Source organism: Alligator mississippiensis, chromosome 3 (assembly GCF_030867095.1).
Source record: "Alligator mississippiensis isolate rAllMis1 chromosome 3, rAllMis1, whole genome shotgun sequence".
Taxonomy (NCBI): Eukaryota; Metazoa; Chordata; order Crocodylia; family Alligatoridae; genus Alligator; species Alligator mississippiensis.
The window spans coordinates 107,104,879-107,249,057 of record NC_081826.1 but is presented as its reverse complement, the minus strand read 5'-3'; the positions used below and the strand labels follow the sequence as shown (position 1 = coordinate 107,249,057).

The 144,179-nt window shown below is 42.8% G+C and overlaps 2 long non-coding RNA genes across 3 annotated transcripts; both read left to right on the top strand.

The window, feature by feature from the left end:
- The first annotated feature begins 36,286 nt into the window (after positions 1-36,286).
- On the top strand, positions 36,287-92,304 carry LOC109283839 (uncharacterized). 2 transcript variants are annotated; one of them, XR_009460491.1, is made up of 6 exons: positions 36,287-36,489; positions 36,577-36,641; positions 63,077-63,143; positions 70,741-70,838; positions 90,800-90,881; positions 91,298-92,304. It is a non-coding gene; the product is annotated as an uncharacterized LOC109283839 (long non-coding RNA). The 2 variants fall into 2 exon arrangements; XR_002091105.2 differs by lacking the exons at positions 36,287-36,489; positions 36,577-36,641 and adding an exon at positions 40,317-40,426.
- Positions 92,305-99,540: 7,236 nt separating this feature from the next.
- LOC132249093 (uncharacterized) lies at positions 99,541-122,363 on the top strand. The gene is made up of 3 exons (XR_009460490.1): positions 99,541-99,640; positions 115,423-115,536; positions 121,374-122,363. It is a non-coding gene; the product is annotated as an uncharacterized LOC132249093 (long non-coding RNA).
- The last annotated feature ends 21,816 nt before the right edge of the window (positions 122,364-144,179 follow it).

Below are 144,179 nucleotides of genomic sequence, written 5' to 3'. Positions count from 1 at the left end.
ATTAACAGGATGTGGTTTTATATGTTGACCACATGTCTGCACCAGATGCATGTATTCTCCAGTGCAGTTACCATTCTCAAAATCTGGCTGTAGTGGTTTTGCTGTGGTTTGTTCTCTGTCAATTTATGGGACAGCAAAATTAATATCATAATGTTCAAAGTTGAAGGGGTTTTTCACATGCTAAAGGCATCATTATCCATGAACCTAATGATGACAAGTTTCGGCAGCTGTCCCCAAAATAGATTCTCCTAATTACTGACCTAGCTCCCTGTTGGGATGCTAAACACTTCCATGACTACTCAGTCTATTTGTTATTTAACACTGGCCATAAGCAAGGCTTAAACATGGTCTACCCCAACACCCAGGGCTACCCTCACTTTCTTCACAAAAAAGAGGTGGAGGTAATTTGTAGTTTACACTCTCTAGCCCCCAGGGCATCTATCAAACAAGGTTTCTTTACTGTGAGTCAGTTTAACTTTAACATTCATGCCTTTCAACAGAAGTTTTTCTTGAAAAAAAAAACAACAAATAAATGTGGAGATGGCCCAGCAGCTCTGTCTTTCTGTTCTGGAGTGTCAGGTTTGCCTGCCTCCTGAATCCATGATAACCATTATCCAGCATGACTGCTTCATGTTGTCTGGGAGTGTCTTTGCAAAACAGGCCAGCATAAAATCAGACAGTGAGCCTCTCATTGCTGTAGGTGAGCACCAATTCAATGAAGGCTCGGTAAAGGTAACAGTTGTTGCTCTGGTTTATGGGATGATGCCCCAGAGTGACATCCAGCTGGCTGAAACTAAAGGTCAGTGGGTAATTCACCAGGCCACAGTGGCCCCATCTTCAAGATCAATTCTGCCACTGTTACAGGGCTGTAACAGGTATCCGCTCTGGGTCGATCTAAACATGCCCGCACACCTGTTCCTGGGGCAACCTCCCACCTTCTCGCTTGCCATGCCTTGCTTTTAATTGATTAATTGATGTTAATTAGCGGGAGGCTGCCCTTGTACTGCACCACTGCCAGGGGGTGCTATCTGCGGCTCTGTTTCCTCCCCTACACCGCAGCCCACGCCTCGATGATGGAATAGATGTTACGTCCTAACCTTATTACAATCTGGCCCTTTTTGTCCTCTCTGGACCTTCCTTCCTTTGATACATGCCCTCTTCGGTGCTAGGGCTCCCCCCGGCCCTATCTCACTATGTGCCCTTTTCTCTGGGGCCTTCTGAACAATGCTGCCCCCTCTCTGGGGCTCCTCAGTAATGCTGCCCCCTCTCTGGGGCTGGGGTCAATGCACCCCAAATGCTGCACCCTCACTGGCACTGGGATCCCCACACTACTGTGGGACCTCCTATGAGGCCTGCTGCAACCCCTAATAGCCTCACCCAAACCACCAGTTACAAACAGCAACACAAATGTAAACCACTTGGCTATAACATAAATGGAAGCCACCTGGCCATAACAACAGTCCAGCCTACCAGGGAGTACTCCATCCCTCAGCCATGTCAGACGTTCCACCTTCAGTCAGACTGCTCCTCTCTTCCATATGTGTGTGTGAGAGACAGATCCTTCCTCCTTGGCTGTTGGCAGGGAACTGCCTCTGGCCTCAGCCCCTAGGGCTTATAAGGGAGCCAGGCCCTGCCCCTTCTGGTCAGCTGACCTTCTCTGATTGTCCCGGCAACCAACAACTGGGCTCCTTATTCACTGCTAGGGCTCCCTCCCTAGCAGTTTCCCCTTTTTAGGAGCAGGGCACCTCAGTGCTCTGAGACAAGGGCATATCTACATATGCTAGGTCACTGTAGAAACATGCAATGGCGACATGGCGTCTGTAGGCAAAAACTATGATGTTGCACCTATGTCGCCATAGTGAAGCACTCCCTCTGTATAGTGCACTGCTACAGCAATGTAGCAGCTAAAAATAACCATGTGCCTTGCACATGGCACAGTTTAGGCTGGTACAGCACCGTCATTTAGTATTTCCAATGGGAAGTACTAAATGATGGCATAGTAACAATGGCAGCATAGGGGCACATGTAGATGTGTCAACAGTCTTCTAACAAAGGTCCATCAGTGTGATATTCAAATCCATATAATCTACACTATTCCCATTGATTTAAAAGTCAAGGGGGAGGACCCTGTAATAGCTGACAGTGGGGGATTTCAACATACAGACTTTTCTCCATGCTGACCGGTGTAGGGACAATTTGAAACAACTCCAGTTCAGATTTGGTACATTCTTCAGACACACTGAGCCATGTCTACACATGCATTTGATCTGAAACTAGTTTACTCTTGAGTAGACTACTACACATGCAGGGAAGTGGAAGCAAACTGCTCCCACTTCCTGGGGCCCTGGAATGAGCCCCCACTGCCACCACGGGGAGCTCTAGGCTCCCCTTGGCTGCTAGCCCAGGGGCTGGTGGTGAGCAGTGGACCAAGAGACAGCTGTCTCCTGGATGGGGCTGGGACATTACACTCTGCCCCCAGGGGGTGCCTGCTGCCAGGGTGGGGACAATGCCCCCCTGACCCAGCAGCAGGGAGCTCCTGGCCCCGACTCCCTGGTTGGGGGCAGGGGACATGGAAAGAGCTTCAGGGGAGGGGCAGCTCACAGCCCCCTGCCCCGATCCACCAGTGGGAGAGCTAGCAGCTAGCTTGCTATTCAACCCTTGCAGGTTTTTCCAAGTCCTGTACCTCAACCACTTGATCAGGGCACAGGTCTGGGACCTGCCCCTGACCAGGACAGTTCCCAGCCTCCACCCTGCACATGGAGCAGAGGCTGGGGAGCCTGTTCCCTGCTTAGCTGAGTGACCATGAAGTTGGGTGGGGAACAGGATGGGGAGCTTGTTCCCTGATCAGCTCCAAACTCATGGAGCTGTGTGTGAAACAAGCTCCCCAGCCTGTTCCCTGCCCAATTTCATGCTCACAGAGGTGGGAGGGGAACAGGCTTTCTTTCCCTGACCTGCAGGGTGCTCCCAGTGCTGGCCCTACAGTTGCGGAGTTCTCACTGAGAGATAAGGACCTCCCAGGGCTGGCCCCATGACTGGTAAGCTGGTGCTGGAAGATAAGGATCTCGCAACCCCTTTGCTCCCTGATCATGATCTCAATACAGAGGGGCTTGGAGCTCTGTGCTGCTGGGGCAGGGGAACATAGTCCCCACCTGCCTGAGCAGCAGCAGCTCCTGGGGACAGGAAACAATCTCTGGTGGACAGCTGACCAGGAACAGATTTGCTCCTGGTCAGGTATCTACATGAGTGCTACTGCACCATTACTAATCAAAAGTAAATTTGCTATTTGAATTTATAGGCAGCAAATTTAGTCATGATTATTGAGGTTTATTGCGTAGTAAGCTTGTGCACCTGTAGATGCACATACTTAATGTGCAGTAAACTATGCTACTGCACAGTTAAGCATCTTGTGTACATGCACCCACTATGAACAAAAGCCATGGTGATTAAAATGCATCTTTTTTTTTCTCCAGGAGAGCACTGTTTCCTTCTCCCAGGCTGCTGCTTCTTGGTCTTCTGTGTATGGCTAACTCATTGTCTTACCCTCTCTTTTTAAGGAGTTGGGATGCATCTCTCTTTCTTTCAAGTTTCCTTCTTTTAATATACATGAGACCAGACCTTTCATGGTTGCTGACTTGTCCACCTTACCTAGAACAGCTTGGGAGATATAACCAGCCATGTCCTTGGCTATGTTTTGAGCCACATTTTTTATGTGGGGCTTAATAATCTCCAGGCCCCTTTCATAGATTTCATAGACATAAGGGCTGGAAGGGACCTCGGAAGATCATCGAGTCCAGCCCCCTGCCCAAAGGGCAGGAAGTCAGCCGGGTTCATAGGATCCCAGCAAGATGAGCGTCCAGTTTGCTCTTGAAGGTGTTCAATGTGGGCACTTGAACCACCTCCGGTGGCAGGCTGTTCCAGACCTTGGGGGCTCGGACAGTAAAGAAATTCTTCCTTATGTCCAGCCTAAAATGGTCTTGTAGTAGTTTATGACCATTCGACCTAGTCGTCATCCCTTGGGGCGCTTTGGTGAACAAATGTTCCCCCAGATATTGGTGGTCACCCCTGATAAACTTATAAGTGGCCATCAGATCACCCCTGAGCCTGCGCTTTTCCAGGCTAAAGAGCCTCAGTGCTCTCAGCCTGTCATTGTAGGGTCTGCTTCCCTGACCTCTGATTATGCATGTGGCTCTTCTCTGGACTCTCTCAAGCTTCTCCACATCCTTTTTGAATTGTGGAGCCCAAAACTGGATGCAGTACTCCAGCTGTGGCCTCACTAAGGCCGAATACAAGGGGAGAATGACGTCCCGGGATTTGCTTGAGAAGCATCTATGGATGCAAGCCAGCATTTTGGTTGCTTTACTAGCCGCAACATCGCACTGCAGGCTCACGTTCATCTTGTGGTCAATGATGACCCCCAAGTCTCTTTCTTGCATAGTGTTAGCCAACATAGCACTGCCGAGCCTATAAGGATGCTGCGGGTTTTTCTTCCCAAGGTGGAGAACCTTGCATTTATCGGCGTTGAACACCATCAGATTCTCATCCGCCCACTTGCTGAGCCTGTCCAGGTCAGCCTGGATCACCTGCCTGTCTTCTGATGTGGATGCTTTTCCCCAAAGTTTGGTGTCATCAGCGAACTTGGCTGGGGAACTTGGTGTCAGCAGTGAATTTGGCACTTTTTCAAAAGTGGGACAGCTTTCCTAAAGAGACTGCAGAATATGCCCCCCACATGAATCCCATACATTATGGGCACTGCCTGAAAACTGAGGAGACCACACCCTGCCTGGGCTTTATAATAATTTCTGTACAAGGTAGGGTCCCCATAATTTTTATGGTCACCATTTTACTTTTACTTATTTTAAAACCCCAAAGTCATCTGGGCTGCAGATGAAGCTTAACGATCACCCTGCCAAAGCAAAATGAGACGTGTCTGTTCTGATCTGTCTTTATTTCAATGATGTTGGTGTCGATGTGATGCTGACTCATTGGGATATAATGAGGCTTGTCATATGTGATGGTGAAAAACTCATTGTTTCTTCCATGGACAGGAACACAGTGTAATAAGGGAACTGGAATGTCCCCGACAAGCTGATGTTCTACAATGTCCATGTAGAGATAAATTAATTGAATCCTCCAGTAATATCAGCTATGTAGGATTTTTTTTTAATGGTGGAACCTGACAGCAACCCCAAAATATTGGCTAGTTCACCACCAATAGAAGAAGCATAGAGCTATCACTATGTTTAAGTTTCACTTTTCTACTTACATGAGCATAGTTCATAACTAATTTGGGTGGGGTTGGGTGGCTGGCAATAATATTGTTCATTTGATCCAGCAGCTCTGTGATAAATGAATAATATCCTCAATGCAGGATATAAGCCCATTTCTTAGCCCTGGATATGACTGCAAAAGGGGCATCTCCTTTGATACTGTTCCAGCTGAGTGGGTATGATATTTCTGCTAATCCTACCTCACAGCTCCCCATGAGATCCAGAGATTTAACCAGCTCTATAGTAAAGTTCAAGCTGGTGTCCTGGTGCTGGCATTACTGGGCAAAGTGATATAAAAACTGTCATCTCTTATCTTGTCCTTCCAGCAGAAGTAATAATTTTTCTTTTACCCCTAAACATTGCAAACTTGGGAGGCTTCAACCCAGATGTTAAATTTAGCCATACACCCCTACCATTTCACCATCAACAGCTTCTTTCTCTCTCTTTCATTTTGCAGCTAGGACATTTTCAATCGTGTAAACTCCATTTTGTTTGGGGTTCATTTTCTATAGTTCTTCAGGGTAAAGGAAATTGACATTTGATTTATCTTCACAATCTTTTAAGTGGTATACAGGGGTCTGTACCCTTCTATCAACTTATCCATTATGAAAATGTAATTGATGAATGTTTGTTCATAACCTTTTCCAAATCTCCCTTTGGTTCTAGACACCCTCACATAAGAGTGATCTCCCTCACATGCTCTCCTGTCCTGAACAGGGGTGCTGCTTTTTAAATTTTTTAAATAGTTTCCATATACTATACTCTCATCCACATCTGAAATAACAGTTGTGTTTATATTAAAATATTTTCTTGCCAGCTCGTGTAGGGTGTAAGTGTCCTGATCTGAAAGCCAGGTGCTCAGCTGGCTTCTGTTCAGCATCTTATTCTGCCTTTTAGCTGCCTTGTAAAGTGAGTTCATCCCACCAAAACTCCCTGCTTCCCCAGGAGTGTTATAAACTTCCTTTAACATAGCCTCATGTGTAGACATGACTGGTGACCATAGTGCCCCTTATTAACTTGTATGGTTGATTCAAATGCCTGACAACAAATTTAAACCACAGTAAAACAAGGTTTATTAATCAGGTAATGAAATACAATATTTACAGCAATCTGAAAGTTATGAAGACAGCAGGCAAGGAAGTGTAATTTTCAGGCTTGTCTTGAATGCTTCTCTTTCAGAAATTAAAAAAAGAAAGAGACCTTTACTCTCAGAGGTCTACTGGTGTGTAGGTTTTGAAAGCTCTCAATGAAGGTGTCATCCATCTGCAAAGAGTTTGTAATCAGAAGAATCCCACACAATTACAATAGAAAGCTAGCTCCCCACAAAAAATCTAGATTAGTTACCTTAACAGAGCCCCTTTGGGCAGGATTGTCCAATACCTCCATGCTTTCCAACCACAGCTCTGATACCAGCTATTGGGGTTCTGTCATGGCCATTGGACCTCTTTGGGAGTCTGGGAATCTGTCTCAGCCACCCAAATCTCATCCAATGTTTCTGAGAGACCCCAGAACAGGGTCTGGGGTTCCAGTCTAGCTCCCACCTCTGTACCTTCTTCAGTTGGTTCAGTGCTATTCTTGGGGAGGTCCAACACCCCTGAAAACCCTGCTGCTTGGTTGAAGGCAGCAGGGCAAGCTGTTAAAGGGTCATGCCTTTGTCACCTGGTAGGCCATACCTGTGTCTCATGGACTAGGGGAGCAGAACTTTTGGGGCCCTTGGGTTGGGCCATGCACCATGATGTCAGGCCCTCCCAAAGGGTGATGTTTCCCAGGCAAGGGGTGGACTTTCTGATGTCATGGCCCATGAGATGGGAGGCAGGGGATTCTGGAATGAACATGGTGGCCAACACTTTGAACCATGGTTTATCACAGAAACTTAATGGTACATCTACACATTCAGATGCTGCGCCCTGGGCCTCAGTAGTTTGACCTGGGGTGGAGCAGTCCCAGGCTGGCAGTGGGCTTGAGGGGGTCAGTCCTGGGTGCTGGGTGCTGGTGGCAGAGGGGCTGGTTGAGGTACAAGAGTGCTGAAGTGCAGGGCTGGGTGGCTGGGAGCCCCCTGCACTTCTGCATCTTTGTACCCCAGCCAGCCCCAGTCACCATCTATACCCGTGTTTTGGTGCAGTAAGTAACTGCACTGTAAGATAGTACTGTTCCTGACAGTACTATTTTATGGCACAGTTAATTAATCTACTGCACCGTAATATTGGCACATGTGTATGATGATGACACTTTACTTGGCACATATAAACTTGCCCCTATGGCACAGTTGTTACTAAACAACCTTTCGGAAGTACTAAAGAATGGTGCAGTAATAGCCTGTACTGCACATAGCACATAGTGCGGCACATAGTTATTATTACCCGCTACATCACCGTAGTCATGCACTATACTGAGGGAGTGAGTCACTACGATGAGATAGCTGCAGTGTCATGTTTTTTGCCCACAGACACTATATTACCATAGCACATTGCTATGGCAACATAGCGTTATGTGCCCACAGTGGAGCTAGTCAACTCTGCAGTAAAGCACATGTGTAGATGTGCCCTTCTCCTATGTATTTTCCAGGACAAAAAGTATAAGCATTTCAACAAACATTTCAACAAACATACATTTCCATGCTTTTTTTTTTCAGTCCCTCACCCTTTGGCGTGGGAATGTATGCCTTCATAGTTCCTACAGGGAGGCTAAAGGAAAAAAAAAATTGTGGGACTTTTTGCTTACTGGCAACACATCTATGGCCTGAAATGGTGTATAGTAGGCAAAACATACATGGAAGACATTGTTAAAAATTTGAGTCTCCAGAAAAACATTACAGAATAGTTCCCATAAAAATAAATTGAGAATATTGACTGTTTTAACACTCCTATTGAGACTGCCAGCAAGCTCATTAATTTTCTTATGCAACATATGAACATAAATATGAACATAAATATTGTAATATAGTAATAATAATTAATTATTTAGTTCCTTTCTTCATCTAGAAAGATTCCAAAGTAATCTACAGAGCATGAATCCAATTTTAAAATATGAAAATAGTATACCATATTTGTGTAGGGAAGTTGCCATTAAATCATTTAGATTGGACATCAGTGTGCCCGGCTGCTTATCTGAGAACGAAAATGTAGGTGGGTAGAGGGCAGGCAGATTGCTTTACCTTACAATAGAACTTAGAGAACCAAGTGAAGCATTACTTGCATATCTGAAACTACAGTAGGAGTTCAAGTCAACAAAAAGTGATGACTTTTTCACTGCAACTTGGAAAGAAAAAAATAATACACCACTGACTTCGTTTTGAACTTTCACAAATGGTAAAAGCCTTAGTTTACCAACTCATCAGTATTTCTGTAATATGTATCCATAAATGATCTAAGAGAGGCTGCCACTGACTTGTCAATGTTTTCTGTGTTTCTGCTCACTTGTGTTCTCCCATCTCATTACTGATGAAGCCTGGTAACAATTAATTTAAGAGTAGGGCAACCTAAAATCAGGCTCTATATCTGTAGTTACTCTTTAAGCCTATTATAATGGGCAGATATTTTTGGTTTTGAGACAATGGCAGAGCTAATTATGCCATGTAATTTTACAAGTTGATAAGCTATTGCTTAAGACATTTACATTTAGATGCCAAGACTTTGGAAGACCTGCAGTTGTGTAGTTGCTCTCATAAAAAGAAAAAAATAAATTCCACATTTTCTCTAGTTACCTGTACTTACTACATTCATACCATTTTTACTTCCTACTGAACAGATGTTTTGATGTTTTTTCAATTGCTTATCAGTGAAGGAATGTGGTGTCCTTTATCTATGTTGTCTGAAGAGTTTACATACAAATCAGTATGGATAAGCAGGGAGGAGTGGGGATGGAAAAATGAAGACAGTGGTAGAATGTTGAGAAAAGAAATAAAGTTCACAGGCTGAGGGTTTTCTATCTTGTTGTGGTTTAGTTCATTGTTTTGTTTTTTTAGTTTCCCATTGGTTGTGATGCTCAAGATTTATGAGAAAATGAATGGTGCATCTGTACCATACTTTGCGCTGCAGGTAAATTGCACTTTCCATTAAAATTAATGCAGCTATTTACCCCTACACATTGTCAATCTAACATTTAGATTCATTTTCAATCCCCATTGGATAATGTCTGTTTTCCTGAAAAAATATTGCAGCTTATTGGCCCTCACTCTAGTTACAGACACATACACTGGAAATAGTGTAAAAGGGAGAAAACTGTGAATTATTTTTTCAGTTTGTACCACTTAATGATTTAGAATTAAAAGCGAGGCCAGGGGTAGAAACCTTGATAACCTTGACCATAGTGACTGAAGACTTCTTGTCCCAGCTGCCTGAGGAGGGTTCGGGTTTGAGAGTATGGTCGGGGGTAGAAAGGCAAGAAAGATTTATTGACTTAACAAAAACACAACTAAGCATAGTAACAAAACAAACAATGACAGACAAAAGCAACATTAGCAACTTATCAGCAGTCCCCTCTGATGCCTGATACACAGCAAGCTTCTCTTTCCACAAAGTTCAGCAAAGTCAGGCATCCCTGAACAGCACTGTCCAAAGGGTACCGGGAAGGACCCTGGAATGCAGTTCTTGCGCCCCTCGAGGTCCACGGGCCCACTGATCCAGGCAACAGCTAACTATTCCTTTTCACAGAGCTGTATCTTCCTTCTGAATGGTTTCCAGATATTCCAGCCAATTAAAGCTTCTGAATGATACTGATAACGTACAACCACTCAGATTCCTTTTACTTCAACTGCCCTTAGACTGACCAATAGCAGTACAAGCCTTGCAATCCTTTGATAAGGTCATTTTAACTATACCACAGAGCCTTACTACTTTAAGGCTTTGCTAAATTTACTAGGCCTTAGTTTATACAAGGCTTTACTATATCTTAGACTTTAATTAGGCTTTTAGTAACAACATATAGCTTAATATTTAAACAAATACAGAAAAAACACTTGGTCTAATCTTCATAGGGCCTTCAGCAAGCACCTTTATCACACAGGCACACTTTTCAGCTGTCACACTCCACCCCTTGCTTGCTGAAGCACTATGATAGCTACAATTAAAATGCTAAAGCCACATGCGCTACATTAGGGAAATGGGGAGGGATCTATAAATTTAACTTGCTTAGCATGAACAGATTTATGACAACAATGATTAAAACACCATTTAGCTGTTGCCACTAGGGCAATGCAGAATACTAGGATACTTAAGATGGTTAGCCACGTAGTTGAGGTGGCACTTGGTGACACATGAATAGTACAGATTAAATCATACTCTTTACAAGGCTTGGGCATGTTGACAGCTAGACTGATAATTTGCCCACCCTCTTGAGTAAGGAGAGTTAACTGAGTGTCTTGCCGAGCCTTTGCTTCAAGGCTTTGCAGCTTATTTTTTATTTTATTTCAAGTTTTCTAACCATGGCATGTTTACATCTGATACCCATGAAGTAGGTATTGTAAAGATGAGAGGTATAGTCTCAGAGGAAATTTCTGGCCATTTTAGGGCAATAGTATGGTTACTCAATTGCAGTAGAGTAACGTCTCCACTTTTAGCTTCTAAGCAACACAAATTGCACAAAGTTCAGGTGGTGCCATTTTCATGTAGCAAATGACCTGGTCTTTCTCAACAAACACATTGCCCTATTGTTATATATGACACATTAGGTAACTTATATATGCAGGTTATGTTAGGTGGGCTGAGAGGCTAGCCTCTCCATAGGGTTCCTAATCCAATTAAGGTGCTACTAATTTGAACTAAGGGGGATTGTGCTACATACCGAGGGCTATCAGGGGTAACTATTTTTCATATGGCGCGATGCAGATTCCAGTCGTAAAGGCATCTTCCTCCTAGCCCCATGTTTAGCAAATAAGCAGTGGTCTAGTTTCTATCTTTTACTCTCTGCACCAGGAATGAACATTTTCCTTTATCACAGCCTTCTCAAGTGGTAATCTAGGTACTTTGGTAGAGGTATTTCTTCATTTGCGGGACTTAAGTGCACTCGTGGAATGGAAAATGACTGGCCATTCCCATCTAAGTAACCCTTCAGCTACCCGAGCTCCTGCTGAACAGTTTGGAAAAGTAGCTCGGACATACCATTGCTCTGGTCTGAACAATATTCAGGCAGTGAACAATGAAGCATTTAGGAGAGTTGGGATTTTAACTTGTGACCTCCACCAGGGTGTGGAGTTATACACGGGTAGTGTCGGGGCCTCCCATGAGGGAACGGCCAGAGATAGTAGTGAACACCCCATTTTTTCACAGATTACATTTATCCTTCTTACTTTGGGAGCTTGTAACCATGCTTCACCTCCCAGAGAACGAAAGATCTTCCACCATCACTCATGGGGACGATGCTGTATTGGGTTAATGAAACATCACTGCTTTGGCAGAATCATAGCACTAAGTTGCTTTAGGAACCCCACTGGTATAAAAGGATGGGGATATGTGGTGGAGACTTGCGGATACAGCCTCCTTCTGGTTGTATTAAAGTGGGTACCATTCCACCATGCCTCTGTGTAGGTATGATTTACAAACCATGTAATAACTTTGTTCTAACTTGTAATGCACTTTCCCACCTGGTGGGCCTCACACCATCACTGGAGAGTGTTGTCAGCCATGGGGATGGGGTGGGGGGCAGATTCTCCCATAAACGTGCTGGCTCGAGAGGCTGAACAGATGCAGAATGCACTACTGGGGACACAAACTCAGGGATGTTGAGCTCAACGGGGTTCCCCTCAGGAAGTATGTAACAACAAACTCCCAAATGAGCAGAGCTACAACAATCACCTCCCCTCCCACAGTTAGCCATTCCAGCCTTCAGGTAGGGAATGAACCCAAGATAATAACTGGTGCCACAAGTGCATTGACAGTTACCACCTTGCCAGTCAACTGTTCTGTTTCTTCTACTTAGAGACCAGGACTTCACTTGCTCTGGGGTGGCGGGTTTCTTTTAGTATGGGTACAGCAGCTGGACCACGTGAAGGCCATCTGACCGCATTTCTGGGGGATGCTCTTCAGGGTCAGGCCACTCCTTGAGGTCTTCAGGAGCAAGTTCGTTAATATCTGGGTAATAAGAAGGATAGTAGACACGCCCTACCCAGGAAACACAATAAGACATTAATAGAAAAAGTACATTCATAACAGTCCACCACTTCATGGTGCCAGTCAATTTAGACTGGTGACAAATCAGGACTCGTTTTCAGTGGCAGGCTCAATTAGAAATGGTTATGGCTGCACTTGTGGACAGATCCAATCTGTGGGAACAAGACAACAAGGAGCTTGGCTCCCATTAGATAAATCTGACTTGAATACCCACCATGTATTATGCATACTTTTTGCTAATAGTGTCCCCTCCCATCTATCTACTTGGGGATGCTTCACTACTACATGATCTCCTGCCTGGAGCTTTTCCGGGTCACCACCCCTAAGTCGCTCTACTGCTGGCTTGCGGGGACCACCCAATCCAAAGGCCTGTTGCATGGGGCTACCTCCTGGACAGGGTCAGTTATTGGCCCAATTGATAGCTCAATTCAGGTGCAAGTCCCAGTCTTTAAGAGCCAGGCCAGCAGCTATCTGCAAATTGCATTTGAGGATGCCATTGGCTTGCTTTACCAATCTGTTAGACTGCAGATGGTATGGGCTGTGATATGTCCATAACATGCTATGTTTCACATTCCAGTCATACACAAGATGATTGAGGAAGTGAGGGCCATTACCGCTCTGTAGTTTTATAGGTGGTGGATACACAGCTAGCAAAGTTTTCAGTGCTGCACAAGTGTCCTGGGCTGTAGCTCTCGCTGAGGTGCAGGCGAACATTATTCTTGTGGCAACTTCTACAGCTACAAACACATAGCATCGCAACATGTCTTTGATACTAATGGATTCTATCCATGCAGGCTTATAACACTGGATGCTTTCTGTCAAGGCTGGTAGTGATGGGATGGCAGCTGTCAAGGGGTCAGTATTAGCATTCAAAGCTCAAAAGTCAATAGTCAATTGCCACCCTCCCTTTGGCTTGCGCACTGGCCACGCTGGATTGTTATATGGAGAGTGGGTTCAAATAGTAGTCTCATCTTTTAACTGCTGGCTTGTAATTCACTGAATAGGTTGGGTGGCCTTGGGGAGAGTTCAATACTGGTGTCTGTGTACTTTTTTGATGGGAGGCAGGGTTAGTGGGATCATGCTACATCGAGTTACAGCTGTTATAGCCATTTCTTCTGGTTCTCGGTGAGGCACTGCACACCTAAACTGCCAATTTTCTTGTTCAAGGGAAAACCGCTGTCCTCTTAGTACATTAAGTCCCAGTAAGCTTGGTCCCCCTTTAAGTATTACTGCGGCCGCTGTTATCTTAGAGCCATTAGGTAACGCGAAGGTTGCTCGGACTAGATGTCCTGGTTGTCTGGTGCCTCCAACTCCAATTACTTGATAAGGGGTTCCTTTCTCCCCCTTCAATTTGTGGAATCTAAAATGCAAATTTGGGCACTCATGTCTAATAGCATATCAATTGACTTTTCACTTTTACTTAATAGAATCTGTACAGGTATCTGAATTAAGGGGCCAATATTAACTTTAGATACTGGTCCTCGGCCTGCTACTACCCCCATTGTGGCTCCTTTCTTTGGGGGTTGGGTTGGCTGGACTCCCTAGGCCATGTGATCAGGCAGGGTAAAGGCTGGCAGCCCCGCATGTGCCTGAGAAAATGTTGACAGTTTTCCTTTAAGGGCAGAGAATCTCTCCGGTGACACTGTTGGTGGTACAGAAGGCTCTGCTTTTGGTCTTGCCTTTTTGGTACAGTGTTTAGCTCTGATCCCTCTCAAGACACTGGAGGGAAGTCTATTGATTTGCACTTTATTGAAACAGACAGTTAACAAGTTTTTCCTCATTTTCGCTCGTGGAGTCTTGGGCCAGCCTTTTCCGGCTTTTCTCAACAATTAGGGGGATCAGGGGATTTATTTTTCACTGAGACCACTGCCATGGCCTTGGCAGTTTTTGTTGGCTTGGTAAGCCTTGGCTTCTGTAAAATGGGTAGAAGCTGCACTAATTGCTGGATCGCATCTTTTACCGGGTGATTCACTGACTCTGGCTCCAAGGCCAACAAGGCCGAGGTACACTCTGTTGGTGCTTGTTGGCAAAACCTCTTCCACAATGGTGCTGTCACGACTTCTGCATCTGGCGTGCAAGTCCAAACCGCTGTATGAATTATTTCAGTTAGTGATAATAAATACAAGCAGCGGACAGCCGCTTTTAAATTGGCCCATGCCCAAGAAGCAGGGTTAAGCTCTTCTTCTATATTACCATAACTGGCTGCAGTGGCTTGGAGCGCAGCAGAAAACAAAGTAACATTTTCATCACTTCCTGCAAACTGATTTAACTCGAGCTCAGGGCGCAGAACCATTTTTGCAGCTTTGGCTCTACTCACTGAAATTGCAAATGTTTCTTCACTATACATTTGAACTAGCCAGTTTATTACTGGCTCTCCTGGCTTGGACTTTTGCTGCCTTTGAATATTTTTAATCTCTGCACAGGTAAAAGAATGCAGCTCTGTTCAGGGATTCTCTCTTTGCGGCCTTGAATGAGCTATCACCATGGGAAAAACTTGGCTGATTTTCTCCCTCAGGGTGGGGAAGGCCTGGCTAGGTTCCTCCCTCTGGGCAGGAACATACAGGGGTGTTTCAGCACCAGCTTCATCATAAATCTCTTCCTCTACATCAATCTCCTCCCTTTAATCTTCCCAGAGCTTAACTTTTGGTTTATCTCTATACAGACACTTGTGGTAGGATCGCTTCACAGCCTGTGCTAATTGCACTTTATTCTGGAGGGGAGTGGCCACGCGTGGGATCATAATTTTTCCTGTCTTCTGTTCTAATGTTTCCAAGCAGCTCTACATAGCTCGCACAGCCTTGCACACCACACTGTTGGAATTGCTCACATCCTTTAACTCCTTACTCAGCCCGGTGACCTCTTCCTGGAGCTGGGCATTCTCTTCAGCTCCTAACCACAGGCATTGTTGCCAGCAGCCATGACAGGCATCCCTTCTCAGGCTTACCCAGGCAGCAGTAGCAAACCTAGCCCAATGATTGGGTACAGTTCCCAGGTTACTCCAGGCAGGTCTCAACCTATCCTTATCCCACCCAGGATTCTCCATCCCTGTCACCTCCTTAAGCAAAGCCACTAATGGGGCCCATGCAACTCCCTCCATTCTGCCCTTTCTCTCCAGACCAGAGCCTCTCAATCCTGTTTGTGACACCAATTAATGTCCCAGCCACCTGCGGAGGGTTCGGGATTGAGAGTATGGTCGGGGGTAGAAAGGTAAGAAAGATTTATTGGCTTAACAAGAACACAAGTACACGTAGTAACAAAACAAACAATGACAGACAAAAGCAATTCACATCGGCAACTTATCAGCAGTCCCCTCTGATGCCTGATACACAGCAAGCTTCTCTTTCCACAAAGTTCAGCAAAGTCAGGTGTCCCTGAACAGCACTGTCCAAAGGGTACCGGGAAGGACCCTGGAATGCAGTTCTTGGGCTCCTTGAGATCCATGGGCCCACTGATCCAGGCAACAGCTAACTAATCCTTTTCACAGAGCTGTATCTTCCTTCTGAATGGTTTCCAGATATTCCAGCCAATTTAAAACTTCCGATACTGATAACGTACAACCACTCAGATTCCTCTTACTTCAACTGCCCTTAGACTGACCAATAGCAGTACAAGCCTTGCAATCCTTTGATAAGGTCATTTTAACTACACCACAGGGCCTTACTACTTTAAGGCTTTGCTAAATTTACTAGGCCTTACTTTATACAAGGCTTTACTATATCTTAGACTTTAATTAGGCTTTTAGCAACAACATATAGCTTAATATTTAAACAAATACAGAAAAACACTTGATATAATCTTCATAGGGCCTTCAGCAAGCACCTTTATCACACAGGCACACTTTTCAGCTGTCACACTCCTAAGCCACAAAATAGGCATAGCATGCGTGAAAACAGTACAAACTTCCTCCTATTTGCTAATCAGTGTGTGTAAACCTGGCCATTTGTACACACCACAAAATTGGCCTTTAAAGTGGCTTAATGCTCTTTTTACCACATTGGATGGGATATTGGGTTTACTTATCTACAAATTGGCCTTTACTTCTTTTTACTAATTGAATAGTGTAACAGAGCACAGGATGTGCTCTGTTACTGAAAGGGACATGAGCTGACAGCCCAGAAGCTTGCAAGTGGCTACGCTCCCAATCAGGCCCAATTACCTTATTTGGAACAAGGCCCAGCTGTTCATTATAAGAGCAGGGCCCTGAGCAGCATAGCCAGAAGTCTGTTGATAGCAGCTGGGAGAACACCACCTGGCTGAAGCTGCTGCTCCTCATAACATCTTGGAGGTACAGGGTAGGAGCTATGGGGATGGTTGGAGGGTCCTGGTCCTGGGATATGACTTAAGACTACACCCAACTGGGGTTAGATGGTGTGGTGGGACTGGTGGTGGCAGAGCAGTATCTAGGAAATGCCACACCTGTGTCTCTCCAGTGAAAGGCAATTATGGGGCACCAGAAAGCCTCAGCCCCTGCTCCCTTGTGGGTGACCCTGTGGAAGGGAAAGGCTAGGGGAGCACACCCCAAAGTCAAAGCAGGAGCCCAGGCTCACAGTGAGTCCTGAAGTAGGACCCATGTCAGGAAAGAACCTGAGGCAGCCTCTAGGCTCACTGTGAGACCTGGGTTGCATTAAGGAGCTAGGTGTGAGGATCCAGGGGTATGGGGCCCTAAGCTGAGTGAGCTATATGTGAGGTTCCTCAGGTAAGGGGATAAAGGGACTGTGAGGCTCAGTGTAGAGCAGAGGATGAGGCCTCAGTGTAGAGATGTGAGGGGAACAAAGAGGGTCCCAAGCCAGGCATGGTGCCTGAGGTGGTAAGGGCTGGGAGCCTTGAGTAAGTATGGCTTGGGAGTCTCAATTGATTGAATGAGAGCCCAGTGTAAGGACACAGAGATTGTGCACTCCAGTGGGGAGTGAGAGTCCCACGAGACTCTGGGGTGCAGGTCCCAGTGTGAGGGCACAGGTTTATAGGCTGGGTGAGGCCAAACAAGCTAAGGCCAGGTATTAGACCATGGATGCCATCTGCAAGGCATGGGACACAGTATAGGGAAGGTCAAAGCTGTGCATATAGACCCTTGACATCAGGCCAACTAAATAGGAAGCTTCCAGCCTTGTTATCATCATTTAACTGTATCATCAACAGCATGGACAAAAAAGTAGGCAGGTGTTTATCCCTGAGACAAGTGGGTGGGCCAATGATTCTACCAGCCCCAGGACACCAACTTGTTACAAATAGCTACAGTTGATGATAACTGGTTATGAGAGGTTTTTCACCCCATCTGCTGCTGCCATTAAAGTGTTTCACAGCCAGCAAAGTACAAATTTCTGCAACTTCCTTTGCAGTGTCATATTTCAACTTACTGAAGCAACCTCTGCTGGATTTATTGCTGTGAAGAACTTACTTAGCTTTGCATTGTTCTCCTTATGGAGTTGATGTTGACCTGGAGAACCTACATGAGAACCAAATGGACATTGCATTGTTGCTATCAAGGAAAATCAATATTCATATAAAATAAGACAGGATGCTAGGCAGTGTACTTCAGTGCCTCAGTAGAATGTCCTCCCCTTAGCTTTTCCATGAGGTTAGGTAGCAAGCTGATAGTATATGCCTGTTCTGCTAGATGTACTAGAAACACCTAAATCTCAAAAGAGTCTGTCTGAATAAACTGGAATATCAAAGCATTTAAAGGTTGAAGAATGTCATATTATGAGAGAGGCTGTTGGTAGTGTTTTATCTGATCTTATCCCTTAGTAGATGATTTGAAATGGAGCCTAGCATGGCTCAGGAAGTAGGAAGGGTATGGGTGCATGTGGCCAAAGTTTTTTGACACCCTTTAAAAAGCTATGGAAAGAACCTCACTCAATTTGTGTGTGTGTGTGTGTGTTTATTTATGCATAGTGGGGAGACGAAGAGATACTGAGCTACATTCAAAAGGGAGAAATGGGTTGACTGAAAGGGAAAAGAAGGATTTCTGAGTCCTACAGTGCCAGGTGAAATGCAATTGAGAGTCAGAACCTGTATCCTTGAGTCAGTAACTCCTTTTTAGACTGTAGTAATGTCTAGAGTTAAATCTTCTGCCACTCCATTGAAAGGGGGGAGGAAAATAAATGAAACATCTCTATATGAGGTACTTGAGCTGAACACTAATTCACATGTTTTGTATTCATATTTTGCATTAGATGAACTTTCATTTTAGTGCACAGAGAGCTTTATAGAAAGATCAGCATGTTTAAACATGGAATTTTTTTTTTTTTGGGGGGGGGGGGAGTCAAAAAGGAACAAGATGCCACTAATTCTACTTATTTGCTGTAATCCCTGCCAGCTGGTCTTTGCACACTACATGCACTGAATAACCTGATGGTACCTACAGGGCCTAATCTTCAATTACAGTATCATTAATCATTTTAAAACCTACTATATACATTTCTTATTCTATACTCAGTAAAAGAAAATCATGTATTAATTCTTCAAAATATGTAACAAGTAATCTATGCAAGACTAAAATTAATTAATGGTGCTTTCATTAAGCAGATATATTTTAAGAGAAATGCTGCACAGAATGAAAGCGAGTAAAAATGTATTACCAGAATCTTATTTTTATTTAAATATTTCTCATTGAAAAAGTGGATAAAATATAATCAATGCAAATATTTTTAAAAATATATTTATATATTATACTTCTATAATATGCATCACAAGATTAGCTATTTCACTTATACTGGAAGTTTAATTTCAGTTGCTGAATTCCATATTTTTTATTTTTGTCAGATTGTGAAGAAACTATTTCCCCCTTGCTAGAAACATAATTCTAGGTAACAGAAGGAAGCCTGTAAATAATTCTAAGTAACAGAAGTTGGCCTGAAGATAAGAGATTAGAGGTCTTTATAATTCACAAAAAAGTGTATTCAAATGGAAACGCCATCAATAGGAAATCAATAATAATAACCAGGTAAAATCTCGGCATTTAAATTTTGAATCCTTCTATTTGATATTGATTCAACTAAATGTTTTGGTCATGTGCCAGTGCTTATTGCATGTGTCAGCTGTAATAGAATAAGAACACTTATTGCTTGAATTAATGTCTCAAAGTAGTTTTCCTGATTAATCTGCACCAAAAAAATGAATACCATAGAGAAAATAAATTAATAGCTCTAACAAGCAGCATGGATCGTCCAAGGAGAAGATCCAAGACTACAACACTTGTAATATAATAAAAGGTCAAACCTGACACTTAAAAATGGTTTAATAAAGTCAAAGGGCTTAGATGATCTGGCTAGGTTAGTCCAGACCATCTACTAGGATATGGAACTTTTTTTCAGAAAGCCTTCGCTGCCTAGGAAAAGGGTAAAAAGGTGGGTTGACTGCTAAAGTGGTGCTGGCATTAGGAGAAAGGTAACAATTCATCTTGAGCTATTGTGGCTGTTAAATATTCTCTGATATGCATGGAATAGACCAGTACCGTGGCAAGGAAGTTTGGAGCCCAGAGCAAAGCCTGCAGTGGCAGCCCACTCTCACCCCACTCACAGATCTGGGCGGGGCACATGCCCCCCCATGCTTGCCCAGGAGTGCATATAGCAGTGAGAGCTGCCCTTCCCCCATCCCCGCTGCAAACAAGCTGCTTGAGGCTCCATCCCATGCCTCACCCTATCTGGGTAGCGCATGTTGGTGCCCCTTCACTTTGGTGCCCGGGGCAGTTGCCTCACTCACCCCCCTGCCCCATCACTCTCCCCACTCCCCCCCTTCACCCTTGCTACAGTACTGGAGTAGACGCTAAAGCTAGGTACAGATGTTACATCTTTCACACTTTAAGCATGCAGAAAGCACTCTAGAGACATAGTTGAACAGAGGTTCATGGTTAATAGAGCACTTTAAAAATTGTGCATCACACTCTAAGTTAAACCTCAATGGATGTGCTTTCTGTTAGACCACTTTTTTGAACATCTGTACCACATCCCATTTTGCTTCTTGTTAGGTTGCATTCTACCGCCATCCCAGGCAATGTCCCGCAGGGCTGTGCTCTAGTCTTGGGTGGAGTTTGATTGTCAGGCCAGCCCTGCCCCCCTTAGCTATCATTGACTCTAAGCCAAACATCTCTTCAGTTTATTTGCAATCTAACAGCACTTCAAGCAAAGCAGGATAGAGCACTTCTGCCAGGGGCTTGTTGAAAATTTGTACTTGGCCTTATAAACTCTTTAAAAAAATACTCCATTAAATAGTAATACTATAACACAATTATGAATAAGGATTCAGAAATGGCTGAGTGGTTTTCCATGCATCTCCTGTGCACATCATTGGAGAGAATTACACGTCTCAAGAGCTCATTTTAAAGCCATTCAAGATCAACTCTCTTATGTGTCTTACAGCTTGTCTATACTACGGAATATTTGTTACTATTGCTTTGTTGTCATAGCTATGCTGATGAAGTCCCCAAGTGTAAACACAGCCTGTGTCAACAGTATAGCTGTACCACCTTTTCAAACTACAGATGCTAAGCTAAAAAAGATCCCCCCTTTTTCTCTAGCTGCATCTGCACCAGAGATTTGGACAGTGTTGTTCTATCAGCAATATGGTGCAAAAATGATGACACCCCAATTTAGCTTTGTTGGCAAAATGTTGTAGACTTGGTATCAAAGGTATCAGATCTTGTTGATGTTGGAGAATTTGCAAGACTGAGGGGTTAATCTTAGTTCAGATTATGATTTATTTACTTAGGGGAACAAAGTAGCACTTTACCAAATAAATAAAAAGAGACTCTCTGTTTATCTTGGTACCTTTACCTGCCTTTGTCCTGTTGTCCCTTATTACACCTCACTATCCTAAATGCATTAATTGTCACAACATCCCTTTAAGCACTACTTCTCATGTTAGAGATGGAAGAAAAAGAACAAGTAACTTGCCCAAGACGGAGGTAGGAATGGAAACTGGGGTCTCTCAAGTGGCAGACTAGTGCTTTAAATAGTGATCCATCTTCTTGTTGCACCTAACACATTTTACAATTCATATTTATATTTAAATATGCGGGTTTCTGCTTCTCTTCCTCCATTGTCCCATTGCTGTATGCTTTGATTTCACTAACGGTAGAAGTGAGTGGAATGAGTACTAGCCATTCCATTTCTTGGCCAAAGTCCTTGCCTACAAAATTATAAAATCTCCAGCAAATTAAAAAAATCACTGAAAGAAGAAATAGGGACCGTAATCCCGGTGCCAGGAAGAGAAAAACATGTAGGGAAACAAGATTCTCAGTGCTCCAGAGTTTCTGGCCTTGCCATGAAGATTTCATTTTAGGGTCCAGCCAGTTCTGAAAAAAAGCGAGAATATTCTTGTTTCAATATATTCTTGCGTTTCTTCCACCCTTGAGAAGCAGTACATTTTGGTGGTCAAAGCAGGAAACTGGGAAATAGCATTCCAATGTTTCAGTGCCTATTTTTTTGCATTAATTGCAAGATTTTTAAAGTCATCACTTCCAAGTTTTCAGTGTACCCTCTATTAAAGTTTTGTAATGTTTCTTATCTATCTCACAAGAAGCTGAATGTCTTAACATTTGTAAATTATCAGTTGTTCTTTCTGTATATATAATGAAGCTGGGGGAAGCATAATTTAATCATATGCTGAATTTTTATTGAATTATCACATTGTGGAATGGCCTCAGTAAAACTTTTTACAGCACTGCTTGGCAAACTGCACATCCTCATGCACTACAAGATCTGCTCCAAGGTTCTGATTCTTATTTGTAAAGCTTTCTTTAGGTGTATGATATCTGGCTACATATCTTCAGGAACCTATCAAGGTAGCTAGTGATCATCTGATATGTTGTGTTTATTAGAACCCAACATGTAGTCTTATCTTCTAGAGATGTTACTGAAAGAAGTTGGGAAGAGTTCAACTTCCCTATGTTCACATCATGTTAAGACATTATAAGGAGGAGGAAAACCTCATACTCTCATCAAAAATCTGGGTTCCGTTAGACTTAGAGTAGGATGAAAAAGTAACTTTTTTTTTTTTTAAAGTATGACCTTCTTTTATACCTGGAATAGGATAAGGCCATCAATATGCAGTAAGGAGCTCCCACTGGGTTTTTTTAAACACATTTCCAGTGCCTAGGAATTAAGGATATAGGCACTCTGAGAATGCTAATCAAGCTAGAGCTGGATCCATCTATGATGATGCTCTTCTACGTCGCACGTCTCAGTGACTCAGGAGTGTAGGATCTGACATGACAAATACAGTTAGTCACAAGGGAAGGCAGAAATAAGTCTTTATTCCCCATAAATCTCAAATTGTTAATGATGTTGAAAAGGGGTTTTGATTGTATAGAAGCAGAGTGTAACAGGAATGATAACAATAAGCATCTGTAATGTAACAATCTGAAACAACAGCACGGTCTTAAACAGAAGATAAGGACAATTCATTCCCTACAGTGCCACTTACAGCAAGCCCAGAGCAATGTCCTGGTCCCAACTGGGCTGAGTGAGGCAATCAGGGCATCAAACCCCTGAAGCCACAGGCAACAGGCCCTCAAAAACCAGACCCAGTCTGAAGTAGTATTCTTGTCTGGGCAAAGGTGAAAGTTCTTGCTTTTGACTTTGGTTATGGCTCCCAGTTCCAGTTCTAGCACCAAACCCCTCCATACCCCGAGCTCCTAGGAAGCCAGCCTAGACTGCACCTGTGCTTCAGGTGTCTAACCACTAGGCAAGACTACCCATGCCCTGGTCCCACACAGTACTAGTTGATAGGATCATAGCATCTCTAAAGAGAACAGCACTCAAGATTTGGATACCCCTGCCCCCAAAGTCTCATAGTCCTTAGTAGCTATCTAATGAAAGGGACTATATGTTCTGTATGTTAACCTTTGCGCAGTATATTTGGAATTGGATATGAAAGAGAACTAATACTGTAAAACATCAGTGAACCATCACTCAGGATGAAATCTGCAAGCCTACTAAACTCTTTACGCCAAAAGAGAGAGGCTGAATACCTTGCTGTGCAAACTTCATTTGCATTTCACTGCCTAAAACTATTGCAGATCTGCGGTTTCATCATCGCTCTTTACATGAAGTATTCCTGAGCACTCAAGAGAAGAACCCAGATTCCACCATGCAAATTACATTGAATTTGCCAAAAGAATTGACCATCAAAGTTTAAAATATTTTTTCATGTATTCTAAAAAGTATATAAAAGTAAAAGTTATGTCTAAACATATCTAATACCACATGGTTTATCTTAGCATGAATCATTACATAGAGGTATAAATTCTAAATAGCCTGAAAGGAGCCTTTCCTATATAAAAAATGCTACTGCTAAGAAAAGCAAGTTATTTTTTGATCTACTGGTGCTATACTATTCACAGTAGGATATGCAGAATTTAATTGCATAAGATCATCATAATTCAGACACTAGTTTAGAAAACCTGTATAATATACTAACTGTATATTATACATGGGCAGGATCCTGTTCATAACACCGTTTCAAATTATTTATAATTTGTTCCCATTTATTACTGTGTGGGTTGAAATCTTCTAAGCTGGGTGTTTTCCTTCAATTTGTTTATATATATATTGTTTTCAGCCCAAATAGTTTGTTTCAGAGAACAAAACCACAGAAAATGCTTTGCCCACATTTTTTTCTTTTTTTAAAAAAAGGTTGGCAATCTGCCCTTTGAGCAACTGGTATGTCCCATCTATGTGGGTGCAAGGACTGTGAAATTTAACAAATGATGTCCCTTGCACAACCTTTTGTCCCCATCTCCCTCAGGTTGTCCCCACCCCCCAACATTGTTTTCATTTGAATTTCTTAGAATTTAGCAAGTATATTTCCTGGGTCAGTTGGATAAAAAGCAGAGGGGACAAACTGAAATTGAAACTGTTTGGACAAAGAGACTGGGAATGAGGTAGGGAGACCTGGAGTTGCTTTGTAAAGATTCCAGGGGCACAGACAGAAGTGACAATTTTTGCCTAATCTGGTGCCAGAAAGTGGTTTGTATCTGTGACCAAACAAAAGTGCACACTGCAGACAGCTTCAAAAATAGCTGATTGGGTGAAAATATGAACCCTCATAAGGGTTCAGATGAAGACATTTCAAAACAGCATCTTCTGTAACATGTCCCTGCACTGCCTGCCAGCCTATCACTGTTTTCAGAATGAGCAGGTGTAAAGGGAATGGAGTTTTTTGTTCTGGGTTTTTTTTCAGCCCCTGCTGGAGAGTGGGGCAGGTGTATTGGAGCCCCTTTGAGGTGTGGGACTTTCAGTTGACCTACTCCACCCTTCAGCACTGGCTGGGGAACCCCTAGAACAAGCTGCCTTTGCTCCCTTTCCCCCCTCCCATTCTGAAAACAGCACAATCTCACAGGGAGGAGGGGCCATTGCTAGGGAAAACTGGCTGCAGGCCCACAGCCAGCAGCTAGATTCCTTTCTGCCCTGGAAGCAATAGTGAACTTCTGTTTATTCTGGGGAATCATTGTAACTCAGAACACTTCCTGAAAAGTGTTTTCAGTTACATCAGAGCTGCACTTCTGTCTGCATTTCAGAACTCTCAAAAGGAAGATTAGTATGTGGGCAGAGACATCTGGAAGGGTAAGACTACAATGTTAAGTAGAAGAAGGCTGGGTGTGCAGTGAAAAACCTAAGGAAAATAAAAAGGGACTGACTGGTTGGGATATGGGTTAAGCTGAAGTATCAAGAGTGGGGATTTGGTAAGACTACAGAGGGATGAATTGTTTAGGACAGAAAGATCCATAATTAGGAGAGTCTGTGTTCACTAAAGCACATTCCTGTACAGAACCTGGAATATAATCAAAGAATCTTGAGTCTTACCATTCCTCTGATACCAGCAAATATGTATGAAATCACACCTCATCTACTGTCCATTCACTTTTTCTGCCAATTATTTAATTAGGTCAAATAATAGAGAACTGTGTGGGGGATCTAAAGATTCCATCTCTGCGTGTGACCAACTTACTTGTCAATGGGATACCATGTGATAGAATCTGTCCTTCCACTTTGGATGCTTCAAACCAGGCTCGCTTGGAGCTGTGTGGGGTGATCCTGAGCATAAGACTCCCTGGCTTCCTATCTCTTTTCTTTTCTGACTCCCACCTGTCTAAAGGTCTCTTGCTTCTGTCTACCTCCCTTTCTGATTTTTTTTCTTGCATTTCCATTGTGTTCTTTCTTCTTTTTCTCTGTTCTCTGTCCCCTCCCCCTTCTACATCCGGTTTCTCCATCTGCAAGTTGCATTTGTCTATATCACAGCTTCTCTCTTACTGTTTTTCTTTCTTTCTTTCAAAATGGCTGCTGACAGGTGAAGCCCTTCTGAGCTTCTCCATCTCAGGTCCCTTGTGAACATTCCCCCCGCCTCTCCCTGCCCACCATATTCCCCTCCCCACCCCCCTAAACCTTGCCTCCCCCCAGGCTGTGCTTGGGGACCCCCCTCTCTGCCCCTTTTCCCTGCTTTCTGAGCTTTTCCCCCTGGCCTCTGTCATTCTCGTTTGCCTCTGCCCCTCCCCCACCCCTGCCTGTGCTCTACCGTTGATTCATGCTGCTATCCTCCTCCAGAGCCATTTACCCTGGCCTCTGCTACCTCCTTCTGCCTTTGGGCTTGGCTTCAGCCCCTGAAGGGTTGTTCTGCTCCCCCTAAGGCCAATTTTGGGGCTGTTTCTGCCCCCTCCCAGTCTCTAGCTTCAGTCTGAGGCCTTTTTTCCCCCTTTAACAGCCCCTATAGGAGAGTTAGCCCTCTTCTGCCCAGGATGGCTGTCAGCAGCCAGGGCATTTGGCAAGGGGATGTCTCTGTGGACCTTGCCCTCAGCCATGGCCTGCGGGTGCACACCCCTCTTCACATCAGGGTGGAGGCCTGCGCCAGAGCTCTGGCAGACCTGATGGAATGCTGGAGCATCCAGTACACCTCCTGGGTAAACTCAGTGCCCATCATATACTTGAGCTCTCCCAGCCTGGTGAGGGAGGTGTGTGCAGTGGGGCTGGAGATCTCGGGCGTCCACTACTTGGTTACGCCCCTGGAGACCCTGGCAGTGCAGGTGGTAGCCTCCAACATCCCCCCACACCTGCCATACTGGGGCCTCACCAAAGCACCGAGTGCTATGTTGTCCTCACTAGCCCCTGATGCAGGCTGACCATGGGGAGCAGGGACCCCAGGCTCAGGCACGTTCTGTCCTTTCAGAGGCAGACATTCAGGCTTCTCATGGGTGGCACCCAGATCCTGCCTCTCTCCATGACCTTTGCAGTGGATGGGAGGCCCTATGTGGTCTACTTCTTCCAGGGCAAGAATGCATGCTACTGCTGCAGTGGCAGCTCCCACCTGGCTGCCCAGTGCTCACTGGGTCAGTCAGCTGGGGCACCGGCTGCTGCACCCACACAGGGGGATGGGGCATCCATCTTTGGTGTGGGAGCCTTATCAAAGGGTGGGGTTGGGGGCGCCGCCAAGCCCCACTCCACCCCTGCTCCATCCGGAGGGATCGACCTCTCTGGCATGAGCATGCCTCCGGGGGGGGGGGGGAGGGCTGAGATGTCCTCCCAGGTTCCTCCCAACCCTTTCAGGGCTAATGCCCTGCCCAATGGAGGGGATGGGGACTCCTTCCAGCCCCCTCCTGCCCCAGTCCCCTCTGGGACAGCTGGTGTCCCGAGCGCTGGTGCCCCACTGGGTGAGGTGACTGTGGCCCCCTCTCAGCCTCCCTCACCCCACCTGATGGGGCTGGGCCCCCAGTGCAGGGGTTTCACCTGGTGGAGGGGTTGGGACATCCTCCCAGTCCCCCCTGTCCCAGTTCCACCTAGGGTGGGTAGTGTTTTAGGCGCTAGAGCCCCATCAGTTGGAACAAATGAGACTTCCTCTCCACCTCCCTCCACCCCTGCCTGAGTCGAGGTGGTGGACCCGGAGGTGGCAAACCCCAAGCAGCCTGCCCCGCCCCCTTTGTGGGAGGTGCCACCTGCTCCCAAGAAAGCTAAGAGCAAGAGGAAAAAGGGAGCTTCTAAAGGAGCCCCTGCCCCTTTGGGGCCTGCCTCTGACAGCGCCAGGGAAAATGTAGCCAGGGAACCTGACCACACCCTGCCTGCCCCCCCCCAGAAACCCTGCCACCTCAGGACATGACTGAGGGTGTCCTAGAGATATCTGGCAACCCTTCGCCCCCATCCCAGTTTGTGTGACTTGTGAGTGGCAGGGCAGGGAGAAAGTGCCTGCCTCCCCAGCATCAGGTGCAGGAGACAGCAGAGTGGCTTGCCACCCCACACCTGCTCCCCTGCTCACTGAGGCTGAGGAGGAGGAGATGGAGTGCCTGCTCTCCAGGCACTGCAAGTGACCCCAAGAGCAAGATGACATTTGCCCCCTAAAGCAGATGGGGATCGATCTCCTGGAGACGGTCCTTGACCCAGATACTGAGGGGGGTCTGCTAGGGAGCCTAGCCATTGAGGGCACTTTCAATGGCCTCACTGGTAGGTCCCCTCCCAGAGTGAAGCCCTGCTGGTTCTCAGTCGGCAACATCCAGCTCCTGCTGGAGAACCCGCCCTGGGTGGCCCCCAGCTATGGAGGCTTCCTTGACCTCTTAAAGCAGATCAAGGGCCATTGGAACATGGCAGAAAGTATCTGGCAATGGTGCCTGGACCCCATGCAGTTTTTCCGCACCACCAGTGACATGGCTCATGCACCGGGACCTGGGCACATGTCAACATGCATTCCGGCTTGAGAAGCTGGTGACCCAGGTGAGGGAGGTGTGGGGCTGAGGTGGGTCCATGGAATAGGGTAGGGCAAGGATAGGCCTTCCCCTGTCTCTGTGATTTTGCCCTTCTCTGTCACCTCCTTTCCTGCCTATACCCTGCCTATCCTTCATCTCTATTCTCCTGCTTATGGTGGTTACCACAATTGCCTCGCTGAACACCAACAGCTGCAGGGACCCAGTGAAGTGGACAGCCATCCTGGAGGGTTTGCGGCAGAAGCTGCTAGTGATCTCCTTCCTCCAGGAGATGCACAGTGACATGCATGTTCAAGCTGATGGGGATGCTGCCTGGAGAGGCCACTTGTTTCTAAGCCACGGCACCAACCTCAGTGTAGGAGTGGCTACCCTCCTCTCATTGCAGCTGCAGTACAATTTGGTGGTGGCATGAGAGGTAATCCCTGGCCAGCTGTTGACTGTCCACATCACCCTGGCACACCAGAGCTTGCTCCTTATCAACGTCTACATGCCCACCAAGGGGAGAGAGAGGGTAGCCTTTTTAGAGACCCTGGGTGACCTACTGCGTGACACCAGTGAGAATGACCTGCTCCTCATGGGCAGGGATTTCAATTGCACTGTTGATGTGCTGCTAGACCAAATGGGACCAGAGCTGTGCCTGCCTTTCAGCCCACAAGCTGCAGACCGTGCTGGAGGCAGTGGATCTCATCGATGCCTGGTGGGTCCTCCATGCTGACGTGCACCAATATACCTGGGCAAAGATGAGTGCCAGTGGGATTGCCATGGCCCTCCTCCACCACCTCTACATCACCCAGCACCATCTGCCGTTACTGTGCAGCAGCCGCATCATCCCATCAGGCATCTTGAACCATGCCCTGGTCTGCTGTGAACTAAACCTGCCTGGCAGAGCACGCACACGGGTCCCTTACTGGTGCCTTAACAACAGGACACCCACGTCAGGGACTTCAGGGACCTCTGGAGGAGCTGGGAGGCTGCGTGAGCAGACTCCTCCTCCTGGTGGCTGTGGTGGGACATGGGGATGATTCAGATTCGGGCATTCTGCTAGCAGTATTCCAAGCTGTCAGCAAGCGAGATCCACCGCCGCACCCAGGAGCTGGAGGAGGATATGGCGGAGCTTGAGGCAGCCCTGCTTTGCACAGGCAATGATGCAGCACTCCTCAAGAGCCTCTGGTCCTGCAAGAATTGCCTGTGGGAGCTGGCAGAGGGCGTGGCCCACAGTGCGAGGGTACGTGCCTGCTGCCAGGAGCTGGCAGAGGTCAATGCCCTGACTGGCTTCTTTGGCCTGGAGAGGTGGCAGGCTGTGGCAAAGACATTGGACCATCTCAAGACCCCAGAGGGACGGCTACTCACATACCCAGGAGAAGTGCAGGGGAATACCTTCGCCTTCTATCGGGACTTGTTTGCAGCTGACCCCATTTGTCCGGATGCTGCTCAGCAGATGCATAAGGACCTGCCATGCCTCTGCGCTTTGCAGGTTGAGGCCCTGGAGCGTGGACTCTCCCTGGCAGAGCTTGAGGCTGCTGTGGGAGGGCTTGCCTCGGGCAGGGCCCCAGGCCTTGACGGACTGCCCATGGAATTTTACAAAGCCTTCTGGACCCTCCTTGGGCTCCAGCACCTCCTGATAGATTTTTTTCTGGGATGGGTGCCACTGGCTCCCACAAGCTATCCTTTACCTACCTGTTGTCAAGTAGAGCCAGAGCCTGGTCGACCTGGTGAGCAAGGTGGCTGCCTTCTGTCTGCAAGCCCTTCAGAGACTCCTCTATGGTGAGGAGTGCCTACTCTGGCAAAAACTGGTGTTCCAGTTCCTGCAGAGGGTGGGGGCCCTCAGCTTCAACTGGGAACTCTTCCTGCTGGACCTCACACTCCTGAACTGGGCGGTGCTTCTGGCCTTCTATCATGGTGTGTTATGAGCCTGGCAGGCCATCTTCCACCTCCATCCCTGGGCCTGGCACCCACATTTCCCACAGCTGGTGAGGAAGCCCCTGGTGCAGAACCCAGCCCTGAGGCACCCCATGCTGAGCCTGGCCTCCACCAGCCTCACAACTGCCCTCATCCAGGCACGTGTCCTCCACCTGGTCCATCTCCTTGATTCTGCTTGGTCAGCCTGGCTCTCACCTGAGGCCCTGATCACACAGCTAGGCATGTGCACCATCCACAGCATGAGACATCTCCTGCATGACATTGAGGATAGCCTCCCACTGGAAGCAGTAGCCACCCTGGATGTCCATCTCTGGGCATGCCAGGTCCCCCGCACTGCAGATGGCCCAAGTGAGGCTTTTCCCATGCTTCTAGTTGCCCCAGCTGTGGCCAGTGAGCTGGCTGGTGGGCCTGGCACCCTGCTTATGCTCCCTGTGCCTCCCAACAGTGACAGGGGTTGCCCCTTTGCTTCTCTGTTGTAGAAGACTTTACACCTGAATGGTTCACATCTGCCATGCCCAAATGCTGGTGGGCCACCCTGGTACACCATGGTGATGGCACCTGGGGCTACCAGATTCCCCACCGGCCCACCCAGCTTGGTGCACATTTTATAGGCTGCCAACCACCAAAAAGACTGACAAGTTGCAGTGGCAGTTGCTGCATGGCATCCTAGCCACTGGCACATTTGTGTCCTACTTTGACCCAGTTGCATTCCACTTTGACCCAACTGTCCTCAAGAGCTGCTGCAACTGGCTTGCCAGAACTGGCTCAGATGATGTCCTGTGGCTTTTCAGCCTCCTGGTGTGGGCACACCTCTTGCTGGAGTTTGAGCATGCTGTGCTTTGGTGGGTGGTGCCCACCTTTGAGGCAAGCTGGGCCCTTGAGGGAGCACTGTGGCACATGGAGGACAGCTGTCTTCAATATGCACCCTGATGTCATGACCGGTCTGGGCAACTGGGCAGCCTTGTTGGTGGACCCTGGGCCCTCACCAGGCTGTTTTTTCCTTTTTTTCTCTGTGGGGGAAGTTGAAGGTTTTGTCACATGTATGATTGGATACAGCAGGGTAGGAATAATTTGTGTATAGAGGGCTTTGGTCTGTACGACCATGTGGCTGGTGTCCTGACCACATAATGGCATGTTAGGCATGATGTGTAATACTGCGAAGGTATCTGTCACTGTGTGATGTTATGAATGTAATGGCATGGTGCTCTTGGTTTGACGGTAATTTGTTTGTCTTTGCTTTGTATATTGGACCTGGATGGGCCAGCTTTTTGTACCCTGAACCCCTGAATAAAGTAGCTAAAAAGTCAAAGTCCTTCCTCCCTTCTGAAGTAATTACAAACAAAAGTGTTAAAAGAATATTATTAAGTAAAAATAATCCAAAAGTAGCAAATGCCAGAATTTAGGTTTCTGCATGTTATCTTTAATTCAGCCCTCTTTAAATATGCATTATAAGTGTACATGAGTCTTTAATTACATCCTCACATATTATTTTCCCCTTTGACTCATTCACACAGCTGTTCAAGGAATCTGTCTTGTTCGGTACAGGAGGAGATTCTTGTCTGTAGAACGCCTGTTTCATTTGTTACAGTAGCTGGAAGGTGTTAGGTGAATGAGACAGGAGAGTTCAGGAAGACAAAGGATGGTCTCATTGTTAAGTCAATATAATTGGGCCCTGGAGGATTGGATCCTGGCTTGTCTTTGCTGCAAAGTTCTACGTAATGCTAGGCAAGTTATTTAACCAGACCTTTCATGACAGGTCACTCATTCCTTGTGTTCTGGATACCCAATTTAAGATTGCACGTCTGGGGTAAATACAAATGTTTGGGGAGGTTAGGTCGCATTAAAATGGCCACCCAGTTTAACTTAGTTCACACAGATGTAGACCTTACACTTAGATCCTTAGTTAGGTCAATCTAAGTGTGAACAATATAGAAGTTCAGGAAGGTTAGATCACTCCAAAAATGGCCAAGCAGATCTAAGTTAACTGTACCTCAAATGTAGTCTAAGCTAGACCAGGTCTAGCAAGACTGATTTAAATGAACTTCTATACAGTTCCCAGCACAACCCCAGGGATGGGAAAGTCCAGCCACTGTCCCCAGCCCTGGGGCTTCATTTTTCCTATCCACCCCCAGCACTGGGCTATTTATAGCCTCCTGGTACCTCCCCACACCCTCAGATGGCCACCCCTCCTCTGTGAACCATCCTGCCCCTCCTTCCCAATCCCACCAAACTCCTCATCCCATAAGCCATTCCTGGTGATGGTTTTACTGGCATTTGCCAGTGCTGGAAACCAATGGAAGTAAGTCAGGGTCGGGTGGGAAGAATCTGAGAGGGGGTTGTTCATCTGATCCATCATAGTTTCATAGTTGGTAGGGTCAGAAGGGACCTGAGGAGATCATCTAGTCCGCCCCCCTGCCATGGCAGGAAAGAGTACTGGGGTCAAACGGCCCCGGCCAGATATTTGTCCAGCCTTTTTTTAAAGACCCCCAGGGTAGGAGCCAGCACCACTTCTTTTGGAAGTTGGTTCCAGGTCCTAGCCACCCTGACAGTGAAATAGCATCTCCTAATATCTAGCCTGAAACTACCCTCTGCTAGCTTGTGTCCGTTGTTTCTTGTAACTCCCAGGAGTGCTCAGGGGAACAGGGACTCTCCCAATGCCTGCTGGTCCCCCTTGACTAGTTTGTAGACTGCCACTAGATCCCCTCTAACCCTTCTCTTTTGGAGGCTGAACAGGTTCAGGTCCCTCAGCCTCTCCTCATAGGGCCTGCCCTGCTGACCCCTGATCATGCGGCGGGTGGCCCTCCTTTAGACCCTCTCCATATTGGCCACATCCCTCCTGAAGTGTGGTGCTCAGAACTGGACGCAGTACTCTAGCTGCTGCCTGACCAGTGTTGCATAGAGGGGGAGGATCACCTCCTTGGACCTGCTTGAGATGCATCTGTGGATGCACGACAAGGTATGGTTGGCCTTCCTGACCACGTCCCCACTTTGTCGGCCCATCCTAATCCCCCTTCAGACCTCACAAACTCTTCTGATCCCACCAAACCCTCCCAGACTCCACCAACCCCCTTTAGGACACCATTAGCCTGCCCCAGTCCTCCCAACCCCCTATTGACCATGTTTGCCCCCCTGAACCCAACCTCTGCACAGACTCTGCTTGCCCCTTTGACCCTGCCAACACTCCCAGACCTCACCAACCCCTGTCATAGACCCTGCTAGCCCCCTCTGATCCCCCAACCTACCTGTAGACCCTGTTTACCCCATGATCCTCCCTCACAGACTTTGCTTTGCCCCCTGAACTCCCAAGCCATCCCCCAGACCCTGCTTGCCCCCCCTAGGCATCCCCATCCTGACTTAACTTAGATTGGGTGGCCATTTTTAACTCAATCTAATTTCCTCTTAACATCCCTGAATGTCTGTATGTTCTCTTGAAATCAGTGGAAGCTGTGTTTTAAACATAAGGCACTACAAACTGTGAAGTACTCTGAAAAATAAGGTTCTAGGTATCTAATATCTAGTATTTGTGGGTACTTTTAGCCTTGACTGGCCTATGCTTTAATTTCCCTCTTGTAAAATAGGGATAAGAATACTTACTAATATTTTGAAGATATTATATTTGATTGAATTTAAATCTATTAATTCAACTTTTGTGAAGTATTTGAAGAATTTAATAATAGGTGTCAAAGAAATTAATAATTCTGTTTTCTGATCAGGGTTTACTGTGCAGTAAATAAGATTCAGAACCTCACAGTGAATGGGCACCCATGTTGATTCTCTGAGTAGGGAGTCTGTGGAAAAATTGGATGTGACAGTGCAATTAAAGATGATATCTATGCATAGGCACAAGGAGGTCAAATTAAGGTTGTACAAGCAACTGAAGCAAGTTAATAAAGCATGTACTTTTGAGTACATCATTTTACAAACTTAATGTTCTTCTTCTATTCTTTACAAAAAAGAGCATAGAATATGACCATATAACTTTTATCTAGGTATACACATGCAATAAGAAACTAAAATGCCAATGTCAGCATGTGAGATATTGACTATTGTTTAAGAGTATGTGCTGGTCCACAGAATTCAAAAGTATAGAATGATGTTGATGTTAGTTCCCAGATTGGGAATTATATTTCCTGCACTTTTTGCATCTAAACACTTCCTTCAGGATAAGAGTATCAAATCCCCACATTTCATTAAAATCTTTACTCATTCAGCTTCCTCTTGTAGCACTTGGGGGGATAAAAATTCCATATTAAGTGATTTCAACTAACATAGAAAAAAATACCTGGATAAAGCCTTCCCTTAAATATCTAAATATGTGAGGCAACTTGGGGTGGGGGGTTGTGGGGATGGCTAAGTGTCCATTTCCTACTGCCTTGATTATTGGCACTATAAAATATATTTTTTTAAAGTATAGAGTCATGTTTTCTTTAAAGGATTCCTAGTTTGTACACTATCTTGTACTTAGGTCAATATAATTGGATATATTTGTCAATCACTTGTGTAAAGTCTTGCTGTGCAATTGATTAATGCAAAATATGATAACTGCTGAGCTTTTGGTAAATTTTCCTTTTTAGAGTATTTCACTCCAAATTGAGAGGTGAAATAGCCTGTCCCACTATGAATCTTGGAGTAAAGCAAGGCATTTCTAGGTAACAAAGTTGCAGTTAGATTTTCTAAGTGTATTCAGGAGGAGAAGTGCACTTACTTGTTTGAAATATCTTGTTGCACTTTGGTGAATGTGCTTAATATTGTATCTCGTGTTCTATATATTCCCTGCTTCTGTGCAACTTCAGAGAGAATTTTGAGGCCCATGAAAATAGCATGGAGAAATGAAAGCAAATGCATTGGTAGGAGAGCTGGTGAATTTGTAATTATAACCAGAAAAAAATTGAGAGGAATCCATGGTTGTCTTAGAAGTGTAAGAAGAAGAGTTCTGTTAGAAGATTAAAATTCAGGAGCTATGATACAAAAAAGTCTGCAAAGGCAATTATTGTTAAGAATAGTAAATAAATATTTTAAGGAAAACAGAGTTATAACCTGAGCCGTGCCTTCTAGTACAAACTGATGATAAGAGAATCAGAGAAAGAAAGAAAGATAAAATTAATTTGTAGGTTATTCTAATTACCCTCTAGTGGTTGTAATAATGAACCTAAAATAATTATCTAATTATTTTTACTTGTGAATTTTTGTTTTTTCCTTTGTTTTGAATGGAGCTGATATGAACAAAATTGTCTTGCTAAACAGCTGCACATACTTATAGTATCAAGTTATCTTGAGCTGTCTCAGTGCTGTTGGTACAACTCAGGGGAATACTGATTGTTAATTGACTGGTTTTGCAGAGGCAGCAGAGTACAGTGCACAGGGGTTTTTTTTTATGACCTCAACAAAAAGGTGTTCATTTGATTTAAAATGCTCTATAGTGGGTTAATTAAAAATAGAAATTTAATATCCAGTTGACTTCCCCTTCACTTCAGTTCCAAATAACATTAAGGTAAGCCAAACTTTGAGCTTCAGCAAGGTTAAAAAATGCCTTTACATTGCTGCTGAAGGATAGGTGGCTGTATTGAAAGTGTCAAAGAAAATGATGTCCTAATGAAAAGGAAAAACAATTTCAGCTGTAACTTTAGTAATGCTAAACTCTCTGCAGAAGTCTCCTCATCTTGCAAATGTGGTACTTTTTAAATACTGTACAGCCACAGTGTTATACAATGACTAGTAATTGTAGCTACCCAACCTGAATTGCCCTAGAAGGACCTGATTTGCAGAAATGTTGACACTTGCTGTCTAAAAAGTAAAGCCATGAAATAGTTTGTAGCTGGATACCAAAATCACTTGCCAAGTTTTTAAAAACAGTCTACAAAGCTACATTATGCTCTGAGTAGTAACCTTTAACTAATATATGTATTGAAGCTGCTATCTGTTAGCAGCAAAGTAGAATTGTTTGGCAACTTTGCTATAACCTACTAATCAAAACTTTGCAAATCAAGTTTGGCAACTTTCCTACAACTTGCAAATCAGGTAGATTGACCAATTAGCTGAGAAATCAGTGGCCACTTCCCAGTCTGTCTTCAGTCTTTTTCTAGCTTCCAATGAATATTTTTCCATTTTCTGGTAAGCACAACATGACAGAATCTTTTGGAAAACAAGGGCACAGGATACATGCTACTAGTATGGAAAACTATACAGGAATAGCTATTGGGAATCAACCAGAGCCATCTGTCTTAGTTAGGTATGGTATTTAAGATTTTGAATGAATAAGGCTTGCAGGATCATTCTGTCTTTTTATTTGTTTTTTTTTCCCTCCAGTAAATTGAAGCTACCCCTTCAAAGGCAGAAGTTGGCAGCAGGTTCCCTTACGACTGTACTCTAATTAGTCATTTTCCTCAAACCAAAATCAGGCTGCCAGTTCTAAAGACACTATTCTCGAAGTGTGACGCCAGCAAAAGAAGAGGGTTGATGTTTTCCAGTTTTTGACGCACTCTCCTCTACCTGACCCCTAATGTCAAAGGAGGAGGTTTGCTTTTCCATCTCACTAATCATCTCTGACGCACTGTTGGCAATGGCAAATGTATCCATGACATTTTTTTCTGCTGTGTTCTAGGTTGGCCTTCTCCCATGAGAGGAAAGAAGGCACTGTACCTTTTGAATCTGGAGTCTGAAAATATTGTGAGTACAATATGTGCTACCATGCTTTCTAGTTGTATTTATTGTGAAAGTTCTGTCTCCTTTTGATGAAGATGCTGTCTACCCATTGCATTGCAAGAAGTCATCAGTTGTCATATGCAAAAGTACCTCAGAGGCTTTTTGTTTTACTTGCTGGGAAAAAAAAAAAGATTAATCTGGTTATGGCATCAGCATCATTTTGAGGTAGTCCAGGATTTTGTGACTTTAAATTCAGTTTTTTTTCCCACAAAAGAGAAGAAAAAAAAAACCTTTTGGAGTAGAGGAAGAAATCCAGAGTCCACAGAAGTTGGTGGGTCCAGAATTTTATGTATATTTTTACACCCAGCTTTCCTCCCAATAAGTTACACAAATTAATTTTTATAATGTATGCCTACATGGGCCATGGCAAAGGCTCTACAAAATTGCCTTTTCCTCTCTTGCTGTGGTCCTCTACGGATGCTCAAAAATAATTTGGCTGTTTCAGTTATGTTTAAAATGCAAATAAAGTGACAAAAGAAGCTGCACCTGCTGATGTAGGATCTTCATCATGAAGAATTTCTCACCTTCAGTAAGCCCTGATATTTTCACACAATTTTTCTTCTCTAAGAGCTCATGTAGTCTTCCTCACCCCAGAGGACTGACTGATATTACCTTTGGAATCTCTTGTTCTGAACACTTTTAAAGTTCTTTAGGAACCACATTGCTTTCCTGGTGGGTCTTTGTGTTCCACATCCAATCTTCCAATCCCCCTTCTCCATTTTCCCTTCTCCCCCTCTTTTATATTTAGGTTGTTGTAAAACAAAATATATCTCAGTGAAAGGAAGAGACCTGGTGCAGGTGTTAGGACTAGGTCCACTGGTTAGGTTCCCAAGACCCTGGTTCAGTTAACTGCTCTGCTACAGACTGGTTGTGTGTCCTTTGCATCACTTTAGGTTCAACTCACAGGGTGCGTCCAGACAAGCACACATGTGCCTCTTGCCCCATCTCAAACCCCTTTGAGACGGGGCAAGAGGCACATTTGGGAACAAAAAAATGTTCCCCGGGATGCAAGTTTGCAGTGTGGGGAGAAAATTAGACCCCTGGATATCCAGGGGTCTAAAAAAATGAAGTTAAAAAAAGTGCCATGAGTAAGGGGTCAGGCAGGGCTGGCAGAGTGGGGAGGGGACTATGGGGAGGACCCCCACAGGACCTGCCTGCTACCTCAGCCTACCTCAACCCCTTGGGGTACCTGTCCCCACCCCCTGCCTGCCCCCCAACCCCCCCAATCCCTGCCATGTTGGGCCCCATCCCCCTAAGGCCCTTGCTCCCTGCCCCCTCCCCCCCAGCATCAGCAAAGTAAAAAACAAAGAACCCCCCCGTACTTACTGGCAGTTGTAGCTGCTGTCTGGCTCACTGGGGCCCCACCTGCACAGCACGGGGCAGGGTGACAGCCCCAGCAGCCCCAGCCTTGGCCCTCCTGCCCCCTGCTGCCCTGTGCTGCCCGGGGGGGCGGGGTTCTGCCAGAAGGCCCCAGACCGCCCCCCCAGCCCCTGCTTCTAAGGTAAGTAGAGGCTTTTTTCCCCCATTTTTTTCCCTGGTTTTATTTATTTATTTATTAAGTGATAGTTGGGGGGGCAGCCATGGGGGCCTGGGGGTGCAAGTGGGGGATGGGGTCAGGCAGAGCAGCCATTGAGGGGAGTGGGGGGGTAAGGCTGGGTGGGGCAGTCATGAGGGGGAGCTGCAGTAGCTGGAGGGGATGGGGCCAGGTGGGGCAGCAATTGGGGGGCTAGGGTGGGGCATGTGGGCCTTGTGGAGGGGTGATAGCCCCTGTGGGGGCCATTTGCCCCTTGTGTGGGGGCCGTAGCCCTTGTGTGGGGGCTGTAACCCCTGTGTGGCAGTAGCCCCGCAACAGCCAGTGCTTTAACACTGTAGATATATCCATAAAACATTGCCCAAGTGATTGCTGTCTCTCTGTCTTACTCTTTCTCTCTCTTTATAGTGGTCTTTTGTTTTACTTGTGGAGGAACATGGATTTTGGGGTATTTTACAGTGTGACTTTGGGATTTTGGGAGGAGCCAGGCAGGGTTATTTTGCCCCAAGTGACACAATTTGCTCCACAATGAAGTACAGGTCTGAGCATGTGCACGGAGGCAAAAAGCCCCGGCTCAAATTTGCACCACTTCTATTTGAGCTGCTACAAGCTCACGTGCTTGCATGTGTGGATGCGCCCACAAAGGGCTGCAAATACCATACTACCATTTTAGACACTTAAGGCCTTTTAGGTACCTCATAATCTTTATTTAGTTGCCACCTAGCACAGAGGCACCTAAATTTCTACTTGCAATTTTTCCCAATTTCTGCTTGTAATTTTTCCCAATTTTTCTTCTTGGCAATTTTTCCCATGCTCACTAGCAAAAACTTAATTGCCTGTCTTGCTGCTGCCAAGCTGCATATACCCTAAATCATTTTGAGGCCATTGCAGGGTTCACAAAGAAGATATTACATGTCTCTCATACCTGTAAGGCTCAATCTAATAGGATAGAAGCTGATATACCTTTCCTGGGATGTGGGGAAAAAAAGTTTTGGATCCTCACTCTCTCTAATTCAGAGCAGGAACTTAGTCTTAGGTCTTACTCCTGCTAAGATAGGGCAATTACATAACTGTGACCATGAAGCTATTGGGCGTTTGGGGGAGATGCCATTGGGCACCTCTTTGTGCCATTGAAGCTTTCCACTTAGTTTAATAATTATTAACTGGATTGGAGAGAGAGAGAAAGGTATAAGAGCGATTTTTTTTTTTTTAAACTCAGGATTTTGGGTGTTCACATACAATCATTTAATTATTTACACAAAGTGGACCAGCTTCAACAGGGGAGTTAAGAAAGATTTGCCTCAGAATGCTCACTGCCCAGTTGTGAGGACTTTCTCTTGTGATGTCAGAAACCTGGGTTCTAGTGGCTGCTCTAAATTGGGCAGAAAATGGTGATTTGAAAACAATTCTGTCCCTTCCCAAATCAGTTCCCTAACTACTGTCATAGTTGCATGTGCTTTGTTGTATTTTCTCATGAGAAACAACTGATCTAGCTTACGTGCTTAGCTGCAGGAAAAATATATGACCGAAAATCCCAAGTGAAGATCAATACTTTTGATTAGAGCCTAGTTACTCAGTGGTTCCTACTCTCTAGCACAGACAATTCCATGCTCAGCTTGCTAGCTTTTGTGAATCCTATATGTAGGTGTCTTGCTGTCCTATACATTGCATGGGGATTTGGTGAGCCTAACTTGAGACTTTGAGTTTTAGTGCATAGCAGGACACCTAACGGTAGATGTTACAAGGCCTAAGTCTCCTTTTGCATTTAGCCCTTCATCTTTCTATGTTTTAGTGCCTCATGTGTAAAATAAAGAAAAATAGTACCTCCTACCACACAGGGTTCTTACAAGGATACATGTATTAAAGACTGCGATGTGCCTATATGAGTGGGAATCATATAGTGTCACGGCACACCTCATTGCCCCGCTCCTAGAGAGGGGAAAACTGGCAGGGAAGAAGCTCTGGCAGTGCATAAGGAGCCCTAGTGGTGATTAGGGAGTACAGGTGTGGGTTGCCGGAGCAACTAAGGAGAATCAGCTGCCTGTGGGAGGCAGGGCCTGGCTCTTATAAAGCCCAGGGCTGAAGCCAGGCTAGCAGTTTCCTGCTACCAGCTAGAGGAGCTGGAGCTTCCTCAGCCAGGATATAGGGAGAACCCTGATTGCAAGTATAGCTCACGAGAGCTCCAGAGGCTGGAGCAATGGTGTTGAGGCATAGCCAGGTGGCTTATGTTAAGTTATAGTCTAGGGGCTTGTATTTTATGTTTGCGTTGTTGTGTATTACACCGGTGGTTTGGGAGAGGCTATAAGGGGTTGGAGGAGGCCTCATAGGGACCCCAGTGGGGTGGGGCCCTAGCGCCAAGAGGGCGCGTTATCCTAGTAAAGGGACCTACAGTGGTGTGGGGGCCCTAGCGCCAGTGAGGGTGCAGTACTCGTAGGGGGGCTCACAGGAGGGTGAGGACCCCGACGCCAGTAGGGGTGCAACTTACGAGGTGTGTAGACCCCAGCCCAGAGAGGGGCATTTAAAGAGTCCAGTGTGGGCACAACGAGTCCCAGAGAGAGGGGCAATTTTATTAGGGAGCCCAGCATGGGCACAGACGAGCCCCAGGAAGGGGTAGCCTTTTTAAGAAGCCCCGTGCAGGCGTAGCAAGCCCCAGAGCAGGGCAACTATTGAGAAGCCCCAGTGCGGGCATGATGAGCCCCAGGAAGGGGGCAATACTTCAGAAGCCCAGGTGTGGGCACGGAAAGGCCCCAAGGAAGGGCAGTACTCATAGGGGGGCTCACAGGAGGGTGAGGACCCCAACACCAGTAGGGGTGCAACTTACAGGGTGTGTAGACCCCAGCCCAGAGAGGGGCATTTAAAGAGTCCAGTGTGGGCACAACAAGTCCCAGAGAGAGGGGCAATTTTATTAGGGAGCCCAGCGTGGGCACAGTGAACCCCGAAGAGGGGGCGGCACTATTAAGAAGCCCAAGGCGGGCACAACAAGCCCAAGAGGGGCAATATGTGAGGAGCCCGAGAGGGTCATGACGAGCCTGGTAACGGGCTAGCACTGCAGAAAACCCAAGAGAAGGGCAGGGTGCTGCGGTGGACTCCAGGGAAAGGGGATAGCAGCACAGCGTCCCGGAAAAGGGGAAGCAGCGTGGCAGGCCTGAAAGACCGGAGGCTCGATATAGAGTCCCAAAGCGGGCAAGGGTCCCTGAGTGGGACAACACTTTGAGGGGAGGCCCCAGAGGAGAGGGGCAGCGGGAGAAAAGGCCCCAGAGAAGGGGGCAGCATTTTAGGAAGCCCAAGGGGGGCACGGCGAGCCCCGAAGAGGGGAGCGCCTTATGAGAGAAGACCCCAGAGAAGGGGGCCGCAATAGAGAAGGCCCCAGAGAAGGGGGCAGTGTACGTATAGAGAGACATCCAGCATCTATCCCATCTGCGAGGCTTGGGGCGTGGTATCAGGGGAGGTTGGAGCCACGCGTAGCCCATAAGGCTAGGGTGCCCCGAAGCACCCATTTGTGCTGAACAAGATCCACGAGGGGTCCAGGTGTCTGTGTCCAAGAGGGTATTAGGCAGCCTCCCAACTTAACTTAAGAGCAGAGACATGGCGGGCGAGAATAGAGGGTGCCCTTGGGCTGACTTGACACGGAGAGGGGGCTTCAAGGAGATCAATGCCTTCCTGCAGGACTCCGCAGTGACGTGTATCTATACACGTCTAAATAAAATGAGCGACTCACTTTCTGTAAATTTTAGGTATTTATAATTTAGCCTTTATGTATCCATGCTAAATATCTGAGGGGGAGTCCAAACCACTAATTTACCATGGAAGAATAATGTATCCCCATGAATCAGATGGGTCAGGAGGCTCAGGTGTGGGTGGAATCTTTTAAGTCAAGCATGCTAATGATAATTCACTAAGACAGAATGAATGTGCAGTTAGACAAATGTGTAACAGTTTAGACAAATGTGTAAGTCATAAAATGGCTGTAGACAAATGTATAAGCTGTAAAATGAGGCACCATAGCATAGTTTATGAGGAATATATCTATGAGTTGCTTCAAATATCTTGTGCAATACTGTATAGGCTGTTCAACAATGATATTTGCTCAGTAAAATTTAAAGCAAATTAATCTTTCTCCCCAAATTTGTGATCTGCTCTTTAGAGTATTGGGTACTGTGAACCTGACTTTAATCTCATGTACCTCTTTTACACAAATACAGATGCAGTGACTTCAGTAGAATTGATTATAATTTACCTTGGTGTAGAGAGATGGTAGGCAGGGGGAAGTGTCAGGAACTTGGTTAAACTCCCTTATTTTCAAGATGATTCAACTTAGGCCCAGCATGCTTTAAGCCACAACAAACGGGAAATTACCAAGTTGCAGTAGCCATTGAATATTTTAGTTGCATACATCCACATATCAAAGAGCTTCTCAGATAGCCAGTAGGTTGAGAATGCATCAGACAAGCAAATCTATTAACTGTCAGATGTCTTTCAGCAACCTATTAAAAGTAACCTAGTAAAAGTGTTTGTGTATGTTGACAGAACAATGGACATAATTCTAAAAAATACCACCCCCCACCAACAATTGTGCCACACTTACAATTATCACTTTTTTTTTTTTCTTTTTTGCAGGAAAAGAAATATTCTAATGCTCCAGGAAAAAAAGATTAGAGATTTAGTTTGCATTAGTTGACTTTTGGCATGTACATATGACGGTGGCAGATATCTATAACAAAAGCTGCATGACCCTATTTCTTCAGTTTTGCAAAATGGCTTGAAGTTGGGAGGAACTATGTGACTTTAATAAGTGGAGGTCAAGAAATGTAACCATAAAAGAAATCCTATACAGTTATCTGTTGTATAACCCAAGGGTGTTTAGCATAATATAAACTTTGGCTAAGACAAGTGATATATCATGTATATGTATAAATGGTGTCAGTAATGCCTCATAGCTTTCCATTTTAATGATAAAATGTCTATGGGGATTAGAGGAAGGAGAACACTAGAAAGAAAAGTAAATTGCAGTGCTGGACTGGTGGTGAGATTATCCTAGCTCTTGCACAAATATATGATGGCATATCACTGAGGGCCTTTTACCCTCCCTTTCCATGGCTCTTTTTAGGGCTAGGCATAATTTTAGCCCTCACACTAGGCAGCGTATGAGTTGATTCATTCTAACTCCTCTAGAGATGCTAGAAGAGACAAGGTGATGACTTAGGGGGGCAAGGTTCTTTGTGTAGATGGGATATCTTTTATTAGACCAACTAAATAGTTGGGAAAAGGTTCTTTGAAAGCTTTGGGGCACAAATACTCTTAATCAGGCATAGGGAGAGTAGGCTGGTGTTGTGTGTTCTCCAAGGTAGAAAGGGAACTCTAAGAGTGATGACTTCACATTTAGTTGCACTAGCTCACAGTGAAGATTGTCTACTGACTGAGTGAGCTATCATCTGCAAAGCATAGTGGTAATTAAACTTCTGTACATTGCATCTCCTACAGATGCTTGAGGGCGGATTGATACTACCATAACCTTTGTTTGCAGTGTCTCAAAAACATACATAGTTCCCAAAGGAGAAAAAATAAAGATTCTGGTTTAGCTTAGTTTCAGATTGTTATCCCTTTGCCAGCAACATAAAAAGTAAGGAGTTTGGAAGATGGAGACACAATGAAGGAAAATATTATCATCACTGCTGTTCTCCACAAATAGTAAGAGGTCATGTTGGGTAATCCCAATGTATAATGAAATTAACAAGGTTGTAATGAAATAATGGAACATCTTACTATAACATTTTCTGGTCTCTAAGGGAAAAAATAAGATCCTGAAGCCTTGAATATGATTTGCTTTTTAGTGAACTACAGAGGGATTTTTATTGAGGAAAAAGGGAAAACAGAATCCAAGTACAGTGCAGTTCAATGCAGTACAAGTGTAAATGTAATTACCAATAAAGAAGGAAAATATTTTAGAGATAATTCTAGATTTTCAGATAATGAATAACTAAATTTGGACAAATACACATTATTGCATGTATGCAAGTTTAGTTGCTTAGTATCCCAGAAAAAAAATCAAACCATCTTTATCCCAGTAGCTAAATATGCTTTGGAGTCTAACTTTGGGTACTTACACTTGTTTTCAACCCTTTTTTATCTCTTGTTTGACTCTCACCTTGTCTTACATCCTCTCTAACACCTACCACCTTTATAGTGAGGTCACATTCCTTCTCCTCCTTGTTGTCTCTGTGCCTCTTTTCCTCTTTTTTCTTTCCTTCTCTTGACTTCTCTTTAAATAATTTAGATAATTCGGATGGCAAACTGTTTCCACATTATGGATCTGATCTGACGGATTAGCACTCATTTTCACATAGCCAAGGCAGCACCAAAAGGCATTCTACCTCAAGGAAGCCAAGTAGCTTTCCAAATCTGGCCCTAGCAATAGAGGGTGTGCTGCTGCTGCTGCTACATGCTTTCAGGATGTACAGAATATATTCTCTCAGTGTATGGCAGCCTAAAGCCATTCACTGATGTAAAGTGGAAAGAAGCTCCAGCCATATCTATTTCCTGGCCCCTTCTAGGGCACTGATTTTTCTTCGTCAGACAGCACTCCCTTCAATCTTTTGTATGTAGGGAAGGCTCTTTATGCTCAGCCCCCCTACCCCCAAATGTAATGAGCTGCGTAAAGGTCCAATACAATCTTACTGTTAATTCTTATTCAGCTGTTGTCCAGGCAAATCTGATTGGTGCTCTCAATTATTGAGTAGTGCTAATTTTCTGATTTTCTCCACTTAATGTTACTTTTGTAGTGGTGTAAAATAGAACATGAAGGGCATTTAATTTGTTTGCATCACCTGAGGTGATTTTATGGTATGTCCTGAGGGTAACTTGGTGCAACTTAAAGTAGTATCTAAAAATCAGCGTTTGATAATTATTTTTGACTCGTACAAGATATATCCACATTTTCTTAATGAAGATAAATGTACACATTTCCCTATATTATGAATAACTTCAAATGTTCTTTTGGCAGTTTTTGGTGAGAAAATTTTGATACTAATTCCCTTCAGTGGTACAAAGCGGAAAGAAGCTGAAACCTAGCCTCTTTGGGGCACTGCTTTCTCCCAGTCAGCAAGCACATATGTTAGTATTTGATACAAAATTTACAGGATATTTATACCAGCTCCTTGCCATTTACTTCCACACTAATATCTAGAGTTTTTCAATGTTTTGTATCTGTGATTTAAGATGAAGAAAACTAATTAACAACAAATATTGTTTCTCTTTCTCTGTACTCTTTAAGGACACATCTTGCCTGGGCTGTGCAAATATATCTTCCTTTGAAGTCAATGGGAGCCATACACCTACATCCAGACTTAATTTAAGTCAGTTCTTTATGCTGCATTGAAAATTAGAACAAGAAGGACATTCTGTATATAAGTAGACACATCTTATAAGAAGTTATGAACTGCTAAATTCTTGTGAGTGGGGTAGCCCTCTTCATTGTGTGCACCTCATAAAGAAGGCAGGGTTCTTTGAGTAGATGTGATATCTTTTATTAGATCAACTGAGTAATTGAAAAAATGTTCTTAGCAAGCAGTCACTCTTCTTCAGGCATAGGGAATCTCTTCTGGTCTGAGACTCCAAGGAATGAGAGAAACTAAAAGTGTGGCAGGATGTCAGTCAGAACTTAAATAAATAGGTAGAAATTAGAAAGCAGGGAAGGGAGAGGGAAATGAGCAGAGTTAAGATATAGATCTTACACCTGCACCTCCTGAATTTTATATATCTCATCAAACAACAAATGTGTACCAGAATGAATGCACACAGGAAATCTATCAAAGACAGGAATACCCAGTTACCTGTAGAGGCATACTTCTCACAGGACAATCACTCTCTCTGATATGTCAGTTCTAATCCTCAAAGGGAACTTGCAAAACACGTTTCATAGACAAGCCTACGAACTCCACTTCATAAACCTACTGGATACAAAAAATCATGGACTCTATATAGACATTGGATTTATGACACATTACAAACTGCCTGATTCATCAGGTACCTGCCTGACTTAACTTCTTGCATTCTTCTTTTCTCCCACTTTTTTGCCCCTCCCCTTCCCTTCCCTACTTTTCTGCCTCCCAGTGATGTCAGGGTGAGATCCAGATTCGGCACCATCTACATGGTTTGATTGCTGCTCCTGCTCACCTGCCACACTGTAAATGTTTTATTTTCTTAGGAGACAATTTCTGGTAGGTGGTCTGTGGGATCTCATACCTGGATTTCTTTTTGGGACTTCAACCTCCACCCTTACCACATCCTCCATCCACGGCTAAGGCAGACTCCACTCTCCACAAGTCCTGTTCCTAGATCCCATCTCATCTGTACCACTCGCTTCCAAGGGTCAGCGATCTTCTAGCCATCAGTCCTGTGGAAGCCATCCTACATCTGTGGACCATGGCCTTCACAAGTAAACATACCCCACTCTTGAGTTAACCATAAACTTAAGAATATAATGAACAGAAAATGTCGCCATCAGTTGATGGGTCCCTGGGATCTTGTCTCTCAGATCCACTGCCCTGCTTGGGGTCTCTTGGCTCCCCTTTGCTTAATAGTTGTCCAGGGGGTACAGCAGCTCCCTGCCAGGACCCTGACAGCCCTCTTGTGGGACCCCCCTCTGGGTCCCTGCCCCTTCCCACCTTAGCCCCATCTGACCTGAGGCTGGGTTGTCTGGGTCACACCAACTGGCATGCCCGTTGCTCACTTAGTTTAAGTGGGCTCCTGGTTCAACTTGGGTCCTGAGCTGTCATAGCTCCATGGCCTCATGTCACTGCTGGTATTGCTGTCTGACACCATCTCTGGTCTCTGTCCCTCCATGGGATTTCTGTGTCGGCACAGTGAGGCAGCAATGCACGGCCCATACACCTCCGCCTCATTGCTGCCTGCCTCTCTTTCTTTCTGCCCTCCATGGTTCCTCCAGCTTGTCTCTTCAGAGAGGCTCCTGGTTCAACTGGAGTCTCTCCCTTACTGCGCTCCATGGCACTCCATGATCCTCCACCTGCCACACTGCCCGAGGGTGCTGGTGCCTCCTCCATGCTGCCCTCTGCAGCATCTCCCAGGTCTCCCTTCATAGCTCTAACCATCTGTGCTGGCATTCCAGCACTCCGCTTCTCCCCAGTAGTGTTGCCTGGTGTCTCCCCACTGGTGCTCAGCTCTCTACCTTGGCATCCTTCACCTACCTTTTGAACAGCTCATGCCTCCCCCTTTGCCCACTGATTTGCTGGCTCAGGCAGCTCCGAAACTGCCTCACCTGAGCTTGCCATCTCAACATCTCTCTCCAGCTGTTGTTGCTTACTGCACCTGCCATGAATATCAGAGAGAGTCAGGGGGTGGGGAGAGGGAAGGTGGCATGGGGCAAGTTGTGGGGGCTTTCTCCTCCTCTCTCACACTAACTATTCTGTTTTTTACAGACTGTCTCTTTTCTACCTTGTATTCTATCACTGTAATGTCTCCCTTTTCTTTCCCCTGCCTTCTTCCCCCTCCTTTCTCTGCCTTACCCTTTGTCTTTCTAATTTCTACCTATTTACATTCTCACTGACATCCTGCCACACTTTTAGCTTCTCTCATTCCTTGGAGTCTCAGACCAGCAGAGATTCCCTATGGCTAAAGAAGTGTGACTGTGCCTGAAAGCTTGCTAAGAACTTTTTTCCAACTACTCATTTGGTCACATAAAATATATCAAACCTAGTCAAAACCTTGCCTGCCTATGTCCTTAGACCAATACGGCTACAACCAAAAACCCAGCCTCATAAAGAACTTACCTTTTCAAATGACTAATAGACATTGACCCATGTTCAAAGCAATAATTGCATCAGCAAACTAAAAGCGCTCAGAACAAGATCTGACTAGATAGCAAATAGAGTTAGTGACAAAGATTTCTGCTTATGTTGTGCCCTTCACCCAGACAAACTGCAGCATGATCTAGAGATACTTTAAAAAATAGTCTAATCGTGTCCAGGCTATCTAATCTCTAAAGATTTCAAGGCAGAATTATGCTGCTGGACCTTAATAGCTCATCCACCTTGAATCAAACATCTTGTATGAATAAAGGAAGCAAAAGAATTTGAAAAATAAAAGTTAGGCAGCAGCTGAGTAAAATGAAATTCTGTCTTCCATAAAAGTAGCAGTTAAACACCTAATCTTTTGTTGATAAAACCATCTTTTAAAAATGAAAATCCTATATATGTTTCTTGAAAAAAAAAATGTATTTTTAGCAATTTATCTTCAGTAAAAAAATATTGGCAGAAATTTCGCCCAAGTTTTTTCCTTGTGTACTAAAAGGCCTAATAAAAATTGCTTTTAAAAGCTAAAGTACAAACACAAGGTTTTGAGTTTCAAGAGAGGACTGAGTAGTGACTCCAGTCTGAGTAAAGATGAGCAAGCACTTGTCCTTGCTTTCCCCATTACAAATAAGTATCAGTATATCATGCAAATAGCTTATTTTCTTAATAAACATTCAGAGTCCCCACTAAAGTCCTGGCCTAACAAATATACATAAACCTTAATTTATTTATGTAGTTTTACTGATATGAATAGGATCACTCACAGGAGTAAGATTATTTATGGGCCCAAGCATTGCAGGATTTGGCCTTAAATTTGATTCTGCAGAGTTAGCCACAAACATTCTCTCATTCACTGGGCTTTGACTGTCAAGTAGTGGAGGGACAGGTTGAAAAAGACCACTCCCCCTGCCTTTGTGTTTGAATGAGTTATCTTCGAACCCCGAGACCTGTTTTCACCACAAAGTTTATACTGTAGTTAATGTCATGTGGATGTCTTGATACTAAACCTCGCAAAGGGGGAAGGCCTTTGTTCCATTAATGAATACAGCCATACAGAAAATCATCATGAAAACGTATGTGATATCTCTAGTAGATTACAAAATATCAAGCTTGTATAAAATGTTAATATATTAAACCAATTAATACTGCATATAGGATGCAGTACAAAATCAGGCGCCATTGTACTACTTCTTTGATATAAAGGATTTATGTTTTCATTTGATGTAGGATACTTCAGAAAACAAAGTTATGTGGAAAATGAAGCACTGCATTTGATCCTGATAAAAGAAAATAATATATCCCAGTAAAAATTGGGATCATGGAGAGTATTCTGAAAACAAGTCTGTGAGTAGTAAATAGGGAGGATTTTTTGCAGACAGACCCACTGCTTCTGAAAATAGTCATCAGCTGCTACTAATTTTGCTGATTACAGTGTTTTAAGTTTGAATTATTATCTGCCCTCTTTATGCCTCTGTAATATTTCACAACCTTCCCAGGAGCTACTGTATAACTACTGAAGTCTACAGTTGTGTGAATAGTTGATTTTTTTCAGTTCATTTAACTGAATGGAAAAACAATAATACTAAAAAAAAATAAATAAAAGGTTTAGGCTTAACCTGAAATACTTTTCCCCCAATTTTCCTGGTGCAATGGAAAAGGGTTTGGAATGCATCAATTTAAATATTTCATTTGAGCCCCAATGAAACATTTCATTTTCAGCTATTTTAAATTATTTTAAATTGAATTTAAGTCAAAGTTGTAACGAAGCATCTTTTCAAAAAGAAAAATTGAAGTATTTTATTTAGAAAATGTTTGAAATTCATGTTTTGCTTTAATACTTTCAGGTTTCAGTAGCTGAAAAGAATGAATTTACCATTACCTAATAACATGATTTAGTTGACACAAATCTATATTTTTTTGGCAAAGTTTCACCTTAAAAATTTCACCCTACTATATTAAAGGCTTTGGTAGCTGTTCTAGCTCCCTGAGAGAGATCAGCATAATGTTTATGTACTACCATCTCTGTAACATTTCAGAAGGATTTAATGCACTGGTGTTATATCCTACTTCTAAATAAACTGAATCTAATTTAATAGCTGAAAATGGGGATGACTAAAATTTAATTTGCCTTTTTCTTGTTTTCCAAAATACCTGAAGGCACTAATTTACACAGTCTGCATTATGGATTACATCCCTGAAAGGGGTGGAAAAATCAAAGCCAGCTTTATATTGTAGGAGCACAAAAATTTTTATTAATCTTCTAACAAGTATGTAAATAAACTCTCAATTATCCATGAGAAAAAAAAAAAAATCAAATATATGAAGATGTGATGATGAGTTAATGTAAAAGAGTATGATTCATACTCTGTATGTCTGCTTTAGGTTTCCCACCCCCTCCCAATTCAGACCTTCACAAAGAGGTTTATAAGAATGGAAGACTTATTCTTGTATTGAATCCCTCTTAAATCTAATCCTAGAAATGTTAGGAAAAAAGTCTAGCACAACCTCACCCCAGTCTACTCCATTTTTATCAAAAAAGGAATTAAAATATTGAGCTGGAACTATGCCTGTAAATATCAATGGGCACGTCTACATGTTCATTAATGCACTTTTGCTAATTTGTATCAAATTTAGTACCTCCAGGGATTTATACACGTACTCCAGGAGGTGTAGGGGGGAGGGGAGTGGACAGGCACTTTATTAGAATGACTCTGTGAGTGTCACATGTATCAGCATTCCCGTGCTGCAAAATAGTGGCAGGGGAGCTTTAGCTGAAACACCTCCACCACCATTTTTCAGTGTGGGGATGCTGATACCTCTGATGCTGCAGTCTGCTGGAGTGCAGTAATTATCACACTCCAGCAGACTCAATTAATCAAGTCTGCTTTGACACACACAGCATTATTACAGTATGTTGGAGTAGACTCGATGAATGCATATAGGCACCCTCTGTTGTGAGCTACTAGAAAAAAGGTGCATTAGCCTATTTTAATGCACATTAGTGAAAACACATTTTTTTGTGACACTTTAATGGGCACTAAAATAAGCTAATGTGTATTAAACCACACATGTAGACACAAGTCATGTAGAATAATGGCAGCTTCTAGCTACTTCTAGCCTGCCTTGGGTCTGGGTCTGCAGGAGCACAAAGAAGGAGGGAGCCATTACTACCTCACTGGCATCTCCCTCTCCCACTACAACTTAAGTGAAGTAGGGAGCCAGTGTTTACCTATCATAGGTTGCTTAATTAGACCTAATGTAATAACAGTGTAACCTAGTCAAGAATACCTGAGATGCAAAATATATCCTAACTTCTGGAAAGCCATTTAGAAGGAACCACTATGTGCAGAATCTGTAGTGGTTGGAGTGAAGAGATATTTCTATCTCCATTCCTATTTACCAAAGAGAGAGAGCCATTTTAAACTTCTTACCATTTTATGAACCTAACACCCACTATGTGAGAGAGTTTGAGGTTTCCTAGGTCTAAAAATGTCTTAGCTAAACAGTGAGAAGTAAGCCCTAGGGGGTCTAGGTTTGAATGAAAGCCAGAATTTCCATGCCTTTAGAAATTCCAATAATTCAACTAGTTTTTGTTTAAAACCAGGATAAACAATTGAACTACTAAAATTCTTCTTAAGAACTCATCCATAACTTATCCGTATTCAGAAATAATGAAATATTTAATTTTGTTGAATTGACACAACATGCTGTGGGTTGTTTTGTTTTGTTTTGGGTAGGCTTCACATTAAATTTCATTCTCCCATGGTATAGGGGTATAGATTGTAGCTCTGTTGGTCTAAGGACATAGGAAGACCAGGTTCTTTTGTCTGATATCTTTTATCAGACCCACTCAATTAGTTGGAAAAGATTCTTCTTTGAAAGCTTTTGGGCAAAACCACCCTTCATCAGGCTGAGAAAGCATCTGAAGTTGCTGTGTGCTCTTCCTGGATGGAATGAATAGTAAAGAAGCCAGAGGCTGGTATGCATGCAAGAAAGGCAGTCAATGACAATGTAAGTAGGAGTCAATGGGTGAGGGACAGGTTGGGGAGTGGGGGCAAGGGGTATGAATGTAGTTGGTAAATAGTGGAGTGATATTTGGGGAGTCTGACATTAAGCAAGCTTTAATGTGTCATAAATCCAATGTCTATATTTAGTCTGTGATTGTTTGTATCCAGTAGGTGGTTGAAGTGAAGTTCATAGGCTCATCTGTGAAAGGTATTTTGTAAATTCTCTTTGAGGATTAAAACTGAGGGATAGGAGAGAGAGTGGTTTTCCTGTGAGAAATGTGTCCCCACAGGTAATTGGGTATTCTTGTCTTTGATAGATTTCCAGTGTGTGTTCATTCTGGTACACAGTTGTTGTTTGGTCTCTCCTACATATTTTCCATCAGGGCATTTGGTGCATTGCATGAGATATATTACATTTCTGGAGGTGCAGCTTTAAGATCTAGGAATGTGGATGGCTCTGTTGTGGGGTGTAGTAATTACAGGGGTGGTGAAGAGAGGTTGGCAGGTTTTACATTTCTTATCATAGCATGGTCTGGATCCATTTGTGTGTTTTGGGCCATAGGAACTTTGCTTCTGGTGATGAGGTTAGTGAGGTTCAGTGTTTGTTTAACAGGTAGGATGGGTGGTTCTGGGAAGAACTCTTTAAAAATCAGATCTTCTAGTAGGGGTTGCAACTGTTTGAGGATTTTCCGTATAGGTTCCAGGGAGGGATGATATGTCATAACCAGTGGTGTGCAATTCATGGGGGTTTTCCTTCCGTGATGCAGCAGTTCTTCACATGATATCCAGATATCTCTTTCAAGAGTGCAATCTTTCTGAAGGAGTGTCCTTTTTGAGTGAAAACATTTATAAGATTTGTGAGATGTCTATCCACAGGTGTTCTTTTCAGTAGAAATTCAGTGGTATCAGAGGGCTTGGCTGTACATTACAGGTTTTCAGAGTTACAGTACAGTTATACTATTTTCATTTTTAGTGTCAGAACTCAGCTACTATAATTCAGCGCAACTCTATTGAAATCAAAGGAGCTACCCCATATGAAAAGTGGATTTTTTTGGGAGGAAAAAGACACTCAAAGGGAAGGGGAATAAATGCACTTCTAAAACAATATAAAATTACATTCAAGATGGATGAAGACTAAAACAAGGCAGTAGCAAGTATCCATTCATCCATAAAATTATAGACTCTGGAACTGATTTTCCATAGCTAGGAACCGTTTGATATCTAGCAGTCTCAAAAATTGGTCATTGCCTAGAAAACTAAATTATTGTAGTAGTGGCGGTATCCAAATAATAAACATAGATTCTATTTTTTCCTTGTACAAAATGTTCTTGTTTGTAATGCACTTTTTTGGTATGATGAATGACATAATTTTTCAGGTAACTAAAATAATATTAATTGAAGGTAAACCTAAGTGTTAACCATAATGCTGGGGAAGCAGTTTTTTTTTATTTTCCTTTCTCTTGCTCTCATTTTTTAATGGTACAACTTCAAATGATCTGTTCTGAGACTGTAAATGAAACAGTGTAATTGCTGTTTTGTTTGCCTGCATCTGATTATTCTGCTTTTAGGACTGAGGGCCATTATTGCCTTTTGCTTTCTGAATTGTGGATATTACTTCTGTGGTCAGAGAGGAATTTGAGAAAGCTTCAGAGTTTGATATGTAGAAAAAAGGAAATATACAAAAAGTACAGGGGGAAAACAATGAATACCTGGTGTCAAGGGAGAGAAATTGCAGCTTGTTTTTCAGTAATATGCTGGCTGTTTTTATAAATCTTGGGTAGTGTAATTTACAGATTTCTAAGGCCAAAAGGGACCAACATGATGATCTCATCTGACCTCCAGCATAAATCAGGCCACAACATTTTATCCAGTAATTTCTGCTTCAAACCTAAACCTTTCGATTGAGCTATAGCATGCTTTTAGAAAGGTATTCATTTTTGATTTAACTTTAGTATTGGAAAATCTGTCGGATCCAGAGGATTTCAGTAGCATTTATCTTCACTGTTGAACATTATTACCATATTTCTAGTCAGAATTTGTCTTGCTTCAGTGTCTGACTGTTGGATATTGTTTTGCCTTCTTCTATGAGATGCAAGAGCCATGTACTCTCAGAAATCTTGTCCCTTGGTACTTGTTCATCATACGTCATATCTCAAATAAATCGCTGGTGCACATGCTTTTCAATTACAAAGAGCAGGACTAAGTGACCTGTCATAATATAACTGCCTTTAACCAGCATATATGCCTCTCTACTTTCTTCTTTGTCATGTGAGTGCTACAAGCAAATGGAGGATTTCACACTGATTTTAAGCACCCACATCCAAAAAACATTAAAAAATTTTAATGCCAGCATTGAAATTTTTCTAAAAGTCTGAAACCTGTAGCTAAAATGTTGTTCCTTATTTTACATATAACTCAGACAAGAATTGAGTATGATTTTATTAAATGTTTTTTAGAAGAGTTTCTATTCAATCCACCCAGCATCTGACAGAAAAGATAATTGGAACTGTCATCCCAGCATGCAGACTGGTCAACATGAGCAAGATCATGGAGTAACAGATGCTTATTGGATGTTCAAGTTTTGTTGTATTTTTTCACTGAAAAAATACGGGAAACAGCAATGGCTACTAGTATGTCCTTGGGAAAGGGGAGCTGTGGGGAAATAAGAATCGTTGTTATAGCATGCAAAATGAGGGATGAAACAGGAGATATCTGCTTTCTCAGAAGAAAGGAGGGTATGATTGTTAACCCCCAATCTAATAAATAATTTCAGTTCAATTTTAAGGACATGAATAATCCCATTGAAGTCATGGACTTGCTAGCTTGGTGTAAAGTGTGGAACTGAAAATCTACACATCTGAGTTCTGGTCTTCCCTCTGCTTTAGTTTTCTTGTTTTAACTTCTTGCAAGTAATGTAACCACACTGAGCTTCATTTTCTCTGTTCTGTATAATAGGATAATAATCACTTCTTATCTCTTGAGTTGTTGTTAGGATAAATCATTTAAAAACTGTATACACTTTGGGCATGTCTACACATGCATTTGATCCAGGATCAGTTTACTTGCAAGTAAAGTACTTGCGACTTAAATGCTTCTGGCCAGGCATTTATGAATGCAGGGAAGCAGTAGCAGATATGCTAATAATGGTAACAAACTGCTTTCTGGGGCCCTACTATGGGCCCCTGCTGCCACCAGAGGGAGCTCAAGGCTCCCCTGGGGTGCTAGCCTAGGGGCTGGCAGGGAGGAATAGGCCAGAAGACAGCTGTCTCCTGGCCAGCACTGGGACATTGTACCCTGCCCCCAGAGGGCTACCTGCTGCTGGGGAGGGGACAGAGCCCCCCTGACCTGGCAGCAGGGAGCTCCTGGCACCAGTAACCTGGTTGGCAGCAGGGGACATAGAAAGAACTGCAGCAGAGGGGCAGGTCACAGCCCCCTGTCCCATCCACTGGTATGGCAGCTAGCAGATAGCTTGCTGCTAGCTGCCCTGCCAGGGGATCAGGGCAGGGGGCTGAGACCTACCACATCACTGCAACTCTTTCCAAGCCTCATGCCTTGATCACCAGATTGGGGTATGGGACTGGGACCTGCGAGTTTTCAGGCCCGTTTCTATGATTGCCAGGTGGGGGCTGGAGAGCCTGCTCCCTGCTCAGCTCTGCAAATGTGAAGTTGATGGAGAACAGGCTGGGGGGTTGTTCCCCATTCAGCTCCATGAGCATGGATCTGGGTGGGGAACAGGCTGTGGAGTTTTTCCCTGCTCAGTTCCATGAGCACAGAGCTGGGGGGTGGGGGGAACAGTCTGGGAAGCTTGTTCCCCAACTCAGCTCCATGAGTATGGACCTAGGCAGGGAATAGGCTGTCAAGCTTGTTCCCTGCTCAGCTCGATGAGTCTGGAGCTGGGCAGGGAACAGGCTGGAGAGCTGAGTGGAGAATAAGCTGTTCCAGGCCTGTTCCCTTCCAGCTCCACATGATCACAGAGCTGGGCAGGGAACAGGTTCCCCAGCCCCCTCCAGCAGGGACCTCCCAGTGCAAGCTCTGAAGTTGTGCAGTCAGTGCTGGGAGATCCTTATCTCCCAGCCCATGCTCTGCCATCATGGCGCTTGGGCTGGGAGACTCTTATCCCCCCAGCACCAGTCCCATGACCACAGAACTTGGGCTGAGAGATAAGAATCTCCCAGCTTCCCACTCCCCAATCATGATGGTGAAGTGAGGGCTGGGAGATAAAGATTTCCCATTCCCTGCTCCCCGATTGTGATCTCTGAGCAAGGGGCTAGAAGCTCCCTGCTGCCAGGCCAGGGGGACATAGTCCCCATTTGGGATCCAGTGGTAAAACCCACCCCAGCAGCAAGCAGATCCTGGGAGCAGGGAGCAATCTCTCCCCTGGTGAATGGATGACCAGGAGTAGATTTGCTCCCAATCAGGCACCTACATGAGCACTACTGCACAATTACTAATCGCAAGTAAATTTGCTACTTGCATTTGCAGGTAGCAAATTTATTCACAATTAACATGGTTTACTGTGCACGTGCTTACTGAACAGTAAGCTACATTTCTTTGCAGTAAAGCGTCTCATGTAGACACACTCTTTGATATTTATACAAGTAGAGTATTTTTTACATTGAATTCATTTTCCACTTGATTCATAAGCTATTTTTTTTTCCTAACTGAGAACATTTCCCAAAATATTTGCAGTGAAAACTTCCTATGGACAAGTGGCATTATAATCATTAGAATTGATATTTCAAATACTCACACACATGCACACCTTGATTTAAATAAGTTATCCTGTTAAAGTCAGAGGGTGAGTCCAGATGGCAATGCTCATGCATTTCTCCAGGGACAAATAGCACTGGCACATAATTGTGCCACTGCTACTTGTCCCTGGGGAATTCTTGTGCACACATGCTCTGGTGTATCACAAGTTGCCCCTTGTGGGGTAGAGGAGGCTGGGGCCAGCACCTGGGCTGGTTCCAGCAGTCTTACCTGGGGTCCTGGAGACCTCCTGGAGCTCCAGCAGTGGCAATCCAGGCATTTTGGGTGGCACATGCTGGAACTGTCATTCTGGAGATCCTAGCAATAACCCCCCCCCCCCACCATGATGCAAATTAGCAGTGCAATGAACACATACATGTGCAGCAGGTGTGGTTTATGGCACCACAACTGGGTCTGCAGTGCTGCAAACCACATGTGCATGCTCATTTGGATGCGCTCAGACAAGCTACTACATGAATGATCTTATTCATTTGTGTTAGTGTTGTTAGTCCAGCGACCTTCATTTGATTTATCAAAAATAGGATGTAAGCTGTTAAATTGTATACTTGTTTAGAGGGCTGTTGAATAATAATAATTAAATGAAGGCTGGAATAATAGTTTGTAAAATTTACTACAAATGGAGAGCTTCATGGAGAGATCTACATTTAGAAAGGTGACAGCTGATTGTGTTAGAAACAAGCATATTTTGCATTTAAAACCAGGATCTACTAAATGAAAGCAGGACATCTGGTTCCCTTAGTACAAATGAGATATATTCAAGGAGTGAATTATGGATGGAAGTGACTTGTTCTGCAACTGGCATATAACCAACTCACTCAAAATTCAGATTTTTAGATTCAGTGTTTGCTGTTTCAATTACTAGTGGGTATCCATCTGAAAAGATATTTTTATGGTTCTTAAGTTTAGATTTAAGCCTCATTAATGAGATCACATTATGAAAAATAATTGCCCAACCAAATGCATAGAAAAGCATCTTGTTTAAGATAGCCTTATAATTTAAATTCATTACTCAACTCATGTGTTTATGTAAAAGACAAGTCTTTAATCTGAACACTAAAGGCATCTGGTGTCAAATCATTTAGGTTGCAAGATAGACAACAGATATGGTCAAATTCTACTAACAGCTAGTGAAAATATATATAAAAGACAACTGAAATGTCACTGCACAGCTGTAGTTTCCTAGAGTAGATATGAATTTGACTTCAGAAAGGTGTGAATAAGCACACAATGGGAATGAAGAGGAGCAAATTTGAAGCTGGTATAGATGACTACAGCACAATTCATTCAAAAGAGAGAGCTTCATTTTTAAGTGTAGAAATTTTAGGCTCAGGATTTTTTTTTAACTCACTAGCAAGAAGTTTACTATGACATTAACTGTAAAGATCCCACTTTGATATATGACCTACATACAAGTCATTGTGCATAATTACCTTATTATACTATGACTTGTGCTGGGTTTTGCACAGTAGAGAAACAGGACCTCTAGTGAAGCACAGGAGGAGGTCACTTTTAAGACAGAAAGTTGACCCTTTTACTTCTGCTTGCTTTAGGCTATAAGGACTGGCAGACAGAAAGATCTGGTTGAGATCAGAAACTGAATCTCCAAGAGTGCTTAGGTGTCTGGACCAAGGCTGGACAGTTCCCAAGTGACAGAAAATTTCCTACCTAGAGGCTGCATGGAGAATCTGAAAACTGCAAGGACACTTTTGTGGTAGACAGAACCCCACGACAAAGAGAGAAACTGCTGGGGTCGGAAGTAGGAAGTGGTTTAGGGAGTTGAAGAGTTCAGTAAGGTCTGTCTGCCTGTATGGCAACTCAGGCACTTTTCTGGAGATACAAAGTATAACTTCAGGCATTTTCAGAATTGATTGAAAACCTGAAAGTCTCTGTCTTTGATTTCCTCATAAGTCATGGACATATTTTTTTTGTACAGTTCCTCATTAAACTAGTCTTTTCCCAGCCCTGAAGAGCTCTGAGTGTTCTTTCAAAAACTCTTTCATTTTTGTCTAATAAAATTTTTTGAGAGGAGCTTGACTACTGCTAACTATTACTAGTTCTCTACCAGAGAACAGAACAGGGGAATGTGGGTAGGCAGAAGTCATGATATATGTATATGGTGTACATGTTATAGTGGCAATCAATTAATCTGAATCTGTGGTCAGATACAGATGTTAATGGGGAAAAAAACAAGAAAATTAACTAACTAAACTTTTAAAAATTGTTTATGGGAACACTGGGATTCTCTACCCAAAAAACCAGAAATATTGGGGGAAAATCAGGATGATTGGCTGTTTTAAATATAGGTTACAGTTATTTTACAGTTTCTAAACATAATGACCTTTTCCTGTATTAAAATATATGGGTAAGTGATGGAATATCATACATTTAACTGCTTTTAGTGTTAAGAGTCTAGGGGTAGGGACAGAAATTACATATAAACAGGTATAAGTGATTGGAAACCAGTTCAAATCTGTAATGCAACAGTAGTTCACTGCACATAAACTGATTTTAAAAATAGCCAAAACTGGTTTGAGATAAACCTGAATGGATGTAGTATCACACTTCACTGATTTAGATTAAATTGGTTTATTGAACTTCTATGCCAGACCCACTCTAGATTCAAGCTAACTCATATTCCCACAGTGTCTCAGGATGCTTTGCACCTCCCCCACAAATCCCCCCCTCACAGGGTGGCTGGACTAGCTTTGACCCAAGCTGTCTGCTCCTGCTGAGCAGGGAGGCATGTTCTAGCCCTGCTTGGCTTCTGGCCTGGGCCGCTGCAGGCATGTGGCTAAATTTCTGGAATCAAAAGTGAATGTTTGTTCACTTGCTTATCGGTTCAATCTATGCAGTTTAGACTAACCTACAAAGATTGAATTGATTTAGCCTCAGGCTTTTTAACTCTCTGTACTTAGCCTAGATGTCTTTCAAACTAAGGGTGCTATTTTTTGTCAGATAAGGTGTTTATTTAATTAAAATGTTTGCAGCTGAAGTAACGGGTTTCAAAAACAAACTCTGTGTCATTAGGAAAAAAACAAAAGGAGGCAGTTTTTTTCTGAATCAGCCTGAACAAGAATTTAGTGGGCATGTCTACATGTGATATTAGTGTGATATAATAAACTCAGGTGTACTTTGCTGGAGTTAATTACTCCTGGGCACTGTGTTTACACACACACCCAGGACTGCAGCATGTTGTGCCAGGTTGGAGCAGCCTCAGTTGGCAGGGGACCTGGCTTAACATGCTGCAGAAGGGTTGGCTGGGGTATGAGGGTGCTCCAGTGTGGGACTAGCTGGCATGTAGCCCCTTCGTGCCCCAGCCAGCCCCATCAGCATCTACATGTGCATTGCAGCACACTAAATAAACCCACTATGGGATAATACTTATGTTAATAAATACTAATCTTCAGTGATGTTTAGTAGTTTGCTGAAGCTTAATAGGGCTGCATGTGTAGATGCTGAGACTTTACTGTGGAGCTAATTTAGTCAGCTGTGCAGTAAATGCCTCATGTAGACATGCCCTGTGAAAAGTATATTGTAACGTAGGTTTGCTTAGCCCCCAGTCAGTGGATGCTTTAAGTGCTCAGCATCTCAGAAAATGAGGCCTTTTTTTGTATTACATTAACCTTCTTTTGACTCAGGGTCAATTAAAAAACAGTTAACCAGAATCTTGGTGGTAGAAAATCTGCTATTCCCTATCCATCTGGAGAGAATGTAGCATTTAAAGTGCAGCCAAGCCATATGCATAAATGATTGACCATGGGAATGTTGCAAGTGGCAACTAATTTCATGAACATGTATCTGTGCATCACATCCTCAGCATGGGGTGTGCAGCAGCCCAAAGGTACTTCAGATCATTGGCATAGATGCCAAGTACCTTAGTTTTGGATATGAGCTGTTCCTCTAACTCCGCATTAGCTACACATAATCTTGTTTACATGATAAATGTGAATTCCATCATTAGCCAGTAAATCTTTATTTGGGCTCCAGACCTAAAGTAGATCATTGATTTTAGCTTCTGAAAAAAATCTGAACAGGAGATCTTTTCCCCAGAAATTCCTAGAGTAATAATTGGATTTGCTTTTTAAACATGTACTTGGTATTGATTGTGAACCTAAAACTATAAATCAGTCAACACCCAAAAATAAAAAGAAGTGAAAACATGCACAGCTTCCCCAAACTGCAGGAAACAAAACAAAGCTAAAATATCTGCCCCACACTAAATAAATTCTACAACAACGAACTTAAATGTAGTGGCAATAAGTAATGTTGTGTTTTCATAAATGACTTAGCTGATTTATGGCTTCTATATTTGCAGACTGTGGAGCAGGGGTTCTCACAGCCTGATGCCAGGAAACTGCGGCCCCCCAAGCTGGGCAGAGAGGCCATGGCTCCTTCTGCAGGGCCCATGGTGGTGCAGGGTTTGGCCCATCCCCCCACCCGGGGGCTGGGCATATCCTTACCTGTCTTATGGCCTGAAATTCTGGCTGCAGTTGGTTGTGACTGCTGGGCCGTGGCTTGCTGAGCCATGGCCACTTCTGGGCCACTGTTTACCGGGCCACAGCATAAAAATGTTGGGAACCCCTGCTGTAGAGCAACCAAAAGAAAGTTTAATATTAATCTTTCCATGAGGTTGACTAAATTAATACAAGAAGAACTGGATGAAAATAGTCTATGCAGTATTATAACTGGGTAGTTCTGTACCCTAGGTAGTAGAAATGCATGGGGCAACAACTACAGCAGAGGTTCTGGGCATGCTCAGTCCTGGGGCCCAGATGCTGCTGTTTTTGTGGTTATCTCCTGCCATGTAATTATTTTTCAATCCAGGGCTGGGGCAGGTTAAACAAAATGTTTAAAAAAAAAATCCCCTTAATTTCCTTTAGAATTTCACAACTTGAAATCTTCAAGCATTAGAAAATATGATATTTTTAAGTGACTCTCAATTGAGTTTTATGTGCTAGCATGGCAATTTCCTCCACTGTGCCCAAAAAGATGTGTTGTCCTTGAGAGTCATTGCTCTACCAGTAGCTGCTTCATATACTCCCTATGTACTTGCCTGAATTCCTCTGTATATTTCACCATTCAGAGGGCTACTTTTGACACATGGAAGTGATAAATGCTAGCAAACGGTCATTTATAATAACAGTGTTCAGGAAGTTTGAGAGTATCCAGCGCCTGAATTAGATTACTATTCCATAAAGTAATAGCAACAGCATGGGAGATTATAGTTCCATGTTTAATTGACTCCAGATGTTCAAATGGAAATATTTTGGTTGTTTAATTTGTTTCAGTTCAGTTACAAAAACAAAAGGTTTTGAACCTTCAAAAATTAATGATTTTTAGAAACTTTGGTTGCGGCCAGACGAGCATGCATATGTGGTCTGTGGTACCACAGACCTGTCTGTGATGCCTCATGTGCAGGTGTTCCCCACACTGCTAATTTGCTGTGCAGGGGGATGACACCAGGATATTCCAGTGTCAAAAATCTAGTACTACAAAAAAGTGGGGCAGTGCACATGATGGCAGCATGTGCTGTCCAAAACCAGAGCCTGGATGGCTAGGGCCATGCTTCGGCTGCTGCCCAGGATCCCTGCTGACAGATCACTGCTGCTGGAGCCCTGGGAGTCCCTAGGATCCCAGGTAAGGCTGCTGGGGCTAGCCCAGGTGCTGGCCCCAGCCTCCCCTACCCAACCTGGGGCAACTTGCCATGTGCCACAGTGCACATGCACAGGCGTTCACTAGGGACAAGTAGCAAGGGCACAATAATGTGCCCCTGCTATTTGTCCCTGGGGAAACACACGTGTGTGCTGGTTTGTACTCTCCCTTTATGTTTTGGTGGAAGCACTATATTTTAACTACTTCCTTCTCAAACCCTATCCATGTGGAGATAAAAAAAATGAATGTTTAAGTATCAGAATGACCACAGGATTAAAACGGATATGTTCAGATTTATAGGTACAGACTCTAAAGGCAAACCTATTCTTCCTATTATGCTATGGAACTGTAATCATTTAACTTTCTTTATAATAAAGATTTCTTATTCTCCCATTATTTTCTTCTAACTCCCTTACTTTATTTTTTATACATTATTTTGGGGAGGGCTGTTTCTTTTTGCCTTTCTTCTTATTCACTTTTTATTCCCCATCTTCTACCAAATTTTATTCCCTGTCTCTACTCTGTTAAGCTCTGACTTATTTTAAAATACATCCCTCTTTTTTGACTGCATAACACAATAAGCTTACCCTTTTTTCCTGAGGCTCTAAAATGGATTTTTTTTTTTTTTTGAAGAGCCTGATCTGAACCTCCTAACAAGAAAGAGGGGAAGACATCAAAGAGTTCAATCCATCACCTTCAGGTATGCTACTACACAATTATATAAGATACTCCATATGTAGGTGCTGATATCACTAAATACATGGCTCTAAAAGTATTATGGAATCATAGTTTCTTAAGATGTCTGCAGTACTTTAAGTAAAAATATTGACAACTGGTATTCATTTATGTTTCTATATATTTCACTAATCTGTGATTTTTGTTTTAATGCCCCCTGAAGATAGGATAGGTGAGCATAGCTGGGAACACAAGCTCCATGAACTATCAGGTCTCAGGATCATCTAGCCATTCATTATCATATTACAGTATAAATCCTTGAAATAATACTATTTTAAGTAATGGCTTGATTCTCAGCCCATTTACAGTGTTGGATATGCTAGAAGCAGGTCCAATAAATTCAGTCGTGATATTAGTATAAAACCAGGACAAGTGAGGTCAAAATCCCATTTGACTGTGTTTGCTAGCTAAGAAAAAGATCTGATCCTATTACAGTACTAGTTTCCCTAAACCCTTATATTCAGAGGTACTGCGCTTAAGTCAAGCAGTGAAGTATTTAAAAGAAAATCCCAACAGTAAGAGAACCGTTTTTCTTGCTTTTATGGAAAAATCCTTTCCTTGAAAAAAAAACTTTGTAAAATATAGCTGAAAGAAGCTGTGGTCTTGTGGCTGAAGAGAGAGGAAATTTTTCACATGAGTAAGATGTGTAGAAAAGTTTACATTTATCTGAAGATGGATTTTGTTCTATTAATTTTTATGGCATAAAATTATGCCGATCATAAAAAGGGTGGCAGTTCAGCCTCCTTTAGATTTCTATGGCTTTATCTACAAGTGAAAAAGTAATTACTATTCTCAATAAAGAGTTTGAAATAAGTCCTATAAAGAAGGTAATTATAATTAACAATGCAAGTCATCTATGCTGTGGTGGTCATATAGATTTGTTCTTCCATGAGAAACAGACAATATTGAACTAGAAACCATTAAGTTACAATGCTATTGCAGAGGCCTTTGGTGTGAATATAAACCAGGATATACAGAGCAAATTCTGACATGAATGTTGTAACATTATTGTGTGGCATATGAAATAATTTAAAAATTGTCCCCTCTTCTCCAACACGTTGTTGTTGTTGTTGTTGTTATTATTATTATTCCTGTCTGTCCTTCCCTGCTCTTTAAAACTTCCTTCCAAGCATCTTGGATAAAATGCTGGAAACTCCTTATGCTTACTCTGCCTTCTGCCACATAGGGCATTTCTAGACACGTGCTCACATACCTCTTGCCCCACCTCAAACCTCTTTGAGGTGGGGCAAGAACCATGTGCGGGAACAAAAAAAATTCCCCATGTTGGAAACTTCCCCACACCGCACTGGGTCCTGTTGCCCTGGGCCTGGCCTGGCCGGGCAGCATAGGAGCCCTGAGGGGTGGCAGGACCCAGCTGGGCCTGGCACGTGGTTCCTGTATGCTGCACCAGGTCCTGCCACCAAGGGTCCAGCCCGACTGGGTGGCAGAGGGACCCTACAGCCAGCAGGACCCAGCTGGGCCTGGCATGTGGTCCCAGCTTGCCGTGCTGGGTCCTGCCACCAAGGGCCCAGCCCAGCATCAGAGAGGCCCCAGGACCCACCTGGGCCCAGCGCACAGTCCCTGCATGCTGCGCCGGGTCTTGCTGCCATGGTTCAGAGTGCCCCAGTCCCGCTGCTGCTGCTAAAGGTAAGTTATGGGCCCTGGGCTGGGGGGCTGGGGCCCTCCAGGGTGCCTGGGACCCTGGGCAGGGCCCTCCAGGTGGAGATGGGACCCTGGGAAGGGGGGCTGGAGCCCTCCAGGGGGAGATGGGACACTGGGTGGGGGGGTGGGCTGTAGCCCTCCAGGGTGCCTGGGACCCTGGGGGGGGGGGGAGCTGGGTCCCTGTGGGGGATAGGGACCGTGGCCCTCCAGGGGGGAAGCACATTCCATGTGCTGTATGGGGGTGCTGCACCCTGTGGGGGCACAGTCCCCCCAGCAATTGTGCCACACCTACCCACACACCAATCCACATCCCTCCACACACATGCACCCATCTTCCCCCACACCCCTTCCCACCCCCTTCCTGCAAACACCACATCCCCACAATACACACCCTTCATGTGCAAAGGAAACCAAAAGTACACATCAACACATATAGGTATTTAGAATTTATTTTATCATGATGATAGAGATACTGGTAGGCTTCCACATTGCTTTAATATTGTAAATATACCAATGAGCAATTGCCCAACTGACTGCTGTCCCTCTCTCTTGTTGCCCTGAGGGGTCAGGCCAATGCTCAGGATCTCAATATTGTGCTGTTAGACAGGAGGGCGTGGTGTAAAATTGCACATATACAAAACATGTACAATTGCACATATACAAAACACAAACAAATCATTTAGGTACGCGCGCGCGCGCACACACACACACACACACACACACACACACACACACACACTGTCTACCAGCTCAGGCACATACATATCCAAACCAGCCTAGGCACATGCATACCTATCACCAATTCAAGCACATACACTATACACCCCAAAAGTTAGACACAGATCACTAATTCATATATCATGCACACAATGCCATATATATACATGTCACACACACACACACACACACACACACACACACACACACACACACACACACTAGCAACTCAGATACACACACGTTCAAAATAACCAGTCTAGGTTCATGCACACCTATTACCAGTTTAAGCCCATACATGCTACACACACCAAATTTAGACAGAACCAGTTACCAACACCTGCACATCCAATACACATATGTGGATTATTAATTCATATACCACACACACAATGATATCTATGTATGTGTATTCACTGATTCATGCACGTATCACCCAACCTACACATACACACGGGTGAGTTCCTAAGTTGGGTGTTGTGATGTGTGTGTATGTATGTATGTGCTTGGTGTACTTGGGATACCTGGGGAAAGGTTAAGGTAAGGAAGTAGAAGTATAGGGAGTTAAAGTTACCAGGACCGGGATTGGAACTGGTAGACTAGAAGGGCCTGGGCTGAAGAATTGAGGCTCAGGGGCAACTTTAGGTTAATTGATCTTAATTGATTAAAAGACAATGCCCAAAGCCTTCAGAACAGGGAAGCATGCCGGACTGGAGCCAGAGCTATGGGGGAGCTGAAAAGGTAGTTGAGGAGAGCGGAAAATGGGACTAAGGGAAAGTGTGGGTGTTAGAGTGGCTCTGGGTGTGGGGAGCCATAGGATGGCTCCAGGGCAACTAGAGAAGTTGCAGGGAGTGGCAATAGGTGCTGGAAGCTGGAGAAAGGCTCCAACTGCTGGAGGAAACTGCAGGACAGCTAAGAGGAGCTGGGAAGCTGGAGGGCATGGGAAGATCACAGAAGGTGCAGGGGAAGCCAGAAAACAGAGAGAGGGGCAGCAGAAAATCACAGGAAAAGCAGCAGGCGGCAGGGCAGCAGGAAAGCAGAGAAAGGCAGCAGAAAGTCACAAGGAAAAGGCAGTAGGAGCAGGATAGGCTGAGAGACAGCAGGGACAGCAGGAAAGCAAGGAGAGCCTGAGGGGTGGCAGAAAAGGGGAGATGGAATGGGGAGGAGATCGGTAAACTAGAAGAGAGGGTGGGGACTGGAGCTGAGAGAGAGAGAATGAGGCTGCAATTGAAGATAAGGAAGGGACTGGGATTCAGTAAAACATGACCCAACTCAGGGTTGCAAATGACCATGGTTTTATTGAACAGGGGAGATGGTGACACAATGTCAAATTGGTTCCCTTGCACGCACACACACACTGGCAGCAGTGGTTAGAGAGGCTTGATGCAGGGGTTGGAGTCCACTGAAGTCCAGGAGGAGAGAGAGAGAGAGAGAGCCCAAATTGTAGGAGGAGGTGTGCAGGTAATATCTACCTATCCAGGCTGTAAAGAGGTCCTTGTCCAGTAGGTGTTGTCCAGAGGGGGGTTGCTGGCAGGGCCTCTGGGTGGATAGGTAGTGTGGCATGGTGCTGGTCCATATGGAGAGGGCATCCCACTGGGTCTGTCTTCACTGCCCCTTTTTATAGGGGCAGACCTTGTGTGATCCTAGTGACAGGAGGCATGCCCAGGCAAGGGTCAACCCCTAGTTTACTGAGCATGTGTGCTTCATGCAGGGATGTGCAATTTCGGGTGTCTGTAATGGTGAGAGTTGCTGGTTTTGCAGTCTTTTGTCTTTCAAATGCTGGTCTTGTCTCTGTTCCTGGGTGAGGTCCATGGTTCCTGGATGAATCAATGTGAGGTGATGGCCCAATCGTTACAGGCCAGTCAGTAGAGGCCTGCTACCATTGTATTTCAATTATTCCCAATCATTCTCATTCATTGGGGAACCAATTTACATGGGAGGGGTACGTGACTCATACAGTTGCAATATGGGATGCCCAGGCAGAGGACAGAAGATGGAGGCTTGACATATAAAATGGAAACTTGACATGACTTTGGTTCACTTACAAACACAGGCCTAAACCATATAATATCCATATGAAACAATAAAAATAAATACAAAAATGATAATAATACAATATACAACAGTAAGAATCAGTACAAACCGAATAATAATACAATATAAAACAGTTGATATCCAAAACCAAAAACTTGTTACCAAAATAAAAAAGTTTAAAGCTTATCCTAAGTCTGAGCTCACTTATACTTATCTATAGGGAATGGAGAGGGAGAGAAAAGGTCAGAAATGGTTGGGGAAGGGGAGGGAATGCATTTTAAAATAAATACAAAAAAAAAAGAAAAAAACTGGGGGTTTTGCTACACTCTCTCTCTGTCTATATGTGTGTGTGTGTGTGTGTGTGTGTGCGCATGCATAGAGTGGCCTTTTGTGTTAATTGTGGAAAAACATGTATTTGGGGATATTTTCAAAAATGGATTTGGGATGCTGCTGCAGCAGTCCAGCTGGCACAAGGGGCAGTGCCCCCAAGTACCAAGTGGCCGAGTCCCAGAAGCTCTGAAGAGTGAGTAGCCCTGAGCTGCTTGCCAGGGCAGCTTTTCATATGGATGGGGCCAGGACAGGGCAGCTTTTTATGCGGCTCGGGACAGCACAGGTGTTGGACCCAGGCTCTAGCAACCCCTGGCTGCAGATCCAGGCAGGGTTATTTTGCCCCAAGTGGCACAATTTTGCTCCACAACAAAGTGCATGTCTAAGCACTTGCACTGAGGCAAAAAGCCCCGGATCAAATTTGCACCGCTTCTATTTGAGCTGCTGCAAGCACACATGCTTGCATGTGTGGATATGCCTATAGAAGTTACAGCTGGTTGTTAATTAGTTCTGATGGAGGCAGTGGTCTATAAATAATAGGAAAAAATATTTAAAAAGGGTCCCAGCCCCCCCACCCAGGGCCCATAACTGATGGAAGCAGTGGTCTATACATGAAGTATCCTGTGCTACAGAGTGTAATGAAAAAGTATCATATTTTGCTTTGTTACAATGAGCTCACAGGATCCCTTTAACTTCTTTGTATTCCAGCAGACTTGCTACATGTCTTTCAGTATTCATAGGCCTTAGACAAAAGAATGAATTAACCCATTGTAAATCAAACTGCTGTGATGGAACCCCCTAAAAGTTTGGCTTCTATCCAACTACAGCAAATTTATCCTCTGATAAATTAAAGATAAATTTCTCTATTTCAAATGTCTGCTTTTTAATGCAGAGCCTATATTGAACTACCTTTTTTACACCACTGCCATAGTACGATCTACTCCAGTTTATGCCTCAGGTATCACTTTTCTGCTAGTGTCCACAGCTTTATTTCCTGTATACTTAAATAGATATTTAAATATCTTGGCTATTTATATATATCTTGTCTATTTACTCTGCAAATTAGCCCTTATAATTTCCAAATTATCCTGGAGCTGAGTTATATCTTTCAACCATTTATTTTCAAGAGACTTCACCTGAAAATCATCAGAAATATCAGATTTTGTTTCATGACCTTTCCATCCAGCTTGAGGTCTGTACAAAACATTTTACCTGATTTTTAAATATATATTACAATATCCATGTTTTCTATGTTAGGGTTGTAATGAAAAGCACTTAAATCTGGGAATCCTCAGGACAGGCTTGCTGGTCCCCTCTTGCATGTATGCAAAAGGAAGAATTCAGTAATTGCACAAAGGCTTGGTGTTATTTGGGAAGTGCTTCTTCCCTAGACATATTTCTTCCTCAGTCTGAATGTAAATTACATCACTTTTTAATATTTTTTCCTATTATTTCATGCTGTCCTTGCCTCTATGTTTTAACAATCATCTAACTTAAATTAAAAATGTTTCCTGAACTCCGAGTAAAACAAAAAACAAAAAACCTCAGCTTTTGCTTACATTTTTTAAAATATAGGCTGAGTAAAAATATTGGCAATATTAGCCTGAAAGGGTAAATATTTAGTATCTCAAAGAAAACCACTGAGGATTAAAATGCTTGCTTACACAGCTTTAAATATGGGCTTGCTTTGTAGCTAACTTAAATAATCTTTCCCATGGATTTTGAATCAGATTATATTTATTTGATCGGGTCTGTTATCAGAAAAGTGCTTTCATATTTAATCTTTCTATGTTTCAATATCAGGATGTATATGTACCTAATTGACAGTGTAAAGGTATTAGCCTAATCCTACAAAGGCTTAACTACATGCCTTTATGTACTGTCACCTGGTCCAAACCCACTGAAGTCAGTGAGAGTCCAATATATCATTAGAGTTATTACAGCACAGGAGATGGGGCTCCACTGATGGACTAGAATCCCGTTGTCCTAGGCCCATGATTTTCAGCCAAGGAGAACCCTGGCGTGCCTTAAGATCCTTTCAGGGGTGCCGTGGGATTCCATACAATAGTAACACTGTTAGGTGTGCAAATGTGATTCACAAGATGAACCCAAGAATTTCAAATAGGAATCCATAGTGTTAAAAAACATCCTCATCTGTTATGGTCTCCCTGAGGTCTTTTTAATAAGAAAATTGCTGTATTACTATTCCATAGTCCAAAATATGAGTGAAAACCTAAGAGCTGGCATTTTCTGAGGAGTGTCTCAAGTCTAACAAGGGCTTCCTTGAGCAGAGAGGATCCTAGCAGGGTGTGGGGCCCTGGGCAAATCAGTGTGTGCAGGGCTCGGATGCAATGGGGGGCCAGGGAGGAGAGGGCGGGTAGCAGTGAGCAGCTGGATACAAAGCCAGTAGTGGCTGTGCTGCAGAATCGCCAACACTAGGCGGGCCCTGCAGTGGAGGGACACAGCCACTCTGCCCAACTCCACAGGTCCTCTCAGAGTGCAGGGCCCCCCAAAGCATGGAGCCCGGGGTCGTCGCCCCAATTCGCCCCTTGCTTGGGATGACCCTGGCCTTGAGTCTACAAAGGTTAAGAACCACTTTCCTAGGCACTGCACAACCACAGAACTAAAAAGCCAGTCCCTTCCCAAAATAGTTTAAAATCAAAGTATAAAACAGATAGCAGAGCACAGGGGACAGTAAAACAAGATCACTCAGCATGAAGGCCCAGCAAATTAAACTGTTGTCTAGTGTGTGCTTGATTTTATTATAGGCATATGAAAAATGAAGAATTTTAAGGATATAAATGAGATTGCTTTATTTACAGGGAACAACTCCCAAGCATGAAGTTCACCAAAGTATGTGGTTGAAGCTTGCACCATGGGCTAATTGGGGAATGAAGCCAATCGTTTGTAATGAGACAAGGTGAGGATGAACTGTGAAGGGCCTTGAAAGTGAAGACAGCTTCAAATGATAAAAGAGTAAGGTGAAACCAGGGAAGTGATTCAAAAAGGAGTGATTGATTGAAGTGATGGATATGAGTATGGCAAGATTACATTTGTTGAGGCCAGAGAGAAAGACATTGAAGTAATTAAAATGCTTGATAACGAAAGCCAGAAAAAATCTGTGTGATTTGACATAGCATTGAGTAATCTGGACAGACATCCAACTTGAAGGTGAGGTCTATATAAAGCCTGAGTGACAGGATGGTGATGTTCTCCATTTCAGAAAGGAAGTATCATGAAGCACCTGAGGAGAACATTGAGACTATTGTTTTAGCAAGCTGAACTTGAGATACTGGCTAGCTCTCTGTAGCTCTATTAGAGAGCTTGTGTTTTGGACAGTAGGATTAAGGTCTGGAGCAGATTGGTAGATCTGTGGGGCATTAGTATAGACTTTTTTTTCTAAGTGAGATTGCTTAAAAAATAATGTGGAGAAGAAAAGAGAAGGTGACTTATGGTAGAACCCTGAGACCCCCAAAGAAAACTGGAGGATGGATAAAGATCTTCTGAAAGAAAGTTTAAGAAGAAATAGACCCATAAGGGACCAGATTAATAGAAGTCAAGAGAGTACAGGAATTTTACCAAGAACACTGCTGACTCTTGGAGATGGTTGATAGATGGTTGATAGGAGGCAATTCAGGTATTTGGCTAAGAAGTCAATGGATACATTTTTACTCAGATATTTCCATGCCTTCAAAGCCACTTAAGACCATGTGAACTCATGTCTGTCATATCAAGGCCTTTTGCTGGTTTTATCATTAGCCAGCTACATGTGTTCATATTTGCATTTGTATATGTAATTCATACATATGTACAATAACATATGCCTGACTTTGAACATGTAACCCCATGTATTGTTTTTAGATGGATCATATTGCACTATAAATGACAAGGACACCTATATACATGCCAAAACTATAGATGTGCTAGCAATTCCTTACATGGCCAACAATGATAAATGCTCTCTACTTAGTGTAAGAGCAGGAAATCGCTTGCCTTTAAGCCATCCAATCTAAGATTATTAATTATGTAGTACACCTCATGATCCTGCTAAATTTAGATAGCCTTGCAGGGATCAGTGTGATTTATTAATATACTGACAAATAATTAGTTAAAAAATGTATCATGTATATTTCATGTATATCCTGAAACATCAACCTTTGCCACTTGGGAACATGACAAATCTAAGGGTCTGTCCATCACTGTTGGGTAATGAGAACTCACATTTTCCATTTTATATAGATGAAGTACAACATGAAATCCTTGACATAGTTCAAAAGTGATAGTTCAGCCTCCATACATGAGAAGTTTAAATACTGTGATGCTATGAGAAAAAAAAAAGATGCTTCTGAAACCATACAATTAAAGACCATTGGCACACTGAAGCCTCTTCTACAGTAATCAGCTGACACTTGTGACTGTGACTTCCACACTAGTCCTTTTGGACCAGTAATACAAATGGTCTGTGATTATAAGTTAAGTCTATGCTGTTTCCAGCACCATCACAGAAAGTATGATGGAAAATCTGGTCATCAGATTTTAGTAATGGGAAAAAGGTTTTGTCTCACATTGTTAGCAACTCGACTGATTTCAACAATAATTATGAGGGTCTGATAACCATTGTCAGCAACTAGTTTATCTAATATAGATGGGATTCAAGGCAGTAATTCTTAACTGGATTGCAAACTGTTTATTGCAGGTGTTGGATTTTCTATCAGTCTGTAAATCCCTATATCCCCAGTACACCAATACTGTATAAATAATTACATTCAAGACTAGATTAAATGAAAATTGAAGTGGAAGTACTCAAAACTTAGTGATGCCAGGATTATAGCTGCTAGTGAAAACTTTGTATGTCCAACTGGGTATGCTTGCTTTTGTCCTCCTTTCTTTATGTTCTTATGAAACCCTCTCAGTTTTGGCTGAACACATGCTTCCCTTGAAACATCTTACCATCCTTCTGGTCCCCCTTTGCTTGGTTCTTGGGCTTCTAGATGTCAAGAGCATCTGGACAGACAGTCCTGAGTGCACCTTTCTGACCCAGGATGAAAAAGGCTCTGTAGGGATGGCCTGTGCGCAGTCTGCCCATTAGTACCATGCTCAGTGCAGATGACATCTTTAGAGAATTTTTATTCCAAAATAACTTATGTGCACATTGAGAATTTTTTTTTCAGATTTATAGCTTGAAGAAATTTTAGACAACTTTTTATGGCATGGAATAATTTCCTTGATCTATCAACCATCTCCAAGAGTCAGCAGTGTTCTTGTATGGGCCCTTGTACCTGTGATGAATATCGCTGGAATTTTTTACATGGTAAACTAAAATACATTGGATGTGTTTTACTTTGATACGTAAAAAAGTCAGTTAAATCGAAATACACCACCACAAGTGAATACAGCTCCAAAGTTTAATCACAACATGCTGCCGCATATGTACATTGTTACACAGTTAAATTGCTTAAAAGGCAATTAAACCACAAAAAGGGGCAATTTTGTCACATGTACAAGGGCCCTTCATCAGGTGTACAAGGGCCTGGATTGTTTCTCCTTCATCCTCATGGTTGAAATGAACTCAAAACTACTTTCAGTGCTAGATAAGGATATGCACCCAACTATACTTTCTCCTCTCATTCTTCCAAAACTCCTTCAATTCTTATAAATTCCAAGAGTTTCTATATCTGTTCTCCTTGCACTGATTCTCCAGATAGTGCTCCAATTTTATTTTGAATTTACCATTGTGGATTGTAGCATTTCTGACTCCAGACAAAACTTTTTGGAGTGATTGTTGCCAATCATAATTAACATGAATAGACCCAATCTCCGAAACATCATCTAGATCAGCAGTTGGTAACCTGTGGCCTGCAGGCTGGATCTGGCCCACAGAGTTATTTTATGTAGGACATGGCGCCTGGGACCTTTGGCTGCCTTGCAGCCAGGCAGCAGGGAGAAATGGCAATGGTAACAGCTGGGCTGGAAGTGATCGCCCACCCCAGACTGGGTTGTTTTGGGACCACCACTTGTTAACTGTTGCTGACCACTGATCTAAGATAGTGTACCTCAAATAATATGTATACATTCATTGTAAACTAAATCCTGTGATCCAGCTATCTTCCATTGTCAGCATCAGAATCCCACATCTACACTAATGGAAAAAATCAGAAAGTAAATGCTTATGCTGAAATCAAAGTCACAAGAGGGATTCTAATGAATTTGGGAAGACTTGCAAAAGCAATGCTCCAAGCACTGAAATCTTCCTAACAGACTAAGCCACACTATGTCTTGGAATGATGAGTGAAATAAATTGGCTTATTGGGAAAGTATTTTCTGTGGAAGGTCAGCTTTTGTAGATATGAAGTGGTGGCCTCCTTTCTATAAGACAGATGGACATAGGAATTGATCTAATGGCAATAATTTCTTAGATTGATTAAATGCTTCATCTTCACTTTGTCTAATCAGTTTACGCTGTTCATTTGCTGCAAAGAAGTCTAGTTTATCATGGTAAACAAGTATGACAGTAAACATGCAATGCACACATTGTGAAACCTGCCCATGTTGAGAATTAATATTCATTTGTCATACACTGATAATCTCTTCCCTATTAGTTTTAGAGACCTCTTACTTTTTTATAACCTTTTTTTAGGCTTTTGAAAGCAAATGTATATTAACAAACTAAGAATTAAGGTTATATGGCCTATTACACTGGAGCATCTTATTGATTTTTTTCAGCTTCCTACCCTAAGTAGCTTCCTGTATAGAGAAGTCAGGTATGCTTGATAGATATACCAAAATCATTCAAGCATGAAAGAGACCTTTCATCTGCAAAAGATGGTCGAGTGTGGTTCACACCTGAAGATGATACTTTAGGGAGGTGCTGGGAGGTTGAGGGAAATGGGCTGTTTCCTTTTTCAGAGGAAACAGCTCATGTTTGAAAAAGGGGTATGATGGAGCTCCCCAGAAGGGTGACTAGGTTTTGTAAATCTTTTCAAAAAGTACCTTTCTCACCTACCCTTTTTATGCTTTGGGGTATAAAAGGTTAAGTTTAACTGATTTACCTTATGTTTATAGATATATTTTTGCTATGATATGGCTGTTGCATGCTGTTTTATGCAGTTTGAATCTGTTAATGTCCGATTTACGTCTGCACAATTAACATTCAAACACTTTGCATTTGTGCAGTTGTTCTTCCTTTCTCTGTTGAATCAAACATAGCTCCTTGTTTTAGCTTTCAATGCCCTTCGCAGTCTTTCGTCATCTAACCTATTATTTTTCATTCACTACTGAAAGATAACTTTCACTTCTGATCAGCACAATCCATTCACTTGTCAAAATCTCAGAAATGCTCACCTGGCTTGGGACAAACTTGCTTCATTGTTCTCTACATTTTCCCCTATATTTTTCTTTTGCTGTAATGTGGACAAAGAAACATCACTACACCGCTAGGACTACTGTTTGGCCTACTGACCAACGCTGCCTCACTGTTTTCTTATATTCCTCCATCAGTTAAGATCAGAATATTGTCTCTTGTTTTATCCTTAGATTTTAAGATTTTTAGAGGATTAAGCCACCTTCTGTGTTTGTACAGTGCTTCTCCCAAAGGAATCTTGCTTCATGACTGGGACCTCAATAATCAGATTATTACCTATCTTAAAATGACTGTCCTGCTGGATAGCTGCCTGGAAAATTTAAGACTGAAATATTGTTGAAAATAAATGAAAGGCGTTAGTTATGTAATTCCACAGGTGAATAGTAAGTAATATTATGCTTCCTACATTTTATAAAGCTGCAGATTAATAATTAACAAGGAAGGAAGCAATTCATAATGTAGACCTAATTGTGCTGTATGTCATTAGGAATCCAGACAATCACATATTAAACATAAAGACCAGTTAATAGGAAGAAAAAATAAATTAAAAAATCCTGATTGAACATAGTGATAGTAAAAAAAAAAAAAAATAATAAAAAAAAAATCTAATCCTGACTTTGCTACTGCTTATATTTTAGGAAAATAGTAGAAACACTCTATTTTTCATTATTACTTAATAGATGCAATACACGCCATTTTGATTAATACATTTAAAAAATGGACAGTATTTATCTTATAGGTGAAGTTGGTAATGAAGTCTATGGTTAATGCTGCCTAATAGTTTCCTTTCTAAGCCCTGGTTTTTAGTTGCTATTAACCATGTTAAAGTTTAATCATTTGTCAGAATTTTTTCATGCCTGTGCCTACCACAAACAAAAGTTCTTGCTGTTTTATTAGAAATGGGCCAGCTGTTTCTGGGAATGAAGTATGGGAATATAAATTACGTAATTTTGGGCTGATCCTGTGATATTCTGCAAGCTTTTGGGTAGCTTTGGTCATGAAAAAATAGTTACAGCAGCACAAAGCTTGACACAAGCTACTTTACCTTGCGTCTCAAATTAAAAAAAAAAAAAAAAAAAAGCAAGTGCTATGAAATAATAGAAGACCATCTGTGTTACCTCTTCAGTTCCACTTGTTCCCATTCTTTAGGACAGGGGTGGCCAAGATATGGCTCACAGGCCTGATCTGGCCCAAGAAGCCAGTTCTCCACACAGGTCCAAAAATTCAGTAGTGTGATGAAGGTCACCCATGTTCATTGCCACACCCCTGGATCTGTGGCAACTAAGAGCTGTTGTTGCTTGTTCCACTACCAAATTTTTGGACCCAGGGGGAGCCATGCTGGCTAGATAATATGGCCCCATGCAGCACATCTGGCCCATGGATCTGCCTCATGCCACTCATCTGGCCTATGAGCTAATTGAATTGGACAACACTGCTTTTGGATGATCTTTAATTGGGGATGGGCAGGGGGTGGGGGGGCAGTGTGTCTGCTATGTCTTTATTGCTTTTTCAGGAAGTTGTCAGGTCATTATATTCCATAATTGAACAAGTGTCATTTAAAAGGTGTCTTCTGTCCCATATGAAGCAGCAGAAAACAATATTATATACTCTTAGGAAACTAATAATGTTTGCCAAAACTGCAAATCCCAGAAGCTTTTGAGTCTTTCTCTGGCAAGAATGTGCTTTTCCCTGCTGTACTATATAATTATGAGCATTATAAACATTTTTGTGGCCTATATAATACAAATATTAAGGAAAGTTCTTATAGAAACTTAAACTGCACTGATATTCATTTTTACAGCTCTTTAAAGCCAGAAAGAAACACTTGATTATGGGTTTATTTTTATTAATAACTGTTTTGTATCCCATAACTCTGGTTGAACTAATATTTGTATTTTATAATAGCATGAGAATTTACCTAAAAACTTCCACTGAAAGAGATAATCATTTCCACGATATGTTTATTGGTAAATTGCTGAAGCTGACTGGAAAAATGGAATTGCCCCATAAGAAAGCTTGCTTGCTTGCTTCCTTTCTCTTTTTCTCTGTTTCTTGAGCCCCTCATCCATAACTTGGCTCTGCAGTAGTGGACACCTTGCCTCCTAAGGCCTCATTCCCTCCTTGGTCCAGACATATATCATCAAGCTGACCATCTCTTCATCTCAGCTCAGTCTGCCTGGCTGTTGGCCAAAGCCCTGGTTGACTGGCTGGGCCTGCACTCTGTCTGTTGTGCTTTGCACCTCTTGGCTGAAGTGAAAGCTATCCTCCCCATGGATGCATTTGCCACTCTAAAAAAATATCTCCCCACAGAAGTCCTCCCCAGTGGCAGCTCACTAAGAAGATCTCCTGTTAATACGTGGGATCTCCAGTGCATGTTTCCCCAGTTATAGAGAGTAATGACGGTGGTGGTCCCAGCACTCTGCTGTCCCTCCCCATGTCTAAGAAAAAGAGTGGTGGAATCTGCCTTGATATTCTGTCTGGGAAGACATTGTATAATACATAGATAGTCAAAATGTGTTATGCCCATGTCCTCACCACCTGCCCTGATATGAGTTGAAGGCAGCACTTAGTAGCAACAACACCAGAACAAGCCTGCCTGGCCTGATACGTTCTATACAATCTACCCATTACCTACAGCACTGAGGACTTCCACTGGTGGCTGCTGCGTAGGGCGTTAGCCATGGGCACTTTTTGTCCATGACTTAGACCCAGCAGCATCAGAAGCCTGCTGTTTCTGCAAGGAGGAGGTGGAGGAGACTTTTCTCCATTCCTTCCTGGACTGCCCCCAGCTTCAGCTGCTCTTTGCTGTCCTCTGCACCTTCTTTGGCATGCTGAACTGAGACATCTCCAAGACTATGTACATCTTCTCTATCCTGTATCAAGTGGCCAAAAGGTGTATGATCTGCCTAACCAATTCCCTGCTAGACCAGGCCACGATGATGACTCTGGAAAACCACTAAAACTGACTCATATCAACCTGTTCCAGTGATGCCCTTCAGCTCTTCTACTTCCTGGTTGGGGCATGTGGCATATTTGAATTTGGACACTTCACCTTAAACAACATGTAGACTAGTTTGTCATGGTGGACCATCAAGGAGACCCCCTGCAACGTGGAATACAGATAGTTGGTCCCACAGACAGTTGGTCCCACATCAAACTCCATAAGGAGCATGGGGAAAGTGTTTTGATCTCTGGTGATATGGTGTTTTTTGTTGCTAACAGGAATATCGGGCTCAGCCCCTGCAAGAACTTTTGCACTTTTACCATATTATATATATATATATATATATATATATATATATATATATATATATATATATATATATATAAGGGCTTAGTCCGTCTGTTTATCGGTCCGTAATGCTCTTGGAGCACTCTGATTGGTCATCTTGGCAGCCAATCACAATGCTTACTGAAACAACCAATCATAGTGCTCCATACAGACAGACACACATGACAGTGCCACCATGATAGCAGGGATGGAGGGGACAAAGCGGGGGTGGGGGAGGGTGAGGCCAGCAGCACTAGCCTGCTCCCCCTTGGCCCTGCTCCTTGGGGCAGCAGTGGCACAAGGTGGTAGCGGCACAGTGCTGGCCTCACCCCCCCACCTCCATTCCCTCAGTCCCCTCCACCCCCTCCATCCCCACTGTCATCTAGCAAATTGCCCGTCAAGAATTATGGTGGAGATGGAGTGCCACCATGATGGTGGGGAAGGACCAGGGGTGGGGGTGAGGCAATTGCCACACCAGCACCATCCTGTCCCACCTCCATCTCCAAGGAACAGGGCCAGGGGTGGGGGTGAGGCCACCACTTGGAGGCAGTAGTGGTGCAGGGTGCTGGCAGAGGGGGATGGAGGGGATGGTGAGGCAAGCTTCCCCCCCAAACCTGGGAGGTGTGGGGTGGTGGGTGGTGGCACTCTGTCCCTGCCTGTTCCCACCCTCCTCATTCTTGATGGGCAATTCATATAATAAAGGTTTAATTTGTTTTTTAAGTCACTTTTTTCTCTTTCTTTCTTGCCTGTACTTGTGAAGAAAATGCAAAGTATTTTAATTCTTGTTGAACAAAGGTATCACTTTAGAGAAGTCAAATCAACCTTACAGAAACATTTTATCTGGTCTTTACCACTTCATTTAAACATTTTCATTTTGAACATAAAAATAGAGGTGTTAAACAAAATTAAAATGAAACATTTTGACCTTAGCCAAATTAATTGTTTTGATTTTTTTTTTCACCCTCAAATAATTTTTGAATTTGGCATGTCTCTATGAAACATGGTTATTTTGACAAAACAGCTTTTTTTCCAATTGAAAACTGTTCTGTTGGAAAATTTTAGCCAACACTATTGATTACCATGACTGTAATGAATTTGTGCCTTATTTTGAGTCTGAATTCAGCTTCAACTACTGGCCATCTAATCTTGTTATACTTTTTTTCTCTAAGATTAAAGAGTTCTTTATCAAATTTACTTTCCCCATATGTAGGTACTTACAAATTGTGATCAAGCTATCCCTTAATTTTCTCTCTGATAAACTAAATAGATTGAGCTTCTTCAGCCTCATTATAAATCATTTTATTCAATCCTTTTATCATTCTTATGGCTCTTTTCTGAACCTTTTCCAATTTTGCAACATTTTTCTTGAATTGTACGTTGGAATTATTATACCCATTGCCAAATAGAAAAGTAATATGAACCTCCCTATTCCTACTTTATATTCTCCTATTTATACATCTAAAATCATATTAGCCTTCTTGTTTGTCCATGGGATTGCACTTGCAGGTAGCATGCAGCTTATTATCCATCATGATTCTCAAGTCATGGCTTACACAACTTACATTGGGCCAAATTGCTTGATAAGCTGTGCCCAAACAAACATTGTGTCACAAATTGCCCTGAATCAATGACCTATTCTCTTCAATATTTATCATTCCTGTAATTTTTTGTGTCATTTGTAAACTCTTATCAGAAATTATTTTGTTTTCTCTCAAGTCATTCATATACATATTAAATGCGGGTCAAAGGTCAAGAACTGGTCCTTGTGGGACTGGTGGGACTGAAATAACACCTACTCAGCGATAATTTCCTATTTGCATGTAATTACCTTTTAAGATTGATTATTTACCTAATATTTAATCAATTTAAGGTGCTTTATGTTGATTTTTATATTCTATGTTTTATCAAAATGTTTGTGCCCACATTTTGTACTGAGGAAAACAAATTGTAGGTAGAAATAAGAATATTTGAACCTCCAAGTACCTGACTTACCTCATTAGAGCCTCACCATGTGATTTCCATCTGCAGGAACAGATTACAAGACCATATGAAAAGGGACTAAGTGTCTTCAAACTCTGTCCTCTATAATAAATGGTCATGCCAAAAGGTTAAAACCTAACTATCAGAGCATCTGATTCTGCAACTTTTATTCATGAGCAGAAGTCTTATTTTAGAGAGCAGGACTACCTGATTAGGGTCAGGTCTTCTGTCCACTAATTCAAACAAATGTCTACTGACTAATGAAACAGAATATGTCCCTTGAGGTCTATTACAATGTCCAAGCTGTACAAAGAAAAGAGAGCAACTAACTAGTAGAACTGATAAAAAGTAAATTATGTTTTTGGAATGATTTCACTTATAACAACTTAATACTGCATCAGTAACATTTTTCAAACTCTGATTTTAATCTGCGAATCCCTTGAAATGAAGGGCATCTTTTTCAGGTTTATTAAATGAACCCATTTTACCAAACTGCAATTTTTTGACTTCCAGACATTTTTTTTCTCCCTCTGTTGCATTTAAATTTAAATGATTTGATCAGTCAAATCATTAATATTAGAATGTCTGTCTCAGTAGGTACGAACTGTCCAAAATTGTATTTCTATTTTATTATCTGTTTCTTCACAGGAGAAAAAAAGCATCTTAAGATATAGTCATGACAAGTATAATACTTTTCTATTTCCTTCCCCACAATGCCAGCATTTATCATTATTTTTATTACTAGCTCTCTTCTTTCTGGCTGGCATCTAAATATAACCTTCTGCAGTATAATTTCTAACTTCTAATTTAGATTTACTAGTGTTGTTACCCTGGCTGGTTGCATGCCCTTGACATAAAGTAAGAGGTCACTAATCCTTTTTTCCCCTACTTGCTCAGTGACCAACTCTTTAGATGCTGTGACTGTGATGTTGGAGACCAGGACTGACAGCTCTTGGCTGGGATGGAATAGTTTTTGGAAACCTAACATGTTTAATTTGTTCTCACTTTCTGAGGCTTAGTTGATGTTTTTGTTTAATGGGAACCTGAAACTTTGAAGTAAAATTAAAACAAAACAAAACAGTGAAATTTGTTTTTGTTAAACAAAACCAAACCTAAACAAATAAAACAAAACAGAAAACAAAACCTACGTATTTTGCCATTCCTCTTCCCTACCAAATCCCTGAACATCACATTTGGCTTGCAGAAGGATACTGTTCTGCAGCCTCTCATCTCTTCCTGTTATTATCATTTTGAACTTATTCTGATCCTCTCCAAGATTTTTATAGCCGACTGGCTACTCCCCTCCCTTTATCTTGGGTCTTTTGGTTTTTCTTATTGTATATTAATTTCAAATTTCCTTTGGGAATACACTGCTATTGTCCTCTTAGACTCAGCAGCAATGGCATCAGCATATGCTCTAGCCTTGCTGCAAACTTTAAGGAGATGTATACCTCATTCAGGAATTGTTGAAACTCAGCAGGCCACTCTCCAGGAAAACAAAATCCCTGTTCTGGGGATTTTATGTAACTGGTGCTGTTTGGACTGCATCCAAAGAAAGAGAGGTTTCTTGATCCTGCTGATGCAACTTTAAAATAAATGTTCCTCATTTCCTCATTCTTCCATTGCTGAGTGAGAAAGGTTCCTACGACTACTAGGACACCTTCTTCAACCTATTTACTTAAAGAAGTTCTCTAAGGATGGGGGTAAAGGATACAAAGAGTAGGCTTATTTTACTGGCCACCAATTATTGCATCAGTGTTTCCTTTTCAAAATAGAGTGAAATGTGCCTTTCAATGAGTTATTAGTGAAACACTTAGAATCACTTGTTATTATTGTACTGTGAGAATATACTTCAAAGCTCTCATTAGCTCTTCTAAATCACTAGAGTCATTGTGGCTATTATAGTTAATGGGAAACTTTTGAGTTTTTTGTCATCTAAGATGGTAACAGAAGTAAATACCACACATTGGCCCACTCCACTGTTGCTGATCAGGTATTGAAATAACTTATTGGACAACACAGTCGTATGTTTTGAGAGTTCAGAGTCACCCACTTAAGGTCCCAGCAAATATGTGGGCCTATTACTCTACCAGGGCATTGCACTGGATTCTTTATATTCCCATAATAGATCATGTAGTAATGAATAATAATCTACCATTTTGTTGTGCATTTGATTCAAGCTTTGCAGAAAGTTGTTCCACACCATCTTTCTAAAGAAGGTAGTACATAACAACTTGCATAACTGCATGGGTCAGAGTCATCTACTTTGGAAACATGGGCCTTGTCTAGACTAAAGGAAAAGATATTGTTTTCGGCCATGTTAGATGAATTAAAGAAGCTTAAGCTGATTGTAAAACCCATTATTATCAGATGAGATTCAGTTTAACACTTTTAGTTTAATTTTAGCAGTATGGATTCTAGTGTGGGGAAAGCTCCTAGGCTAAAATCAAATTAATTTAGCATCTGCTAAAGCATACTTCCTTTGTCTTGGTGTAACAGGGAACCAGAGGCTCCTGTTGCTTGAAGACAGAGACAGCAGCAGGGATATTCCCAGGTTAAGAGGAAGACTACATGGTATGGACTGGCTGCAGGAAAATAGGCAGCCAGTTTCTCATAGGCTGAGAGGGCTTATTGCAGGGTCAGCTGTTCAACAATATTACAATAGGGTATAGCCCTGTTTGAGCACTAGGAACACTGCTATGGCAGCAAAGGTAGCAGCAGTAAGCTGCCCTGAAGGCAGCCTGGACATCAGGGCCAGAATGGGAACCCCCATGAGTGACTGGAGACTCACTTGACAAGAAGAGGCAGGGATTAGGAGGCACATAATGCCAGCATCTGAACCCAGGAAGTCAGGTGAGCACTGCAGGCAGGAGAGAAAGTAGCTTCTCCCCAGGAAGATTGCAGAGGAGTGCCTGGTTGAGAGAGTATCTGCCTTGGGCAGTAATGTAAGCAAAGCAAGCAAGCAAGATGATTACAGAATATAATACAAATTATTTTCCAGTCCCAGGGGATTCAAAAGAAGAGTGATGCAAACAGCTGGTATATGAGTCTTATTCTGTGGCTCTTTTCTTGAATGCAAGCAGTCAGCAGCCTGAAAGATTAGGGGCGATGCCCACCCCTCCTTTCTTCCCCATGAATGGGGCAGGTGCAATGGGTAGAGGGCACACCACCAGCCTGTGGTGGCCTCAGGATTCCCTGCTTCACCTCAAGGATCCCCTTGCTGCTCTGAAATCCTTCCTTTTGTATTCTATTCTTTCTCCTCTGATAACTCTTCATTTCCAGGTAGTGTTGATTTGTTTCCCTGTGGTTATTAGATGTCCATGTTCTGTTCTGTCAGCAAATCCCTTTGTTTCTCAGACATATGACATGCATGCATCTTAACTTGTTCAGTTACTGGTGTCTTAATTTGGGCATGCCAGGCCTCCTAATTTGGTCTGTCCACCAAAACTGGAAATCCCAGGGGCTTTGTAGCTGGTCACTGTGACCTAATGCTAGTGTTGCAGAGTCCCTTATCTTTATTATGCAACACTGTTTAGATGTGTTTATTTCCCAGGATGTATGTGCCTGCTTGTCTGTTCAGACACAGTGGGCCTTGAAGGGTGAGAATGTGAAATTTTGTCACAAACAGACTTTTAGAAACCGATTAACCCTTGCCATTCCCCTGGACCATTGTTCTACTGTAAAATCTACTCTACCTACAAGACAGTTCCTAAAAGCAAATCTCTAAATATCATTTTCTAGCTATTATCAGGGAGCCTCAGAGCAGGAGTCACAAGGCCACCAGTTGGTGTCATGGCCACCTCTGTGGCTCCAATGTGCTCCACTTACCTAAAATTGTAAATGGTGTTAGATTAGTACAAAACTTAATTTAGCATCACATCTCTGCATGATAGTGCCACACTATGTACACTTAAGTACCATCCTTGGTGGTGTCAGATCAACTTCCTTATCACTGAGTTATTTGATGAATGTGGGAAATACATTGCAAATAGTGCTGCTGTTGAGTGTGTCTACCACTAATGTTACATGATTATAGCCATTCTCTTAAACCTTACTTTCCATGTAATCATGTCTCTTGGCTATACTACATTGTTTTGATGAAGATGATAGTCTTGAAAAATTAGTATCTGTATGTATACTATTTAATTTTTATAACCCCATCTTGGAAATGTCTAACATCTATCACCTTTCCTTCTTGTCTAAATTCAAATGTATTTTAATATTTCTCTATGAAAGACTAAGGCCGCCTAGAAGGCATTACATTTCTGCGAGGAGAATTGCAACTCTTCCAGCAGAAGTTGCCAACATACTGGCATTCATTCAGTTTCTTATGGAGGATTCAAGTCCCATCTATGAGAGAGTTTTGTTTTGTTTTTTCACTTTGACACTTGAAAATTCTCCCTTGCAAGAATTTTTTTTCTGATTAGAACTAATGCCTGTATACTTGACTCTTCCATGACTGTGAGGAGTCAAGCAGCACAAATTCCCAGAAAATTACAGTAGTAGAATGACTGCCTGTCCATGACCATGGTCATTTTTGTAATCCGTATTGAGCCTGTAAAAGTCTTAAGCATGGGCCATATTTAGTTCCATGCACTTTATTTTCACCACAAAGTAGTGAAGAGCTATGGTATTCCAATTAAGAAACCTACAGGGAAAGAGAGCATTCTCATTGTTTATGTTTATAGGAGCAAATACTCAGGAGAAATGTAAAGGAGCTTTGGTCATCTTTACTGACTGAGCAGGCAGCATTTGGCCAAAATTAATAAAAGCAACAAAAGAAATGTTTTGTGATACAGAACACAGATTTATTCAAATCTTGTGAGCATGTCATTCACTTGCATTTTACAGTTAAGCAATTTTATTGGAAAATTCAGTGAGTAGGGGAAAATATAATGAGGAGGAAATTACAATTTCTTTCCTGAGTTTGACTGACACAATAGACAGCAAATGCAGACAAGTAGTTAGGAAAATAATGCTGAACCCTCTTTTTGGCAATGGAAAGGAAGCCAGATGTTCATTTTATTTTTTTTGTTTCCCTTTTCCTCCCAATTTTTTGAGCAAAACTATCCACATAGAAGTACTTAGTGTTTCTGCATATATATTATTTTGCATAGTGTCCTTGGATTTGTTGTCCCATAATCATACTTGTCCAGTCAAAACATGGAAGAATAAGACGGGATAAATAGAAATTGGTAGGTCCTAGTAGAGAGACTAATTAGCCACGTTAAGCTGAATTCAGGAAGAAGCCAGGGTAGAGATGCACCATATAGACTATCTAAATCATAGTTGTATAAGATTTTCATCAGATTCTGAAGGGGAGCTCTTGTTCACAAAAGCTTATACATATCTGATTTAGATAGCCTATAAGGTGCATCTCTACCCTGCATTCTACCTAAGTCTAAGTAGTCATTTTCAAAATTGATTTCTCTTAATTTTTTCCCCTGCAACCTTAAATACAAAGCCAGGAAGTCCATCCTACCAGTCCATGGTGATTTTTCCTGAATGCAAAGACATGTCTATACTGTAAACTTGCAATGTTAGACAACATTTTCCTCAAATACAATCTTCTGCTCTGCTTTCCACAGGCTACTTCCTGAACCAACAGCAGTGTAGCTGTGTTTGTGTGACACTACAGGTGGGCTATTAGGTACTGATGCAGCTTCCAGTTCAGGGGATGCCTTAAATAGAGAAATGCAGCATGTTTGATGACTCTGATGCTTGGCACAGAAAGTTGCCAGTGCCGACAAGTCTTTTAGTGGTGCTGTATCCCATTGACTCCAGCTCCCCAGTCTGAAACAAAATGGAGATGATAATAATTACTTGTTGTTGTAAGTGGCATTGAGACTTTTGGATAGAACAGGCTATGTGAGGGCAAAATATTGTTGATTTTTAAAAGCTTTAGGGAAGGTATTATACCCAATCTTAATCCTAAGAAGTTTTTGTTTTCAGTTTGTTCACTAAATTCTCTGCTCTATAATTTCTCCATGGTTAGCATTGTTTCCTTTGGACCATTTAAAATACTGACTGAAAGCTTTTGGCTATCAGACAATTGGACTCCATCCTTTTATGTTACATCTGTTTGTTTTCTGAATTACGCTGATATCAATACTTTGTCAGCTCTGATCATTCTACAGATTGATTAATTTCTTCATATCCAAAAGGTAGGGATTCCTCTCTTGACTGTTTTATTTATTCTCTTTCTTTTGCATTCTTGTGCATTGATATTTAAATCAAATGTCATGTTATAATTTTTATCAGTGCTTTTTAAAAGATCATACTCCATCAAGCACTGTTCATCTTGGGCTGGCTTCCTTTCTTTCCGATAGCAACTGTTAATTTCAGTGAGATTTCTAAGGGAGTAGGAATCAGGCCCTTTGTTTTTGAACTTTAACAAGAGAGAATTCTGTGTAGCAATCTGAAGGTTTGTTTTCTTTGCATGTGTGACTTCCTGTGGCAAAATGATGGTCAACTGAATTTAGTTGTGTGATTACATGTAAATATATAAATCTGCTATGTATGTAGGAAATAACACAAGATAAATCTGGGTTTTGTTCATTTAGTGTTGCATTTTTCACATGGATGGAAAAAAAGAACTTTATTTCCAACAACTTGCTGTAAAGGTTTTGTATGAGTCCTTGTGGACAATTTGTGGGTCCCCTGAGGTGACCTAAATAGATTCTTTTTCTTAGGTACTGCTTGGCAGGAACATATTTACAAGCTGTTGTCCCACAGGATACCTGTGAAAGCACAATCTGTTACTGCTCTTCCTGAATACCTCATGCAGATACATAGTTAATGGACAAATGATTCAAAAATTTTCATTTCTGAATTCACAGGTACAAAAAAGACAGGAGGCAGTACACACTAGGGCTGTGTGAACATTTGGTCCATGTTTTGATTCGGTGGAGATTTGGCCCAATTCAGTGGCCGAATCTCTGAATCGAATCAGAGAACTCTTTAATCTCTCCGAATCGCTTTGGAGAGATTCAGACAGATTCAGTGATTCAGACATAGATACAGTTTTAAATGTTTTTTCTACATACCTCTAGGTAGCAGGGGCTCTGAACGCTGGGGCAGATGCAGTGTCCCACAGAAGCACTGGGGGCTCCCCAGCACACTGGGCAGTAGACCCGGAAGTGGACCAGAAGCACTTCCAGTCTACTTTCTGGTCCACCGGGGAGCATGCAGGGGGCGTCCCCCACCAGCTCAGCGACTGGTGCCTCCTGGGTCTGTGAGGGGCACCTGGGGTCCCCCTGTGGCTGATTGCCAAGCTGGGGAGGCACAGGGGGGCCCCCAGCATGCTCCCTGGCAGACCCAGAAGTGGACCACAAGTACTTTGGTCCACTTCCAGGGTTCTCTGCCAAGCATGCTGGAAAGCCCCCCTCCCCCTCCCCCCCCCCACTCCATACACCCAGCACTGCAGCAATCACAAGCCATACCTGCTACCTCAAAGTATGTAGAAAAAAAACTTTTAAAGCTGTGCCTGTGTCCGAATCGCTGATTCGCCAACTCAACATTGAATCTTCAGATTCGGCCAAATCAAATCGGGGACAGTGATCTGAATCAATGGATCAAATCATTGTCCCCAATTTGGGCCAAATCCAAATCGAATAGGGTGCATTTCACACAGCCCTAGTACACACCCACTATTTTGAGTTTTAGTCTGAGAAAAAGCGGGACATTTTTACTTTAACTTACCAGTTATGTATGAGGTTCTAGGGGCAGCATTGGGGTGGGACTCTTAGGAGCACTTGAAGTTGAGTTAAAATTCCTTACAACAGCCTGGGTCAGTACATCCTTCAATGATACCTCTGATAGCTCTTTTTCAAAAAATATAGTGAACATTTTATCCTGAATTTGGGCCATAGTTCCAGCTCTATCTTGCCTGCCCTCCCCAACAGATAGCACTCCTGGCTTTTTTTTTCCTGTTGTTTTCAAAACCTAAAGTGCTTGTATTATAACTGAAAATACTGGACAAATGGCATGTCCAAATGAAAAAAAAGTTGGAAGTGAAATGAAGAAAGAACATTATTTCCAATCAAGCAATAATAAATAGAATTCCATACAATGGAAAGTAAGCGACATTAAATATCTCTATTGACTTTCTCTCACACATTAATTAGAGAGGAGGTTGATTGCACTCCTCACAGGTTAGGTTCCCATATAAAACATGGTTTTCAGAAAGGTATTAAATCAAAGGCACAGTGGGATTTGATGCATAGTTCCAACAATTGCCCTTCTTGCCATGCAGAATTGTACATGGCAAAAGGCACAATTCTGGGATCAATTATCAGATCCCATTTTGCAATGTTGCCAGTGAAAGGGGAGCCCAGGATCATGATTCTGGGCTTCCCCTGCATGAGCAAGTAGCATGGAGCCCCATCGCCAGAGTACACCATGCACTTCCTTGGCTGGGAGTCCCAATCAGCTAATGGGAGCTCCCAGCTACCACAGTACAACCAGTTAATTCTGTCTTAAGTGTAACATCTGTCAGGGACTTTATTTGCTCACAATACACCAGAATATGTTGCAAGGTGAGGTTCCATGAAAATAGAAGCATTTGTGAAACTCTACAGCAAGGGTGTTAAACTCATCCAGCCCTGTGGGCCAAATGAGTATCCATAGGCTGGATTGTGTGTCCCAGAGGCAGTGCAAAGGGCTACTCCAGTGCAGTACCGCATACAGCACATTTCCTGTGCCAGCTCCCTGTGCTGCATGGGCCCAGAGTACATCAGCCCAACTCTGGGGCTCTTTTCTGCACATGGTGTATGGGGCTGGCACAGGGTGCATCTGTGTGGGGCATGAGGTGTGTACTGTATGAGGGGTCCCACTGGACTGGCCCTGCACGCCAGTTCTGACATGGCATAGTATGGACTGGCTCCAGAGTCAGTGAGAAGGCCCAGCCTGGCATGGACACTGCATGCAGTGCATGACACAGGCCAACCCCCATGTCATTTGCAGCCCCTTCACCAGTACATGGGGTCTGCTGGAGACCCATGGGCCTCATCACAGGACTCCATAAACCACATTTGGTCCACAGTCTGTATTTTTGACAGCCCTGCTCTACGGCAACCTACTTAAGTCCTTCTCTGAATCACTGCTCTCTAAGCTAGAGTTTTTCTTTTAGCACACTTAACCTCAGTTCCCAGACATACAACCAAATGTAAGGAAATATAACTACTTTTTTTTTTTTAAACTGTGACCATGTCATTAGGCAATTTGTACTTTTTGGTAAAAGTAACCCCATCTTCCTCATTATCTGCTGGTGTCATCTGCAAACTGTACCAAATACAGATTTTGAATCATCTTAAATTATTAATAACAATATTTAATAGCTTTGGACCATGAACTTTGGATCTGGGGAAACACTGCTAGAACAGCAGCTCATTACTTTCTCCCTTTTATCAACTACATTATGAAATCTGTCAGCTCACTTTAATCTACCTAATTTGTGTGTTTGGTTATTTCCTGGGAACACCCCTAAGCCAACTCTTTCTCCCTTTGCAAGTCCCAGAGTTCAAAAATGAAGTGCTGTAGGCAGTTTAACACCGCTCTGAGTACATACTCAGAACCACTCCTTGCTTTAGGCCTGCTTCTTGGCATGTGCTCAGTGCTATGCTAACCTGGCTACATTACCTAATTTCTGGGTTTTGGTGCAGCAATGTTCCTAGGCTTCCCATAGAGATACTGTTCATGTCCCTTAAGTCAAATGCTTCGGGATAATCCAGGAACACGTTGTCATAAATGGTCTTTACAAACCATATCCATAATATTGTTAAAAAAAACCAAACCAATCAGTAGTCTTGTTTGACAATATCATTTTGGCTTACTAGAATTTATTATTTCTAATCCTCTAATTCTTGACAGAATCTTCATTTAACTATTCCATTATTTTTATCTAAAATCAGAGTTAGGATATTCTGTGTGCAGTTCTCAGATCCTCCCTTTTACAGTAGCTATAAGTATCACAACCTATAATATATAGACACACATTAGAAGTATAGCAAGGCAACAATAGAATTCTTTATATAGGCTTAACTTTTTTTTAGTCTTTTAGTTTCTTTAGAATTCCTGTACCATATTGATGTCATTGGGAGTTTTGAATGTGCAAACAGTGGAGTCTCACTTATTACTGATTGCCACATATTGCTGATAAATACTGCTGGTACTTGATGTAAAATTAATATTAAAGTTCAGCTTTACACTGCTGGTAATTAAATTAGTTATTCTGAGTGTTGGCCAAACACATAGTACTTTTACTTTTCAGAGAACTTTTCCTTTAAGAACATCTTGGGAGCATTCCTGTTTCTGTTGAAGGCAGTGCAGAGCTCCTGTTGACTTCAGTGGAGGTAAGATCAACCACTACCCACAAGAGTCATTTAATTCTTGGTAAGATTTATATGGTCACATAAAATTCTTGCAATTATTACAGATGTATTTTGCTACAGAAGATAAAGCTATATTTTATTATGTGAGGAACACTTTGTACCACTGTGAAAGATGCCTGCAGTAATGATGTATAACTTCAAAAATGTGCATTTTTCTTCACTATTGCTCTGTTTTATTGTCAAGTAATTAGCACAGCTTTAAACTGATATTGCTTTGCATGTCTATTTGTTGTTTTATTTCTTTCACTGCAGATATTTTTAAATTAATGATGACAGTGACTTTCTATTCCCTCTGAGAGTTAATAGTTACTATTCTCTGTATCCACATTGTATGTACAACAGTTTTATATTAATGCATTTAATAATTGTCATTTCAGGTTACTAATGCTGTTGGATTGACAAATGACCTGAATATTAATGAAATCTAAGGACAATTACTTTGACACTATAATCAACTCCTGTTTTCTTAATTGAGAAAAGGTCTTCAACCTCTCAATTGGGGGGGGCGGGGGGAATCTCTGATTGTGATGAAGTGTCAGCATCAGTCTAGCAACATGTGACATCTAACATGTAGCAACATGAATTGCCAGTAAGCTGCAACTGAACACTACATGCTATGACCATATGTAATGTCCAGTAGGCAGAAATAAACTGGCTGTAATCAGTATTCTCCAATAGGAACTAAAAGGTATTTGGTAAAAAGTTATCCTGTGGCAACGTCTAGTCCTAGCTAAATTTCTGAATTGTGAATTCAGTTGAATACCTTTTATGTCATGTAAAAGTTAAACGTGCATATTTCAATACAAGAAAAATGGGTGGTACAGCTCATTAAGGATTTGGAGAAATGATGGGGAAAATTAAAAACACTATTTACTTTTATCAGTTCTTCATGTATAGTGCTTTACCACTTTTTAAAATCATCAGCATTTATCATATATACGTAAAAGTCCCTTATGCTCATTTCCTCTTTTGCGCCGTCATATGTCAAGCACTCATCCTCCACATTAGTACACTGTAAAGTGAAAACTAGGCAACCTTGTTTCATTTTCCAAAGGTTGTACCTTTACTTATAAACCTTCTGAGGCAATTCCTTTAACATTTGTGAGTTGTATTTCAATAAAATATTGTCATTCCCAAGCATTAAACCATAACAAGAATTGTTTAAATTCAAAGGAATTGTGGAACTCTACCCAAACTTTTTGTTCTTACACTGTTTGCTTTCTGGTGTTGGAGTCTTTTTAATTTCAAATTCTTCTCCACATTGAAACTTCAGCATAAAAACTGAAGAATTACTTTGTTTTTAAGTGATAACTGATGCTCATAAAGCTAATGGGGCTGCATCTTTACAAAAATGTGAAACATAATGAGACTTCTAATAAAATCAGGTGAGAGGAAAGGATTTATTTGGGTGATATGTTTTATTGGACTAACTGCATAGTTGGGATAGAACTGAGATTTTGATATACCAATTGGAATCTATTTAAATAGGCCCTCTCTGTCTGGTACTGTCAATATATGTTAAGTGAAATAGGACAAGCCATTTGTTTAATCAAGAAAAAAAATAATTCACAGTCTAGGAGAAATTAAATTAAGTAAGCATGCTTAGAGTGAATAATTTCAATTCACACTAATAATACTGAAAGTGCTGATGACAGACATAGTGCTAATACTGATAAGTTTTAAGGGTTATCAAAAGGTAACCAAAATTATAGTGTTGGAAATTTAAATCCTATATTTAACAATATATAAAAGAACAACAGAATACTTCTGTTGACCCTTTGTGTATATATAGGAAGCATTAGAACTATGTGTAAGGGACCAGGTTCAGGAAGCCCAGCTGAATACCATAAACTCATGGGGAGCCAAGCCTTGGGACACAAGCAAATCATGTAGGGTTATATCTTTAAATCAACAGCACTCTGGGTAATATTTCATTTTGACTTCTAAGGTGAATGGAACTTCATTGGTTGTTAATGCTTAGTAGAGAACAACTGCTTCCCTGGTTGCCCCCAAAATAACTGAGTTCAGAATTGATTCTAAATCTGTTCTGTTTTCATTTTTGCTAGTGTGATTTACTATTAACCTGGACTTGAATCAGTAGTTTTATTTATAATAAAATACTTAGCAGACACCAAGTTCTTTTTAAATGTAAAGGGCCAGTTCCTACTATTAGGGCGTGCCTGCACATGCATTTACTGTGCATTACAACTATTATGGAGTAAACAGGATTAGGGCTAGCATCTACATGTGCAGTCAATCTGGGACTAAATTTAGACCGAGGACAAAGCAGCCTACCATGTGCCCCTCACGGTCACCAGGAGGAATGCCAGCCTCAGGCACATGGCTGCCAGGACTTGGCAGCCATGCTGAGGCCAGAGGCAGCTGCCAGCCCTTGGTGGCCATCTTAAAAGCACTCCCCCACCCTCTGGTTCCTGTCCAGCACCTGCCCTGCCCTGGAGCTGCAGGGCTAGCACAGCGGCAGCAAACAGTAGTTCCCTTGCTACCCACTCTGCATCCCCACACTGCTCCTGCCCCTGCTCCTGCCAGCAGTGCCTAGCACCCCACAGCTGCAGCTCATCCCAGCCCCTGCCAGCAATGAGCAGTACCCTGTAGTCCTGCTGGCCATGATGCTGGACCTGCTGGCCCTACCAGGCACCCCCTGCGCAGGCCCCAGGACTGCCACATACTCACCGGCCAGGCCCAGGGCACCAGCTGCAGGAGGCTCTAACCAACCCTCTTCTCCTGCACTCCACACTCCAGCCCACCTGCCCCATAGCCCACACACCCCTAACCCCCTGCCAACTCCCAACACCACTTCAGGACACACATGGGTGAAACTATAAAACAATTATTTCCTGTATTTTCCCATGCTCACTGAGCTTTGGGGACACATGCTGCCCAATAAAATTCTGAACTGTGTCCCGCCTCTCTGCATGCTGTGGGGTGGGGCCCTGGGGTCAGGGGAATGTGGGCAGGCTGGGCAGGGAGTGGGAACAGGGCCCAGGGCAGGAACTCAGAGCGCCCTGCCCCCAGTGCAGCACGGTGAGTGGCTGTACCTGGTGTCTGTGGCCCATGGTGCTTGGTGGACTGATGCCTGGCTAGGCCCTCCCTCCAGGGAGATTTTGGTGCTGATGGTGGCCAGCAATGTCATGGCAGACCGCTTCTTGTGGAGGGGCAGTGGGGTATGGAGCTAGCAAGACAGCCACTGGCCAGGGCTCCCTGAGCTGCTAGTGGATGAAGCAGCCAGGGAGGTGGGCAGGGTGGGGTGCTGAATACCTGAGGACCCTTTCCCAGGGAGGTGTCATACCCAGCAGGGTCATGGTGGGGCCAAGGCTCTATCAGACCGTGCTTACTGGTCAAAACTGCAGGTTTGTGGCCTGGGTCCCAGGGCACCAACATTCTGGTCAATTCACACATAAGGGGCATGGTCTTGCAGGCACAACTGGACTGATGGTTATGGTCAGTCATGGCCATCCACTGTACGCACAAAGCCTTGACCTTTATGCAACACTTTCACACCGACTGGGAGTGGTCTCTCTCATGCATCCCACCTGACAGGGCCTCATAAATATGGGTGGTCGAGTGCCCACCCCACAAAGACTGCCTCTATACCTCCACATCCCCTCAGAGGGCCACAAGGTTGTGCCCCTCCTCTTGGGTTCAGTTGGGACCGCAGGTTCTCAGCTCAGGCATACAAACACAACTGGGGCTGGACCTCGCTTCAGAGGATGGGGAGGACATGGTGGTGGTACCTCCCATGCCAGCTCTCTGGGCCCCCACGCAGCTGCCCCTGTGTGGCCAGCTCTGTATAGTGCACAGGAAAGCTCAGCAGCAGGGCCAGGGACTGGGAGCTGCATGGCAGAGGCAATTGTGCCACAGCACGTGCACAGCTGCAAAGACAGGAGACGGCTTGGGGGTGTGCAGGAACAGGGGCTGGTACTGTGTTCCTGGCATATCCAGCCAAGCGGAAGCCTTGGGGAGCTCTGATGTCCGGGCAGGTGGAGCAGCAGGCTGCAGCTCTTTACTACACTCACCTGTGGCAAGGAGCAACTCCAGGTAGTGGACAAGATGAGCAGCAGCAGCAGCAGCCTGGGTCCTGTCCAGGGGGCACACAGGACTTGCAGTCCCCCAAGCTCCTGTGCAGTGTGCCCCAGGGCACAGAATGGCTTCAGGATCTTATACCCTGCATCTGAGGGCTACCAGAAAGCAGCCCATCTCTGGGTGACAGGAGGGGCCAGCCAGGAGGCCTGGAGCTGGGCTGCAGCTGGCCCCTAGTGGCTAGGCAGACCCAGCAGGGAGGGGCCCTGGTTACCACTCAGTATCTATGTGTGTGTTACTATGCAGTAACTAATTGGGCATCATGCAGATAGCAAATTTACACTCAAGTTGGCATCAACCACCATAGTTACTGCACAGTACAAGAGTGTACATGTATATGCACTCCTGTATTGTGCAATCATTTTCATTTACTGCACAGTAATGTAAGTTACTGTGCAGTAAATGTGCATATGTAGATGCACCCTTACATGCCTAAATGTTACACTTCTAACAGCCACACACTTTTCTACTTATGAGGTGCCCAAGTGCATTTAGCACTCAGGGTAGAATAGAACGATGCTTGTTTGAGTCTCTGGAAAAACATATAATACAAAAGGTAGATGTTCCCTCCTCTTGCTTGCTGCCTTTTTTGACTCAATGTTAAGGGTAAGGTGGGAGTATGTTACAGAAGTAAGTACATGATTGTTTTTTCAAGGACTTGAGCTGAGTGAGATAGGTTTAGATGTAGACACCTAAGTGCACTTCAGTGCCTAATACATGGAACAGGATCTAGCCTTTAAATGGTTTAAGTCCACCCACTTTGAATCCCTGAAAAATCTGTTAATACAAAAGGTAGGCCAGTCCCCCTCTTCCTTTCTGATTTAGTCTTAAGGCTTAGATGAAAGCATGTTACAAAAATAGACATATTAACAGTTCTTCAGGGACATTGGCAGAATGGAACAGAATCCTAGTTAGAAATCCTGGGCCAGATTCTAATCTACCTATTCTGTGTATAAATGGCATTTGGTGCCTAAGTGAAATTCTGTTCCGACCTGCTCAAGTCTCTATAAAACTTTTCATACAGGAAGTGAGTGGACCCTCCTCCTTCTTGATGGTATTTTTTTGGGGGGGGGCGGGGGAGGGTGGGTTACTCAATATTAAGGGACAAATGACTATTACAAAAATAGATGCAATATGGATTTCCTGGGGCTTGAACAGGTCAGTTTAGGCAGGTAAGGTTCTCACTGTAAGTAGGCAGCTAAGGGTCTCAACTCAGATATGTAACAGGTGAAGCATCTGGCCCGTAATGATCACTTATTAATTGTTCATGCAGCTAATAATAAACGCGAGGTCAACTGATGATGTCTATTTTGTTCTTTTTCCAGTCTAGGTAAACTAGCCTACTTCTTAAATCAGTTGCTATGGCTTAATGGCCCAGTGCTTTGAGAAGGCTAACATTCTTACTCTATGTTGCAAAATACAAGTCATTCCTAAGCTTTGCTTTGGGGCCTGTTGAAGAAGTGACAATAACTTTCTTTAAAAAAATGAATACTTTCAGACACCAGTCTTTTAAATGTCCATCTGTACACTGCACGTGTGTACACAGACATACTGGTTCAGGTCCTTAACTAGCATAAATCTGTGTACCTCCACTGAACTCTAAGGAACTCTTTCATACCAATTCTTGGTTGGGGTAATTTATTCTTAGAAAAAGAAATTGTCCTCTCACCACAACTGTTATTGTTGAATAAATCCCATGTATTTTCATCTTGATGCTGGTGTCTGAAGATGTCTGAAACAATCTACTTCTATTTCATTTAACTTATGGCATTTGGTATCATTGTCCTTTTCTTATCTGAGCAATAAAGTTTATTACTGACTTTTAAGGTCTGGCACAGGTAAAGGTCATGCAGTAGTCCTCATTTTATGTACATAGCAAAGAAAAGAACAGAAAAATAGATCCCCTAATAATGGGGAAAGACTGAGGGGGCAGATAGATGGGCAAGGCTGCTAAACATTTTTCATTTCCCCCTATATAGTTACTATCTGGAATCTCTCTTCCTGGTAGCTGAGGGTAATGATGGCAGAAGAGGAAAGTTGGCCAGCATTTTTAAGTATTTTTTTTTGACAAACTAATTTTTTTAAATGGTTTTCAAAATTATATATATATATTCCCTTTCTGTTTGTGGTTTTTACTTCAAATGAGGAAAAAGGGGGAACTCACAAAATTTAAATAAATATTTTTTGTCAAAACTGGAAAAAATAAATGATAGATTTTGAAAAATTTAATACTTTTCCATTAAAAAATACTTGCCAGTTTTAGCCAGTTCTAATATGTTGCTGTGAACATTTGTAATTGCTTTTTGTAATCAACTACGACAAAAGATGGAACATATGCGGGTGGTTAGGGAAGGCAAAATAATAGTGGCCATTAGGGGTGTACGAAACGGGCCATATTTGATTCAGATTCAGCCCAAATTGGGGACAGTGATTCAATTCAGATCACTGTCTCTGATTCTATTAGGCTAAATCCGAATCTGAAGATTTGATGCTGATTCAGAGAATCAGCGATTTGGCCACAGACACAGTTTTAAATGTTTTTTCTACGTGAATGCTGCAATGTTGAGGCAGATGGAACATCCCACAGGAGCGTGGGTTGGGGGGCCCTGCATGCTCGGCAGAGAACCTGGAAGTAGACCAGAAGTACTTCTGGTCCACTTCCACATCCACCACCGAGCATGTGGGGGGTCACCCCGCACCCCCTCTGGCTCAGCGAACAACCATGGGGGGACCCCGGGTGTCCCTCCAGATCCAGAAGGCACCAGCTGCTAAGTGGGGCGAGGGTGTGGGGGGGCCCCCAGCGTGCTGCCCAGTGGACCCGGAAGTGAACCAGAAGTGCTTCTGGTCCACTTCTAGGTCTGCTGCCCAGCATGCTGGGGAGCCCCCCACGCTCCTGTGGGATGGTCCATCTGCCCCACCATCGTAGCATTCAATGAGCCACCTGGTACCTTGAGGTATATAGAAAAACATTTAAAGCTGTGTCTATATCCAAATCACTGAATCTTTCTGAATCTCTCCGAATCGATTCGGAGGGTTCCAATTCTGTTCATAGAGATTAAAGGGTCTCCTGATTCAATTTGGATTCAGAGATTTGGCCACCAAATTGGGCCAAATCTCCACCAAATCGAATCAGGGACTGAAACTTCGCACAGCCCTAGTAGCCATGTACAAACCTTCATTTCTAGTAGTGGAAAATTTTCACCACTAGAAATGATTCCAGGAGAGGGAGCAGTACAGATGTTGAGTCTGTAGCCACTCCCTCTCCCCTAGTTCTTGCATTTTTCCAAGACTGGAGTGATCCCAGTCTAAGAAAATGTGGACTGCTCTAGGACTCCCATTCCTGCAGGGCCTGCATCAGGGCAAATTCCTTTGCCTGCTTCTCACAACAGGGACTCTGGTGCTCTATTCCCAGTGCTCAGGAGCCGAGCAGATATAGCAGTGGGACAAAATCCCCTGCCTGCTTCTCATTCCAGGGACTTTTGCTAGCTGCACTGCCCAGCCGAGGGGCAGGGATGATGATTTAACATCAATGGGGCAAGCAACCTTTGAGTTCAACTCCGAGCCCTACTAGCTTTTAAAACTCAAGGGGAAGCCAGTGGGGCTAGGAACTATGGTTGGGAAAGTTTTTCCTGAGTCAGTTTCCTGCTCCTACTAGCTTTTAAATGGCTGCCCCTACCATCAAGCTGGACAGTGTGAGCAGCAAAGGGAAGCCAAAAGGAGCTAGCAAAGCCCCTTTCTCTTCCTGAAACTAGTGACTATCTGATTTAGGGAAGTGCAGAGAGTGGTTACTACTCTCTTACCCTCCTAGACTGGTCCAAAATATGAGGGGAAAAGTGAAGCAAAGCCTGCTTCTCAATCCAGAGATTTCAGTGTAGGAAGCATACCGGGGGTTTATAGCACTGCTGCTTTTTCTCGGCAACCTGGCAAGGGACAGAAGTTACACAAACTGGTTTGTGATCAAAAACTGGTTAAAACCTGGAACAGAACAGAAGTTTAGTCCACATAAACCAGATTCAAATGGCTGAAACTGGTTTACAATAAACCTGGTTGAATGTAGTATCAGACTTAACTGATTTGGGTCAAACCAGTTTATGAAACTTCTGGACCAGACCCCTTTCTATTTCAAGTTAAAGCATAGTCTCCCAGAATGCTTTCCAGTCCTGGGCTGGGCTGGACTGTCTGCTCCAGAGATCAGGGCTGGCCCCACCCCTCTGCTGCCTAGCTGGAACAGTGAGGGCTGCCTGACAAGGGGGTGGGGGGGCAAGTCCGGCTCATGATGCAGCCCAGTCTATCAGAGGGGGAGTGACCCCCTTTCCCAGGCAAACCCCAGCTGAAGTCTGGGGCCAAGGATGGGGGGGGGGGGTTAAACACTCCTTCCCCACTCAAACTTACTGCTGGCTGCAACTATGGACTACAAATCCCAGAGGCACCTGGAAGCAGGAATAAGAAGTGATAAGCAACCCTACAGAATCCTGTTGTTGTGATTCTGGACTGCAAATCCCAGAGACCTTGGGGGCAGCAGGAAGAGGAAGTAAACACACAACCAGAGAGCCATGGTCTAGTGCTCCCTAGCTTGTAGCCTGAGCCACTGCAGACATGTGGCTGCGTTTCCTGAATCAAAGGTAAATTTCTGTCACTTCTGTTTCAATTTAATCTGTGCAGTTTAGACTAACCTGCAAAGACTGAATCAATTCAGTCTTGGGCTTTTTGACTGTCTGTACTTAGCTCCAGGCAGAAGGATTGGTGTGGCAAAGACTCCTGCCCACTTCTCATACTGTGAATCTCAGTGTATGAGGAGCTGGAAGGGGATAGCTTGCATTTGTTCCTTCCCAGTCTACAAGAGCTAGATCAACTGTCCCCTGCATCTTTTCCAGATGGGGGATCCTTTCCCCGTGGCCTGACTTCTCCTTTTCCTCAGGAAGAGTTAAGCTGGAGGAAAGTATATAAACATTCTTTCTCCCAGGAAAAACACTGCGGGGACCAACTTCTACCAAGTTCTGGCTTAATTTCCTCCTGGAACTGCCATTGTTTAACTATTCTCCTTGTAGAACCTGAACTGTACATGACCAGTATCACAGTAATGCTTGATGCTGATAATGAGAAAACCTGCCAAGATTTCAAAGCAGATATCATTGCTATTGTGCCTCATGTTTTATATCTCATTGCAGTCTTTAGCCAAGAGCAACCTATTGAAGTACTGTCTGTGTGTATCTACATATGCATCAATGTGCTTTTCCTAATGCACATTAAATTTAGTACCTCCAATGTGAGGTACTAAATTAACGCATGTTAGGCTGCCCTAATGCACAGTATAAACTGTTTGTTGTCCTCACTGAGCATTTTGTTCTAAGAGATTAGTAACTGAAGTTTAGGTGCTTTCCTTCAAATCTTTTTGAAGGAAACCAATCTTTTTGTTGCTTTCAGCCCGTACCACATAGTAAATTCTGTGTCAGTACATCAATTGTCCCTAAACAGAGTCACTATGATGTTAAATTAACAATGATGAATAGCACTCATGTATGGAATGAAGGTAATTTTGCTTTACATTAGTTTCATTTTTATGAGTGAGGCAAATATTTCAATTGAAAAACTATGCTAATGATTCCTGCTCAGCCTGTTAAAAAACAGAGCAGCTGTGGCCTGGCAGAATATAGTAACTGTTATTTTCTTTGAGATATTGTTTGCATTTTTTGCATTATTTCAGACATTTAAGGTTAGAACATTGTAGATTATTATTTACAATAATATACAACTCAATCTTACAGTATGATCTGCATGTTCTGTTACTTCATACACATGTGATTTACAGGTGCCATGTAATCTACGCTTCATGCTTTGTGATGTCTTGTTGCATGATTCTTTTTCTGTCTTTCTATATATATCTATACATGTTGTGTTTTTGTGTCTGATATAACTATATGAAGTAAGAGGACAGTATTCATTTCAAAATTGCTCTTGGAATGCAAGATGTATATTTTGTATCCATGTGGTAGAAAAAGAGGCTAAATATGATCGTTATTGACTAATGACTAGGGTTTTTTTTAAAATAGTCATTTAAAACTAAAGAAATAAATGTAGATATGATGCGACAGGTATATTTAAGATTATATTAAAAAAAATCAATATGCCTTTTCTATTTTTCTGATTTCATTTGCACATAAATGAAACAAATAAAAAGTCACTATGGAGCACAGACAATCAGTTAATTGAAAAGGTAGCCAGAAACCAAATAAAATACTATTTCCATATAATTTAGATATAATAGACATTGTTTAAAATGTGTACAAGTAGTGAACATCAATACAATTATGAACCACTTCAAGTATGCATTGCTATCCAATTGTATACTATAGTCTGGGGAGAGTGTATCTAGTTTTAATAATAGCCTTTATCTTGCTCTGGTTCCTTGAAATTGTCCTGTGCTAATCACTACAGTAATGAAGAACAAATACACTGTATGTGCCAGTAAGATAAAGAAAGTACATCATAGTCATTATATAGTTCATATTGTCTTATCCTCCAGCTACTGGTTCTCAAATAGGGGTGAAAAAGTAGGATTTGTTTGTTTTTTTGGCCTGGGGAGGGGTATTTTGAGGCATCAGGGTTGGGGATCGGAAGGAGGCTTGTTGTTCAATGTCCTAACCAAGAACAGGATAGAGGGAGGATTTCTTTTGAGTTGAACCAGGATGCAACTATTTCAAATGCTTTGGACCAAAACAAAATACGGTAAAATCTATTAGGGGCTTTGGGGGATTTTTTAGTTCACATAATTTTTTCTTCAGCCTGAAATGAAATGTTCAGTTTTATTTTGGCTTATTTAACCCTTTAAAAAACTTTTTATTCAAATTTAAGTTGACAGAGTTTTTTAACTAATATTTTAAAACAAAACTCCCTTGTTTAAAACATGTTAAAACAACCATTCTTCATTTCTGAAACATGGCAGATATGGCAAAATGTAATATTCTGACATTTTAAAATCCTCTTTCCACCCAACTCAAGGTATCAACTTTGACCAGAACTGACACAAAGTTTGTCCTTTTGAAACCCCATTTTAAAGTGAATTTACTATTCATTAAATAATATTGCTTAGCTGTACTCCCAAAAAATATGGTCTGTGCAGAGAGATGCAGGAGAGAGTACCTAGGAGTAGGAGTAGAATCAGTTAGTCTCCAGGCACCTAAACTGAATGATACTCTGATCCACAATATCCTTTGTTCATCAGGTGGACTTTGCATCAAAAATAGCATTTTAAAACTTCCTGCCTCTTGTGGGTACTGGAATAGTAAATGGTGGTAGAAAGTCTATGCCTATCTTCTGACAAGGTACAATCCTGAATGGGTATTGCAGCCCTGGCTAGGGTGCAATTTCAATAATACATTTGTGGTTGTGCCAATTAGTTACGTTTTGTTTATTATTTTAAACCTTTCTCTGACCTGGATTTATTTCTACAAAACACTTCAAAGCATAGGTCCCACCCCCCACAGCTTGGCTTCTTGTGTAGCTGTCGTTTATACATATCATATGTTAGTTTTGTTCGTTAAACAAATAGAGCAAAAGAAGAGCATACATGAGAGAAGATTGTTTCCCTTACCTGTAGATTTTTTTTCAAGCTAGCAAAAAAATTATCAATAATTTTTTATGACAATGATTTTGAAAGTATCACCCAGATTTTCAAAGGTAGCATGGCATCTGAAGATGTAGATAGACAGCTACTGGAACTCTCATACACACCTAGGCACCCAACTCCCCTAGATTGCTTTTTTTTTATTACTAGATCAAGATGAGTTCAAATCCTTTTCCATTTCAGGAGTGGCTAATCTGTGGCTCCAGAGCCACATGCAGCTCTTCAAAAGTTAATAACTCTCCTTAAATGTTTGCGCAAGAACACGATGTAACTTAATGGCTATGGAAGCTGGTCACCATGTTAGGGCAGTGCGAAATTTTGCCGAGTGTTTCATTTCACCGCTGTTTTGACTAGATTTGAGCTTGAAACAGTGAAATCAAAATAAAACATAAGGCTTTGAAACAGCCTCAAAATGAAATGAGGGCGGTTGAAATGTTTAAAAAATTTTGAAATGTTTTGAAGCTGGGCTTGCTTGCAGGGAAACAGAAAGTAAGGAGAGGGAGGAGGAAGAGGAGAGAAGAACTACTCTGATATTGACATGTGTAGCTGGCCAGTGACTGTGATCCTTCCCTGAGGTCCCTTCCAATCCCAGTGCTCTGGGGGAGGGATGGAAAAACAGTTGCGTCTTAACACACACACGCACAGAGTCACGCATGTCACGAGTTTTGCTTGTCAGCAGCTTAAGATGCAGTTTCCCAGAAACCCCTGCACCTATCTCCTTGAAACTTGGCAGGCTTTATGGCCTCAGCAGAGGCTAGCATGCTTGCAGTGTTCACCCCACTGTGCCTTAACACATACACGCAGTCACACATGTCATGAGTTTTGCTCTGAACAGTTTGAGGTGCAGTTTCTCAGAAACCCCTGCACCTATCTCGTTGAAACATGGCAGGCTTCATGGCCTTATCAGGGCTACCATGCATGCTGCTTTCACTCCACTGCACCATAACATACACACAACATGAGTTTTGCTTGTCAGCAGTTTGAGGTGCAGCTTCCCAGTGTGAGGTTTGACCAAGAAACTACTATGCAAAGCCTAAGCAAAAGTGAATGTTATGTGACGAATGCCCATCTGCAATGATAAGGAGGAGACAGTCTTAGATAAAGGAGGCTTGAAAACAAAAGCAGAATCAGAGTACTAGGTCAAAGAGCTCATTAAAATACTAAAAATCACACCCCTAGGTGGGCAAAAGATATGCTAATGAAACATGCATGTATGTTAATGAGATACATAGCTAAAACACAGGTATAGAGACATGCTCAGTAAAGAACTCCTTACATCACTCCTTTATAGCCAATTAGCAAACAAGGATGCTTATGAAGGTTTAAAACTCCTGTATAAAAGGGGCTTAGAATTGAAATCTGATGTGCTTGTTCTGTGAAATTATTCCGCTTGCACCTTTTATTGCTAGCAATAAATCTTCTTTATACTTTCACCCCTGGTATCTTTATTGGCCTTTGCATACCGGGCACAAACCCAGACTTGGGCTGGGGCCCAACACCAGAAACCTCTACACCTATCTCCTTGAAACTTGGCAGGCTTTGTGACCTCAGCAGGAGTTAGTATCTTTGCAGTTTTTACCCCCCTACAAAAAGGCACCACTGACACTGTCAGTGGCGCCTGCGGGCAGTCAGCAATCCCCACTGGCTGCTGCCGACGCTGTCAGCGGCATCTGTGGGTGGTCACTGGCCCCTGGTTAGTGCTCACCACTCCCTTCTGCCACTGCCAGTGCCAGCGGCATCTGTGGGAACTCCCGCTTACTGCTGCCGTGCTCCCGCCACTGTCGTGCCACTCCATCCATCAGGAGCACACATCGTTCATGCCAGCCTGGTTTTTCAGACTGATCCAGGATGGCCTGAAACCTACAGCAGGGCCTAACCCTCCACCCACCCCATCACCAGAGTCAGTTGACCCCCCACTTTTCCCCATATAATCCCCTGTACAGGAACAAGAAGTGTCTGGGCAACAGGGTTCAGTTTGATCCTAGAATGCTTTGCTATTCTCTCTGCCTTGCTCCCTGCTTCTGATCTCTGTTTCCAACCTCTGCTTGATCTCCTGGCTTTTTAGCCAGGCTTGCTGTCTGCCTGATCTCCTAGCTTCCTGACTCGGCTTGTTACTGGATTGTGTTTGCTCTTCCTGACCCTTGTCAGCACATTAATCCCTGAATGGCCCCAGACCTGGCCCACAACCTGGTGTGATACTAACCCAGTGATTAGCTTTTACATATTATTTCATTATTACTACCATTGCTAGTAAAATAATCACCAAAAAGAACAAACTCTCCAGATTAACAGTATAGGTGTTAAACATACTATCGAATAACTCTCATATCAATAACCTAAGAGCCTTTCTTAATTGAAAGATTCTTCTCCCCATAGACTTTTGAAGTGCAGCTTCATTTTGGCTCATTCATTACTGCTATGAATACATTTAGACACAATCTAAACATATCATTGTCCAGTTGTTAATCTAGTTCAGTATCACCTCTAAAGTAGCCACATCCCAAAGATTAAGACATTCAAAAGATAAGTATATATTTTATGTGCTGCTGCTTTGAAGGGGATACAATCATATAGCTGCAGAGTATCACTGGCTTAGGTATAGTAAATCTTTGATCTTCATGCCATAAGCAATCATGAGGAAGCGCCATCAGGGGTGATATTTCATGAAGTCATCAGACAACTTAAGTGGACTAGAACTAAACTGTAAGCATATTAAGCAACTTGAGAAACTGTATGGCAAAATCCAGAGATGAGAAGGACATGTCTCCAGTAGGCTATGAGAAGGAAAGAAGGAAAGAAACTTATTTATTCAAATCATGCAAGCAAAATTAATAATAGAGGAGGAAGGTACAAGTAGAGTATTAGCTACCATCACTTGCCATTGGACCAGAAAAAATCTAGGACTATTTACTAGGAGTCCTTACATACATTTGTAGGTGGCACTGAGTGAAAAAAGAAAAAAAAAGTATGACGCTTACATAACTGCCAGTTTGAAATCTAGTACACTTGAAACAATAAACTGTTATCACAACACCTGAAACAATAGGAAGTTTTAAAAAATCCCAACAAAAGCCTTTGGTACGATTTTAAGTTGATGGTTTCCCTTAAAGGAACACAATGAAAAGGCATTGAATTGGTTTAAAGAGTAAGAGCAATCAATGGGGCAAGGACAGAGGGAATGTCTTTTGTACCTAGCTAGCTTGTTGATTGTAATAGAAAGTTGTTATTTTTTTATTGTTTTGGCTGTTATATGTTCTGATAAATCAAGTTCATATCACATACAGAAAACAGAATCAAATATTACTGTTCTGGAAATCTCTGACAGATATCTCAAATCATAGCAGGAAGTTAGATTTTTCCCTCTCACTCCCAGGACTGAATTAGCCTGGCTCTGGTAACCTCTCCTACTGCTCCAGATAGGAGAGGTCACCAAAGCCAGGCTTAGAGCCCTGCCTCCCTCCTAGAGCAGTGTGTGCAGAGGGAGACCAGCCTGGAAAAGGAGAGACTTGCCCAACCCAGTCCCTGAGCCCCAGTTGAGGGCTTCTCAGGAATGGCATGGGGATTGCTGGGGCCCGGGCACAGGTGCAGGGAGCAGAACGGTAAGGGCTGGCACTGCTCAGAGCCACAAAGCAGTGGGTGCCGGGAGGGTGCTAGTGGGGGCAGGCGGGGGCTGCAGGTCAGGAGTGAGGATCACTGGGGGAGCTGTGTGTTGAGAGTGAGGAGCAAGGGCAGAGGCAGAGCACTAGCATATCAGTGCTGCTCAATGCACTGCATCCTGGTGAGTGAAGGAGGCAGGGGCAGCTCTGATTTTTTCTATGATAAAAAACCAAAAGCAAACATCAAAGTGTATAGATAGTTAGAATTCCTTTTATTATCATGATAGAGACACTGGTAGGCTTCCAACTTGCTTTAAACTTGTAAATATAACAATAAAACATTGTCCAGCTGATCTCTCTCTATATAGTGGCATTTCACTTTAATCATGGAAGAACATGGATTTTGGGTATTTTAAAGAGAAAGTGGGTTTTTTAATCAGAGGATTTGCCATTTTTAAACAGGGAACATCAGGATCTCTGCTGGTGAGGCAAGGTGGGACCCGGGCAGAGAAGCCTGTCCAGGGCCAGCACTGGGGACCCAGCTGGAGGGCAGATGAGGTGGCTGACCTCCTGGCCATTTGGCACCAGGAGGACATGCTTTGACATTTCAAAGTGAGCCACTGCAATGAGCACATCTTTTGGGTGATAGCTGCCCAGATAGCAGAGTTGGGGCACCAGAATACATGACAGCGGTGCCGCATGAAGGCCAGCAGCGCATCCATGGCTCCCTGACAGCTGGCCCAGAGGCTGCAATGTCCATACCAGAGCCCAGAGGGCCGTACGGTCCCCATCTGGGTCTGGCAGGGTTGCAGCCATTGGCCTGCACATCCAAACGGGTGGATGCTGCAGGTCAGACAGGCAGCAGCAGCCCACTGCCAAACTGCTGCAATGGGTAGAAGGTGCAGGGGCCATTCTAGATTAGAGTCCCCAGATGCCAACTGGCTGGGCCTCAAAAGCTCCTGTGTGCAAGTAGTTCTGAGCTGTGAGCTGTTCTCCAGGGCAGCTTTTTATACTGTTGGGGCCAGTAGCACACCAAAATGTATGTTCAGGCATGTGTGCTGAGACACAAATCTCTGGCAGAAATTTGTGCTGCTGCAAGTGCACATGCCTGAATGTGTAGACGTGCCCTGAACGACTTGGGGAAAATGCTACCGGTGTCTATTACACACAGTTACACATCTCTGCATCTTTTTCTGGATTGCAGATTGCTAAAGGCAAAAAGGCCACTTGACATCACGGCACAATAGTGGCCACCTAATTGGAGAGCTTCCCTAGGGATGAAAAACACTTGTCTGTTCCTGGTCCCAATGTAATTACATTGAGTGGTATGTGTGTGTGGGAGCAGGGAGGGGGGAAGAAGGGGAGAGGACATGTTCTGAGGCAGTGTGTATCCATTGTACTACTTGTAAATAGCTACCCCCATTTTAATAGATTTCGTAGACATTAGGGCTAGAAGGGACCTCGGAAGATCATCGAGTCCAGCCCCCCGCCCAAAGGGCAGGAAGTCAGCTGGGGTCATAGGATCCCAGCAAGATAAGCATCCAGTTTGCTTTTGAAGGTGTTCAATGTAAGCGCTTGAACCACCTCCGGCGGCAGGCTGTTCCAGACCTTGGGGGCTCAGACAGTAAAGAAATTCTTCCTTATGTCCAGCCTGAAACGGCCTTGTAGTAGTTTATGACCATTTGACCTAGCCGTCATCCCTTGGGGCGCTCTGGTGAACAAACGTTCCCCCAGATACTGGTGAACACCCCTGATAAACTTGTAGGTGGCCATCAGATCACCCCTGAGCCTGCGCTTTTCCAGGCTAAAGAGCCCCAGGGCTCTCATCCTGTCATCGTAGGGTCTGCTTCCCTGACCTCTGATCATGCGCGTGGCTCTTCTCTGGACTCTCTCAAGCTTCTCCACATCCTTTTTGAATTGTGCAGCCCAAAACTGGACGCAGTACTCCAGCTGCGGCCTCACTAAGGCCGAGTACAAGGGGAGAATGACGTCCCGGGATTTGCTTGAGAAGCATCTATGGATGCAAACTAGCGTTTTGGTCGCTTTACTAGCCGCAGCATCGCACTGCAGGCATGTTCATCTTGTGGTTTCAAATGATAACTTGAAGCATTATAGATCCAATTCTTACAAGTTATTAGGCTTAGTCTTATATTGTCTTTCTGAGGACCCACAGTCCCACCAACATTGTTGGGAACTGCTGTGTGCTGAGCATTCCTGACTATTGTGTCCTGAGTCTCTCAGTTTTGATACCCACTATATGTACTGAAAATTATGGCCACAAATACCAGTGCCAAATACATGTATCCTCAGGTGTGTGTTATTGCTGTCATGGTTCAGATCTTAACGGTTGTTTTACAGAGCTAACATTACAATCATGGTCTAACTTATGAATATGTGTTTAGTGTTATTAATAAAAGTTTTCCTGTAAGAAGTCTCTCTTAACCTACCCCATGGTGCTCACTATCTTTTAAGCTAACTTTACTTTTACCTGCTTTTGTTTTTATTAAGATGGATGTTTAATAAAAAGGCTCCCCCACCTTTTTTTTCCAATTAATTGGCCTTTGTGTTTTATCTGCAAGTCATGCTGGGTTCCATTATGAACATAATATTGATGGATGACTACACAGCATTTTATTTCATTTACATTTTCAACAGAATCAGATGGCATATCAATGTAATAGTAATACAAATAATAAAAATAATTGTATGTTAAAACTATATAATGGACTCCCACTTTGAAACTAAATATTCTGATTTTACCTCAGCATTTCTATCAGCAGGATATCATTAAGAAGTCACAATGAACAATATTTCTTAATCTTGGGACATATTCTTATAAGAATTCTGATATCTGCCAGCTTTTGGCTAAAGCAATAATTTTTCTTTCTGTTTTTCTATTTGGATGCTACAATATCTCCCATTGCACTGTCCATTATTGCCTAAAGATGCTGTATAAGAAACATTATTTCTTGACAAACATTTCAGTTGGAACAAGTGGTTCTTTGAATCTAAAAATGTTCTTTTGCCTGGAGCTTCTACTTTCAGACATATTAGATGATAGAATTTGGGCAGGAGGCTTTATCCTGTACCTTCCACACCAAATGTATTCTAAAAAACTTGGACTTTGGACATACAATTAATGTAAAAGGCTGGGGGGATCTTTACCAAATATAGGTTGCTTTCATGGTAACTACATCCTTTTGATTCATGTGAAGTGAAAACTAAGCAGCAGTAAAATATTCCTCTTTCATTTAAGGCTAAGCTCCCATTGGAATATGGTAAACTGTTTTTATTCCCATACCCTTAGGATCAGATAATAATAATAAAGTGGACTTGGGTACATCAATGCTAAGCAACTTTTAGATGCACAGGCCTTGTAGTAGAATCTACAATCCTTAATCAGGTACATAGGCTACATATACTATGCATAAGGAAAGGTAGAACCTCAGAATGGGATCCAGAAAACCCTACGAAGGGAGCCTCTTAAGACAGCCAATAGGGAAAAAGCTGATGACTAGCATGTGTTTTCAGTCTTTAGAATTTAGGTATCAACACAACCAGGGAGTGCTTCCTTCCATTTGATGCTCAGAGCCAATGGCTCTCTCTTGTAGACAGTTAAGTAACTTACGCAAATCCAAGATGACTTTGAATTTAAGATGACCCTTAGTAACTACATTCTATACGTGGAAAAATATTGACCCCCAATAACTACATTCTATACATGGAAAAATGATAAATTTGTTACAATTTTTCATCTATTGAATCTAATTCATAGATGATCATCTTCAATTTGTCTACCTTACTACTATGATGGGGAAAGGATTGTCAGGGGGCTAGGAGCCAGATTTCTACACCTTGCACCACTACACCTTGCCCTCCCACATGTCCCTCTGCCCCCTGTCATGCACCCCTTATCATGTGCCCCCCTGCTGCCTGCCCCTCTAGAGTCATGGTTCCAGCACAGGCATGGGAAGAGGGGCAGAGGGACAGGCACAGCTACATGCCCCCTCTCTCACCATACAAGCTGACAGGCAGAGACTCAGCTCCAGCTTCAACCCTAAGCTTGGAGCCAAAACCAGAGTTGAGTAGTCATCTGCCCCAGGTTAGTACTCAAATCTAAGACAAGGCTTTTGTTCCATCCTATGTCTTTGCGGGGGGGGGGAGGGGGCGGGGAGGGGGACCTCATCTTGGATTCAAGTAAATACAGTCTAACTTTTCTTTAAAGAATCAAGCAAAGATTACTCTTTTCCTTTAGTGAGTGGTCACACTTAGTGATGAGAAGCCTTTTCAGGATGTAGGAGATGTAGTTTCAATACTCTTCTCTCCCTGAGAGGATTCAACAAAATTCAACCAGGGAGTGTTCCTAACTTGCTACCTACTCTGGTAAAGAGGCACTGACAGTCCTACCTGTTGGAATTGTTTTATTTTGTCTTAAATAACTGAATATTTATTGACAGTGAGCAAGTGTGAATGAGTGCACAGAAGAATGAATATGCTCCCTTGTGGTTAGGGGACATTTATCCAGAATAAAAAAAGTGCCTGGTTTTAGTCCCTGTTCAAGGTTTCTCTTTCTGTATTTTATTCATTTATATAAGTATGAAATACATAAAAAAGCCTTGGAACAAAGACTAGAATTAGGGATTTCCCATTTTTGGGCTGAGTAGCCTAACCACAAAGGATACGGATAGCGATAGCAAATACCAGTCTACTGTTAGAACAGGATATGGGAAAAAGATCTAAAACTGCATTATTTTCTTACCAATCTGGATTTTCTAAATTAAAGCAAACAGATCCTTCCTTTTGACAGGATAGAAAAAGAGGCACTGATCTGAGGAGAGAAGAAATTGGTTGTTTGATTTTGAGTTTGTAAGGTGTTCAGATAATACAGTGAAGAGTTTGGTTGAGGTCAGTGTTAGCCAAAGAGATACAACAGGTGAATTTCAGCAAATGCATCTACAGAACATAAATTATAATTGGCTCCGCAGGAAAGAAACACCTGCTGTGTTGCATTATTTATGACTGTAGAAAGAAATGCCCAATGTAAGAAAACTAAAACTCAGGTAACATTTCCTTTGAAGAGCCACAGATAAGTAAGAGTTACTTTTGGCTTCAGAGCCATGGTCCAAGTATAGGTGGATTTCAAAGAGAGAGAGAGAGGATAATAATAATAAGATGAAACTTACTTAAGCAAATATATTAACTTTCCCAAAGATTTCTTATCTTTTCTATCTATCAGAGCAAATTAGAGAGACAGGATTGGGGATGGAGATAAGTCAACTCCACAGAAGCATTAATATAGTTTTGTGGTACTGCAGTTACAGTTATTTGTGTGCAGTCTTCCCCCACTGATCCAAAGTATATTTCTTTTTATTTTTCAACAAGAGTCAGTATCATTTTTCTTGGAAGTGCTTCCTATGCATTTTTGATGATTCTATTTGTTTTTGTTCTGTAGAATGGTAGTCTGTACTATTACCCTTAACTTGCCTTTAGATCTTTTTCCACCTTCATCTCATTCATTTTGTCCTGCCTCACACCAGTGCACTTTTAATGTTTCTGGAATTTTTTGTGCATTTTATGTTTCATTTATTGTGCTAGGTAAGTAAACATATACATGGAACTTCATTTTTTTTATGCATCATAGAATAATAGAAAATTAGGGTTGGACGGGACCTCAGGAGGTCATCTACTCCAAACCCCTGCTCAAAGCAGGACCATCCCCAAGTAGATCATCCCAACCAATGTTTTGTCTAGCTGGGTCTTGAAAACTTCCAAGGATAGAAATTCCACCACCAATCTGGGTAACCTGTTCCAGTGCTTTAACACCCTCCTAGTGAGAAAATTCTTCCTAATTTCTAACCTAAACTTCCCTTGTTGCAACTTGGGACTGCTCCTTGTTCTGTCATCTGCCACCATTAAGAATAATATAGCTCCATTCTCTTTCTGAACCCCAGTCCAGGTAGTTGAAGGCTGCTATTAAATCCCCCCCTCAGTCTTCTCTAGATTAAATAAACTCAGTTCCCTCAGCCTCTCCTCATAAGTCATGTGCCTCAACCCCCTCACCATTTTTGTTGCCCTCTGCTGGGCGCTCTCCAATTTTTCCACTTCTTTTCTGTAGTAGGGGGCCCAAAACTGAACATAGTACTCTAGATGTGGCTACAGCAGTGCTTAATAGAAAGGAATAATCATTTCCATTGACCTACTGCCAACACACCTACCAATGCAGCCCAGTATTCTGTTAGTCTTCTTAGCAATAATGGCACACTGCTGGCTTACATTCATCTAGTTGTCCACTGTAACACCCAGGTCCTTTTCTGTAGAGCTGCTGCCCAGCCTGTCAGCCCCCAGCCTGTATCTGTGCATGGGATTGTTCTGTCCTAAGTGCAGGACTTTTCACTTGTCCTTGTTGAACCTCATGAAATTTCTTTTGGCCCAATCCTCCAATTTGACTAGGTCACTCTGAATTTTAGCCCTACTCTCCAACATATTTACTACTCCTGCCAGCTTGGTGTCATCTGCAAACTTGTTGAGGGTGCACTATATGCCATCTTCCAGGTTGTTGATGAAGGTATTGAACAAAACCAGCCCCAGGACTGACCCTTGGGGCACTCCACGTATACCAGATGCCAACTAGACATTGAGCCATTGATTACTACTCTCTGAGCCCACTGCTCAGTAAGATTTGATGTTACCACATTCCTGCCTTTTATTTGATAACCAGTTCAACTATTTTACTGTCACGGGTTTGTCAGAAACAGTACAGAAGACTGTACTCCATACACTCCAGACTCAATTATGTGCCAGAGTAGAAACTCAAAGTTGGGACTAGGTACTGTCATAGTTAGATTTCGAGTTTGTATTCTGAGATGGGGAGTAGCAGCTTGGGGTTGTAGTGACACTCAAAGCTAGAAATAGCTAAAGCCATTATAAACACAGCTTGGTGTACCTGAGATTGCTCAACAGTTCTTGGTCTCTTGCAACAGTACCTCTTATACAATGCTTTGACTGAAGAATAATAGTCCCTCCCCCCGCCTCCAAGTTAAATACTCTCCAAGGTAAATGGTCTCTCTCTGCCAAGGTAAATGGACCTCCATCTTGTCAACTGTCACTTAAAATGATGTCGTGACCACAGCTTCCAATAGATTTGAGGCAAATTTAACTATCTATTTTTAGTAAACCTCTCAAGAACTGGGTTGCTGTTGACTAAATTGTTGAGTGGAAAACCAGCAAGTCCTCTGTCTTAGGAAAGCGATGCCTCATGACCAAGCTGAGAGATTTGGAGTGACTGCAACATGCAACTGTTGTTCTTTCTTGTGTTGTGGGCGAAAGTAACACAGGAACTCTAACTAATGGTTGTGTTCTCAAAGTGCAGCCAGAGCCCTGTGTTGATGTGGCCAGCTAGTTCACACATCCCTAATCCAAAAGAAAACATGCAAATGGCTTACTGAAAGTCATTCTGTATCACTTAGAAGTACTGCATACTAGGCCTGTGCGAGTAAGCAGCTATTCTATCTGGCTTCGGATCCAGCCACTTCAGATGCCAGCAATCTGATCCAGAGCTCCGGACCAAGTTCCTGCTTTGATCCGGCCGAAGTGGCTCTGAAGCCTCGGAGCCACCTTGGAGATCCAGCCATAGGGTATAATGGGGAATCAATGAAATATCTATCACTTTGTTGTTTTTTTGTCTGATTTGGATGAATCTTGCAAAAACGGTAGCCTCTTATGAGAGAATGAAGCCTGCCAAGATTCAAGAAGATCAATGCAGGGGTTTGGCGGTAACTACCCCAAATTCTTGAAAGCAAAGCTTATGTCACATGTATGTATTACACCACAGGGAGGTGAAAACCACAGAAGTGGTAGCCCCTCATGAGACCACAAAGCTTGCCAAGTTTCAAGGAGATAAGTGGAAGGGTTGGGGGGAACTGCACCCCAAATTCTTGAAAGCAAAACTCATGTCATGTGTATTTGTTACACCAGAGTGGGGTGAAAACTACAGGGGTGGTAGCTCCTAGGGTGGCCACAAAGCCTGCCAAGTTTCAAGAAGATCAGTGCAGGGGTTTGGGGGGGAACTGCACCTGAAGCTGCAGACAAGCAAAACTCGTGACATGGGTGGCACTGTGTGTGTTAAGGCGCATCAGGGTGAAAGCTGCAGAGAGGGTAGCCCCTGCTGCAGCCACGAAGCCTGCCAGCTGTCGAGGAGATTGGTGCAGGGGGATTCTGGGGCCCTGCACCTCTGGCTGCTGACAGGGAAAACTCATGACATGAGTGCTTGTGCAACTGTCTCAGTCTTGGGGCAGTTGATTGTCTGTATTGATTCTTTCCTCTCCTTAGTCTGTGGTTTTGTAGGTGTTAATTTTTGCTAATTAACTGGTTACATTAGCTAGCAACTGTGTATTGAGCTGGTCCCTGAGTGAATCATGATTGATTGGTAACTGGTAACACAGTAGCTTAGCAGCCAGATCTGCAGTAGTTCTCCCCCCCCAAGACAGATGCAGTTGCACAAGTGCCCATGTCATCAGTTTTGCCTGTCAGCAGCTTGAGGTGCAGCTTCCCCCAAACTCCTCCACCTATCTCCTTGAAACTTGGCAGGCTTCATGGCCTCAGCAGAGGCTACCATCCCTGCAGCTTTCACCCTGCTGCACCTTAACACACAGTGTCACTCGTGTCATGAGTTTTGCCTGTCAGCAGCTTGAGGTGCAGTTCCCCAAAAGCTCCTGCACCAATCTTCTTGAAACTTGGTAGACTTTGTAGTGTTTCCAGGGGCCACCACCCCTGCAGTTTTCAGCCCCCTGTAGTGTAACACATACACATGACATGAGTTTTGCTTTCAAGAAGTAGGGGTGTAGTTACCCCCAAACCCCCATACCAATCTTTGTGAAACTTGGCAGGTTTCATGTTCTTAGCAGAGGCTACCACTTCTGTAAATTTTATCTAAATCAGACAAAAAACAATAAAGTTATAGATATTTCATTGATTCCCCATTATACCCCATGGCCAGATCTCCAAAGTGGCTCCCAAGCTTTTCCAAAGCAGTTCGGAAGCTCTAAACTGCTTCAGAAAGCCTAACAAAGCCAGCACTTTGATCCAGACATGCTGCTTCAGACACCAAAGCGTCTGAAGCTTCTCCAGATCTGAAGCACGGTGTGAAACTTTGCACAGCCCTACTTCATACTGTTTATGTTTTTAGCCTGAAAGGTTTATCTGGTCAAATGGAATGGAGAGTTGTATGGTGGCTGAGACTGACAACAAGGTTATCAAGTGTACCCATGAAGTGGTCTTCAACCATCCAAAGAACACAAAGGTAAGATATTCTTGTCATGGATTCAGTACCAAAAGTAACTGAAAGAGCATTCTGCAAAAGGGACAGGCAACAACATGCAATCAAAATAGAGATGTGATGACCACAGGTTTAGATGGGTTTCTAAAGTCCATGGTGTTAATCTGCACTAAGTACACTATTTCAAATGATGTCTTACAGATGGTAGATGATTTCAGAGAATTTGTGAATGGAATGTTCACTTCTGGGGGATGCCTCCTGTCCTGTTAGTGAAGGAAAGCAAAAGGCAGATGGTTGTTGGAGTGAACAAATGGCAAAGTAAAGGGTTTAAGTTTTATAGAACAGTGGGCTAGCCACTACGAGAGAAAAAGCTTGCGTAGTTTGAGGGCCACTGCAGCAATGGGAAATGAAATACTAGGAAATTATCTGATTAGTCAAGTCTGGAGGATATTAATCTAACAAGAGAAAGAGTAGTGTTAAATCAGGAACTCATTTAGAAAAAAAATCAGGCTGTTGAGAACAAAATTATAAAACAGTATAAAGAAAAGACGTTCTTTAATCGCTTATACACTAAAGCTAGGAGCCTGGGTTATAACAAGTGGTATTACTGAAGCACAGTGAGAAGATCTGCATGGCTGGAATGTTAAAATCAATGGTGATAACTTATTTTAGGAAGAATGAGTGGGCAAAACAAGAATGAATACATCATCAAGGAAGGCATTACCAGTCTCCGAGCTGCTGACAGCTCAGAAGTAAATGATTCTCAATGGTTGTGAATCAGTGTTCTAAATCGGGGGTCCTCAACCTCTGTCTTATGGGCCAAATGTGGCAAGCAGAGCCATGGCTTCCAATCTGTGAGGCTCCCTGTGGGTTGGAAAATTTGGTGGCAGAGAAGCAGTGGCAAGTAATACTGCCAGGCCTCCCCCACTGCCAAATTCCCAAGCATGTGGGGCCAGATCAGGCCTGGGCATGCTGGTCATGTCCCTTTTTTCTCCCTCACATGCAGGTGAAATGGGGTTGGGCCACATCTCCTCCCCTGCCAGGGCCTAATCAGGGCTACTGCTGAAGGACTAGTCATGCCACCTATAATGTGAAGAGACCTATCATGTTAACATTTGGGAACTTTAAATGACATATGTTAGAGCTTGCATGCTGCCAGTATTAAAATGTTTTTAAAATCTCCAAAAATCATACAATCTCCTAGCTTGCAAAGAACATGTAAGTTGATTCTGCCTTGATTATATTTGTTATGTGCTAGCTAAATTAAGTCCCATCAGTAATATATGTATATAAAATGTGTGTGTGTGTTTTAAAAGTGTTTCATTTTCCTAAAGCTGAAAACAATTATGAACCAAATCATCTGCTAGACTTGGTCCTGGCCAAAGGAGATGACTTGGTGACCAACTTAAATATAGAGGGAAGTCTGGGTGACAGCAACCATGAAACCATCATGTTCACTGTCTGACAAAGCAGACAAGTTGGATTACAGGATTGAAGTTTTGGACTTCAAAAATGCAAATTTCAACAAGCTTACATCACTAGTAGGGAAAATGCTGTGGGACCAGGGACCAAAGGCAAAAGGTGTGCATGAAGAGTGGTTGTTCCTTGAGTACATGATCCTTGAAGCACAAAGGAAGTCCATTCCCATGCAGAGAAAAGGTAACAGAAGGGCTGGGAATCCCTCTTGGCTAAACAGGGAAATCACGGTCCTCTTAAGAAAGAAGAAAGAAGCTTATAAACAATGGAAACCCGAGGCAGGCCCAAAAAGGGACTATTTCACAACAGCCCGCATTACAGGGAACAGATAAGAAAGGCTAAAATGGTAACCGAACTTAGATTAGCAATGGAAATCAAGGACAACAAGAAGTCCTTCTTTAAGTACATAGGGAACAGGAGGAAAACAAACAAAAGTGTGGGGACATTGCTTAACAACTCAGGAGAGCTGGTTACCAGCACCCAGGAGAAAGCTGAACTCCTGAATGATTACTTTGCCTTGGTCTTTAACCAGACCAAGGGGAAAACCATACCAGGTAGAGTAGAGTATCAACATAGTAGGAATAATCACCTTTCTACTATTGCCGTAGAATTGATGTATGACCAATTAATAAAATTAGTTGTATACAAGTCAGCAGGACTGGATGATCTTCATCCAAGAGTGCTGAAGGAGCTGGCTGAAGTCATTGTGGAACACCTGGCAAAACTCTTCCATAACTTGTGGCACTCTGGAGTAGCCCCTGAGGACTGGAAGGTTGCCAGTGTTGTGCCCATCGACAAGAAGGGCAGGAGGGAGGACCCAGATAACTATAGGCCAGTCAGCCTAACTTCCATCCTAGGGAAAATCCTGGAAAAGTTCATCAAAGAGTCTATCTGCAATTAGCTTGCAGACGGTAAGATTCTGAATGACAGACAGCATGGCTTCATCACAGGCAGGTCTTGCCTTACCAACTTCATCTCCTTCTATGCCCAGGTAACTTGCCACCCGGACATGAGAGAGCAGGTTGATATTGTTACCTAGAATTCCAAAAGGCCTTTTATCTAGTATCCCATGATGACCTCACAATAAAATTGTAGGATGGTGGGCTTAATTCTGAGACAGGTGGGTGAGAAAATGGCTGCAGGATAGGACCCAGAGAGTCACAGTGAATGGATCTGTGTCATCCTGGTGAGAAGTGGGCAGCAGTATCCCACAGGGGTCGGTGCTTGGTCTAATACTTTTCAACATCTTTATTAATGATTTAGATGTGGGGGTGAAGAGCTCACTGACCAAGTTCACGGATGACACCAAGTTATGGGGAAGTGTGGTCATGCTTGAGGATAAGCTACAGATACAGGTGGACTTAGACAGGCTAGCAAGTTGGGTGGATCAGAAACTGATGAATTTCGACACTGAGAAATGTAAAGTGCTCCACCTCAGAATGAGCAACCCCCAACACACTTACAGACTTGGCAGCACAAAGCTGACTAGCACCACGAATGAAAGAGACCTGGGGGTAATAATAGACTACAGTATGAATATGAGCCAGCAGTGCAATGCTGTAGCCAGTAGGGCAAATAATACTCTGGCATGCAGCTGGAATACTGTGTCCTGTTCTGGGCACCACACTTTAACAAGGATGTGGACAAGCTTCAGAGAGTCTAAAGAAGGGCCACCCATATGATCAGAGTCTTAAAAAGGTAAGCCATACAAGGAAAGGTTGAGGGGTCTGGGAGTCTTCAGTCTGAGGAAAAGAAGGCTGAGAGGGGACCTGGTAGCAGCTTACTGCTACAGTAGGGGAGTGCATTCAGGGTTTGGTGAGCAATTGTTCACCAGGGCACCTGAGGGGAAAACCAGGAGTAATGGCCACAAACTCCTGGAAGATGGATTCAGGCTCAACATTAGGAAAAATTGCTTCACAGTCAGGTTGTCCAGACTGTGGAATAAACTCCCTCCAGAGCTGGTGCAATCACCTACCCTTGAAATCTTTAAGAGGAGACTAGACAGTCACCTTGCTGGGATCACCTGACCCTCAGGTATCTTTCCTGCTTGGTATAGGGGGCTGGACCCAATGATCTTTAGAGGTTCCTTCTGGCCTTACAATCTATGAATCTGGAAGGAAAAAAATATCAATGAAAATTTAGAACTGTTTGGATATTCCAAAAAACAAGAATCAAGAAAAAAAATAAAGTTTAAATTATCAGCCAGGTTAGATTGTTAATGAAAGGAACTGCCCTTAATGTTACTTTCCCCCAACTACCTCTGTACATCTTAGAAGCTAGGGATTGTAGAGTATTAATGTAAAAAGCAAAAGAACACATCTATGGAGAGCTGGGGTAAGTACATCAGAAACAAAGGAACACCAATGATGATGCTGGCAAAGTACTTTTAATATCACAGTAGCTGCTGTTTAGCTAATAGCTAACAACAGCTGTAAAGTTCTCCATTTTAAGTAGCAGGTCTGTCTATCTTATATCTAGAAATTTTAAAATACCTATGAGAGTAGGTCTGTGAAACATTAATCCTGATTTTCAATGATTCATGGGACACTGGGGATGTGCCTTTGGGCTGAATGGAAGCACATGTGTCACTATTCAAAGGACATGACCCAGATAAGTAAGGGCCTATCAGCCTGACATTTATCTTGGGCAACATATTGGCTGATAAAAGAATCTCTTGCTGAAGAACTTGGGACAGTCTATGGTTTTATTATAACATTTCTGGTTTAAATGCATTTCTTATACAATATTTGCCACATACCATACATACACTTTCCCCAAAAATCAGCCTCTCAAAATTAGGGGGTGGTTCTTAAGTGGGAAAGCTGATTTTCTGCCCAGAAAAAGTACTGTGTTTTTTTTTTCCTGCTCCATTGTGGAGCAGCAGTGGCATTACTATGTAGACAGCAGAGAGAGTCAATTAACTTACTAGCTCATTGTTCATCACTCCTTCATTCTTGACAGAACAAGGAGCAATGGTCTCAAGTTGCATCTAGGGAGGTTTAAGTTGGATATTAGAAAAAACTGTCAGTAGGAGGGTGGTGAAGCACTGGAACAGGTTACCTAGAGAGGTGGTGGATTCTCCATGCTTGGATGTTTAAGGGCCAGCTTGACAAACCCCTGGCTGGAATGATCTAGTTGGGGATGGTCCGGCTTTGAGCAGGGCATTGGAGTAGTTGACCTCTTGAGGTCCCTTCCAACACTAATTTTCTATGATTCTTTTATTCCCAAGGTGTTAATGATCATAATTCCTTTTTAATGGTCTTGATGTTTCCACCAGTCAAGCTTTAGACAAGTTGGGGCATTGTTTCTGTCTACTTGGTCTTTCGTCTCTCACTTCATGGCCCTGAAGTCTCCTGAAAAATCATCCATTCACTTATGGAGACTAGTCTTCAGCAGCAAAAAAGGGAGGATGAGTCAACTGAAGATTAGGCTCTGTCCCTGCTCTATGTAACGATAAATTTGGAAATGTACTTTTCCCCTTCAGTTTGCCTTCCAGTAGCAACATGTGTATGTTATTCTGGGGGGTGTTGTGTGTTATAAGATACATTAATAATGTTGCATGCTTCTATCGTCCTGACCAGTTGCATGTCAGGGGAAACAAGGGGAGAAAGAGAGAAAGAAAAAATAGAGCAGCCTAAGCTGCTGGGAAGAGAACAGGCTGGCTGGTTTTGAGGCCTCATAGAATGCTTGTCCTTTGGGGCACAAGGACTGCCTGTTCTACTGCTTTTGTCCTATACATGTTTTATTGAAGAGGAGCTGACTGCTTTGCTGTTTGGGACTTCAGGTGCACTCCTTTCTTCTTTGAAGAGAGAAAATCTCTCCCAAGGAGATTAACCAGAAGGTAGTCATAGATAACCAAGAAGGCTCAGGGACCCAAAAGACTGTCTTAGAGTCCAAGAAGCCAGGAGCTCACCCGCAGTAGAAGCTACACTTGGGCTGGCTTCAGGAGCTGATATTCAAAGGGGCTATCTGGGACTGGGGGTCCTTAGCACGTGTTTCCCTGAGAGTCCGTGACAGTATTGTAGGACAGAAATATAATTAATGCCTGTAAAAATGAGCTTATGGAAAATAGATCTTGTCAAACTAACTTAATGTCACCCTTTGATGAGAGTACAACTTAGGTTGTTAAAGGTAATAGTGTTGTTATAATTAGACTTCTGTAAGGCATTTGATTGGGTAGCTCGTTACCTTTTGATTAACTGAAACTAGAATGATGCCAAATGAACAGAACATATATTAAATAGATTAAATACTGGCTAAATAATAGGTCTCAAAATGTACTTGTTACTGGGGAATAATCAGTGAGTAGGTGTTTATGATACAGTATTCCAGAGATGTGTTTTTGCCTAGATATTCTATTTAACAGTTTTAATGTTTTCTTCTAGGTCATTGATAAAATTGTCATGAAGAAGATTTGCAGATGACACCACATGCACAGTAGTAGTAAATAATAAAGAGAACATACAAAGTAATTTACTTGACCATGTGGATGTAATTATGCAATATGTGTTTCAGTGTGGCCAAATGTAGCATTATACATGTAGGAAAAAGAATGCAGGACTTGTGTTCAAATGATTCCAATAACTCATTTTCAGACAAGATTTCAATGAGATACTTTCACACAAGGGCTAATGTAAGCTTTGGATGTAAAACAGCTGAATGTTAAGGACAAGTAGAGAAGTTATACTAACTCTGTATTTGGAACTGCTGTATTTGCTACTAGAATATGTGTGGCCAGTTCAAAGTAAAAAAAAACAAACTGAAAAACTGAAGGACTACAAAAATTAATAAAGAATTGGAAACCTTGTCTCTTAATGTGTGGCTCAAGGAGTTCAATCTGTTATTAAACATTAAATTTGACTACTAGACTGAATGATCTTATAAAAAAAAAAAAGATTCAACAGCTGAAAAGTTGAAGGTGGACAAATATTTATCCATTGGAACAATCTACCAAGGTTTAGGAGGAATCCTCTATCACTAGAAACATTAGTTATGCTTTTCTAAAACATATCTCTGGTTCCATCATAGCTATTGGATATAGCAAAAGGCATTTATTCTGGAAAGCTGAACAGTCTGTGTTACACAAAGAGGATCATAATAGTCCTTCTGCCTTTACCTAGGCATCTATGAAACTGTCTAATCTAGCCAAGGAGAAGAAAGCCAGCCAAGTCCAGTAAAGCACAGCTGCTAAAGAATTTGTATAAGCATGTGAGCAGCAACTCAGCCTACAAACTAGCTTGGACAAATCATTTTTTTCCTGAAAAAAGACCGGGAATGAAGAATTGAGGAACAGAGAAGGGAATAAGAAAAGGTTCCAGAGTGGTGAGAACAGCCACCCAGAGCCCTAAAATAGTAATTAGGAGAAATAGGTAAAAGGCACCATAAGAGGGATGTTTTCATCTAAAATGTGTCATTTTAATTTAGCATTATTTTTCTTTGGGGTTAGTAAGTGGAAAATCTCTTAGCTGCCATGCTCCCAAAAGGATTTTAACTTGGAAAGTAATTAATTAGAAGAATGTAATAATATATTCAGTTTATTTATGTATGTATGCATTTATTTTTATTGTGGCATTTGAACTGTCTCCTGTAGCAATTTCAGCATGAAAACCTTAATCTGCCAAGTTACCTAGATAAAAATATTTGAAATAACAGAAATCTTTTTGACAAGGCATTTGCTGTTCCTTGATGATTTTATACTTATGTATTTTAGTCTGTCAAGACTGATAGGATGAGATGTGTATTTTGATGAGAGAGAGCGTTCAAATACATTAAATAAAATATGTTTGTATAAAATATTTGCTAATAAGTTAAATTTAAGAAACAAAAAGTCAAAATACTTACTGGAGTCCACCACAATGTTTTAAAGTGGCCTAATGGCTAATGATGAGTGACTCAAGGTAGATGGATTCAGCAATTCAGTAATTCAGAAAATTGCCAAATCATGTCTTAATTTTATTTGCATAAAATTTCTAATATTAACAAAGTTAGAACTTTATTTGCTACCTGACTTTTACAGGATTACAAAATCCAAGGAGAAAAAATGTACAATTTAGTTCAGGGAAATGAATCCTCAGCAAATAGCATGAAAATGTTCCAATCTGAATGCCTTAAACCCAGTTTTCTGGCTCATTATGGCATATTTTTACAGCTTGGGTAGAAGAAATTACTCTTAAAATGACTTGGCCACTTTAGAATTCCCCACTCTCTCAAAGGATCCCTGAGGTACTGCAGAGTTTTGTCTTGACTCTTATGACATAGCTCTAACCACTTACCAGAGCAGGTATAGAGGGTGTGAAGGTGGGCATGACCTTATACTCTGGAGCACTTTAAGTATCCAAAGAGGCCTCTTTGGATACTCTGAAGGACTCAGGTATCCAAAATGGCCTTTGCTGAAGAGTGGCTCTATGTTTGGATGAGTTAAAACTAGGGATCTGAAAATTTGTTTAAAGCAGTATAAAAATTATTCTTGTCCATGCCCTTAATGACCAAAACGAAAATAGTGACTGTGGATGAATTCCTCTGAAGATATCACGCAAAAGGTACGTAAGATCACTGGAAGGAGGTTGAGCTAGTGCAGCGGTATGACAGTCTAGGACTCTGTTTTGTTGCCTGTGCAAAGCACTGAATCACTGTAATATGATCAATAATAAATCGATAACTATTTATAATAAAATCTCTACATTAAAAAAGTTGAAAAAAGGGTGATTCAAGCACTTGTTTCATTGAAACTATAGCTGTGCTGGAATATTATATAACTTCCTATTTTATATGCACTTGGCAAGATGATTTGAGTACTTAGAAAGAACTCAGAAGCCAGTTCACAAACTGGTCCAAGATTAAATTAAAAAAAAACCCAACATCCTCCTTGGGGTTCAGGCTTGCTCCAGGAGTGCTGGCACAACTAAATGCCACAAATTGAGCAGAAGTCACTGGTGCATTATTTCCATGCAGCTATTAAACAGCTGCTAATAATAGCTAGTACATTCATGACAGAAAGCAAACCTAGCCAAACTTGCTGATTCTGTTGTTGCAAATTTTGTACTGTTTTGTGTTCAGCTTCTGAAGTCAGGGGTTTACATAAAAATGTTCCTGATTTTGATAAATGAAGTTAGGAAAGTTAGAAGTTAAATGCATCATCCTCATGGCTAGAGGGTAAGTTTGAAACTGGAAACTTTAAAATTTCAAAGTCCACGAGGAAAATAATAAGCAAGGGGCATTTGCTGTTGTATTTTTTTTTTTTTTTTGGAGGGGGGAGAGGAAAGTGGGGCATTACCAGTTTTTCGTGATCTTTGGGAACATGCTTCATGTTTTTGCGAATTTATAGTTGGCAATCCTGAATACATAAGCAACAACATATGTATGTATGTATGTGTAAAAAAGGAGCAATTCTCTTTCCTGGGTTGAATAATACACTGGGTTTATTTATAAGGTTGACTCTGGCCGCATGCAGTTCAGTTCTACTGGTAGAGCAGAATGGCAATTCTCCCAGTAGAAAATGAACTTGGCCTCTATCCAGGCTCATTTGCATTCAGTTGGCTGTTGGCTGAGTGCCTCTATCAATAAGCAACAGGAGTTATGCTGGAGTTAACACAAAAAATAGCCATTAATATTTGTTGTGATAGAATCTCTTCATTAGGGAGCTCTAGTGGGAAAACATTCAGGTCTGTAGAGAACGATACCTGGGCCATCCAAAAAACAATTGTATTCCATTATGGTTGTGTGTGCATAGAATATTCTCTTCCCTAATGAATGATCTAATCAACATTGGGATTTTGTATGTTAAAAGTTAAATAAAAAAAATGTAGAGATACGCCGAGGAAGTAATGAAGGAAGTGGCACAAGAAGCTGAGAATCTGGTGGCAAGAATTTCTCCACATGAATGGAGAATAGCTGTTATGTTAAAGCAAGGCAAATGTGAAACTCTAATTTTATTTAAATAGTATGGAAAACTTCAAAATAAGTGGTGAAGGAAAAATTCACTAAGGACATGAACATGAATGAAAATGGAATAAAATGTAACATGGTTTGCCAGTGGTAAAAGATTAACCTTATATCTTTTTTTTTTTTTTTTATAAGAGAACTAATCTTTTAGACAAGGGAAATGCTTTAGATCTTATTTTCTCAACTTGTAGTTGAGTATGTGGTGCCAAACCACACAGCAAAATTTAGTATTTTAACCCAGAGAAGACAAGTATTAGTAAAATATTGTGAGGTGGGGAGGAAAAAACCCCCAACTAGACTACTATCTAAAGAGGAGACAACAGTTCATGCTGAATGGCAAATTACTGGGCTGAAACTAATAATGTTTGTCTGGTTATTGGTCTTTAAGCCTGTTCTTGTTTGATATGTCCAGTAAGTGACTGTGCTAATGGCACAATGCTTATAGGCACTGCCAATACAAGGAAGGACTGGGATAGCACAAAAGAACTGGATGACCTTGTAGTGCAGGGTAATAGAAATAGGATTTGATTTCATAATATAAAATCCACTGGGGACTAATTATACAAACTGGGAGCTGATCAGTTAGCAATGACAAAGGTATCAGGTGCTTTCTCTCTACTCATCACAAGATGACTAGAAGTCCCCAATATAATCCATCCTTGGAAAAAATGAAAATGTAATCCTAAAATATTTCAAATGAGATTTCCATTACAGAGAAAGGGAAGCATTAATGTTATTTATACATGAAACTAGTGAGATCTGACCTGAAATGCTATGTATAATTCTCAACATTCATGTTCAAGAAAGATTAATGCAAACTGGAAAAGGTACAGAGAAATTCTAATACAATGATCAGGGCAGTGAATATTTTATTTAACAAGAGGGCACTGCAAGAGCATGCTTTGTTTAGCCAAGCAAAATAGAAGCTGTGAGAGGAACATGAATGTGAGGGAGCGACAAAAATTATTTAACTAGGCAAACAAGGTTGCTACAAGAATAAATGAATACAACTTGAGCATAAATAGACTAGAAATTAGAAGATATTCTAACCATAAAAGGAGTGAGATTCTGAACCAGTCTTTCATTAGGAAAACAGGGAGTGGGAAGGGTGGAGAATGAGGGAAGAAACCAAAACTGGTTTTAAAACAAAGCTCAATAAATTCATTGAACACTGTATATGATCCAATTGCCAATGATATTAGGGCAGTGAAGCTGATAAACCCAGAAGTGTCATGCAAAATAATGTGATATGGTGATGGATGCCATAGAAATACCCAGATTGACAGTTAATTTGTTTTGCCCCCTTCCTAAGGGCTCTTCTACACATGACAGGGGTTTAGATCTCGGGATTTTTTTCTATGCCCCCTATGTCAGGGCATAGACTAAAACTCTAAGGTTTAAACCATTTCAATTTTTCTGTCACATTACAGCGAGAGGACCAATTTTTTTTATTTATTTATTTATTTTTTGCCAGAGCCAGAGCCTGCCTGTGAGCTGCTGATGGGCTGAGCAGCTCCTGAGCTTCAGGAGGCTCCTTCCTTCCCCAGTGGTGACACCCTATGGGGCCACCTGGGTGGGCTGATAGAGGGCCAGGTGCTCCCCGAGCCTGCTCACTGGAAGCCCTCCAGGTGGCCCCAGGGGGCACTGCTGCTTCAGAGGGAAGGACCAGGGGCCCCCACAGACCAGGGGGAGAGGTGATCAGGCTCAGCCAAAAAAAAAAAAAAAAAGGATTGGGCCCCTCACCGCTTCTGCTTTCACCAGGCTCCTGTGGCTGACAGGATACCTAGGGCCATATGGGAATGGGATGACTTGTCCCTGGGACAGTGTGGGAAGGCAGCAGGAGTGTGGTTATGTTTTCTGGTGGCTGGAGAAGTCAGCGGGGATGGTGCACGGGGCGTGGGCTGCCCAGGTATACTGCTAGCTGGCCAGGTACACGTGATGTCACATTGTACACAGGCAATGTCCAACACTTCCCTAAACCCACCTGGGCTTCCAGCACCCCGTGCACCATCCCTGCTACCTTCTCCAGCCACCAGAAAACCCAGCCACCCTCCTGCTGCCTTCCTGCACTGTCCAAGGGGTGAGCCATCCTGCTGGCCACAGGATCCTGCCAAAGGCAGAAGCAGTGAGGGGTGTAATCTTTTTATTCCTCCCCCCCCCCCCACAGTGGAGCCTGCCCACCTCTCCACAGCCTGGGGGTTGGGTGGGGGGAGGGGGAGTTGACACCTGCATCATTGCAGTTTACATCATTGCAAACTAAACTGCATTGGGATGTACTTTAGTCTGCAACAATGCAAACTCATTTTAAACCCCAAAAACTCTTGCCTGTGTACAATGTGACATCATTAAGCCACACAAAGTTACATTTTCATCACATGTACATGGTAATGACATCATGTGCACAAGTGCTCTAATAGTCTTGAGTAGGTTTGTGATCTGATTTGCTGTAGATCTTCACTTTCTGGATGACATCTGATGTATTGATGGTAATTGTCAAGGCACTTCCTTTTATTTAATACTTTTATTAATAAGAGATTCCTCTCTTCATTACTAATATCTATTTCACTTTGGTAAAACAGATTTCCCAGAATTGGAGAAGCAGCAGCAATAGTCTACCCAAACCAGAACATGTTGTCGTTTACAATCCGAGTATGTCTTCAGATTTATAACATTGCATAATTGCAATGCAGGTCATTTTTGTTTAGGAACTTCAGGACTTGAAAAGCTATAAAGAAGGTATAACAGCCAGAAATATTGTTTCTTTCAAAAAGAATCAATGCTTGCATTCTGCTATTTGTTTTCTTTCCTCAGAACCAGTATTGTAAATGAAAACTGTATAGCCTTACATTTATCAAACAATAAGAATTAATTTTAAAAAGCACTCAAGCCTTTGTACAAAGAAAAATGTCCAGAATCATACAGCTTCATTACTGCACAACAATTCAATAAGAATGAATCAATTAAAGTTGGTTCTTTAAGTATTTGACTGTTTTCTCTTGTACCAGAACTAAAAATGTCTGGATAAGCTGTATATCCTTGTGAATGTTCACTTTCATTATTATGCAGAACTGTATTAGAAAAGGTTACAGCTGATTTAAAAAAGTGTCAAGCTGTAACAAGGTCTGGCATAAAAGTCTGAGAACCCAAAGATTTTACTGAATCAAGTCTTGATATTTTCTTAACAACCCACAGGCTTCTTTTATTTTTTTTAGTCCTATTTTAAAGAGAAGGTTTCACTTAACGGAATTTAATGTCAATTTAATAGCAAGTTTAATTTAAGTTAAATATAAATAATGTGTGAGTAGACAAAAATATATATAGTATCCCACTATAGCTAGGGATAGATATTATACATAAACCAGTGTAAGTGATCAGAAACCAGTTCAAACTTGTAACTGAAGAGATGTTCAGTGCACATAAGCTAGTTTGAAAATGGCTGAAACCAGTTTGAGATAAACCTGGTTGAATGTAGTATCAGACTTAACTGATTTGGGTCAAACCAGTTTCTACAACATCTATCCCAGACCTCTTGCTGGTTTAAATTAAAATCAGACTCCCCCAGCATCCCAGCATGCTCTCTGGGCTGGATGGGGCTCTCTGCTCTACAGCAGGGTTGGCCCATCCCCTCTGCTCCCTGGCTGCAGCTCCAACAGGGATTGCAGGTGTCTCCCTGGCTTCCCCCTGCTCTCCCCACTCCTCTCCCTACTCCCTGCTAAGCAGGGATTCCCCTGTCCCCTCTGGCTTTGTCCTGTCTGTTTTACACAGACACCTCTCAGCATCAGCTAGCAGAACATATGCTAGCTATGGTCCGAGCTGTGGCAAATGGGACAAAGGCAGAATCATCAGGTAGCTGGTAATTTCTGAGACTGAGTTAGGGGTGATAAACACTGTGTTATCCATTTCCTACTGGACTGGTCAGAAGGGTGGCGGGGGGAAACCCCTCCATAATCAGAGCATCCTGCCAGGGCCTGGCCATGTCTCCATCAGCTCAGCACTGTAGAAGGGACGGGAGGGCTGCTCCTCTGGCTTCTAGTGCCCCCCAGCTTCTAGCCTGAGCCACTGCAGGTATGTGCCTGCATTTTTTTAGTCCAGAGGGGAAGTCTGTACAGTTACAAACTGGTTTAGCCTAGCCAAGTTAGACTAACCTGCAAAGATTGAATCAATTGGGGCTCAGGCTTTTTGAGTGTCTGTTCCTAGCCTATATGAGTAGTAGACAATGACATTTTAAAAGGAAATAAAAGCTAAGCACATAAGGAAAAGTGCTGCATTTTAGAATTCATACTTACCAACTGCTAATTCTGTACACAAGATATATCTTGTGCATAGCATTATATGTACTGTGTGCTGAAAGACATTTTGAGCCTCTGGTTAATTGTGTGCAAAGTGTATTTTGAACGTACAAAGTGAAAGACTATTTTTGCAAAGTTGTCAAAAGCATCACTGGAAAAGGAATTAATGGATGTCAGATCAAAAATAACTCTCTTGAGAATTTATGGCAGTAGAATAATAAAGACCTACAGGCTAGAAAAGAGTCACAAACCTGCAGGAAGGAGAACACAAAGCTACATGGAACTGTGACTTAGGAACACCTACAGTACAAAAAATGTAATACAATAGACATTTCATAGCTTATGAAGGACAGAGCTATGATCTTCCAAATAGGTTCTGGGATAGAAAATGGTATACCTACAAATGCAACATGATTGCTGGAACATAAATACTGAAAATAAATGGGGAAAGTAGTTGTTGGAATCAGTCCCTTTTTAAACTAATGAATTTGGATCCAACTCATAGTTGGAGGAAAATTATGAATATTCCCGTGAACTAGAAACCCAGCTTTCCAGCCATATCATCTTATGCATGAGCAAAACCAAATACATATAAATAGTTTACTCCAACTGAACAGAAAATGCCTAAAGTTGACTTTAACCCTATCTATATCTAAGGGGAAAAAAGTCTCTCTAGACTTCACTAGACTGATAGTTATGGTGTGTCTGCAGCAGAGTTTCTTATACACCACTACAATCAAAATTATTAACATTTATGACACATAACATTTATGACATTTATGACATATAGTGAGTATTATAGAATGCTCACTATCTTATTTCAGAAGGTGAGACAAGTTACTATTTTAGACTAAGAGGCATTGATTGAAAAATTTAAGCTAGAGTGTACATTCAGTAAAAGTGATCCCAAAATGATAGAGTTCACTAGTCTAAGGAGGAGAGCAGCAGAATGAGGAAAATTGATTTTAAAGAGGAGACTTCAATACACTCAGAGCATTAGTAGGTAGGGTCTCCTGGGAAGATAATCTAAGGGATAAAGGCATGCAGGAGAATTGGCAGTTACTTCAAGTGACTATATTAAAGGAACAAGAAAAACTTCTGATGCTAAGGAAAGAGAGAATGCATAGTCAAAGATCCATATACCTGAATCAGGAGCTCTTTAAGGATATGGAAATCAAATAAGAATCCTACAAAAAGTGCAAACAGGGGCACATCCTTAAAGATGAGTATAAAGGAGTAAAATAAATATGTAGGATTAAAATTAGAAAGGCTAAGGTATACAATGAGTCACATCTAGAAAGGGACAGAGAATGGAAGAAGTATGTAGGACAAAGCATTAAATCTGTACTTACTACTGGGGGGTGGGGGGAAAGAGTTTAATAAAACTCTGGGTAAAAAAATGTATAAAAGTTTGCAGATTCCAATGAAAACTTACCCACAAGTTCTCAAGGAATTGGTTGAAACAATCTCGCCACTTAGTATTTAATGACTGAGCATTTGTATATCATTGGTAAGGTCCCAAAGCACTGGAGAAGGACAGTATGTATTAAGCACATAATACTTATTTATAAAAACTGGGTAAAGGAACACCTGGTGGATTCTATATCACAGTCTAATTTTGGTATTTGAAAAGATGCTAGAAAAAATATTAAACAAACATTCACTTTATAAACAGTTGGAGAATAATATTAAAAAGGCTGATGTTGGCTTGGCAATAACTGTTATTTACAAACCTATCTGATTTCATCCTCTGACAAGGTGGCCAACCTAACTGGAAAGGGAGAAAAAGTAGATGTGATATATCTTAAGTTAGAATTTTGACATTATTGTGTGACATTCTCATGGGCAAACTGAACAAATTTAGTCTAGATGAAATCCTCAAAGGTAGATGTATAATTTCTGGAAAAAACACAGTAGTTATTAATGGCTGGCTGTCACTATGGGGGACTACGTTAAGAAGGGTCCCACAGGGACAATATTTTCATTAATTATTTGGAGGAGGAAGAGAGCAGACTTATACAATTTTCAGACACCACTGTGGAAAGGGTTGCAAGCATTATGTAGACAGGATCAGATTTCTGAGCACTGAGCAGAATAAAGTGCCCCGAACCAGAACTAAGAAATGAGCCCATTATCCTTTCTTCTAAGATATTATCAATTAAATGTTGACATGAAATAGAGACATGTCCTAAGAAGGGAGCAGGAAAATGGGAAAGAAAAAAAGAGACTGGCAAGGGAGAGTTAAGGAATTTTCTATTTTTACATAATGCATGTCTTGTTCCTGCAGGAGCTTGCACTTGAAAGTTGTATCAACATGATAAACTTCCCTGGCCCAGCAGATGTACCCTCAAACATGCTATATTACATTGCATGGGTGGCTCCTGAACCTGAAGCAATGTAGCTTTCTCTACATGGCACTGTGGGTGAGATAATTAGGAAGAGAGGTGGGTTAATTGGTCAGGTCACTTAGCCCTGCTAATTAGCCTAAAGCTTCTGCTTTAGGAAGCAGACAGTGATGAGGACTGCTGTGGGCATCACTGCTGGGCCTGGTAAGTTTACCCTGCCCTAAGATACTTACATAAAGCTTGAAAACAGCTGCTTATTGCCTGAAATGATTTTTAAAACTCTAAAAAACACCCTTGATGTTTTGTGATCTCTCTCTTTTATCCCTTTCTGTCTGTAAAAGGTAAGACTTTGTTCCTCTTATTCAGAGAAAAAAGCTCATCTGTGGCTATGGTCAAAAAAGTATCCAAGCAGATAGAAGCTGATTAAAAGGTGGGGAAAATCCACTATCCCTGCAGGAACAAAAAATCTGTATTGCACATTCTGCTGGTAGAAAACCTTTAGCTTAAGGGAGATTGAAAGGTTGAGTTTGTTGGTGAGAAAGAGCTTTCCTTGCTAGTGCTGGAGTCCCTTTGGTGCCTGGAGGGAGATTAACTGAGAAAAAGCAAGAGAAGGAAAATACAAAACCGATAAATCCCCCAAATGAACCAAGAGTGATAAAATCCATAACCAGCTCAATAAGTCTTTGTTTTATCAATGTGCGCACAACTCTCATTAATGATGGTAGTGCTTATGTGACCATGCACATGAAACAGCTTTGCTGCATTCACAGGGCAATTGGATGTCAGTTTTAAAAGTGCAGCTCCTCTTATGGAATTGTGTGAGGATTCAGATGTACTATTCTTATTGGAAATAACCTGGGACATTTTCTTGGAGATTTTCCTTTTAACTGTAATTATATAGGGAAATATTGACAGTGTATTTTCCCATGTTGTGCATTTCTCCTGTATTTTAGGCCTCACCAAATTACAAACATGAGGGTTTATTGAAATCATCTCTCAGGAATATTGGATTTTTTTTTTTTTCAAAATCTATGCCATAGTTTCTCAACCTGTGGTATGCATACCCCTGGGGCTATGCAAGACACAGGCAGGGGATGCGCGGGTACCCCAACAGTCTCTCTCACCCTCTTTTCCCCTCTCTCTCGCCCCTACCTCCTCTCTAAACTATGGCAAAAAAATAGGTGTGTCATGCATTGCGCAGCACTTTAAATTCCCCAGTAATAATTTGGTATGCTGCACTTTACACGGCACTGGGTTCAGCCCTCCTATCTTTGGCCAACATCACCTCTAGCCCAGGTACATACTTCAGTTGTGCACAGCTTGTGTAAAAGGTGGCAACCCTACCTACACCAGATCAGACATTTGTCATATCATAGCCTTATATACATACACAGCCCTTCTTCCAACATATAGCACACATTAGTCTGTAAATATAAAATCCCCTGGAAAATTGAGTGTTGGGGTACATATTAACATTTTCAGACGTTAGGGGGTACTTGCTACTTAAAAGGTTGAGAATCACTGATCTATGCCACCAATTTCCACTGTGATCTTAAGGCAATTTCCTAAGCTATTCTCTACTTCAGTCTGCCTAACTTAAAAATGGATATCATAATATCTACATACAGGTTAGTTACAAGGCTGAGTAAAGTGTTTAGGACATTTTCAGTTCTATACAAGTGATCAGTAATAGTAGCACTAACACAACTAGAAACATATTTGAAATAGACTTCATTTTGTCTGTGAATCTGACACTTTCTGCCTGGGTTTGGCAAGAGTTGCTAAAGCAAATACTGCAGCAGAGCACTGATCGCCATGAATGGAAAGTCTGTAAAGAGAAATTTTTAATTTCATGCGTCATTTGCAACTTGTTACACTGATTCCACAAACTCAGGAGGTGTTCATAAAAGCTAATGAAAAAAGCTAAATACCTTCTTTTGTAGTTTTTGAATGTTTTTTAGTGGCTGGTCCTGGGAACAATATGAACTGTCACTCGCTTTGAATTTTCTCTTTTGCGTATTTCTAAAAGTGAGGCCATTATCTTTGAGTTAAGGAAGAGGTGACCCACACAATTGCTGTTAAAAAATGTAACAGTGTCTAGGATGAGCCTTATGACCTCTGCATGCCACATTTATTTCAGTATAATACAAGCTAATCCAGCCATTGTTCCCACATTTTATAACCCAGCTAAAGTTCATTAAAAGTCTTCCATTTTAGTGTACACATTCTCAAGTGTGTGCATGTTCACATGCACACTATAAAGACTTCAAGCTAATAATATGCTTAGCTTCAGACATGTCAAATATACTAAAAGAAAGAAGGATGCAACAAAATCGTCCGTATATTCTTCTAAGGTAGTGACAGAGATTCAAAAAGCTGGAGCTTGAATAGATTCAATCTTTGCAGGTTAGTATAACCTACCTAGGTTGAACTGGTTTGTAACAGCACAGACATTCACTCTCGACTGAGAAAATGTGAGCACATGCCTGCAGTCATTCAGTCCAGGAGCCAGGGAGTGGTAGAGTGGACCTTCAGCTACAGGGAAGCTGTGCGGTGGGGGGCGTGGCCAGTCAGGGCTGAACTAGCCAGAGAAGGGTTTACTTCCCCCCTCCCTGATCCACTGGCAGGGACTTGAGCCAGGTTGTCTGGGCACTCCCATTTTGCTGCTGCAGTGATGGGTCACCATGGCCCCTAAGGCAGAGCGGGCAGGGAGGGGGAAATGAAACCCCTCTCTGCCAAGAACCCTGCCTGTCCCTGTTCCAGCTGGGGAGCAGAGGGGCAAAACCAGCCCTGCTGAGCTGGAGCAGAGAGCCCAACCCAGAGAGTATGCCAGGATGCTGGGGGACTCTGGTTTAAGTTAAACTAGGATGGGGTCTGGGACAGAAATTACATAAACTGGTTTGAGCCAAATCAGTTAAGACTGATAGTACATTCAACCAGGTTTATCTCAAACTGGTTTCAGCCATTTTCAAACTAGTTTCTGTGCACTGAATGTCTGTTCTGTTACAGGTTTAAACCAGTTTCTGATCACTTACACTGGTTGATGTATAGTGTCTGTCCCTAGCCCTACAGGTCTCAGTTTCATAGACTCTTCTAGTTCCTCCTCTGTACATGAATGAGTGTCCTGCTACTTGTACCACAGCTAGGCTGCCTCTGATTGTGACTTACAGCCCAAACAAAGCACACCTGTTACAGAAGCAGTCCACCTGAGAAAAACAAGCTCACAACTAAAACATAACACCAGTGTAACTAATGGAAGACTAATCCTGAGCCTACTGAGAGCCATGGAAGGTCTCTCTCTCTCTGATTTCAAGGAGCATTGGATGCATTTGTGTTACAGTGCAGCATTATGCAGAGATACCTCGTTTGACTGAGAATTAGCTAATTAACCCAAGTGGAGCTCAATGCTAGCTTAGCTATACAGCTTCTGTTCCCCAGCTAGCTTGCATATCTCTGCATGTCAGTGAAGTGTACTGGATAGACATTACTGATGCATATTTGTAATGTGCAATTAATCCATTAAGTAGGTAGATAGGAAAGCACCTTAAATTATTCTAGTGGATCACCCTTTCAGGCTGAGAGTCATGCTTTGATTGCTTCACCTGCATCTCTGCAACTATAAAAAGGTTTGATCCAGGAAATCGAGTTACTTCAGGCTGGGTGTTGGCTACAAAGCACTAACTCACAGGATCATAATGAATTATAATTTATTATATGGAATGTGAAGTTACCAATAAAATCATAAATGCAAACTTTGAGTTATGAGGGGTACTGGACACCTTAACATACACACACGCACACACATGCACTCAGTCATTCAAACCCATGTCACTGAAACCCATGTAGTATAGACTATAGTAGCTTCTGTAGTAATTTTGAGAGCACTGGTGTTAGTATATCTACCTATCCAAGGCCTTGCAAATCGGCTGTTGATGGTCAGCTTCCTCCAAAGTGATGCCTTCTCCAGAAGGGGGTTGCTTGCTTGTCTTTCTGTCTCGGTAGGTCAGGTGCTGGATTAAAAGGCACCACTGTGGGTCACACTTTTACTGCCTTTTATCCCTTTCTGGCAGACTTGTGTGATCCCCCAGCATCATCTTGGCTGACCAATCTGGAGGTGGCTGTCCTACATGGGTCTTAAGTAGTGCATGACAACTGTCAGTCACAGTCACTGCGGGTTCCACCCCATGGTGTAGTTCTGGGAGTCCATCATTGACTTGATTGACTCAATGACTGTATTGTCATGGGTTATAGGAAATAGTCAACAGGGTGGGTGCTCAATTCCAGGAATCAGTTCCTTGGCTTGATTAGCCTAAAGTGGCTTGTAGAGTGGAGTTTTGTAATGGCAAATTCCTCTGGCTAGGCTATTGTCAATCAACAGTCAGAGGTTCTTGCTTTGTCATTTAATTACCTACTAATCATCATTCATACTCACTTTCACTCAAGGGACCAACCCAATATAACAGATTTTATCACTTTACGGTTACAATTTCAGTGCAGTTTTTAACAATGGCCCAGGGTATAACTTCATTCTACAGGGAGTACATTCCTTAAGGGTTTAAAAGTATAAAATATAAAATGCAAAATGGTGAAGATGAGACAGATAAAATATAAAAATGCAATGTGAGGTAGTGAGGATCAAAGGCTACTGGGGACAGTAGGTGAGTTAAGTTAGCACCAGGATATATTTACAGTCTTTGAAGTGGATATTTTACTTCTTTTGTTTTCTTTAGTGACCCTGACCTTAATTGATATGTAGATGTAGTTTGCAGGTTTCTCCTACAGAAAGCCACTTCAGCTTTCTGGCTTGCTCTGAGCCCTGCCACACCCATGCAATGTATGTGCTAGGTCTCTGCCAATACTTAGAAGGAAAAAGAAATGCACAAAATGAGGGTGGGGGAGTTGCAGGCAAGATGGGGCTTCTGTTATATCGATGTCCATAAGGAAAATGTATGAAAGGGTCTTTCTGCTACATGGGCTGCTAAAGAGCCAGGAGTAATGGGGTGAGGAGGTGCTTTATAGCTCTGGTGGGAAAGAAGGAACTTTCCAGGTGGCAGCCAGGACCAGAGGCTGAAGAGAGACTGCAGTGTTGAACACGTGATTCAGCAAACATGATGATTGAGGATTGAGGCACAAGTGGCCCAGGGAACCATGTAGAGCTATGAGAGAAGGTATGGGTTGGTGAGAAATCTTTGTAGCCTTTCAGGGCCCTGAAATGGAATTTGGTTGGCCCAGACCTCTGCTACCTGATCCTCACCCAAAAGGAGTGAAGACATTGGTACTGCCAACTGGAAGAATGTAGGTAGGAGGGGGTGAGTATCATAGTACTTAGGGTCAGAAGGGACCTAAACAGATCATCAGGTCTGACCCCCAAGTTAGACTAGATGACATGCACCAAAGGGAAAGACTGTGAAGACTGAGGGAATACCTGAAATGTACTGCCTAGTTGTGGGGCTATGCATAAAACCTGGGGACTGCACAGAGGAGAACAGCTCTTGAATTATCCACCCATTCTTTGCTACCTCTTCCTTCAGTAATGAGTAAACACAGGGTTAAAAATTTCAGGCCCAATAGTTACTATAAAGCCACCAAGAGCACCAGCAGCAGAGGGTCTCATATATGCTACCTACTCCTATATCAATTTAATGAATCTGCCAGGGAGTTATGGAAAAATTTGTAAATTCTGTACCAGAAGGCATGCAGCTCACAGTGATGTCCATGTGAATTACTGTCACTCAGATGCTTGCAAGATGAGAGACTGGAGAATGTGTGTGAATAAGGATTTACACAGAAGTACAACAATTTCCATGGAAAACTTAAAGTTCATAACCACTAGCACTACTTATGCTTTTTATGAAATACTTAGTGTATGATATGTGATCTATGAAAATCTCTCCATTGCCTAGAAGCAGATAAGTTGTGTACCTGTGGTTTGGGTATATTCAGTTTCTACTGTATTTGTGCCCTGCTGCTCCATCTGCAGAATGTGCCTGATGTGTTTGACTAATTTTAGGCTGGCAAGGAAATCCACTGATGAAAGAGTGCGTATTTGTTATTCCATAAAACATTTTTATGTCCCCTTTTTTGTTCTACACAGTAAATGATCTTTATAGCATGTGTTATCCAATTTCTTTTGTAAAATGGAAAAAAGAAGTTATCTTGAAAGCTAAAGCATGAAGATGGGATCGTAGAGAGACAACAGCAGGGTGCCAGACCACCAAGTGTTGACCCTGAGATAGTGCAGAGTGCGTTTAAGTTGGCAGGCCCTGATGAGCTCCATCTGAGGGTACTGAAGACACTGGCTGATGTAATTTCACAGCCACTGGCAAGAATATTTGAGCACTCGTGGTGCACAGGCCAAGTCCTGGAGGACTGGAAAAGGGTCAATGTGGTCTCTATTTTCAAGAAGGGGAGGAAGGAGGATCCAAGCAACTACAGGCCAGTCAGTCTCACTCCCATCCTTGGTAAAGTCTTTGAAAAGATTATTAAGGCTCATATATGTGAGAGCCCAGCAGGAAAAATTATGCTGAGGGGAAACCAGCATGGGTTCGTAACAGGTAGATCATGCCTGACTAATGTAGTCTCTTTTTATGACCAGGTTACAAACCACCTGGATGCAGGAGCAGGGGTAGATAACATTTACTTAGACTTCAGGAAAGCCTTCGATATGGTATCCCACCCCATACTGGTGAACAAATTAAGAGGCTGTGACTTGGATGATTACACAGTCTGGTGGGTGGCAAATTGGCTAGAGGGTCGTACCCAGAGAGTGGTGGTGGTGGACGGGTCGGTATCGACCTGGAAGGATGTGGGCAGTGGGGTCCCGTAGGGCTCAGTCCTTGGACCGATACTCTTCAATGTGTGTACAGGACCTCCACCTGACACAGGAGGTACATGGTCCCACTAGGGGAAATGCCATACTGGATCTGGTATTGGCAACGGGAGATGACATGGTAGCGGACCTCCAGATTGGTAGCCATCTGGGGGACAGTGATCACCTAATAATAGAATACACCATAAGACGTCGAGTGGGTAAGGTAACTAGTAGGGTGAAAGTGCTAGACTGATTTCAGTGAACTCAGGCGATTAGTCAAGGACGCACTGCAGAGTAGGAAATTTGAAGAAATGGAAGCCCAAGAAGGGTGGCTGTGCCTTAAGGAAACGATCCTTCGGGCACAAAGCAAGACAATCCCCGAGCGAGGCAAAAGAGGGAAAGGGGCCAGGAGGCTTCCCTGGCTGACCGGAGAAATCCAGGGCAGCCTAAGGGACAAAAGGGGAGCACATAAAAAGTGGAAACAGGCAGAGATCACCAAAGATGAATATACCTCCTCTGCTCGTGCCTGCAGGGAGGCAGTTAGACAGGCCAAAGCTACCATAGATTCATAGATGTTAGGGTCGGAAGGGACCTCAATACATCATCGAGTCCGACCCCCTGCATAAGCAGGAAAGAGTGCTGGGTCTAGATGACCCCAGCTAGATACTCGTCTAACCTCCTCTTGAAGACCCCCAGGGTAGGGGAGAGCACCACCTCCCTTGGGAGCCCGTTCCAGACCTTGGCCACTCGAACTGTGAAGAAGTTCTTCCTAATGACCAATCTAAATCTGCTCTCTGCTAGATTGTGGCCATTGTTTCTTGTAACCCCTGGGGGCGCCTTGGTGAATAAATACTCACCAATTCCCTTCTGTGCCCCCGTGATGAACTTATAGGAAGCCACAAGGTCGCCTCTCAACCTTCTCTTGCGGAGGCTGAAAAGGTCCAGAAGAGCTGAGGATGGCAACCCAAGTAAAAGACAACAAGAAATTGTTTTTTAGATATATAGGGAGTAAAAGGAAGGCCCAGGGAGGAATAGGACCCCTGCTAAATGGGCAGAAACAATTGGTGACAGACAGGGGGGACAAGGCTGAACTTCTCAATGAGTTCTTTGCCTCAGTGTTCCTAAGTGAGGGGCATGACAAGTCTCTCACTGGGGTTGTAGAAAGGCAGCAGCAAGGTGCCAGACTTCCATGCGTAGACCCTGAGACGGTGCAGAGTCACTTGGAAGAACTGGATGCCTTTAAGTCGGCAGGCCCGGATGAGCTCCATCCGAGGGTGCTGAGGGCACTGGCCGACATCATTGCAGAGCCACTGGCGGGAATATTTGAACGCTCGTGGTGCATGGGCCAAGTCCCGGGGGACTGGAAAAGGGCCAACGTGGTCCCCATTTTCAAAAAGGGGAGGAAGGAGGACCCGGGCAACCATAGGCCAGTCAGTCTCACCTCCATCCTTGGCAAAGTCTTTGAAAAAATTATCAAGGTTCACATTTGTGAGAGCCCGGCAAGACAAATTATGCTGAGGGGAAATCAGCACGGGTTCGTGGCAGGCAGATCGTGCCTGACCAATCTAGTTTCTTTTTATGACCAGGTTACAAAATGCCTGGACACAGGAGGAGGGGTGGATGTCGTATACTTAGACTTCAGGAAGGCCTTCGATACGGTATCCCACCCCATACTGGTGAACAAGTTAAGAGGCTGTGACGTGGATGACTACACAGTCCGGTGGGTGGCGAATTGGCTAGAGGGCCGCACCCAGAGAGTCGTGGTGGATGGGTCGCTCTTGACCTGGAAGGGTGGGGGCAGTGGGGTCCCGCAGGGTTCAGTCCTTGGACCGATACTCTTTAATGTCTTCATCAGTGACTTGGACGAGGGAGTCAAATGTACTCTGTCCAAGTTTGCAGATGACACAAACCTATGGGGAGATGTAGACATGCCGGAGGGCAGGGAACATCTGCAAGCAGATCTGGACAGGTTGGACAAGTGGTCAGAAAACAACAGAATGCAGTTCAACAAGGAGAAATGCAAAGTGCTGCACCTAGGGAGGAAAAATGTCCAGCACACCTACAGCCTAGGGAATGACCTGCTGGGTGGCACAGAGGTGGAAAGGGATCTCAGAGTCCTAGTGGACTTCAAGATGAACATTAGTCATCAGTGTGACAAAGTCATCAAAAAAGCCAATGGCACTTTATCATGCATCAGCAGATGCATGACAAATAGGTCCAAGGAGGTGATACTTCCCCTCTATCGGGCGCTGGTCAGACCCCAGTTGGAGTAGTGTGTGCAATTCTGGGTGCCGCAATTCAAGAGGAATGCGGATAACCTGGAGAGAGTCCAGAGAAGGGCCACTCGTATGGTTAAGGGCCTGCAGTCCAAGCCCTACGGGGAGAGACTAGAGAAACTGGACCTTTTCAGCCTCCGCAAGAGAAGGTTGAGAGGTGACCTTGTGGCCGCCTATAAGTTCATCACAGGGGCACAGAAGGGAATTGGTGAGTATTTATTCACCAAGGCGCCCCCGGGGGTTACAAGAAATAATGGCCACAAGCTAGCAGAGAGCAGATTTAGATTGGACAACTTCTTCACAGTTCGAGTGGCCAGGGTCTGGAATGGGCTCCCAATGGAGGTGGTGCTCTCCCCTACCCTGGGGGTCTTCAAGAGGAGGTTAGATGAGCATCTAGCTGGGGTCATCTAGACCCAGCATTCTTTCCTGCTTATGCAGGGGGTCGGACTCGATGATCTATTGAGGTCCCTTCCGATCCTAACATCTATGAATCTATGTCTTCTTCAGTGACTTGGACGAGGGAGTGAAGTGTACTCTGTCCAAGTTTGTGGATGATACAAAACTGTGGGGAGAAGTGGACACACCGGAGAGCAGGGAACAACTACAGGCAGACCTGGACAGTTTGGACATATGGGCAGAAAACAATAGAATGTGATTTAACAAAGAGAAATGCAAAGTGCTGCACCTAGGGAGGAAAAATGTCCAGCACACCTACTGCCTAGGAAATGACCTGCTCGGCAGCACAGAAGCAGAAAGGGATCTCAGAGTCCTAGTGGACTTCAAGATGAACATTAGTCATCAGTGTGACAAAGTCATCAGCAAAGCCAACTGCACTTTATCATGTATCAGCAGATGCATGACGAACAGAACCAAGGAGGTGATACTTCCCCTCTATCGGGCGTTGGTCAGACCATAGTTGGAATACTGCATCCAGTTTTGGGCACCACACTTTAAGAGGGATGTGGATAACCTAGAGAGGGTCCAGAGAAGGGCCACTCGTATGGTTAAGGGCTTGCAGGCCAAGCCCTATGAGGAGAGACTGGGGCACCTGGACCACTTCAGCCTCCACAGGAGAAGGTTGAGAGGCGACATTGTAGCTGCCTATAAATTCATCATGGGGGCGCAGAAGGGAATTGGTGAGGCTCTACTCACCAAGGTGCCCCTGGAAGTTACAAGAAATAATGGCCATAAGCTAGCAGAGAGCAGATTTAGGCTAGAAATTAGGAAGAACTTCTTCACAGTTAGAGTGGCCAAAATCTGGAATTGGGCTCCCAAGGGAGGTGGTGCGCTCCCCTACCCTGGGGGTCTTCAAGAGGAGGTTACATAGGCATCTGGCTGGGGTCATCTGAACCCAGCACTCTTTCCTGCCTATGCAGGGGGTCGGACTCGATGATCTATTGAGGTCCCTTCTGACCCTAACATCTATGAATCTATAAGATTTTTACACAAAGACAGGAATTTTGTGAAGTGTTCACATCTTTATACTGTTCACAGATAAAGATTCTAAAACTAAGTGAAAAAAATGGCTACCTATAGCCTGAAAAGATTCTCTCTTTTATCCTACCCAAAACATTTCTAACTCTAAAAGTCTTTTCACTTAATCACCTTCCATAATACAGGATATGAAGTTTTTCCTTTTATTAGAAAACAAATATAATATTATTTACCTCAGAAAAATATACCTTTTAAAAAGTAAGCCTCCTACTTCTACTTTGGTAATTGATGGTGGATATTTATTTCTTTAGCAAAGACAAGAACTATAAATAGTTTGTTACTGTAGTTACATTTGTGATTTAGGCAAATTAATAGAGTTAGTGTAGTCCAGTCACTTCTAAAATGCTGTGAGTTGGTAAAGTACAAGAGGACTCTCTTAAAAGGACAAAACAAAACAAAAAATAAAAATCTGGTTCACTGTGAGACTTCAGAATGCATTTCAAACTGAAATTGGCAGTTCAGGATGAAATCTTATTATTAGTTAATAAGTTCTGTGAGTAAAACTGCCATAAACCAATTTATAGATAGATGTTAGGGTTGGAAGGGACTTCAGTAGTTCATCAAGTCTGACCCCCTGCCCTGGGAAGGAAAGAGCGCTGGGGTCAGATGACCCCACTACGTGCTTGTCCAGTCTCCTCTTGAAGACCCCCAAGGTAGACAAGACCACCCCCTCCTTTGGAAGCCCATTTCAGATTCTAGCAATTCTTTCTAATGTCCAACTTAAATCTGTTCTCTGTCAATTTGTGGCCATTGTTCCTAGTTACTCCAGGGGGTGCCCTAGTAAATATAGCATCTCCTATTCCTTGCTGCCCTCCTCTGATGAATTTATAAGCAGCCACAAGATCACCTCTCAGCCTCCTCTTGTAAAGGCTGAAGAGAGCTTGGTCCCTCAGGCTCTCCTCATAGGGCCTTGCCTTCAGGCCTCTGACCACATGAGTAGCCTCCTTTGAACCCTTGCAAGATTCTCTGCATCCCTCTTGAAGTGCGGCACCCAAAACTGGATGCAGTACTCCAACTGCGGTCTGACCAGTGCCACATAGAAGGGAAGCATCACCTCCATGTACCTGTTCATCATGCATCTGCTAATGCATGATAAAGTATGGCTAGTCTTGTTGATCACTTTGTCACATTGATGACTCATGCTCATCTGGGAGTCAACTATGACTTCAAGATCCCTTTGTGCTGCTGAGAAGGTCATCCCCCAGCTTGTAAGTGTGTTGGTGGTTCTTTTTTCCCAGGTGCAACACTTTTCACTTGTCTTTGTTGAACTGCGTCCTATTTTGTTCTGCCCCTTTTTCCAACCTGTCCAGATCTGCCTCAATCTGTTCCCTACCCTCTGGTGTGTTAATTTTGCCCCATACTTTGGTATCTTATGCGAACTTGGACAGGGTGCTCTCCATGCCCTCGTCCGAGTCACTGATGAAGACATTGAATAGCATTGGTCCAAGGACCGAGCCTTGCAGGACAACAATGCCCACATCTTTCCAGGTTGATATTAACCCATCCACCACCACTCTCTGGGTGCAACCCCTAAGCCAATTTGCCACCCACCTGACTATGTAATCATTTACATCACAGCCTGGCAGTTTATTTACGAGAACAGAATGAGATACTTTATCAAAGACCTTATTAAGGTCCAGGTAGATGACATCTACCTCGACTCCTTTCTCTAAGCATTTTGTGACCTGGTCATAAAAAGAAACAATAAATTAAACCAAATGAATGTTTATACCACAATATTCTTGGTTGCATCTGCTGGGAAAAAAAAAATTGGGCAAACTCTAATTATTTTTAATCAAAGCAGCACATGCATCAGAAGAGTACCAGTCAATTAAATCAACCTCATTTTGAAAGTCATTTAAGCATTCCTTCCTTAACCTACCTCATAGTTTCTCAACCTGTGGTACATGTACAACCGGGGGTATGTGAGACACAGGCAGGATGTATGTGAGTACCCCAACACTCTCTCTCTCTTGCCCTTACCTCCTCTCAAAATTATGGCAAAAAAATTGGTGCGCCGTGCATTGTGTAACGC